At 40.4% G+C, this 144,179-nt stretch overlaps 7 protein-coding genes and 3 long non-coding RNA genes across 22 annotated transcripts; 4 read left to right on the top strand and 6 right to left on the bottom strand.

Moving 5' to 3' along the window:
* Positions 1-525: 525 nt before the first annotated feature.
* Positions 526-6,050, bottom strand: zgc:194981 (uncharacterized protein LOC561073 homolog). Its single transcript, XM_048248055.1, has 4 exons — positions 5,901-6,050; positions 2,962-3,173; positions 1,554-1,673; positions 526-1,215 (listed from the first exon to the last, which is right to left on the bottom strand). The coding sequence occupies exons 2-4, from the start codon at positions 3,151-3,153 to the stop codon at positions 1,129-1,131; spliced, it is 399 nt and encodes a 132-aa protein (XP_048104012.1). The 5' UTR covers positions 3,154-3,173; positions 5,901-6,050; the 3' UTR covers positions 526-1,128.
* Positions 6,051-6,122: 72 nt separating this feature from the next.
* Positions 6,123-10,548, top strand: si:ch73-106k19.2 (glycine N-acyltransferase-like protein 3). 5 transcript variants are annotated; one of them, XM_048248007.1, is made up of 6 exons: positions 6,123-6,745; positions 7,405-7,498; positions 7,809-7,916; positions 8,675-8,798; positions 9,550-9,676; positions 10,110-10,548. In XM_048248007.1, the coding sequence occupies exons 2-6, from the start codon at positions 7,424-7,426 to the stop codon at positions 10,531-10,533; spliced, it is 858 nt and encodes a 285-aa protein (XP_048103964.1). In that variant the 5' UTR covers positions 6,123-6,745; positions 7,405-7,423; the 3' UTR covers positions 10,534-10,548. The 5 variants fall into 5 exon arrangements, with proteins under 5 accessions (XP_048103964.1, XP_048103962.1, XP_048103965.1 ...); XM_048248005.1 differs by having other exon boundaries at positions 7,374-7,498; XM_048248008.1 differs by lacking the exon at positions 6,123-6,745 and adding an exon at positions 7,113-7,166.
* On the bottom strand, positions 8,133-9,075 carry LOC125297650. Its single transcript, XR_007194089.1, has 2 exons — positions 8,928-9,075; positions 8,133-8,788 (listed from the first exon to the last, which is right to left on the bottom strand). It is a non-coding gene; the product is annotated as an uncharacterized LOC125297650 (long non-coding RNA).
* A 256-nt stretch (positions 10,549-10,804) lies between the features above and the next one.
* On the bottom strand, positions 10,805-12,569 carry LOC125297651. 2 transcript variants are annotated; one of them, XR_007194090.1, is made up of 3 exons: positions 12,213-12,550; positions 11,991-12,072; positions 10,805-11,025 (listed from the first exon to the last, which is right to left on the bottom strand). It is a non-coding gene; the product is annotated as an uncharacterized LOC125297651 (long non-coding RNA). The 2 variants fall into 2 exon arrangements; XR_007194091.1 differs by lacking the exon at positions 11,991-12,072 and having other exon boundaries at positions 12,213-12,569.
* A 4,929-nt stretch (positions 12,570-17,498) lies between these two features.
* Positions 17,499-31,350, top strand: LOC125297536 (NLR family CARD domain-containing protein 3-like). The gene is made up of 12 exons (XM_048247931.1): positions 17,499-17,641; positions 22,194-22,327; positions 22,773-22,871; positions 23,818-23,910; positions 24,275-24,364; positions 24,516-24,614; positions 24,797-24,904; positions 25,383-25,429; positions 26,586-28,392; positions 29,035-29,205; positions 29,400-29,573; positions 30,057-31,350. Exons 2-12 carry the CDS (start codon positions 22,209-22,211, stop codon positions 30,220-30,222), a joined length of 2,973 nt encoding a protein of 990 aa, XP_048103888.1. The 5' UTR covers positions 17,499-17,641; positions 22,194-22,208; the 3' UTR covers positions 30,223-31,350.
* Positions 31,351-33,972: 2,622 nt separating this feature from the next.
* LOC125297630 (stonustoxin subunit beta-like) lies at positions 33,973-36,703 on the bottom strand. Of its 2 annotated transcripts, XR_007194076.1 has the most exons (4): positions 36,585-36,703; positions 35,492-36,448; positions 34,761-34,807; positions 33,973-34,557 (listed from the first exon to the last, which is right to left on the bottom strand). XR_007194076.1 is itself a non-coding variant. In XM_048248087.1 (2 exons), exons 1-2 carry the CDS (start codon positions 34,834-34,836, stop codon positions 34,388-34,390), a joined length of 246 nt encoding a protein of 81 aa, XP_048104044.1. In that variant the 5' UTR covers positions 34,837-34,863; the 3' UTR covers positions 33,973-34,387. The 2 variants fall into 2 exon arrangements, 1 of the variants encoding a protein (XP_048104044.1); XM_048248087.1 differs by lacking the exons at positions 35,492-36,448; positions 36,585-36,703 and having other exon boundaries at positions 34,761-34,863.
* A 19,517-nt stretch (positions 36,704-56,220) lies between these two features.
* On the top strand, positions 56,221-67,434 carry LOC125297744 (mitochondrial fission regulator 1-like). The gene is made up of 7 exons (XM_048248198.1): positions 56,221-56,225; positions 58,370-58,447; positions 59,662-59,867; positions 62,215-62,400; positions 63,000-63,216; positions 64,897-65,068; positions 67,338-67,434. Exons 1-7 carry the CDS (start codon positions 56,221-56,223, stop codon positions 67,419-67,421), a joined length of 948 nt encoding a protein of 315 aa, XP_048104155.1. The 3' UTR covers positions 67,422-67,434.
* Positions 67,435-71,446: 4,012 nt separating this feature from the next.
* On the bottom strand, positions 71,447-113,858 carry LOC125297531 (NLR family CARD domain-containing protein 3-like). 3 transcript variants are annotated; one of them, XM_048247925.1, is made up of 10 exons: positions 113,797-113,858; positions 101,288-101,467; positions 99,234-99,281; positions 93,712-93,825; positions 91,624-91,703; positions 89,186-91,037; positions 86,578-86,748; positions 77,652-77,825; positions 76,063-76,109; positions 71,447-72,912 (listed from the first exon to the last, which is right to left on the bottom strand). In XM_048247925.1, the coding sequence occupies exons 2-10, from the start codon at positions 101,416-101,418 to the stop codon at positions 72,383-72,385; spliced, it is 3,147 nt and encodes a 1,048-aa protein (XP_048103882.1). In that variant the 5' UTR covers positions 101,419-101,467; positions 113,797-113,858; the 3' UTR covers positions 71,447-72,382. The 3 variants fall into 3 exon arrangements, with proteins under 3 accessions (XP_048103882.1, XP_048103883.1, XP_048103884.1); XM_048247926.1 differs by lacking the exon at positions 86,578-86,748; XM_048247927.1 differs by lacking the exons at positions 71,447-72,912; positions 76,063-76,109; positions 77,652-77,825 and adding an exon at positions 83,953-84,018.
* LOC125297645 lies at positions 103,786-107,564 on the top strand. 4 transcript variants are annotated; one of them, XR_007194082.1, is made up of 6 exons: positions 103,786-103,863; positions 104,515-104,556; positions 104,827-104,961; positions 106,159-106,292; positions 106,468-106,641; positions 107,290-107,564. It is a non-coding gene; the product is annotated as an uncharacterized LOC125297645 (long non-coding RNA). The 4 variants fall into 4 exon arrangements; XR_007194083.1 differs by lacking the exon at positions 103,786-103,863 and adding an exon at positions 104,364-104,423; XR_007194080.1 differs by lacking the exon at positions 103,786-103,863 and having other exon boundaries at positions 104,439-104,556.
* Positions 113,859-115,074: 1,216 nt separating the features above from the next.
* On the bottom strand, positions 115,075-140,115 carry LOC125297525 (NACHT, LRR and PYD domains-containing protein 3-like). Of its 2 annotated transcripts, none has more exons than XM_048247909.1 (11): positions 139,957-140,115; positions 126,902-127,324; positions 124,913-126,707; positions 123,663-123,833; positions 122,470-122,646; positions 120,083-120,256; positions 119,708-119,863; positions 117,897-118,070; positions 117,537-117,701; positions 116,409-116,455; positions 115,075-116,188 (listed from the first exon to the last, which is right to left on the bottom strand). In XM_048247909.1, exons 2-11 carry the CDS (start codon positions 127,320-127,322, stop codon positions 115,614-115,616), a joined length of 3,855 nt encoding a protein of 1,284 aa, XP_048103866.1. In that variant the 5' UTR covers positions 127,323-127,324; positions 139,957-140,115; the 3' UTR covers positions 115,075-115,613. The 2 variants fall into 2 exon arrangements, with proteins under 2 accessions (XP_048103866.1, XP_048103867.1); XM_048247910.1 differs by having other exon boundaries at positions 122,470-122,577.
* Positions 140,116-144,179: the final 4,064 nt, after the last annotated feature.

The following is a 144,179-nucleotide window of genomic DNA, read 5'->3' as shown; positions in this document are numbered from 1 at the left end:
TGTAGAAAATGTACTGTATTTATGTTAGACATTCTTTATTTTGTTTGCTTTATATGGGTGTTTTACATATTTGTGGTTTATGAATTAAGTGAGTAAGTGTCCTCACAATCAAGATTTTGGAGCTAAAGGCAAAACAATATTTTCTATCTTGAATAGAAATCTACTACCTGCATTAGGTTCAACATTCACAGATTCAAAGCAAGTTTTTTATCACTTTAGCAGAGAAGAAGTTCACTTAAAATCTGTTAGCCAATTTCAATTTGCTCTGCAGATCCATTTGGAAAGGTGCACATTGATGTCCATTTCTGAACTTGCCATTATTGTATACTATTCCACAGGCATGGTGCTGTAAAGTTACATTATATATATATATATATATATATATATATATATATATATAGATAGATAGATAGATAGATAGAAATATAGCACCCCCCCCTCTTTTTATAGTTGGAAAAGGTATGTAATGGCTGTTACAATGTGTTACTATGTGTTAAAAGACCAGTTATGATCTACTAAACTTGCGTTGCCAATTATGTTTTTATTAATGCTTTAAACATCATTAACATATGAAGTGGTCACATAGACAGCCATAAAACTATAACCAATAACCAACATTTACAGAGTAGGCATACCTTCAGTATTCACTAATGCTAGTGCTAGCATAAGCCCTAATACTTGTGTTAGCCACAATGCTAATGCTAGCATAAGTGTTAGCTTCAGATGTCCCTATGAAACCAATTAGAAGTACTGAGGACAATGATCTTCAGTGGGCTGCTGTAATGAGAACACAGTCCAAAATATTTGTGCTATATGGTATGTACTCAGGGTGCTCAAGGTCAGTGAAGAAGAGGGATGTTCCCTAAACGCAGTTATTCCTCTGAATGTTGTGTGTGTAGGTATCTACTTAAAGGACACATTTAACCTAAGGACTAAAAGGTACCTTAACGGTCATTATGCTATGACACCAATCAAACTACAATATCTACATAACAATTTTAATTAAAATGCCATTTGCCCGGGAAACTGACACGATTAAGACTTCAAAGAATAAATCCTAATGTTGGACAGACACAAAATCAGTTACTGAGACGAGGGTCCTATAGTGTAAAGGGTGGGTCTCGGGGGTCAGTTGCACTTGTTGGAGAGCAGGTAGCTGTTGGTGGGGAAGGAGGCGTTGGGCACGGCGAGGACTACAAACTGGCAGATCATGGCCTGGGAAGGAAGAGTCATAAGGGAGAGAGGTCAGGAGTCAGAGAGAGAGACATTATTGGGAGGAGTTACTGGACTGTCTCATTGGGAGGAGCTACTGGACTGTCTCATTGGGAGGAGTTAACTGGACTGTCTCATTGGGAGGAGCTACTGGACTGTCTCATTGGGAGGAGGTAACATGTGACAATGTGACTGACCAATACCCTTGTATGTACTGTATGTATGTTATTCTTTGTAAAATAATTCACATTGTGTGGATATACAGTATGCATGCATAGGCATGCATGGTGCATGGCCAAATATGTTCAAACAAATGCGCACACACACACACACACACACACCTTGGCATCAGAGGAGGTCTGGAGCCTACAGTCGGTCAGGTTGACCTTGTCTGTGTTCTTGCACGTTGTCTCGCCCACCTTCACTGTCATGGTGTACTTCATACGCGCAGGGGGGTAAATCTGAGACAGATGGTATTATCACATTAGTACATTTGTACTTCACACAGGCAGGGGGGGTAAATATGGGACAGATGGCGTTATCACATTAGTATTTGTGTACTTGTGACACACGTCATTGGGAGACAAATTTCGCCCAGAAAGCATTCATCATGCTGTGGATGGCCTTAACCCTTAAAGGTGTAGGTTTTTGAACATTCTAAGTTCCGCAACAATTGAAGGTTCTAAAATTCTATGTTGAATTCAATGAACCCAGATATTCTTTAGAATGTTAATAAGCTAAGATTGGAGGCAAGAGAGAGTTCACAGATCAATAGACAAAAGCAAGAAACCTCATCTCTTGGTCATCGTGCTTAACCTGATTGGTTAACCATCTGTCTATCACCACCTATGTTTGTGATAGACGAGCCAAATCAACCAATCAGATCAACGAAGCGTTCTTCTAATGCCATATTTTAACATACAAGTAAGGTAAATAGCTAACGTTAACGTTTTTAAACTTACCATTTGTATGTGACCTCATCAACGACAATCCCCACCAAGTTTTCATGGTAGGCTACACTTCTGAAGAAAGCATATTCCTTCTCGTTAAGTAACTCAGATTTAGGGTTAACACTTACTGGAATTGGCTAAGGAGGATGTCTGTGTCCTTCATTCCTCCCAGCTACATTGCAGAGACTCCTAGATTCCTAGCTTCCCCAGGAATACTCGAATGTTCGGATAAAACTTCAGCGATAGCTATGCTATATATTGTTTAGATTGAACAGTAGCTTCTCGTTGCGTCACACCTAAACCCGCCTCAAAACTATCGCTGATTGGACGTTCGTTTGACGAACTGCTCCAAATTTTCTCTATTGGAGAGATGCCAGACTGATCTGCGAGTGGGAATCTGAAGCTCGTGAGATCAAGATGGTCTCACAAGGCTACATCGTGCTAGCACTGCAGATAGCATGCAGTTCTAGCCAGTAATGTTTGACCGACCTAGGCGAGGCTTGGGATTGGTCAATATACAACAAAGTGCTGTACAACAAATTATAATAATATTATAAATAGAATATGGAACCTACAACAAGTGTGTGTATTTGTCTGTGTGTGTGTACATTGCAAAGTTATGAATATGCAATGTTTATATTCTAAAAGGGAAAAAATAGCATCACATGCATTTAGATGTTACTGAGAATGAGAAATAATATGCACTGTCCCATTATTTCTAAAAACATGTCACATGGATTTAACCTTAAGTCTCATCTGTGTCCTGAGCATCACATACAGTTTGGTGCAGTGTTCTTACCTGAGAGTTTTCAGAGATCACAGAGATGACCTTGTAAGCATACGGGTAGTTACTCATGCGGTTGTGGAACCCGATGGCGAACTCCGCTGCCCTCATGACATCCGGACCGTACCGCTGGTTCACAGCACCATCGCCGTTGACAATGGTCGTCACCGTGGCAATGACAGCCAGGAGCACAAGGATGGATGCCATCTCGGTTCTATTCTTGAAGCCTGAGCGAGCAGGAGAGAGAGAGAGACAGAGGGAAGGGGATTGTGGTTATTTAAAGGCTGCTGTTTTATCAGAAACCTTCTCCTTTCGTGTTTGCTCTAGCAGAATATCTCGGGGCGATATCATATCTGCAGCGGTTGAGCAATGTTTTTTTTAAGTCGTCAAGTCACCATGACAGGGAAATTTGAAAGAAATTTGACAGGGCTGCGTTTGCCTGCATGCCAGCTTCTGTTTGTCTTTATCAGATAGCACAGAGTCAGGAGTATGACGGCCTGCTGAGAGGTCAAACAGGGAGCTCTGAGTGACTGGACTGGACTGGACTGGACTGAGCACTGAGTGACTTTTACTGAACCATTATATGGTTATTAGTTATATCAAAGATCGTCCCATGGGTCTATGGAATAACCGCTCCAACAGTTGAAAAAGGACAACAACAAAAAAGACAGTCACAAAAAACATAACAAAACAAAACATCATCCTTTAACTTTGTATCAAAGACCTTTGTGTCCATGCCACTATACTGTACCCCAGGCCTCAAGGACTGAGCTGCTAAAACTGGTCGGCAATGTCTAAACAGTCAGTAAAGAGAGGACAGAGACACACATAGAGAGAGAAATAGAAAAGAGAGGGTGGAAGGGAGGAAAGGAGAGAGGGTGGGAGGGAGGGAGAGAGGGAGAGAGTGACAGACATGCAGGGAGGAAAAAAGGAGTAAGGAGGGTGACTGAGGGAGAGAAGGAGAGATAGAAAGGGGGAGGGAGAGAGGGAGAAAGAAATGCAAGAATAAGAGTTTTATTTTGTGATACTGCCAAGAGCGATTTATCAGATAGCAGAGTCAAAGTGGGCCAAGAGATATCTACAAGACCTGCTGAGGCATCAAACAGGCAGTTTACTGGCTGCACTTACTGCAGGTGAGAGAGAGAGAGGGTTTTTAGTTTAAAAAGAGTACTAAATAGGGCTTAAAACAAAAAGCTTGGCTGAACAGTACCTAGTATCATTAAAAGAACAAGAAATACGTATTCAATAAAAGTATGTGACTTAATGTAAACTGATCACAACTCAAAGGGAGGTCATGTGAGAAAGAAAGAGAGAGAAATAGAGAGAGAGAGGGGAGGGGGGTGAGAAAGACAGTATAGTAGGTTATAAGGAGATAGAGTGAGATGAAGAAAGAGAGAGAAAGGGAGTTATGGCACTGTGCTGAGCAGGTGAGTTGTGTATGTTTGTGTGTGTGTGTGTGTGTGTGTGTGTGTGTGTGTTTGCGTATGCGTGTGCGAGAGCACCTTCTCTGTGTGTGTGTTAGCAATCTCACATTTCACCTTGATACCAACCAAGCCAACTCAGCTATTCTTCATCTAGCCAGACAAGGGGAGAGAGAGAGAGAAAGAGGGAGAGGAGAGAGAGGGAGAGGAGAGAGAGAAGGATAGAGAGAGAAGAGAGATAGATAGACAGAGGGAGAGAGAGAGAAAGAGAGAGAGATAACTATATGAGGGGAGGGAGATGAGAAACAAGAGAGATAAAAGACATACCCAAACAGAGGAAGAGAGAGATAAGGAAGAAGAGAGGGATTGGGCAAGAGAGGGAGGAATGAGTTAAAGTGCAGCGCAGTACAGTGCTCACTGGACGCATGAGTTAAAGTGCAGCGCAGTACAGTGCTCACTGGACCACGCCAGGTGCAATTTGGCTAATGTCTGGCTATGACCCAGAGGAGGAGTCATGATGTAGGACAGAACGGGAGGACAGATGGTTAGTTGAGGTGGTTCTAGAGTCGGGAAGTTGGACAGCCGTGGGCACAAAAGTTGCTTTCTTCCTCTGTGGCCTGCAAGATAGGCTGTGGAGCCATCTTCCAGAGGGAAGCCACTCGAAGGAGGAGAACAGGGCATGTGAGGGACCTTGTAGGATCTTGTAGCCAACCTAATCGTCTGTTGCTCACATACAGTAATGAGGAGAGGTTTCTAAGGGGAGAGACAATTATCTTGGAGCAAACATTAAATGTTCTTTGAAGTCACCCACGGTTCGAGAGGCTAATAGAATGTAACCAGCAATGGAACTATACAAATAATTATAATACAGATTATTATTATTATTATTATTATTATTATTATTATTATTATTATTATTGTAACACTGTATCTCATATAAATTATTCAGGCACAATGTCTGTTGGTTTTGAACTGTTCCCAGACAGATTATGAGACAACCTTAATCCAACATTAATCTCTGACAAAAACAGAATTATAAAATAAACCTGCCCTGAATTTAAAGGCAAACATGCTTATCTTATGTCTAGCCCGAAATAAACCTGTCTGAATTTAAAAGCAAGCATGTTTCTGTTATGTGTAGCCTGATATGAAATAAACTGAATTGAAAAAGAAAACAACACACTTCATTTGTCCCCTGATAAGACATACAGAGCTGTTTCTGATGAGACATACTATCCCTAAGAGTGTCAGTGAGGTCATTCCTTTACAGAGGCCATTGCCAGCCTGCTTGACATAAACAAACATGCACATGTGCACCCCTCCCCCACCACCACCACCACCACCCATACACACTCACACACACACACACAAGAGAGAGAGAGAGAGAGATATGACACTCCGTCACTCTTGTACACAATAACATAAACAAACATACACGTACAACATGAACTCTCTATCACTTAATCTCTTTCTTTCGCTCAAGCTCATACAAACTCACACCCACACACACACCCACACTTGGTGAGCACATACCCAGTGTGTGCAGTGTTGCTGAGGGTCAGAGTGTGGTGTGGCGTCCACTCTGCATGACTGTCTGTCTCCCCTCCGTCTCGTCTCAGCCTGTGTGAAGCTCCTCCATGTTTTTCTCTTCAAAACCTCAGCAAGCCCATAGGAGGAGTAGCTGTCCCCTCCCCCTCTCTCTCACTCTCTCTCTCTCCCCCTCTCTCTCTCTCGCTGTCTCTCTCTCTCTCTCTCTCTCTGGCTGGGCCATGTTTGTGTGTTGGTGTGCTTATTTCCTGATCACATGACCTGGTGTGTCAGGATTCTCTCTCTCTCTCTCTCTCTCGCTCTCTCTCTCTCTCTCAGGCTGGACCATGTTTGTGTGTCGGTGTGCTTATTTCCTGATCACATGACCTGGTGTGTCAGGATTCTCTCTCTCTCTCTCAGGCTGGACCATGTTTGTGTGTCGGTGTGCTTATTTCCTGATCACATGACCTGGTGTGTCAGGATTCTCTCTCTCTCTCTCTCTCTCTCGCTCTCTCTCTGGCTGGGGCATGTTTGTGTGTCGGTGTGCTTATTTCCTGATCACATGACCTGTGAGAGAATGATGGGAAATGTATGTCACAGTAACATCTGCCTTTGGTTGTGTTGGTTGTTTTTGTGTGTGTGGTGGGAGGAGTGTAGAGCAGGACCTTGGCTGTTTTATTTTTTTTTCTTATGTCCCAGTGGACAACACTAGAACAGGAAATCATTTCCTCTGCTTGTTGGCCATTTACAAAGAGGGAGAAAAACTATCGGGTGCATTATATACGTATTGTCAAAAAAGTGGCTGCTTTTCTACAGTGTGATTCGAACTAGTCCACGACAAGTGCTAAGAGGTATACACACAAACTTCCTGAATCTTGTGTTCCGGTCGACTAGCCTGGCGGGCCATCCTATATCATTGAAATGTATAGTCTGGCATCGAACCATTCACCTCGCTTAATCCAAGGGGCGGGCAGAGAATTGTCTTTCAAACTGCTTAGGCATGCAATAGGCCAGCGCTACGACCATATCCGTATCCGGTCGGCAAAATGGCAAATACATCCTTCTTCGAAAGGAATGACTTAAGTGCATTGTGTTGCACAACTTTCAAAGAAAAGCACAAGTCCAACTTCTCCAAAGTTGACGCCAACGCCGATTCAAACAACCGCTCTTCGTTTGCCATAGCCACCTTCCTTGTTGTTCACCGTCGCAGGACTGTCGTTATCCGTTGATACTAGACGTACAGGCTGAGCAAATTAATTTGCCGCCGCTAGGGTGAGTCTACATTTCTAGGCTACCGGTCGACTGTTGTAACCTGACACCCTGACTGTTTTATGTGTGTGTGTGTGTGTGTGTGTGCGTGTGAATGTGTGTGTGTGTTTGAGTGTGTGCGTGTTGTACTGTGTGTGTGTGTGTGTGTGTGCGGGCACATGTGTGTGTTTGTCTACATGTCTGTGCCTGTGTGTACATGTTTTTCTTCAGCACTGTTATTTTTGCCTGGTGACGCACACAGCACAACCCCACCCTGCAGTATGAGAGAGTTGAACCCCAGCGAGATAATGGAGGCGGAGCAGGCTCTGAAACTACATTTTCCAGAATCCCTGAAGGTTTGTAGCTCTGTTCACTACACTACAAGTCACTCAGACAGGTTTCAAAATGTGTTAGACAACGTACTATATTTTATTTGAAATGCTCTTTAATCAGTCATGCATTAAGGTAATCTGATGAAACACCGAAGTAGTTTACGACTTCTACATGATAAATTGTCTCTTTGACAGATTATATAAAGTTCGAGGGAACTCTGCCGAGCCACTGTCGTTAATAGTGCCACATAGTAGCTGGTATGTTTAGGCATTTCAGGGAAGTATTCACTTGTTAAGTGTTCAAGTGTCAAGCAGTTAATTTATTGGTCTACAGGTGTACGGCTGTGTATTCAACATCAACAGAGGCAAACCACAGAACCTGGAAGTGGTTGTTGACGCCTGGCCTGACTTCAGTGCCATAGTGTGCAAGCCAAAGATAAAGGTCTGTGCTACCTCAGAGTTCAGCCCGCAGCATACACACAACCTCCACTCAGTCTTTAAAACTAGCCCACACTTGGACACAACATGATAACTTACTGCACCGTATTCTCTATGCGACAGCCATTGTTCAATATAATAATAATTATTATAATTCCCCTTGCCATCAACTTTCAATGTACCTTCAGCATTCAGTTACAAACTCAGACCCACTTAGGTATGCTGACATAAATATATCTACATTTTTATTCCACAAACAATAGCCATTCAATACAATCTCACGTTCATAATTCCCAGAAATAATTGAAGTCACAGAAGCTACAGTCTAATCAAATCAATTGTCACATTGATTTAAAACATCTGTCCAAACACTCTTACAGCCTGTCCTCCACACAGGGCACATCGATTTAAATCATCTTACGGCCTGTCTTCCACACAGGGCACATCGATTTAAAACATCTGTCCAAACACTCTTATGGCTTGTCTTCCACACAGGGCACATCGATTTAAATCATCTGTCCAAACACTCTTACGGCTTGTCTTCCACACAGGGCACATCGATTTAAATCATCTTATGGCCTGTCTTCCACACATTGCACATCGATTTAAATCATCTGTCCAAACACTCTTACGGCTTGTCTTCCACACAGGGCACATCGAATTAAATAATTTGTCCAAACACTCTTACGGCTTGTCTTCCACACAGGGCACATCGATTTAAATCATCTGTCCAAACACTCTTACGGCCTGTCCTCCACACAGGGCACACGCGACCGTGAGGGGGACTTCAACATCCACAGCATGTTCTCCAGAGACCAGGACAGCCTGAGGAGGCTACTGGACACTCCAGGGCTGCTGGACTGGGGCATGTACACCCTGCTGGCAGGTACATTAGAATACGAATGATGAAGGGAAATAAACAAATCAATTTAAATAGATTAATAAATAAATCATTAACCCAGATTAACAAAATACATTTACATAGATTGATAAATAAATCATTAACCCAGATTACCTTTTAGCACTAGCATTTTGTGTAGTTCACAGGTTGATTGATTGACTCTTGGTCCTTAGGTATGTCACATGACTTAAATATAGGGCTGAGTGATATACTGTAGCAAAAAAATATATATACTGAGGAGAAATGGTGATATGATACAATTCACAATTTCTCTTCAGTACAGATTTTATAAATATTATAAAATCTGAACTGAGGAGAAATGGTGATATGAAACATGATACAACTGTAAAATGTTGTTATAATATGAAAACACATCATATTGGACAATCACGCAAAGCCATACAAAAACATTAATATGCAATATTGTCAATATTGTCAATATTGAGATATGAAAACTTCTTATGATATACAAGAATGATTGGGATATACCATATGAAATATGATATAGCACAGACCTATTTGAATATATGTATGATGATTTTGAAACAATGTTTAATGATGATCAAAAGCTAAACCTGCTTCAGTGGACATGCTTGGGTGGTTGTATAGGCTACAGCATAGGAACATGCAAATTGTTTGCATTACATATCTCTAAGTGTATAGCTCTTCTATATGCATGTACTATGTATGCACACACATGCATTGTATCAGTGTGTTCATATTCACTCCATGACAGGCGTTGACCTGAATTATCTGGACGCTGTAAAAGCCCTCATGGATCAGCACCAGGTTCCCTCACGGACACAGGGGGTGATGCGCGTGCTGAGCCTCGGGAGTCCCACTCAGCTCAGAGCTCATGAGAGGTTAGCTCACAATCACACCTCCTGTTCACCCACCAACTCAATGGTTACCTCAGTGTTTACCTTTATTGTTGAGAGAATTGTTAAAAAGGCTTTAAACTGTCGACCATGTTGTAAGTCGATTTGGTTAAAAATGTGTCAGACAAATGTAATGTAATGTAATGTCATGTAACATACTGGCAAACCCAACTTTCAGGAGAATCAATGTTACCTTTTGTTTAATTTATTGATATTATCATCATCATCATCATCGTCGTCATCGTCATCATCAATAGGCCTAGGAGCCATAGCTTGGGGCCAATGATGGTGTAGTAGTGGGCTATAATTAGATATAAGGTAATGACATCACATAAGCATACCTCACAAGTGTCTCTCAGATAAATTTACTCTCCTAAATAATGCACTCTCCTAAATTTAGTCTGTTCTCTCCTGTTAGTCCTCCTGGTTGTCTGATCCAGCCACTTCGGCCGCAACACGCAGAGCTCGTCAACAGCAATTGGAAGTACGGCGGCGATGCCGACAGCTACAACTCTGTGCTGAGGTACATCGCGCACCTTCCCAGCCTGTGTGTCATACCGGAGGACGGTTCGGCAGCAGGAAGCCCCGTGTCCTGGGTGTTGCTGTATCCACACTCCGCGCTGGGACTGCTCTACACCTTACCAGAGTACCGGCGGAGAGGATACGCGAGGACGCTGGTGTCACGCTTCTCAGAGATGCTGTTTGAGAAGGGGTATCCCGTGTACTGTTTCGTGGAGGAGGGAAATAGTGCCTCCTGCAGGCTTTTTCACTCAATGGGCTTTAGAGATAAGGAGAGTTACCGCGCTGCTTGGTTTGAATTCAATGAGAGGCCAATAAATTAATGTAGTCTATTCTTACACTATCTAAGCTATGGTCACTCTTAAAATCCTTGGTGTATTCATTTTTTTCATTTGTAGTAAGCATTAAAACAATAACTAAATCATCATTTTAGAATCTCAAAAACATAGACGAGCACACTATATCTTGTGTAGTCTATGTTGCAGTGGTCTGTTGTTAATTTCTACTTCTTTCTAACTGTCTTTTTTAAGAGCTCACATTACTGCACTGCAGCTTGTTTATAAATCACTAAATGGAACTGCACCAAAAAACCTGTCAGATATCTACAACAGGTATTTTATTTCACTTCAGATGGGCAAGGATTATGGGCTATGGACTAATCAGTCATTGTGTTTTTCAGGGAACTTGGCATCTGGCAAGTGTCCAGCCAAGGCCTCAGGACCTGTCATTTGTTGATCTCACATGCCCCCTTGAGGTCCTCAGAGTTATTGCAGGGGGTCCACCAAATCATCTGATTCCAAACGTTGTTTTTCTCACTAAAAATTAAAAAAATAAATACAATAAAATGTCATAAAATACACATGAACATAACTTGTAATAAGAAAATATGAATAGCTTGGGTTTTCTGCCCGCCGGGGAGCAAGCAGGGATGCCAATAATTGTGAGCAATGTGTTTTAGTTAAAACTATTCATTTCTTTATGAGATTTTCCTTTTTCTCAAAAAAAAAAATCACCTTCAAGGTTGGATTTTTCCTATTTTTTTTCATTGTGAGATTACAATAAATCACCAACAGATTGTTTTTATACCGGCTTTTAGTCAACTTTAGCAGAGGAGCCAATAACTCTGGAGGGTACTGTATCTGTACATGTTGTTCATATTGTTCATAGCCTACATCATACTGTATATCTATTCTGTTCTTATAAGGTTACTGTATTTTATATTTACACATATTTATATTTAATTTATATTACAGACCATACCACTTTATTAACTGTACACTACTGTCTACACTGCACTATTATGTCTTACTGTTTACTGCACCACCTGTCTATAGCCTACTGTATCTATCACATTCAACTTTTTTTTAAAAAAGTGATGCAAATTCAACATACAGAAAACTCATAAGGACATACCAAAACTAATTAGGCCTACATAATACACTAGAATGGGGTTGCAAAGAAAAGACAGATACGGAAGTCGTTTGTGAAGCAATATAATATCTATGGAAGAAAAGAGAAGCATAATACAATTCACATTAACACAAGGTTGGACACACTTAAGCTTAACATTTTGGAGTGAAGAAAAAATGCTAAGATTAATTTAGAAAACATAGAAAGGAGGGTTTCCTATTCCTCCATTTACTACAGTGAATATGATGTTTACCCATAAGAATCACAATGTTAATTAATTCATACAAGGAAGTGTTGACATTTTCCGTATAAAAAGTAGGCTATATCAGAAGACATAAAATGTGGAAGGTCATTGAACTTAAAGAGATACCCAATTATTGACATTAGTCCATTTTGCTCTTCTGGTTAGACGCAAACGGTATTTCCTTGTCTCTGTAGGCCTACGTAGTACTCTTCAATGACAAAAAGTTGAATATTAGCATATCTGATCAAATGTAATTACCGCCTCGTGGCACAGAAATCAACATGCAAGGGCAAACAAAACAGAAACTTTAAAAACAACTTTTAAATGCGAAAGTCTGTGTAGGCTTACCACTGTTTAAAAAAGCACTGGTTGTGAGACGTCTGAGTGAAAAAGAGCTGCAGGCTAGCCTACTTCAGATAGAGGTAGGCTAACTTTAAAGGAAGGCATCCCACCAGAAGAACCCCGCCGTGAGGAGTGTGGTAGAGAGGAAGATGAGAAGGAGGCAGGGGGAAATGGCGGCAACTGGAGGAAAGGAGCGTAGACGATTGTCTGTTGAGCGTGAGCTACAGGCGGTTGGCAACAACTGGACTGTGAATGGTCAGAGGTCAGGAAATGACGGATCAGGAAGCGAGGATGGGGAGATGGATGTTGGACGCGGGAGTTTGGATGAGTGGAAAGTAATCAATAGGAAACGGAAAACTAAAGATAGAGACGAATCAGATTATAGTGACATTGATAAAGAAATAAAAACGGTGAAAAGGAGTGAAGATGAGTTCAAGGTGTTTATCAAATTGTTACAAGAGGGGACTACTTTTAACGAGTGGAGTCCAATCCAACTAACCAAAAGTCTGCATAAAGACATTGGGGAGGTAAGGAGCGCTAAACAATTGAGGAATGGTTCTTTACTGGTAATATGTAAAAGTGATGAACAACAACAGAAAGCAATAAAGACAAATAAACTAAATGGACAGCGAGTGAAATGTTCAATGGCATATGACAAAAACTTTGTTAGGGGTGTGATCTCTGGGATTCCTCTAAGTGAGTCAGTGGATTCAGTGAAAGAAGGAATACAAAATGTTAAAGTAAGGGAAGCAAAGCGACTTAAAACAAGAAGGAATGGAGTTATATGTGACAGTCTATCAGTACTGTTCACTTTTGACGAAGCTAAACTCCCAGGAAAAGTCTTGATTGGTTACATGAGCTATGATGTCAAGGTTTACATTCCTCCACCACTGCGGTGTTTTAAATGTCAAAGATATGGGCATGTAGCGGCGATATGCAAAGGCAAACAAAGATGTAGCAAATGTAGTGGTGAACATGAATATGGAAAGTGTGAAGAAGGGGCAAAACTAAAATGTTGCAACTGTGGAGGAGAACATAGTGCAGCATATGGAGGTTGTGAGGCTAACAAAAGAATGCAGGAGGTACAGCGAATTAAAAGTAGTCCAAGGGGTTTCCTATGCAGAGGCAACTAAGAAAGTCCCAAGAGGTGTAGGTGTACCGGTAGAAACAATAAAGGATGGGACTAAAGATGTAAAGGAGTGTGTAAAGTGTGATCAACTAAAAGAAGATCGTTGATTGTGAGTAAAAGGTGATTTTGTGCTCTTCATGGCTGAGATAATCAATTGCTCAGCACAGACCACTAGTAGAACTGAAAGAATTAAAATAATTGTAAAGTCAGCTGAAAAATACCTGGATGCAAAGGGAATGCCTTGGGAAAGAGTAAGAGATATTCTTAATGATGAAACACAACAATCACAGTCATGGAGTGGGCCTGTATAATGGTTTTAATTATACTTCAGTGGAATGCTAGGAGTTTAATTGCAAACGGCCAAGAATTCAAAAAAATATGTTGAAAATTTACAAGAGAAACCTAATATTATTTGTATACAAGAAACCTGGCTAGTGCCTAGGTTGGATTTTTTGTAATAAAGGGGTATGACTCTATAAGAAGGGATAGGGAAATAGGTAAAGGAGGAGGAGTTGTAATTTTTATACAAAGGGGACTTCAGTATAGAGAGGTAAAGAGGGGGGAATGACTTGGAATACATTGCTACAGAAGTATGGACAAATGAAGATAATGTGACAATTATAAACTTTTATAACCCATGTAGACAAGTGGAGATAAGGCAACTGGAGGATATTTGGAAGGATTTGACAGGAAGAATTATCTGGTGTGGGGATTTTAATGCACATAGTACATTATGGGGAGAGAGGGATGATGGGAATGGAAATGTAGTGAAGAATTTATGGAAGAGAAAGAGTTAGTATGTTTGAATGATGGATCTGGGACTAGAATAGATGTGGCAAAGGGGTACAGAGTCAGCAATAGATCTAACTATTGTCACAAAACCATTGCAGATAGATGTGACTGGGAGGTAGTTAGGGAAAGCACAGTAGGAAGTGATCAATATCCTATTAGAATTCAGATAGGAGTGGAATTAAGAAATGAACATGACATAAGAGAAGATAGATGGATTTTAGGAAAAGCAGATTGGGGTAAGTATAGAGAGGTAAGTGATGAATTGTTACTATCTATTGATAAAAATCAGGATATTGAGAAATTGTGTAATGAAATTGGCAGTGGAATAATTGTTGCAGCAGGAGTATCAATCCCAAAAACTAAGCCTAAGACGTTAACTAAAATAGTGCCATGGTGGTCTACAGAATGTAAGGAAGCAATTAAAGGTAGAAATAGAGCGTTTAAAGAGTTAAAAAGAACACATGATTTTCAGAATTTAGTTCAATATAAAAGATCTCAGGCAATAGTTAGGAAAACAATAAGACAAGCTAAAAAACATCATTGGAAAAAGTTCTGTGACTCTATTGGTCGACCTACTCCAGTGGAGAGAGTTTGGAATATGATTAAAAAAATGAAAGGGAATGGAAGGGAATATGGATACCCAGTGTTGGTTGAGGGGCAAAGAACGATCACCAATAATAAGGAAAAAGCAGAGGTTATGGCTAAAACATTAGCCAAGGTGCACAGCTCAGGGAATTTAAAAAAAAAAAAAAAAAGAGGTAGAGAAGTTACAATTGAAAAATATCGCAATGTGTTTGACATTGAGGATAGCGAAAAGAAGGGTATTGGATGTGTTATTTACGAAATCTGAACTCAATAAGGCATTAAGTAAATTAGGTAAGTCATCTCCAGGGATGGATAAAATCTGCTATTCCATGTTGGAGAACTTAAGTGATAAGGGGAAGGACGTTTTGTTAAGTCTATATAATAAAGTATGGATAGATGGCTGTATTCCTAGAACATGGAAGGAGTCTATAATTATTCCTATTAGGAAACCTGGGAAAGATCCTAAAATAGCAATTAACTATAGACCTATTGCATTAACATCCCAGATGGGAAAAACTATGGAAAGGATGATTAATGACAGGCTTACATATTGGGTTGAAACGAAAGGATTAATGAGTCATTATCAAAGTGGATTCAGGAAAGGTAGAGGCACCATGGATCCCATTGTATGCCTTGAAGATACAATAAGGAAGGCTCAAGTGAACAAAGAAAATGTAGTGGCAGTGTTTTTGACATTGAGAAGGCATATGATATGTTGTGGAAAGAAGGTATACTGATAAAGGTTAAAATATTGGGAATAAAGGGACGGATGTTCCAATGGATTAAAGGGTTTTGTCTAATAGAACAATTCAAATTAAAATAAATGGAGAATTAAGTGAGCAATACAGTGTGGAAAATGGTGTCCCACAAGGAAGTATTGTTAGTCCACTATTATTTTCAATAATGATTGATGATATTTTTAAAGACATACAAAATTCAGTTGGGGTGGCATTGTTTGCAGATGATGGAGCAATGTGGAAAAAAAGGAAGAAATATAGATTTTGTGGTGGGTAAGATGCAACAGGCAGTGAACAGAGTCCAAGAATGGGCCCTTCAATGGGGGTTTAGGATCTCAATAGATAAAACAAAGACTTTATTCTTCTCTAGGAAAGAAAATAAATGAAGATGTTAAAATCAAATTATCTGGGGCAGATTTAGAAAAGTGGAATTCTTCAAATATTTAGGAATGTGGTTTGACAAACGATTAACTTGGACAATGCATATACAAAAAATATTGAGAAATGCAAGAAAGTGTTGAATGTGATGAGGTGTCTGCGTGGAGTTGAATGGGGAGCAAGTAGACCTGCTTTAAAAGCCATTTATACAGGGCTGATGAGATCTGTATTTGACTATGGGTGTGTAGTGTATGGGTCTGCTGCTAAAACATCACTTAAGAAACTAGATGTAATTCAGAACCAAGGTTTGAAGCTATGCTGTGGGGCAATTAAGACCACGCCAGTGGCAGCAGTCCAGGTAGAGATGGGAGAGATGCCTCTCTATCTTAGAAGAGACCAGCTGTCTCTTGTGTATTGGACAAATCTAAGGGGTCATAGTGAAAAACACATGAGTCAATCAGTCTTATGGCAGTGTCAAGAGAGAGAGAGTTACCTTATTAAAAGTTTTGGTTGGACAATAAAACAAAAGGTAATAAATATGGGAATCAGTGCTCTTGAAATAAGCCCTACAGTGGCATATCCTGTTGTTCCTCCTTGGCTGATGTCAGAGGTTCCAGTAGACTTGGGCTTATTAGAGGAAAAGAAGGATGTTGAAGTGGATCATTACAGGGTCCAGAGTTACATTCGAGCAAATATAAAGAAGCAGTCATTTTATATACTGATGCATCTAAGCAGACTGATAAGAAAATGGGAGTTGCTTATGTTATCCCTCAATTAAACATTGAATCTGGAAAGAGAATCAATGATGATTTAGCTGTATACACAGCAGAAATTATAGGAATATGGATGGCCTTATTGTGGGTAGAGAGCAATAGACCTAAGCAAGCTGTGATTAAGCGTCAGACTCTAGCTCAGCTTTAATAAGCCTTAAACGTTGTCACTCTGAGTCTAGACAGGACATAGTATATGAAGTAATGCAATTAGCCAGCAATCTGCTTAAGTCTGGTATTAGTACTACATTTATATGGGTACCAGCTCATATAGGTGTAGGAGGTAATGAATTAGCAGATAAATGTGCAAAGAAAGCAGCAGGGAAGTCTGATATAGAGTTGAATATTAAATACAGCAAAGCTGAAGTCAAAAAGTATAATCAAAGCTAAAATAAATGAAAAATGGCAATTTGTATGGGATAACGAACAGTCTGGAAGACACCTGCATAGTATTCAAGGAAAGGTGGGGAGGAGCAGGAATACATGCAGAAGCAAGCAAGAAGAAGATGTGGTGTCCAGAATGAGGCTAGGACATACAGGATTAAACAGAACATTAGTTACCATGAAAAGCATGTTGATGGAATGTGTGAATATTGTAATAGTCAAGAGACCATAGAGCATGTAATTATGTTTTGTCCTGAGTACCATCAAGCCAGACAAAGATTTATCTCACAACTTGGTGAAATCCAGATGACATTAAATTTGAATGATATACTGCAAAGAGAATCAGGTGAAATTTGTTTTTCCTTTTTTGTTTTCTTTTTTGAAGGTAACTGGGTTATTTAAAAGAATTTAGGAAAGTGTAGGATGACCATTTGATCCACACTCCAGTCCAGATGGTGGCGGTAATGCACCAAAAAGCTGGTTGCCAACCGCCATATAAAAAAGAAGAAGAAGAAGAACCCCGCCTTTTTTCACTTGCGACGGCAGGCTAGTGTTTACAAACAATCTCTGGGCCATTGCTTTCTTTCTCCTTCCCGTGTAGCCTTAGGAAGGACTGTAAAGGAAACGTTTTGGAAATCAACCATTTCGACGTATTTTAAGGTGAGTTGCACTATGTGTTATATAAAGACAAATGTTAGTCGAGCCTGACAAAATTGAAACAAGGAAGGAATCATGACGGAGAAGTAGGCTAGGCCAAGGCTATGTCGCAGTTTCAAATGAAGCCACGGTAGGTAATCTAAACAACAGGTGCCTTTCGTAATTACAATGCAATATCTTTCGTAGGCCTACTACAATGCAGATGAGGCTAATCTGAGTTATTATCTTGTAATAACTACTGCAGTCATATTTGACGTTATTCCGATCTAGCAGCAATTTATTAGTATGGGCATTGGCACTTTTGCTTTCATATTATTATTAGCCTATTATTATCATCATTAGGCTATTGTTATTATTGCTGTTATTATTATTATTATTGTGGTAGGCATATGGGCCCATGATGTGTTTGTGTTTCCTAATATAAGAGCGGGAATTAATTTATGTGGTTATGCAATGTTGGCCTAATGCCAGGGCAGCTTGACAGTTTAACCAAAGATTGTTAAGGCGGAGCAAGATACTTCGTCGTAGTTCATGTCTATGGGCGCGAAATGGGGATCGAATCCTGTCTGCATAAAGAGGCGTGTCGATGACGTATTGACGAGCGTACGTTGCAACCGGCCAACAGCAGCTGCATAAATAACCGGCGCACACCTGATATAAGGTTGATTTTCTCCAGACTGGAATGCTCAAAAATGCTAAAAATGTACCTGAAATGTTCAGAAGGGTTTGTGGATCATGAAAACGTGCCCGAAATTCACATTCCTAACTCTATAGAACCAAGACCTTAGCATATGTGGTGAAATTCTGAGCTATGCCCATAGACTTCAATGGAGCAGTCGCTGCCTCTGCTCTGCATAAAGGGGGATTTTGGTTTTGAATTGGACTCTACTAACAACAACAAAAAAACTGTACCAATGAGTTGGAGGGGTGATTACACCTTGTTATCCATGGGCGCCACCTGTAGGTTAGGAGACAAAGACTTTATTATAGTAAAACGTGATCTAATGTGTTTTAAGTTTTGTGCATCTTGATTTTGTCTCTTTCCATATCTCAATATTGAACAAATCCTCCAGATCTCTTTTGTGCTACAAGTTAGTTATCATATTTCTTGTGATGAAAATATATATGGATCATTCTATAATTCAGGGTACATTTCCTGTCTCCATGATACAGATTTAGTTATTAATTTAAAAAAATCTTTATGAAATCAATTTTGAATAATTATGCTAATAAAAACACACTTTCACCAATAGCATCACTTTATAATTTAGACCCAATTTATCCACAAAATATTAAATAAATTAGGCCTACTTCTACTCCCCATATGTTTGACTGTCTCCGACTACAGTGTCATGCATTCAACTCGACTAAGCATGATATATTTTTTGGAGATTAATTTACTAACTGTTATAGCATCAGTTATATGCAATGTCTTTTTTCTGTATTATGCAAAATTTAAGTAAAAAAATATGTAATTTTGGTCCGTCTCAAAGTTCTTGTCAACTCTGTTATAAAACTGCTTAAAATCTACACAGGCTTAGAATATGAAGCATGATGCCTACACAGAGAGATGTCAATTCCTCTGACAGTAAACTTTGGAAAGGCAGTGAGATATGTTAAGCTTCTTCTCTCATTAATTTTACAAAATGTTGAGGATACACCAACAGTAGATTAATTATCCGTCAACTCTGTTATTGCGTTATTGGAGTGAAACTCTCACTCAATTAAAAAAAAAACAATAATATGATTAAAAGCCATTCAATTCTGTTTTTATACATGCAGTAACTAGTTTGATGTTAGGATGTGGAGCTAAGCCACAAAATGATGGTAATGTCAACTCTGTTATTGTCAACTCTGTTAATTCTGTGTTAATTTTGCTTATTACACGGCTCTTCAGAGTGCTGCAGAAAGTTCCATTCCAGTCTGTTTGCTTGCAATGGAATTTCATTGAAAGGGAAAGTAAGCTAGCAAGACGTTGCCACGCAACACCTGAAACTGTCAAGTTCTATCTGTGTGGCGAACTATTTATTTTGTCAGCGGAAGACACAAAATGGTAGCAAAATCATTTTTAAAGACCCATTGTGTTAGGTTTCATTTCTCGTTTTGGCAAGTACACATGACAATATGTATTGATTATTGGTGACCACATGTGGTGGTTTTACCTACATCACCTAATGAATCTTAAAATGGGAATTCCATATTGTCCATGCAAATTTACAATGATGATTTGCTGATCTCATCTTCTGATTCCGGTATTTCCCAATAATATGGTGTTGTGAGGAATTTTCATAGCAACTTCTGTTTTAGTTGTGATATGTCTTTTAAAGCAAGAACACTTCAATGTGAATAAAGCACAGTAGACAATATACACTGAGACAGTGGCTGAAGCAACACAAAGCAAGTCCGCTATATGGTTACTCGGATCAGAAGAGACTGAAATAACTGGAACAAAGTTACCCTCCAAGAAGCAGGTTTCATGTGTGTTGTAATATCAATATAAATTTAATTTCACTTAAAGAACATTAATTACTTAAAGAACATTACTCATGTGTCATGACGCTTTACAGAGTGTTAAACATTTAAGGAGAGCCCATGAGTAACAGGGGCGAGGAAAAACTCCCTAGAATTGAAGATACTGTACATATAGGAAGAAACCTCGAGCAGATCCACGACTCAAGGGCCAGACCCAAGGGTATCACATAAAACATTGAAAAAAAAACTTCATGAAAGTGCAACAGCGGTGATAAAAGAAGTCTTGGTATTCTAGGACAAGGTTAGGATTCCTGTTCGTCCCCAACATCATGCCATAAAACAACTGGAAACACTTCAGGACAAATGGCAGAAGCCAAGAAAAATGCCAAGAGAACTTCCAAGACTCAGCAGTCCGAGGCCTTTGTAGACCAGTTAGGAGACCTGTTTGATATTGCATTTCAGGATGCACTGATTCATCTCAAGAATCCATAAGATAGAGACTTTCCTCTGGCCCAGAGTGAAAATGGACGTCTCAGGTGTACAACTGTACAATATGATGATACTATACTATAGTAGAGTTCAACATTCTGTCATTACGTCATACAAGCATGACAAGTGATTTTGGTTTGTTTGTTTGTTTCTTTCTTTCTTTCTTTCTATGATTTTGATGTTGTATGTTGTTTACCACACTACCACAGTGCCTGTGTTATTAAACATTATTGTGCATTTTATTTATTTTTTTTGTGTTCTTAAATGGTACAATTTCTGCAAAAATTAGCGATTCCGGAAATATTCAAGGGCCTTGAGCGACCTCTAGATATTGTGGGAACAATTAAAATGTTTGCACAGTGTGTTTTTATTGATATCCTAACACATTTAGAGGGTGAGAGTTAAACATTTCCAATTTTTTTTTTTTACCCCATATAAGGACCACCCTGTATGTTAGGAGACAAAGACTTTATCACAGTAAAACAAACTGATCTAAAGTGTTTTAAGTTTTGTGCATCTCTTTTTATATCTGAATATTTAACAAAACCATTTAAACATGTTGCAAATATAGCCTATTGCATCAATCCGTAGTGTATTCTATTACTAGGCTATTTGCTTTGTCTTCATTTATTTATTCATTCATTCATCTCTCCCATCCTTTGCAGCACCCAATGATGTATCATTGTAGAGGAGGTTTTTAGCTTCATTTCTGCGTCACAATCATCACGGTGGTCATTAGCCAATCAAGCTTGTGCATGAGTAATGATGTCAACCATAGCAACGGAGCTCTTATCTTAAGAGTTGTTACTTTTCCATAAGAGTAGGTCTGAAAGGCCTTGTGAATAGGTTTTAAGAGAAAACTCCTAGCTAAAAACTTTTAGTGCAATTTAGGAGTACTTCTAGCAGTAAGATAAAATGCTTTGTGAATACAGCCCCTGTTCTATAACTTACTAAATCAATTTTTTTCGTTTTTTTTTTTCTTTTCTTTTTTAATTTATTTTATTTAATTCATTTATTACTTTTTTAATTCCATTGGTCAATTGATGCTTTTACTTAACGCTTGTTATTCTAGGAGTACTGAGTGCTGAGACATCATAGACCAGAGAGCATAAGGGCAAATACAACACGTTTTCACAATAGCTTCTACCCAGCAGCCACCAGACTGCTGGCTAAGGACATTGTACAGTATCTGGTTTAAAATACCCTGTCCCACCTCAGACGCGGACTTGACACACTGGGACACATGCGGTTACGCACACACGCACACACTCACTCACACACCTACTTCATCTTGCTGTGTAATCCCTAGGGGGACAAGCTGGCACTAGTGCACTTTGTATTTATTAATTTTATTAATTTTATTGCTTTTTAGTAGTGTATTTTTAATTGAGTGAATGAAAATGAGTGTCTTTTTATACATGACTGTGTGATCTGCACAAGCATTCCAATGCGCCTGTACATTGTACCTGAGCAAATGGCAAAAATAAATACTTGACTTGACTTGACTCCTAACTCGCACTAAAAGTTTAACATGTTAACATGAAAACCACCAGCTGGCTAATGCATTAAAAGCATATTTTTTGCATATTTTCAGAATGTTTCATCCATCATGAGCCAGCTCAGACAGAGCAAAAAGGAAGGCCCTCATCCGCACGTGCCAAATCCCGAATCCTCCCAGTCTGTGCCTTCAAAGAGCGATGCTTCTGCTGAACCACAGTGCATTCCCAGGTGAAAATGATGTTGCTGCTATGTCGCTTATTGATAATGTCATCAAATTGATTATACAGCTGGTATAGAATAGCTACCAGTACCGTCATTGATATTTGGACTAACCACCAAAAAACACCAGAGAGTGAACTCACCAAAATTGTATTCTAATGTTTGGGGGACAGGTGTATGTAGGGCTGTGTACAAAGACCTTATTTTACTCACAGAATGGAGAGCTAGCAGATTGTGAGGAGATATTTTCCTGAATGTGGTAAAAGTGAATAAATCAATGTCAGAAATCGCTGACTACTTTTAAACCAGATTATATGGAAATTATTCTGGACAAGTTACAGCATTTGTTACAGGAAGTCTACACTGCACATTCTTGTGAATATTAACATCAAAACATCAGAATGTCATTCAGAGTTCTAGAGAACTAGTAGACCTTTTTCTCTGGTATTTCCAGCTCAAAGAAAAACAGACCGGTGTCTCCTGCAACCAGCAATGTTTCTATGAAGAGTGAGGGCTCCATCTTTGAGCCTCCCAACTTCAGCGCTGATTTAAAGTGAGTGAAAAGTGCATAAGTGTGTGTGTGTGTGTGTGTGTGTGTTTGTGTCAGAGGCGATTGTTCTAAGACTACAGGGGAAGCTCAGCCTCCTAAAATATCACGGTAAAAATTGCATAAAATAATACTGTATTATATTAGCCTACTACTCCAAATAGATATTGCTAAAAAAGTGTTCAACTTCATGGCTAGTTTGTTCAGTAGGCTAATAAGGTTTTGCCGGCCATCTATCGTGATTTCGCACACCTAATACATTGCTATGACGACAGAATCCATCAAAAACCTCATAGACACTCGGGCTTCACTGGACTTTCAATGGGGCAGTGGGATGGCACGGATGCTGAACTTTTGTATGATGATTGGAGGAACCGTCATAGTGGCTGGACTCTTTGATTGACAGCATATGTCACGATCGGAGAGGAAGTGTTTCAAGTGCGTTAACGTTAAGCATTGGCAGGTGAAGTCGAGACAGGGCAAGTTGCAGCTCAAATTCTCATGTGAGCAATACAGTCGGTTTCTATTTCTCTTTGTACATATCCTACTGTAAATAAAACCGTAATGTGGAGTTATGAGTTTGTGACTTGCTTTTGTTTCAGTAAGTGTATTAGCTTAAGTTGTAGCCAGATACTCACTATATACTCGCTATATAACTGTGTAGCCTGGCTACATTATGCTATTGTTTACAAGCAAATTTTAAAAGCCATTTGATAGTCTTGAGTACCAGGGGAGATTGAAAATAAAACAGCAAGGCAGATGAACGTACGGAATAGTCACAGAGAAATAACTGTGTGTGTGTGTGTGTGTGTGTGTGTGTGTGTGTGTGTGCGCATGCGTGAATGAGTGACTGTTATTCAACTTTATGTGAATTTGAACAGTCTTTGCATCTGTCGGCCCCATAGAGTTAATCTGCAGTATGTGCCTATGTATTTTGTTCTTGTATTTACAGATCGGTGTCTACTGTGACCAGCCATGTGCTTATGAAGAGTAAGGGCTCCATCTTTGAGCCTCCCAACTTCAGCAATGACCCACCTTGTGTAAAGTGAGTGAAAAAAGGAATGCAGACACTCATAAAAAAGTCTGTTTGTGTATCTGTTTGTATTGTAGGATAGAACTAAAAAAAAACTCCCGCAGAGGTCAAAATCTACTGGCTGAAACATTTGTTATAACATACAGTAGGTCTTCTGCAATGGATCTAAGATGTTTTTGCTGTTGTATAAGCTGATTGAGAAAAGGATTGAGATGTTTTACACAGCTGTAATAAACTGTTTTTGCTTGTATGAAAAACTGGCAAAACCTGCAGCTTGAGGTTGAAAGACAGGCGTGCTAGCAGTGATTCTAAAGTGTTTGGGTGTTCACTTTGTAAGATCAATAGTTGCCTGTTTATTTGTCTTTTGTATTTGCAGCCCAGAGGAAGACAGCCCTGTAACCAGCCATGTTTCTATGAAGAGGGAGGGTTCCATCTTTGAGCCTCCAAACTTCAGTGGTGATCTAAAGTAAGTGAGAAGTGCATAAGAGTGTGTGTGTGTGTGTGTGAAGTGAATTAATGACTGTTATTAATCTTCATGTGAATTTGAGCAGTCTTTACATCTGTCGGCCCCATGGAATTAAACTATTTGCCTGTGTATTTTTCTCTTGTATTTGCAGCCCAGAGAGAGACAGATCAGTGTCTCCTGTAACCAGCCCTGTGTTTGTAAAGAGTGAAGGGTCCATCTTTGAGCCTCCCAACTTCAGCGGTGATCGAAAGTGAGTGAAACGTGCATAAGTGCGTGTGTGTGAATGAGTGAATAAAATAATTGGCAACACTTTGAACGCATCAAATTCATTTTAATCTACAAATTATTCATACTTTCACCCCTCCTACTCCAAACATTGTCTTGTTGTTTTAATTATTATTACAACAAACTATTTGTGTTTGACATTTCCAGGCCACAGAAGAAACACAGAGCAAAGTCTCCTGTCTCCAGCCATGAGTTCAGTCCAAAGCGATTTCGGTTGGAAGCTCCTGAGTTGCCCAGGGACTCAAGTGACTCTAGGTGAGGCTTAGTTTACAGTAGAATAGACTTTAGTCTGCACTTTATAGTTGAATAGACATCAATCCACCTTTTCATCTTGGTCTTCATATGTCTTTCTTCTCAAATATCTTCTCCCTATTAAGTACAATGGCAACTTTTAAATTATGTTGTTAATAGCTCACATTGGTGTAAAGTGTGATTAATTGATGAGTACTGATTTCAGTTGCTACACTACAAAAATCTACCAAGTCTTATTCATCTTATATTAAGATAAAAAGTCTAGTTATTGTTTTTGTATAAAGAGACTAAGTAAGATAATTTTTACTTGCTTACAAGAGTTTGACTTATTTTCAGACATCTGTTTGTTGTGCTTGTTTTAGGTGTTGTTTAAAAGGTTTTAAATATGTAATATTTTCCCTTCAGTGATGGTTGTGCCCACTGCAGTTATCACAGGTTGACCTCATTCTCATAGCTTTCTGTTTCCTTTCCTCTTCTGTAGACACCAGCTAACTGATCAGACTTCACTGACTGTGAGCAAAGCAATGGGTAAGATCAGCAGTCCAACGTAAAGTATGTTTATGAAAACAGTTGGCTGAACTTAATTTAATAAAAGGACAAACAGTCTTGAGCTTCTGTTATTAACAAATGGTCCTCTAAGGGAGAACACAAGACATTAATCAATGGAAGATCCACTTTTGGTGACATCACCGACCTGAACCAGTCTTCAATCACTGATCTCTTTATGGGGGAATTTTTGCATGCCTTATGATAAGACCGTGTCTGTTGAAATATTTGTCCTCTTACAACATTCTAAAGTGATCGATTGGCCAGAATCAGGAGTCATTGAGGAAAGGGTTAACATCTTGTGTTCTCATTCATAACCATTAATTCTCTTTCAGTCGAGATTATTTGACATTATCCAATGGGAACACCTATACCACATCCAAGTAATTCACCAACGCATAGTCAAACAAGGCGAGCAATCATAGACCATACATAGACATGCGTAGTATTGATAATATCTCCTAGCCGAGTACCCCCCTGCATTCCTGCTGTGGCATCATCATGCTGAGTTTGAGGAGGTGGAGCGTGCATTCTCCACGCTGTGCATCGTTGTGTGCATATGCGCTCACATGCGTTAAAGCATCTGTGAGATGTAACTGCGGAGCTGCAGCATCTCAGTGTGGCGATGTCCTGTCCTGTCCTCTGTTTTAGGGGAGTCATGATGTAGGACAGAACGGGAGGACAGATGGTTAGTTGAGGTGGTTCTAGAGTCGGGAAGTTGGACAGCATCTCAGTGTGGCGATGTCCTGTCCTGTCCTCTGTTTTAGGGGACACTGGAGCATCAAGAAGGAGAAGACAGTGTCGGGGAGGTTGGAGAGGTTCAGCTGTAGGTGTACAGCCCTGAGCCTGGCTGAGTAGGCCACGCAATGAGGTCAGCTCAGTGAGGTCCTTGGCGTTGAGAACCTTCTCAGAGAGTCTTAGATGGGGTGACGATGCTAGCTGCTTCCGGCTCAGAGTCAGAGGCAAAGAAGTACATCGTCACCGAGATTGAAGAGGTCAGGACATCCGATGGGGGATTGGATTGGGCTGGTTCTGGTCAAAGTTGTCACAATTGGTTAACATTGAGTTAACACGACACGATTACAAATAATACATTTATTGTTAAATGTTATGCCATGAATTTGTCTCCACCCATCAGATGATGACATCCTGAAGGAAGTTTCAGTAAACAACAAGGACAATCTCAAGAGGTGGTTAGAAAACATACGGGAATGTGTGTTGACTCCAGCCACCCAGACACCTCACAAGAGTATTTACATAGACCTCTATGTCACAGAGGGAGAGAGTGAAGGTTTGAATCAGGAACATGAGGTTTTGCAGGTAGAGTCAGCATCCAGAGCTCCAGGCTTTGAAGAGTCATCAATCGACTGCAAAGACATCTTCAATCCTTTACACGGACAGAAGGGACCCATCCGAACTGTGCTTACGAAAGGTGTGGCTTGCATAGGAAAGACAGTCTTTGTTCAGAAGTTCATTATTGACTGGGCAGATGGGAAAGCCAATGAAGACCTAGACTTTGTGTTTTTTCTTCCTTTCCGATGGCTGAATAGGATCAAAGACTCTCAGTACAGTCTCCACCAACTCCTGCTGAAATTCCACCCTGAGCTAGAAAAGCTGAAGGACAATTCTAAACTCAAAGACTGTCAGATTTTATTCATTTGTTTTGCTTTGCACGAGAGCAGTTTCCCATTGAATTTCCAGGAAAACCGGATGCTCTCTGATGTATCAGAGGTAGCCACAGTGGACACACTTATAACAAGCCTTATTCAGGGCTCTCTGCTCCCATCTGCCCACCTCTGGATAACATCACGGCCAGTTGCAAGTGATCAAATTCCTCCCAAGTACATCAGCAGAGTAACAGAAGTACAGGGTTTCAGTGACACAAAGAAGGAAGAGTATTTCAGACAGAGAATCAGAGATGAGGGTAAAGTCAAAAGAATCCTTGCCCACGTTAAGTCATCAAGAAGCCTCAGCATCATGTGTCGCCTGCCTGTTTTCTGTTGGATTGCAGCCACTGTTCTTCAGCAGATGCTGGAAGAGGGGACCAGTGAGAGACCCCCAACAACTCTGACTGAGATGTTTGTGCAGTTTTTGCTGATCCAGACTACCAGAAGCAAGCAAATATATCAAGCTAGGAACAGCCAAGAAAGCCAAAATGCATTGGAATCACAAAAAGATGTCATAATGAAGTTGTCTCACTTTGCCTTCAGGCATCTTTTGAAGGGAAACTATATGTTTTCAGAGGAGGAGGTAAAGGAATGTGGCCTTGATGTAAATGATGTCCTGGTGCGCTCTGGACTCTGCACTGATGTCCTCAAAGGAGAATCTTTAAGTTTTGGGAAAATGTACACTTTTGTGCATGTGACCGTCCAGGAGTGTCTTGCTGCCCTGTATGTGTTTGCATGTTATATCAACAAGACTGAGGAGGGGCTGAAACATTTTCTCCAAAGTAAATCCAAGATCTCACTGAAAGATATGTCACTAGATGAGCTACTCAAGGGTGCAGTGAACAGAGCCTTAGAGAGCAAGAGTGGGCACCTTGATCTGTTTGTGCGCTTTCTACACGGCATCTCCCTGGATTCCAATCAAAAGCTCTTAAAAGGCCTTCTTCTGACACGCACAGAACACAACCCTGAAAGTGTCAAGAAAACTATTCGAAATCTGAAGGAGTTGAAGAGACCAAACATCTCCCCAAATCGATGGATCAACCTCCTCCATTGTCTGGTGGAAATGAATGATTCGTCTGTGCATAAAGAGGTCCAATCTTATTTAAAATCAGAGAGAGGTGCTGTACAAAAGCTCAAACTTGCTCACTGCTCGGCTTTGGCCAACGTGCTGCTGATGGCAAAAGATCCTCTGGATGAGTTGGATTTGAAGAAATACAAGGCATCAGATGAGGGTCGGAGAAGACTGATTCCAGCTGTGCAGTGTTGCAAAAAGGCTCTGTAAGTTCATAATCATATCACATACCATGCAGGACTGTTATTTGGGTCCCAATATGTATTGGGCAGTAGATTGCTGTTAATGTAGGGCAGCCGTGGCCTACTGGTTAGCACTTCGGACTTGTAACCGGAGGGTTGCCAGTTTGGAACCCCAACCAGTAGGAACGGCTGAAGTGCCCTTGAGCAAGGCACCTAACCCCTCACTGCTCCCCGAGCGCCGCTGTAGCAGGCAGCTCACTGCATCAGGATTAGTGTGTGCTTCACCTCACTGTGTGTTCACTGTGTGCTGAGTGTGTTTCACTAATTCACGGATTGGGATAAATGCAGAGACCAAATTTCTCTCACGGGATCAAAAGAGTTTATATACTTATGCTTATGTATGTAACATAAAAGTAGAATGATCCAAATTGGATGGGATTTCAGTGCAACATTCCTAGTTAAAGTAGTCTGTAATATTAGTATCTTGGCTAATAACAGACTAATTCTCAATTGAGATGTTGTTCTGGACCCTTCTTTTTTTCTGTTTCCATGGGCAGTCACCCACAGGTAAATTGAAACTAAACTTTTATTGAATCCTGATAGAAGTAAAGCATAGCCTACACATCTTAGTTGTCAACAACATTATCACTCTCATGTGCTTGACAGGCTGTCTGGCTGTAAACTCACAGAGAAGTGTTGTGAGGTGGTGGCCTCAGCTCTTGAGTCTGCCCACTCCCACCTGAGAGAGCTGGACCTGAGTCACAATAACCTGCAGAAGTCTGAGGAGATACTCTTCAGAGGGCTCCAGAGTCAACACTGCAAACTGGAGTCACTGAGGTCTGTGTGTTCTCATGGGTTGCTATTGTAAATTACTTATGCAAGAAGGCAACTAGCAGCCTCTGGCCTGCTGAGCTGTTTCGCCCCTTCACATCGCTGCTTGCAGCTATTTCAGGGTGTTGAAGGGAAATATATCTCTGTCTATTTCTGTATATCTATTTTGTTTCTCTTAAAATATGCTCCTGTCTTTTCAGTCTTGCCAAATGTAATCTGACAGTGGCCTCCTATAAATCCTTGGCTTCAGTCCTGCAAGCAGCACACTCCCCCCTGAGAGAGCTGGATCTGAGTAAAAATCCCTTGGAAGACTCTGGAGTTGAACACCTCTCCTCTGGGCTAAGAAGTCCAAACTGCCGTCTACAGACACTGAGGTAATGAAATGGACAATTAATATACTGATCTTAATACTTCAGAAGCACAAAGATGTGGGTAATTATGGCATGTGCACTGAAATTGATCCTATGGGATATGATGTGTTACACTGATGTGATAGTGTAAGATGTTGATGTGATTTGATGATGTGATGGTATGACATGGATGATGTGATACAATACTATTCAATACAATGTGCCATGTCCTGACAGTGATTACATACTGCGGCCTAATCACAACTATGTTCTACCCACATCACTCTCACTTGGGCCACACTTCTTCAATAAATTACACTAATTACAGAAATATACATGATATGTCATGACATTACGATACAATATGATACATTATGCTGTCCTGATAATGTAATCTCATGAAGGTCAATGTATGAGGATGTCATGTATTGCATATGATATATCATAAAATAAAATGGCATACAGTATATTACTGTATTTTATATCATGCTGTGTATCCCTCTGCAGGTTGGTAGCCTGTGGCATCACAAGGAAAGGCTGTGAGCTTCTGGCTTCTGCCTTGAGTGGAAACCCAGCCTCCAACCTGAGAGAGCTAAACATCAGTGAGAATAAACTAGGAGAGGCAGAAGTCAAGCTGCTCTCACAGATAAAGAAGATCCAAACTCTGTGCTGAGGACAGTCATGTAAGGCAATAAATCATCGTTCTTGTGAGATACACATGCTCTGTTTTTTTGTGTAAGTTGTATATATAATAGACAAACATGAAATAATCACCATGAGGATGATGTCAGATGTAAGCGTAGATGAAGTATACATCTTGGTCATACTCTGGAGATGTGTCTGTGGAGAGTTGTGTCTAAATCTAGGTGATGTTGTGGTCTTTGGGGATGTAGCTGTATTTTATGTATTTACTGTACAGTATTCTGTGTGTCTGGGTGCTATGTGTGCAATCAGTGTGTTGTTACCTTGTCTGCAGATACACCTGAGCTCACCATTTTTCACGTTGCAATATCAAGCTGTTATTCACTTCATGTGTGTCTGCTAGCAACTCAGTGCAGCTGGCAGCCTCTTCATTTTGTTAGGAGAGTTTAGTTCCAGTCAGGTTTCAGAATGGGTTTGAACAGAATAAGCTCCTACAGCACCTATGCTGAGCTCTCACCTTGTCCTGCTGATGTCCTGCTTGAGCTCACCGGCCATGGATCCTTCTGCTTGGGCTGGCCCATAGATAGAAGATTTATGGTGTGGTTGTGTAGCAATGGGTATCTTTCAGGAGTAGAGCCCGATTCCAGTACCCAGTTCCGGTTGATTTCAATTCTGCCTTTTAATAGTGCTTGCAGATCAGCGTAGAGCAGACTATTTGAAATAATTTCTAGGCTTTGTTTTGGAGTCTACAAACAGGTGATAAACTAATAATAATGATAATATTATGAATCATAATACTCATAATCATAATAACTAATTATCTTGTCATTGTTTTCAATGATAAAGGGGCTATTGTGTTTTATAAAATGATAGGCATAACCAAATAGTTTTTTTTTAAACAATTCCTGAATTAATTTGATTCTATGATACTCTGATATTTTATGCTCTCATGTGTTTAAAGTTTGAGTTTTCCATTTTTGAGGTAGAAATTAACATATTATGTAAATACTACAATGGAAAATATAGTCTTCCTATATAGTCTATCCTCTGCCCATGAGTACATACTGGCATCAGCCATAATCTCAGCTACTCAAGTAGCTCTTTGCCAGGCCAGTGGTCAACAGTGGTCTGACTCCACCCCTTACATCACATACAAAATCATTTATGAAATCACTTACAGCACTCTGCACATGCATCACATTCAAAATCACTTACAGCACTCTGTATCTATCTTCTGTCATGACTTTTTTTTTTAAGTTTTTGAGTTTTTTTCCATACTTCCATGTGCTGATATGTTGTTATATGTTGTATATATTTATGTTGTTGTTTTTACAATTACGTCTAGTAATAGGCTACACTCCTCTTTTTCATGTCATTCTATCTATGATTATATATATTTTAAGAACATTAAATATTTTCAGTGTACAACTAGGCTGTATCTACATTTGTACATGTTTTCAATATATTCTTGACATTGGTGAAATAAACATTTGAACATTGTATCATTGTGTGTTGTGAATTTGTCTTTTATGATTTTCATATCAGGCTATATGTATTGTAAGTTATTTATATAATGTAAGTTATTTATATAATGACTTCTCTCGGGAGAATGTCACAATGTTAAATAGCTGATCTCACTTGTATTGTCTTTATGTCCTTTAACAGTAGGCCTATAGACAATTTACAAAAGAGAGCTGTACAATGTTCTGATTCTTTTGATGGACGGAGTGCAGATAGGAGAGATTATGATCATGGGGAAAGGGTCAAAGGTCAAAGTCCTCTCAGTTCGAGCCACAGATATTAGAAAAGCTAGATACCACATTGGGCTCGATTTCTATTAGGTGCCATACGTAAATGTGTCCGCCATATTGCTGGGGGCAACACCTTACTATCTATGGACAACACTTGCTGGCAATCAGAGTCACGTGTTTATAATCATGGGGAAGGGTTGGGATCGAAGGTCAAAGTCCTCTCAGTTCCAGATACTGACATGAGCTTCTTCCTGCTCCTGTTACGCTGAAACTAAATGGTCAGAGCAGAAGGTAAACAAACAAGGTGGGTGCTTGTTTTCTATTCACACAGCCAAGGTTAAAAACCACAGAAAGTCAGAGAAGTTAGGGATTTAACATACTGTAACTCTTCAAAATATGCAATCTTCTATACAATATTCAGGGCAAACAAACAAATAATTGAAAATGCAGAGACACACCTATGTAAACTCGTATGGCTTGAATGCATTAGCATAATAGAGGAAGATTTGACTCACTGACTTAAAACACAAATCTTCTGCAAACAGGATATGCAGAAAAGTGTTACTATAAGACTCAACAACTTAAAGGAAACAGGGTGTTTCAGAGATTTCAGGTGGCCTGTACAGTCTCACATGAAATAAACATTGAAAAGGAGAAGGAATGCTCTGTGCTCAGATATCCCAACCTTTGGATATTTACTGAAGTTAGCATGTGAACCAGCCATGTTTAATCAACATGTTTAGTCTCCATGCTGATTTTCCCCAGGTTGTTGTGCTGAAATAGGACCGTGTGATAAGCACACAGAGGTGTGTGAAATCTGACTGTAAAGACCGAAGCAATGCTGCCATCTACAGGCCACAGGTAAGCACAACAGGCTCCTCTACAAGAAACAATGGTTTATTCACTACAATCAATCTTCAAACATTTGTAGGCAATTTATGTAATAAATTGATACAGTTTGTTGACTTTTATTAAATTTGATTCAAAGAAACAGTACACACAAAATGAGCAATCTGGCAGTATAATTGCTCACAGTTACTCCAGTGTTTTCCATGCCACTGTACAGTATAAGCACTTTGGTCTACTTGAGCTTACAAAAGATCACACATTTCATCTTCTGTTGTTGAATATGTGCTTCTGCATTACCTACATCTACAGTACATACTACATATTTTATTTAGATATCTTTATATATTATATATTTTCAGGATAATCAATTTCATTCTGTTTTCTTAGTAGAAGGGACGCCAGCCCACACAGTTCTGATAAGAATTCGAGTTTGTCTACGCCAGGCCAGATTTCTAAAAGATGTGTGGCTAGAACACCATATTACTTGACTTCTGTTTCTGAAGTGTCCTTTGACTTGCAGTGAGCTGAGGTCTGATCTGACCCAGGATCAGTCCAGGTGGGGAGTGTGTGAGCAGGTCCTGAGGGACCCAGTCATCACCACCTGTGGACACAGTGTCTGCAGGCAGTGCATCGGCAGCTACTGGGAGCAGTCTCCAGACCAGCCTCGTCCTCTGTGTGAGAAGAGACCTCAGACCACCAGCAGCAGCAGCATCAGCATCCAACCATCCACCCACACACACTCTCCTACTCAACACTCACTCACACATCCTCCTCAGCACTCACACACAGCCATGGAACCTCTTCCTCTCCACGAGGATAAGACGACCGCATCAAAACGCCCATGGACACAGTCACCACTGCTGTACCCACAAACATCCCCAGCACCGTATTATCAGAGTCCAGGAGTACATACTGTAAGACAAATACACAAAAACCTTGGTGGCTCATTGATGTAAGGGACAAGATGCATGCAGAACTCGCAGTTTGCCCAGGAATACTTTATTTTAGATAGATAGATAATATATGTGTTTATCTAATATGACTAAAATATGATATGAGATTTTTAATATGAACCTAAAAATATGTGTACCACACATAGGCTTGTATGTGAATAATGATTGTGAAACTACCCATTTTAGTTTGTTGTCTGTTATTCTTGATATTGCCTGTAGGTGGCAGCAGTGTGTTAAACACCTCTCAAACCCGACAGAGGGAAATGAAACCCTCATTGGCTGTTACAAGTGATGTCAAAGACAAACGGAAGCCAAACCCTGGACAGAGGGGCTCTGTGAATTTGTGGTGGAATGTGTGCAGGTGGGTGAGTGTGCCAGAAGAGACGCTGTAGAAGGACAGAGTACCGGCTGGCCAGTCCAGAAACACTCCTACTCTGTTGCAGTCAAATGTAAGTGAAACTTTGGGGGTGGTCTTACGGTCATGGCTGGCAGTGTAGGTGTCTTGATATAAAAGGTTAGATGAATGATGACACAGCAGGCCCCAGGACGTGTTGTTGAGTCCCAGACGACAGTCTCTCTCTTTTATTCCTTGTTTCCTATACGCCGCTCCTACATAGACAGTGTTGAATTTCCACTCGGCCTCCTAGTAGCAGCGTCCAGTCAGGCCTTCACTACACAGCACCTGTTCACAGCTCTTAATCCTGTCAGGGTGGTCGGGGTAGCTCTCGTCAGAAGTAGTTAACTTCTGCTGATTCTCAGAGATGGAAATCACATAGTTGGCTGTGTCGGGGTCCAGCTTGAGCTGATGGGCATCTATGAGAGACACACACACACACACACAAACACACATAGACACACCAGGAGAGAGGAGTAGTTATCACATGAATAAGGGAATATAAATGTTGTAATCTACTTAATATACTTTAATACTTTTATGAATACAACACACACAAACGCACACACACACAGATGTGTGTACGCAAACACACACTCAATGTTTATTTCTCAGTGCTTACATTTCTTCAGTCCTGACTTCAGCCAACACTCTGCATCATGATCAACACTGTAGGACATGAAGAGGAAACAGGACATTACTGAGTACACAGTCTAGTAAAAGGCTTTACTGAGTACACTAATAAAAGGCTTTACTGAGCACACTAGTAAAAGGCTTTACTGAGTAGTACACTAGTAAAAGGCATTACTGATTAGTACACAAGTAAAAGGCATTACTGAGTACACTAGTAAAAGGCTGAGTATAGTTACCCTCGTTGGCACTGGCACCGAGGGTAACTATATACTTTATACTGCCCCCCACCCCCCCTCCTGTGCCCCCCTTCCTTCCCCTGTACTGTAGACACATTTTATGCACCATGCCACAAAGCACCATAGTGCTACTATACATTGTTTGAAAGCTTAGACTCTCAGGAATTGTGTATGTAAAACTTTCTATTCTATTTTGTGCATATCACTAGGTACCATATAAAAACACAATACAATTCTAAGTAGATGATGTGCAATATCAGGCAAACAAATTAAAATGGGGCTGCAGGTTAAGTATTTAATACAATGCATTATTGAGTACACTGGTAAAAGGCATTAGTGACTAAAGGGGAAATAGCAGATACAGACTGGGAGAAATATATACACATTCACAGAGGGATATACAATATGCACACACACACACACACACACACACACACACACACACACACACACACACACACACACAGGTCTGCAGACCACCTACATGAGTTGTGTCCAGTTTGCAGTCCTTTCTCTCAGAGAGTAGCTTGACTCCAGTGTCTCCTGGGTGATTGTAGCTCAGGTCCAACTCTCTCAGATAGGAGGGGTTTGCACTCAGAGCAGAAGCCAGAAACTCGCAGCCTTTCTCAGTCACGCCACAGAACGACAACCTGCAGGAGAGAAGATGTTATTCTGTCTCTCTCTCTCCTGTGTGTGTCTGTAGTCCAGTGTGTCTGTAGTCCAGAGTAGAGCAGCGTCACTCCTGAGTCCTGCAGGTCGTTGTCTCTCAGGTCCAGCTCCATTAGGCTGGAGGCCGAGGAGCAGAGAATGGAGGCCAAATCCTCACAGTGACTTGAAGAAAGGCTGCACTTTCTCAGGCTGTGGGAGGAACATTATGGCAAATGGCAGATATATTACATGGGTTTTTATTGTTCAACGGAAGTTTACTTTCATCTATGCCATCAAAGATGAACACCACCTGCAAGTTACGGTAACATATCCCACTCAGTGCTGCCAGTTCTGGGTGGAACCTCAGCAGAAGATTGTGAAAAGTGAACTCGTCATCTTTGAGCAAGTTCAGCTCTCTGAAAGGAAGAAAAAGCAGTAGGTGGACTTCCTGGTTAGTTTTTTCATCTGCCCAGTCGAGAATGAACTTATGCACGGACACCGTCTTTCCAATGCCAGCAATGCCCTTGGTCATCACGGTCCTGATATGTCTGCCTTGTCCAGGTAAAGCCTTGAAAATGTCATTACAGTCGATGGGAGTCTCAGGTGTGTTTCGGGACAGCTTATCCATCTGTATAATTTCATGCTCGTTATTCACCACGTCACTCTCTCCTTCTGTGATGTCGAGCTGTGTGTAGATCTTGTTTTCTCTGTTCTAGTCCTTCACATATGCACTCAATCCGTTTCTGCATGCTGCTCTTGTGATCCCCCAGTACTTCTTGTAGAGGTGTATGAGCTAAATGGTAGAAAACATACAATATGAGAGAATATAATGTTTTCTCACACCTGAATTTTGTCCTCCACATGTATGTAATTCTTATACCACAGGGGTAAATAGATAGATTATCTTGTAACCATGACTACATGCTTACCTCTGACTTCCTCATCCTCCTCATCCACTTGATGCTGCCCTCTTTGGTCCCCCAGAAGGCTAAGAGTCAGTAAGAGTAGTTGCTGTTTAGCGTCACTTGAATATTCACTGAATATTCTTGTTCAGCAAATGATCTTCCCAACTTCCTGCCCTTATACAATATTTATGTTATTATTGCTGCAATAATAGTTACCAATTTTAAAGCAAATCAAGGGAATAAGATGCAGATGAATGTGGTGGTTAAAATGATGCAAGAATTGTGAAGCTACACCGCACTGTTCATGAGCTAAGAGTCAAAATTCTGAATTTGAAATATAGCGCCACCTATTGGTGAAGTATCTCAGGTTTAGGGGTCTGTGTTGCTAGAGACCATATTCTTAATTTTCAAGTTACTGGGCCTAATGGTTTTTGCTCCACAAACACTTTTAGGAGGATAAAAATACAAACTGTATTAATATTGTTCTGGTTGGACCTCTAATAATAATCCTTACAGAAACAACAGGGCTTTGCACCTGCGATGCAGGCTTCTACAGCCCGGGCCCAAAAACACATTTGAATGCCTGCATTACTCTATGTGCGTGGCTGCAGCATAAGTTGCATATTTTTAAACTTTTTGACAGAAGTGACAGGAGCAACGGAACTCAACCACAAAACACTTCAGCAATGAAATCAGCTGTACAGTAGATATCTGATGTGTGTGATGCGACATAAAGTGCAATAAAGATCAGCGCCAGAGACTTTCTAATGAGGAGACACAGCACTCAAAAAAATCCTCCATAGAAATGCATGGGCTTAGTTTGTAACGGCTGTCTACGTATATCACACCCCTTCCGCGGCAAAAAGTCGACATTTGAATACATTGAGCCAATCATGTGTTGTGTTGTGAATACATTGAGCCAATAATGTGGTTTGTTGTGAAGACATCATTCCAATCATGTGTTGTGATCTCGCCGCTGGAGCAAGATCGGTGTCATGAAGCCTTGCGCACGTAACCTGACCCTAGCCAGATGAATGTCGTTCCGCTTAGCTCCGCCTAGCTTCACTCACATCCATCTGGGACCTCTTCCATTGAGAGTGATTTCTCCAACCAACTTTATGGTTTAGCCAATCAGGACGCAGGGCGGGAGTTTCATAGATGTGACATAGCGTAGAAGCGACCGTGAGTCTGTTATTAGCGTCACGGGTTGGCTTCGATGTGAGTGGTTGAAGTAGCACGTCAATAGATGACGGACAAGTGGCTTATTCAATCATATGCAAGCATTTTTTGATTAGGCCCAGCCTTCTGAAGCAACACTTCAATGGATCGGTTCCAGATGGATGAGTGGAGCTAGGCGGAGCGAAATTCATCTGGCTGTTGCCCAAGCATTACACTGAGAAGCACACACATCTGTCTTGAGCAAAAGTATCCACGATCAGCGGCAGCTTGCTTGCACTGGGTTTTGGTAATCGTGCATAATGCTGAGAACCTGTATCAAGCTATCAACTCACTCAGGGCTTTGGCTTTGTTCGGTCAGCAATGTTGCACAAGCACTGCAATGACAAGCGCACACGTCAGACCGATTGTAACATCATGAACAGCAACAGCTTGCTGGCACTGGAGAGGCTCTCACGTGCACAAAGCTGAAAGCAGAGACCTACAGACGTTCTTGAGACATCAAGGATGTGGCTAAGTCAGGCTGGACCAACAGTGCTCTGTGACCTCGATCTGCAGGGCTCTATGTTAAAAGTGCCTAAAATGCCTATGTAAAGAGTACCTAAACTGCATTAGTTCATTAACAACCTCTAGTTTGCTAGTGGTGAAATATCAACCAAAGGCCTGATGTTTTAATGGCTATTATAAGCAGTTGTTAAGGCCCTGGTATGAAATCATTGAAATTCATTTCATACTGAACCCTTATTCCTCAAAACATAGGACTAGTGGAAAACCTGCCATCACCAGATATGCCAGATTATCTGAGAAAAATGCTCCAGAGAAACTCACTGGAGAAAGAGGCATGTCCATGTCCTTGAAAATTGTCTAAATAAACTGAAATCAACTTTGTCTAATGTTGAAATAATTGTCATTGATAAAGTGTCCATAATCTCAAAACAACTGCAAGAATTCAAAGGCAGCAAGAAACCCTTTGTCAGAATCTCAATCCTTGCTTGTGGTGACTTCAACCAGATCCCACCCATTGGTAAAGCCTAACCTTTCTCTGTGCTTGAAGATCATGTTGATGGCAAAAACATGTCCCAAATACATCCTGCATGTTTTTGTTATCATCATCTATGAAACTATCTATATCAACATCCATTAAACTATCTATCAACATCCATTAAACTATCTATCAACATGCATTACACTGTCTGTCCATCAATATCCACTTTAAATTCTACCTAAGTGGTAGAGTTCAAATCATCTTTCCAGAGATTAACTAATTTACTTACCTGTAATGTTAAATGTTTTTATTCCTATGTCTACATCCTCCATGTTTACGTTATCACTTTTTTATCCAGCACCTACGTTTGGATGTGCGCATGTTACGTTGGTTTTGATTATGTCATCTATGCGACCATATATTACCTCATCCAACACAAAGACAGTAATTCAAAATCGAAACAGTATAGCCTACTAAGCATTGGGAATTTCAGCTAGATTTACCCCTATAGGCTACTGGTAACCAATACATCCCTACAGTACCAGGCACTGCATGTGTGTATGAGTGTGTGTGTGTGTGTGTGTGTGTGTGTGTGTGTGTGTGTGTGTGTGTGTGTGTGTGCCTCGTTCCCACTCACCATTGTGTATACAGAGCAAGTCATAGCATCTATGTGACACATTAAATGGCTGTCATTTTTACAAAAGTCTTTATGTATCCAGGCATGATAGGATTGTGGACATTACATCTGAGAATTTATCCTCCTTTTTTTCTCCAAATGTGTCGATACATGTAAATTATGTTGTTAGACAACAAATGTTTTCCAGGTGTTCTACAATGTCCGCGTTCTCTGATTTAAATGCCACCAGGCCTGATATTATAGTCGTTGATGAGCACAATAGGGATGTGTTCATCCTGGAAGTAGGCTGCTGTTTTGATTCATGTCTAGAGGAGGCTTACTTAACAAAGCTAGTAAAATATCACCCTCTCGTAGCAAATAACTGGCCTTGGCTATATATCTGATACTTATCTTTGACCGCCTTGGCCACGTGCATAGGCTTTTCATTAGGGGTCTCAGGATAGTTGGCTTTACAAAAGCAAGGGCAAAGCAAATTGCCATATACTGCTCAATATCCTCCATTATTGGAAGTTGCCGTATATGGAGAAGAAAGTGTTGTGTGTATCCACAAATTTGCTGTTTGAATTGTCATCAGACCAACATTGGTTGATCATGCCTTAGCAATGTCCTGTATCTGTAACATGTATGTCCTTATGTACATTTATTATGAATTGCGGACATAAATAAAGTAGTTAAAATGTGTGCATATTACTCACGTTAGACCTGATGGTGTTGCTGCTTCACTGAATTTGGGAGGGTAATCCATGGACCTATCACTCTTCATAGACACACAGCTGGGCACTAGAGATGGAGGTCTGTGCATCTCTGGTCTAAAAAGACACAAACACAAGAACATTATTCAGAATCATTTCTCCACTGAACCACTACAGTTGATTGTGTGTGTGTGTGTGTGTGTGTGTGTGTGTGTGTGTGTGTGAATTACTCACGTTAGACCTGATGGTGCTGGCTCATTGCTGAATTTGGGAGGATAATCCATGGACCTATCACTCTTCATGGACACACAGCTGGGCACTGGAGATGGAGGTCTGTGCGCCTGTGGTCTATAAGCACAGAGGGGCAGATGTTCTAAGGTCATGGTTGTGCAAGATTTAGAATTGAATTGAGAATGACTCCTTAATTCCAATTCAATTCCTGACCTCATTTGAATTGAGGTCAGAATACAATTTGAATTTTGATTTAAAGGAAGTAGAATTGGAATTCAATGGAATACATATACATAATTTAAGTATAGTGTTTATTAATGAAGCTTTACAGTATATGTTGGATATGATTGTGTTACATTGCTTTGATAAAGCAATTGAAATAATGTAATCCAAACTACATTTAATATGGGTAACTCATAACATTAACCAATTATATTTCTAAAGTAACCTTCCCAACACTGTATGTACAGTATGTGAGATTTAACACATTATTTTGGTTGCATGACTATATGGAATTTCTTTGAATTGCCATGCTTTTAATCCCACTTCCTGTCATTCCAATTCAAATTCAACTTCAACTTCAACTTCCTGTAGGCCGGATCCAATTAAATTAAAATCCCAATTCATGAATTGAATGGAGGCCAATTCAAAAATTATGAATAGTGCACAAGCCTGACTAACATGCTAGCGCACATTACACAATAACTTTACAGCTATAGAATAGTACATTTCAATAGGGATTAACATGTGATTACCAGAACCAAATCTATATTTGTTACAGTGAATACGGATTCACTGTTATTGTAATATTGTGTTTCCTTTTTTCCCTTTTTTTGGGGGGGGTAAGAAAATCGTAACATGCCTGCACTTGACATAATAAACCATATTATGAGTTGAAATAAATACTAATACAATTAGGAGTTCTCTTTAATTTGGATATTGTTTCCGAGAGCGCTGGCGGGAGGGGCTAGGGGTGAGGGCTCACGTTAATGTTACATTTTCTGAAGGGTCGGTTTGGTTTGGCAACTTGCCACTCGGCGTAAGAAATAAGAGAGAAATTGACAAAAGAGATTACAGATCACAGAGTGAAATTTGACCAGATGGATATACGAAGTTACCTGACGAGTGTGGGGGAGAAGCAGAGCATGGTGAGTGGCAGAGCAGCTCATGCTGACGGAGCCTGCCAAGTCAGTCAAGATACTAGGCGTACAGGTCGAGTCTACTTGTGTCCATGAACTAACGACCACCCAAAACTACTTTATTATTTCATTAATTATGGCTAACTTAATGGGGAAATCCAGAGAATGTGTTTTGCTTATGCTCAGGCCCGTCGCTAGAAGGCAAGCAAACCAAGCAATTGCTTGGGGCCCCGAGCTGGCCAGGGGCCCCAAGACAACGACTGGTTAAGAATAAAATGCAACAACAAACTGTGAGCGCCCCTTTGATAGTCAATGCAGTAAAGTGCAACGACACTGTTACCGGCAATACCGGGATCCCCCTCAAGGGGGCCCCTCTCAGTAGTCGCTGACAGCAGCCAGCCAGCCAGGTTCGTGATCTCTGCTGCCGGGAAAATATAAAACCTCGCAGTCATAATGAAGCGGAGTTATGCGTCCGGAAGCCAGAAAAAAAAGAAGAGAAAGGAAGAGAATGACAAGAAAAAACAAGATAGTGGTTAGTGATGAATTACACTGGATAAAATAGCTCTACTTGTCTTGTACAAATGGTGTAATGTGGCAGCAGGAAGGCTAGCCTAGCAAAAAATGTTAACTACCTGCCTGAAGGCCCATGCTGCTTGTAACAAACTAGCCTGGGTGTTCCCATGCTGCCTTGCACGCGAATTGATTCACGCTGCTAAGGCAGCCTGGAGACCATGGAGCAAATTTTCGCCTGAGATAGGGAACCAATCACAGAGCAGGGGGGAAAGCAAGACGATGATGAGCTATGCACAGACGCATTTGATAGACATCCGTGGCACCCAATAAACGGATCTGGGCATTTTTTTCAAATACGAGAAAATGAACGTTTGGTTCCCAGACCACGTCTCATTGAGAAGTGGTGGCGCTAGCCAGGCTAGTAACAAACTAGAACAGTTACAGTTAGCGCAACTTTTTTTCCGAACGGAAGGAATATGGTTACATACTGTAATATGTTTATTGACGGTAAAAGGAAAACGCAGATCTGTTCCAGAATCACTGTTTATCGTATTTAATTACATAACATTGCTATAGCTTTGTAATAGGTTTTGATGAAAGTGGCATAGCTTCTCTGCTATACTAACTATTCGACCGTGATAATTTATTTACCAAATGGGGGTTAGGAAAACCACACGATAAATTCCGTGCATCAAAGCAGACTGGAACATTCATGTCTAGCAGTATTCATGCACGCCAGCTGTTTACTGTCTAAAGCACCAGGTGCGTCTGTCTAATTCTCAAACAGCAGAGTGCTTGAATGCTATGTTAAGCTACAAGTAGGCCTAATGTATAACATTAGCTTGGGATGTTTTTACAGTAAGCATTGGTAGTTGTGAAAGCAGCTGCATCCCTTCTAAATATCAAAATATGGAAATGCTAACATATCTTTTCTTTCTCCCTCAAGGTGCTTTGCTTAAATTTTTCAGCCCTCAGGCTCTTCCTAAGGATACCTCCACTGATGAAGGTAGAGCGAATTTCTCTCACTGAGCTGAGCTGTTAATGACCATTTCCAATATGCTAACAGTGAAATGGTCAAACGTACTTCACAGGTAATTTCTGATTTTTTTTCCAATTATTTTCCCAGGTACACCATCAACTTCATTCTCCATTCATGAGGAAGAAGCTGACATTGGATTTTATGGTAATGCACACTATATATATGCAACAGCAGTATTTGCACTGTCAACATTTTTTATTTATATAAAGTGTGGGTGAACTTAAACTGTATGGCTATGCTGTGGTTCCTGTAGGCTTTGCGTGCAGTGGGGGCTCCATGTCCATTTTGCTTGGGGCCCCCAAATTCCTTGAAACAGCCCTGCTTATGCTTAGCATGGTAACGACGAGTTCGAATGTTCTGGCCGATGTTTTCAAAAAGCTGTCAATACTGTAGGAAGAGAACAGAACAGGTTCTGTTCTGCTTAAATAGAAATCCATTTAACCTCAAAGTAGCCCGACGCTTCTTTGGTAGTACAATGAGGGCCCTTGCATATAAATAGAGGCATGGATAACTTCGTAAGTGTAAAGATAGTTTGTTAAACTATTGTTTCTTGTGTTGCGCGCTGAGACTTGTCACTAGTGTTCCTCGGTGTCTCTCACCGGCGTGTTTGTGTGCGCGTTTGAGTCTCCCCCTTCCTCCTGTGTGATGGAATGTGCCCGGGTGGGAATAATTATGTTTTTTTTTTTTTTTAAGAAAGGTCAAGGATTGATAAGGGGTGAAATTACAATAGGGGATTAATAAGGATGTTTTATACGTTTAGTAAGAGATTATGATTAATGCATGTGAGTGAGATGTGTTGTAGTTTTGTGAAAGTGAATGCATAGTGAAAGATTTATTAGAAGTAGTAGGTTTGTTATTTGTATAGTGGACACCACCTGCTTGCCCAGTTCCTAGTCCTGTAAAGAGTACATGCTAAACATTGCATTTTACACAGAAATTCCCCTCTAAGTAGCTGGCTGCAGCCTTATAAATGAAATAGACATAATTTGGATGAATATTATGGATGTTGTATTTAAATATAGGTTATATATTTTTAAAGAGGACATCCTGAAGAGTCAGGAGAGGGAAGCAAAGGGTAGGTAAAGAAAACAGGCACTGATAGATGTTCTGTTATAGCTCTTAATACATGTAATTCTGTAATACATGATTAATTAAAGAAGCACTTCAAAGATGTGATGAAAACATTTCGGCGCGCACAAACTGATAGGTGCTAAGCCCCCCCAGTCTCTAAATCCTAGTGATGTCCCTGTTCTCAACCATACAAAGCTTTCTCAATCACTTTCTCAACCACACAAAGTTTCTTGCTGGCGAGAGAGGGTCACATGTTTTTTTGACTAACGCTCCCAAAACTGGTAGCCCCTTAAATGAATAAATAACGAACTGTCCCTTAGAAGATTTGAACGTTAGGGGGAGGGGCCAGATTGTGGAGAGGTTTGTGTACAAGGAGAATGATTTTACATGGTAAGATCCATGCTGACAGAGAGTGAGGGATGCAGAAACATTGATTCGTGCATTTGTATCACCAAGGCTTGACAATTGTAATGCCCCACTTTCTGGTCTTCCTGCTTGTGCAACGAGAAGTCTCCAGCTTGTTCAGAGTTCTGACAAAAACTAAAAAAAAATAATCACATAATTTCTCTTCATTGATTTTAAAAATTCTTCTTCTAACTTTTAACAAAGCTTCAAGTGGTCTAACACCCTCTTAATTGCCACAACCCATTAGCCCATATATTCCTTCTCACCCTCACTGATCCATGGATGCTGGTCTCCTGACTCTCCCATCTGTTAAAAAGAAATCAACAGATCACTGAGCTCTTGCTTTTCAGGCACCATCACTCTGGAATAGCCTTCTACATCATGTCAGGGAAGCAAGCTCTGTGGACACTTTTTTGTAAAAACATTTATTTTTTTCCAGACACTCTAGCCTGGTTTTAAACGTACACCACTTTTGTTTATTCATTGCCCATTTTCACATTTTTTTAAATATGGGAGCGGGAGGTTAGCAAGTAAGAGGGGGTTGGTGTGGATATCGATTTGTGTGTCATCAGCATAGCAGTGGAAATGCCGTGTTGATGTAGTATATAGCCAAGTAGGAGGATGTTGATAATAAAGAGCAAAGGTCCAGGAGACCTGGGCCCTGGGGGACACATGGGTAATAAAGTAATGTCTCTAGTTAAGAGGAGGCTATGACAGACATAGTGCATTCTTAATTAAAGTTAAACAGCATTGCCAGTATTACAGTATTATTATCTGTTGTGTGTATGCATGTGTGTTATACTGTAATGGCACAGACCCTGAACTTATTGTTAACACAAAAATACTGTCATACTTCACTTCAATTGGTGGTCGTGTCGTGTCACATTGCTCAGCATTTGATTGATTTTCATAGCTTTTTGGTAAAGACCTACCAAGTAAGAAATTAAAGAAATTAAAATAGCAAGGGTTTTTCCAGTCGTGTCTATGTGACTATGACTATGTAGTTGTAAGAAGTGTTTTTGCCTTTGTAAGAGAAGTGGATTTGTATCCTCTGTGTTTTCTACATCTATCAAATATCCCCATTTAGTATTAGTCAGTTAGTTCCCCTTTTTAGTTACTTCCTTAGGCAGGCAGACACATGTTCAAATGAAAAAGATCATGTGTGCGAGTTTCAGAATGATTTTTTCTTAACCGCAGTACACGTCAAAGTCAAAGTCAAAGTCTGCTTTATTGTCAATTTCTTCACGTCAAGACATACAAAGAAATCGAAATTGCGTTTCCTACTATCCCACGGTGGAGACAAGACATATTTTACCAATTAAGTCCACAGACAAACATAACATTCAAGTAAACAATATAAAAAGTAAATAAGAAGGCACATACAATGAAGAAATAAGAGCAGCAAATGTTGGGTTGAAATTGTGCAATTGTGCATACAGTAGACATTCAATATAATAGTGCAAAAGTCAGGCCAATAAATGGCTGAGGTAGTTCTGTTTGACCTAAGTATGCAAGTGGCATAGTGGTGAAAGTTATGTAAGAGCAGCAGAAGTGTGTTCAGAAGTGTTTTCAGGACAACAGGACAACAACAACAAGTTGCAAAGTGTGCAAGTGTACAAGTGGAGTAGTGCAAGTGGAGTAGTGCAAGGCAGCCATTGTGGGTCCAAAAGTCCAGGATGTTATGTAGCTGAGGGTGGAGGGGGGAGAGAGTTCAGCATCCTAACAGCCTGGTGTATGAAGCTGTTGGTGAGTCTGGTGGTGCGGGAGCGCAGGCTTCTGTACCTCTTCCCAGAGGGCAGTGGATGAAACAAATTGTGAGCGGGGTGACTTGCATCACTCACAATTGTGGTCGCCTTGCGGGTGAGGTGGGAGGTGTAAATGTCCTTCAGGGAGGGGAGTGAAGCACCAATAAACCTTCCAGCTGTGTTCACTATGGGCTGCAGGGCTTTCCTGTTGTATTCAGTGCAGCTTCCGCCCAACACAGCGATACAGCTGGAGAGGATGCTCTCAATGGTGCCTCGGTAGAATGTGGTCATGATGGCTGGTGGAGCACTTGCTCGCCTGAGTTTCCGCGAGGAAGTACAGGCGCACTGAGCTTTCTTCGCCAGTGATGCAGTGTTGGTGGTCCAGGAGAGGTCTTCACTGATGTGTACCCCCAGGAATTTGGTGCTGCTCACTCTCTCCACCACAGCACCGTCGATGGTCAGTGGCAGGTGTTGGGTGTGACCTCTCCGGAAGTCAACAACAATCTCCTTGGTCTTGCTGACGTTCAGCAGGAGGTTGTTGTCCCTGCACCACGTGGTCAGAAGGTCGACCTCCAACCTGTATTGAGTCTCGTCGCCCTTGGTGATGAGACCCACCAGAGTTGTGTCGTCAGCAAATTTCACTATGTGGTTGTTGCTGTAGGTTGCAGTGCAGTCATGCGTCAGCAGGGTGAAGAGCAGCGGACTGAGCACGCAGCCTTGGGGGGCCCCGTGCTCAGTGTGATGCTGCTTGAGATATTGTTGCCAACACGTACTACTTGAGGCCTCTGACAGAGGAAGTCCAGTAGCCAGTTGCAGAGGTAGGTACTGAGTCCCAGTTTGTCAAGTTTGCAGATGAGTTGTTGTGGTATTATGGTGTTGAATGCAGAACTGAAGTCTATAAACAGCAATCTCACATATGAGTCTCTTTTTTCCAGGTGGGTGAGGGCTGGGTGGAGGGCAGAGCAGATTGCATCCTCTGTGGACCGTTTGGCTCGGTATGCAAACAGGAAGGGGTCCAGGGTGGGGGGGAGAATGGATTTGATGTGTGACATGACAAGCCGCTCAAAGCACTTCATGATGATGGTGTCAGTGCTGGGCGGTAGTCATTGAAGCAGGATGGAGCAGTTTTCTTCGGCACAGGTATGATGGTGGCAGCTTTGAAACATGATGGGACGATGGCTTGCTTCAGGGAAGTGTTAAAGATGTCTGTGAAGACATCCTTAAGCTCCTCAGCGCAGTCCTTCAGTGCACGACCTCTGCACGTGCACTGTGGCCAGTGCGAAGTCAGACATCAGCATTTACAATCTCATTATTGCTGCCCAATGCTCTCTGTATGAATAAGATTCCATCAGTCCAGTACTCTCATTATTGCTGCATATCTGATCTGAATACTTTTTCAAGTAATAATATGTAGCATTTCTTCTGCTTTTCCAAGCAACTAAATTCACAAAAAATATGGTTGTAGCTTTTCAGACCTGTTTTAAATACTGAATCCTATCCGACCATGCTGTTATTTTGTTACTCCATGTAGCAATAAGATTTTAACATATGTGATACAAAGAGCATTCCAATGGGATCTCAACAGGATAGGCCTACTCTGTGATGTTGCCAAAAAATTAACTTAGTCCTAAGCTAATTAAAAATTAATTAGCTTAGGACTTAAAGGTTGTATCAGCGATTTCAGGCCCAAAAAAGGCCCAAACATAAATGATCACATTCATCTAATCTTTCCTAACGATCCGCTAGCTGCCTGCCCCATAAGCAGGCCGTCAAAAAACGCGTCCCTGTAGACAGCCGAGGCTCCGAGATCTGTACACAAAAACAATTGCTACCAACAAGGGTTGGCAATCTACTCAAAGGCAAAATGAAGTGTTTCAACCAATAACCTACGAGATGCGCGTTTCGGAGAGTTTTAATTGCACGGGAGGGAGGGGGAGGGAGTAGCGAGCTAGCTCTCTGTTTTGTTTGAACATCAACAGAAGTGACGTATCCCTGCTATCGCTCATACAACCTTCAAGTAAGACTCCACCAGCCCAATGCTCTCTGTATGAATACCCAACTTGCAAAAAGTCATTTCAGTCATTCACGAAGCCCCCCCAAAAAAAAAAACTTTAGCCTATACAATAATGTCAGTACAACAAATAAGGAAGGCCTATAGATAGAAATTGTGAAAATAAAATATGTAGATTTTGGGAGTTTGGTCTTTTCATGTAGCCTTGGCAACTAGCCATCTAGTAGGCTATAGGCCTGAATAATATGCACATGAATTGACACTTGTTAAACTCACCTCAACATGTCTTTTGCAATCATTTAACCCGCTGTGGGCAATGCACCACCACACGCACCACCTCTCTCTCTCTCTCCCCTCGTGTGCGCGCTACACTCAGATGCACACGTGGTCGATTATCTTTCTCTTGATCGCTCACTCTAGATTCCGGGAGATTTTATCTAATTTGCGGGCGTCAGGGAGCCGCTATCAATATGCGGGAGACTCCCGGAACTTCCGGGAGACTTGGGATGTCTGTGTATGTGTGTGCGTGTATGTGCACCTTTCTGCCTGTCCATTCCTACTAACTTTGGGTTATCATTCAAGCATGCAGTGTCACATCTATTTCACACTTCTGCAATCACATGGGTGGGAATAGAGAACCGGTTGAACTGGTTCTAAGTTGTAAAATTCCCTTGGAATCGTACGCCCTCAGCAGTATCAAATCCTCTTATTAATGCTAACATGTTTTTTTCCAGAGCATGGTCAAAGAATCGTTGAACAGAAAGTGAAATTGAAACACACAATGAACTTCAACATGGTTTACATTATTCTAAGCAGCTGTGATGCCCACAAAAGTAGGATAGACAAGATTATTATAAGAGTGTTGTTTCTATAGCAGTGTTAAAAGTTTAATGTGCCCAAACAAGTGTTGCAGTTTGGCGGAACTTAAAGGAGAATTCCAGTGTGATATTGACCTAAAGTGTGTTGAAACATGATACCGAGAGTGAACGTATGTCTCATAGTCCATCTCGGCTTGTCCCCTGCACTCCAAAAATCTGGCTTAGTTAGCCGATGCTACCAACAGCTTTTTCAATGGTGGTGCTTCGCATCGGGCTAGCCATGCAAATGAATCACTGTTTTACACCATTTACGAGGCTCAATGTATCTCCACACTTCATTGGTAGACTTCCGAGGGCCCTGACATTTAAAACGAGACATTGAGAACTTTGAAAAAGCACTGGTAGTTTACTTACAAGATGATTTATGCAGACAGTATCTTCACGAAGATTAGCGTTTGCAGCCATCTTGAATTTAGTCACGATAAGTCGAGCGACAAGTAAGAATGAACAGGTATGATAAGGGATCAGATTCCAAAAATAATTCAGTGGAAATGCATGGATTCCAGTTTCTTCCAGTAGCAGCAACTGGAATCCATGCATTTCCACGGAATTATTTTTGGAATCTGATCCTTTCTGCATGGAGTTTTAACATTGTTGTGATCACCTCATTGTGACCTGAGCTGCTGGGCTGCATTGCACTGGGCTGCAAATTTTTAGCCTGGCTAATGTCAGACCTCATCTCATTGAGATGGGGTCTGGGAACTAGATATTCATTTTCTCATCCTCTGATACTGGCCATCATATGAAAGGCCTAGAGTCTACTGTATCCTCCTGCACCCCACCACTTGACTTCGGGTCTGTTCAAGATGTGTACAGGCCTTGAAGTCTCGAAATAATTGCAGTAATATTAAAGTTTGTAAAAACCATACATGCATCCTTTAAGTCATAGAAAATCACCACACAATTCACCTGTTGTCTAAAGTTATTAAGGTTACTATAATGATGTCTGCCTATTTCTCACCTTTTGCCAATCTTAATGGTAAAACACGTATTCTCCATCAAATATAGTCTTGTCATTGCCTAGGCTACATGTATTTCACATGCAAAAATGCAACAGTTGGTTTGGTCTTAATATTGCTTACGTTAACAAAATTGGAAAAAAACGTCTACTAGGCTACATAGCTGCACTAATCAACATAAAAGTTTCAAAATAAAAGCGATAGTTCGTTTTTTGCAATTAGAAGAAGAATTTTCCCCTTGGGGAAACTACAATGATACCATGACCTCTACGGAAATAAGTTGACGGATATCTATCGTAGCAACGGATGACTCTAATCACAGAAATACATTTTTTTATTTTTTGGAAGGGGCATCTCAGTCAAAAGGGCAGACGGGCTGTTGCCCGAGCAACTTTAGCTCTCCCTGTGCACATCCCTGCTGACACTTATATTTGAATCAAAAGTGAAAGGTTGTAAAGTTATTGCCACTTCCTTAAGTGTAGCGGACAGGCTTTGATGGATGTAGACGTTTTGTAAACTTGATATTTTAGCCTTCTACAGGAACCTATTTTGTGGTGAGTAGATCTACAATATTAGTTCTGCATTGTAACATTTCCTTATTATTATAGTTTGTTTACAAAAATCAAAAGTATTCCACAGTTAATGAAATCTTAAGCTGAAAAAGCAAAATATCAGCACAAATTAGCACAGCTATAAGCACATTATCAGCCAGCCACACACTTTTTACAAAACACTAAACACATTTCTTCACTTATAGCCTTTAGTCATTTGGCAGACAGTTTTGTAGCGACTTGTGTAATGTATAAGAGTCACTGTCTCCATAGCAAGTTAGGTTACAAACTTTTTCTCAAGGTTACAGTTTTTCTCAATTGCTTTTTCCTGCTTAATGAAACTGCATGTTATCCTCATCATCACCTCCAAAGCACAGCTGACAAATGCATTTTCATTGGGTTAACTCACACTCGGTCGACATATGAGAAGAGAAATTATATCCCAGTGCATGGGCAACTTTACATGTTCTGGGGTGTGCAATGGTTGACTTTTTACATAGGCCATAGATTGTGTCAATAGTCTAGGTCTGTGGTAGATTGTGTCAATAGTCTAGGTCTGTGGTAGATTGTGTCAATAGTCTAGGTCTGTGGTAGTGGTCTAGTGGTATCATTTTTGCTTGCTTCCCATGCTTGTGTGTCAGCTCACAACAATAATAATGATAAATAAATAAAATAAATAATAGAGTAGAAAAAGAGAACACATGTGCCATCAAGTAATGTAGATTGTAATGTAGCATCTTTCATTTAATTGCTCCCAGATGATAACCCAAAAGAATACAGACCTCTCATCAGACAGATTTGTACTTCTGGGTCTGAATAATAATTGTTTTCCCAAATTGTTTTCTTCACTCCTCCTCATTGGCAGTGTCTTCTTTGTCCTCTTCTTAAAAATCAGCAATGTTTCCTTCTTTTATTGACTTCTGCAAGGCCTTCAGATTTTCCTTGACCAGGCTGGAGTTATGTTTACCAGTCAGCAGTATACATAAGGACCGGAAGAACCCCAGTGCAGTTGCCATTGTTGTGTTTTGCAACCTTGCAAAGGCAAAAGTTGCAAAACCTTTACTCCTAGGTCAGATGTTTTTTTTTTTACCAATTAGCTGTCTGACAGCCTTCAGGATATGTGCAGCACATATGTGGAGAACAGGTCTTCAGGTCTTCTGATTCCGGCAAATAGAGAAAGCACTGTCAAGCTAGCTACTTTATCTGTTAAAGGCCATCAGAAAACTCTGGATTAGAGCCCGGCTGTAGTCTGTCTCTATTTGGTGCACCCTCAATTTGATGTGTTGCGACTTTTCGGACAAATTGAATCAACCAAGAGGTTACTGGTGGAATAGAATGCTCATTTGTCAGACATCACTTTCTTTTATGATGTTTTTGTGTAAGATACATTTTCCGTAAACATATCATCATGTAATTGCTTTCCATTTGATAGTTTTGAGGACATTTCTGTTGAGACACCTGGTGATATTTCCTGCCATCATTTCTGCCACAGGTTTTTTTTCTCAGTCTTCTGTAGTAGAGTTGGCTTACTCCTTTATGAACAGCCCTTGGCATTTTCCCTCTCCTTGTATCGCTAGCTGTCTTGAAATTTCTTTGACTTATTTTGTGTGTTATTTTCTCTATCTGTTGATCTGTGTGTGTGTGTGTGTCTGTGTGTGTGTGTATGTGTGTGAATGAGTGTGTGGTAATCGTGTTGGTTTCTAGGTTGACATGGTTTAATTAAGCAATAAGCCAAGAGGCCGTAGGTTACATTGATTGTATAACAGCTATAGGGACGTTGTTAGGCACGACGCGCTAGCGGAGTTGTAGAATCAGTGTAACCTACAGACTCGAGTGGCTTATTGCTTTTCTAAAATTGTTACTATAAATACCTGGCAAAGTTTAAAGTAAAGGCACAGCAACTAGAAATAACAAGTTATTCCTAGATAATCATTCTTCCGCCAATATATATATTTCCTCTATCTGAATGTATCAGTTGTATCAGTTATGGTAGTGCAGTAATATAGAACGAAATGCGGTCCATATTACTGTGGTAATGTATGGTGTATGTTTATGGTGGATTTTACAACGATATCGAACGTGATTCAGCCAATCACAATCAAGGACTGGAACTATCAGTTTTAGAATAGATGGTTATTGATAGACAGATAGTTTAATGAATGTTGGTAGACAAATAGTTGAATGGATGTGTATTTGTAGATAGTTTGATGGATGAATGAATGGTTTGAAGTGGATGGATAAGAGATTTTTATGCACTGTGATAAATGAAAAAGTATATATTGGCCTACAATTTATTTACAAATGTCAAATATAAAATTACATTCAGAACATTTCTGTTTCACTTGAATGATAGTTGACATATTTAAACTATCATTAACTTTTTTATTATCTGTGTGTTGTATATGAATATTTCATAATATCTTGCAAATATGCCAGGACATAAATTGTGGGCTATGGCAGATAGTTTGTTAATAATAATACACATATAAGGGAGCAATTAACTCAGATCATATTCAGATACACAAACTGCCCAAAGGAGGAGATGCATATAGTCAACTTTCAAAACTGATCTTAAAATATTCTGCCCCTCCCTCCTGACTCACAGCCTACACATGCCCTATTACCCCTAGCATAAGCTACTAGTCATCACTAAACAGGCTGGAGAAAAAGCCTGGAGAAAAAGCCCTGGATGTGATGGTGTCGTGGTCAACAGGGGTCATAGCAAGTCTGACATATATATATATATATATGCAGTTGTGTTTGTACTTATGTCACTAAATTGATTAAATTCACATTAGAGTATACCTTATGAATATAACCTAGTGACAAAGATATTTCAAAAGGAGATCCCTAGTCTGGTGGTTGGCCATTACTTCAGAACTGCAGTGTGGAGACAGTGGAACAGTGGAACAGTTCACTCTCAACCTTCCTCCCGTAATTCTCTCATAGAGTTTTTAGTTCATCTTGCAACATTTTATAACTTTTTTCTTGTCATGGACACATCCATATGTATGTCACGCCTGCATACATTGCACTTAAGGCCTCTGTGTTTGGGTGTGGGGCATTTGGTAGCCAGATTACAGCTACTTTCACTTCAGTGTAGAAGTTTTGTTTATAATACATTTGTCAAACAGTGAGGGGATTAAGGGTGACAAGCTAACCATCAGCTAAGCCATTCTATCTTTATAAACACTGTTGTCCAAAATTCTGCAGATGTATGTTCGCTGTTTCACAGTGTCTAATGTAGAACATACTATCATTACAGAATGACGAACAGATTGACCACTGACAATATTTTTTTTCCCACAGACACTATAAAATGCTGTGGCTTGTTCAGTAGCTTTAAAACTAATCTAAAAAATACTTAAAATCTCTCAACAGTGCACACACAATGTTAGTTAATCACTCCATACTTTTAGCTTCACTCTTCTCTCCAAGGGGGGTTGTCAGTGTGTGTGTGTGTGTGTGTGTGTGTGTGTGTGTGTGTGTGAATGGGGGCTGTTGAGTTGTGTGCGGCGCACGCCGCTACACCCCTGATCATGTGGTGCATATACTGTATGTGTACCTGTGGAACAAATGTAACTTATTGATATTTGCTACATGTTTTTTTACTTATTTTACACCGTTGCACCAGAGTCTCACAGAACCTTCTCACAACCAAAGAAGCTGCAATACCCGAGTTTCACAACGAGTTTGAGTTACTGGTCTTTGCAGCATGGAGGAGACATCTAGCTGCCCTAATGTCAGCATTCATTGCCACGTTGAGATAAGGGACAAGAATAAGCGCTACACTGTGAGTACACATTATCTCCATCCCCGCAGTTGTCTCGTGAGATTGGTGAGGAAAGAGCAGGTTGTGTTCTCCTAAATTCCTACGTCGTTCCGTCATTCAACTGATGGAACAATTTGTCGGCAATGCCCTCCTGTTGTGTTCGTTTTATGTTTACTTGTTTTGTGTTCCCGGTAAAAAATAACCGCTGCATTAAAACCTGTTAGAAATCCATAGTAACACACATACTATCATCTAATGTTGTGATAGACCTTTGTATCAACTTGTGTTCTATTGAATATAACCAGTTTTGAACTTCCATTTGCTATCTATGGCCTGCAGGCCTCACTGACCTGAGCTCATGCAAGTCAGAAAGGGGAAGAGTCTATTGGGGAAAGGTTCCAGTGGGGGCTGGCATAGAAGCAAAGAGGGGGAGTGAGGGTGTGCTTGTGTGTGTGTTTTAATGTACAGTGCAGAAGCACACATCAAAGTCAAAGTCAAAGTCAGCTTTATTGTCAATTTCTTCACATGTTCCAGACATACAAAGAGATCGAAATTACGTTTCTCACTATCCCACGGTGAAGACTAGACATATTTTACCAATTTAGGTCCACAGACAAACATAACATTCAAGTAAACAAAAAAGTAAGTAAATAAGTAAATAAGAGGGCACATATAATAATGAAAAAATAAGAGCGGCAAAATTTGGTTGAAATTGTGCATAGACAGTCAATAAAATACTAGTGCAAAGTCAGGCCAATAAAAGGCTTGGGTAGTTCTGTTTGACCTAAGTAAGAAAGAAAGTGGCATAGTGGTGCAAGTTATGTAAGAGCAGCAGAAGTGTTGTGTTTTCAGGACAACAACACCAAGTTGTAAAGTGTACAAGTGTGCAAGTGGAGTAGTGCAGGCGGCCATTTTGGGTCCAATGTCCAGGATGTTATGTAGCTGAGGGTGGAGGGGGAGAGGAGGAGAGAGTTCAGCATCCTTACAGCTTGGTGTATGAAGCTGTTGGTGAGTCTGGTAGTCTTGGGGGCGCAGGCTTCTGTACCTCTTCCCAGAGGGCAGTAGATCAAACAGATTGTAAGCGGGGTGACTTGCATCACTCACAATTTTGGTCGCCTATGGGTGAGGTGGGTGGTGTAAATGTCCTTCAGGGGGGGAGTGAAGCACCAATAATCCTTCCAGCTGTGTTCACTATGCTGCAGGGCTTTCCTGTTGTATTCAGTGCAGCTTCTGCCCCACACAGCGATACAGCTGGAGAGGATGCTCTCAATGGTGCCTCGGTAGAATGTGGTCATGATGGCTGGTGGAGCACTTGCTCGCCTGAGTGGACATACAGTCCATCTGATCAATAACTATGTGCCTGGACTCAATTTTATACACTGACCATTTTCTCACCCATTAATTTCTAATGGCCGGTCATTTTTGACCGGAAATACACATGGGTGTTCTAAAGTTAAATAAAGCACTCAAATTGTTATAAAAATTATCTAAGTTTGTTTTGTGTGTTCAGATGCCCTGTGTTAACAAAGTCAAGGAGCCTCATGATAGTCAGAATAAGTTAACAATATTTTTGAGAGAAAATAATTGTCAATCGGTCACAATTGGTCAATCGGTCACATTTGACTGTAGGCTAGTTAGTATAAAAGCCTATATGCTATAGTACAAACGTTATCATTTGTGTAGAAATCCAGGTTGCACATGAGGATTCAAAACGAGCTAAATGGAAGTGGGCCAAAATCAACATAAAAATCTAAATTCTTTTTTTACCATTCTCCAGGTTTACAAAGTGGTGGTTACTGTTGGAAGACATGAAAGGTTTGTCTTCAGGCGATACTCAGAATTTGATAAGCTGTGCAATGCGGTAAGTAGAACTGCTCCTGTTCAAGTCTAACAAGTATTGAGCAGAGCTGTGAAGAACCTATATTTCCAGACATTCTTCTTATCTGTACTGATCATGTGAGTGGAAGCATGATCTAATAGCTCAAATAATGACCTGATAGCTCATTTAATGACCTGATAGCTCAAATGATGACCTGATAGCTCAAACAGAGGGCTTTTGATGCCCAGAATAAACAAAGCATTCCGCATCTCAGTCCAGTAGTTTGGTACCCTGGAAATGCAGAGTTCTCGCGAGAGCACAATGGAATTGTCTCTGCGAGACACTCTGGCAACAAGCAAAGATGCACATTACTTTTACCCCTTGCATCCCGTGGAACCAATCAAATCGGTGTATATGATATAGGCGGGCCAGAGGCGAGCTAAACTGATGATGACTGCAACGTTGGAGGTCAGTAAACATTGATCGTAGTGTTATCCAATTGCGTCAAAGTCCGGAAACATTTAGAGTAAACATTGGTCTAGTGTTATCCAATTGCGTGCAGTAAGATTTTCAAATGCATGCTTGGTGCCACCCCTCGAGTTGGGCCATTACATTGTTCGTGGCCAGACCCTTAATCTTTCTAGATTACCAGGGTCTGGATTTTCCAGGCTAGTAGTTTGGTTGGAGATGAGCTGTTCTTCAGGGACATGCTTATTTATGTCCACGGTTTTATCAAAACACTTTTTTCCCATTTCCTGTAATACTTGAATTGTCTTATCCCTGTAAAACTATATGCCCTTTGAAGAAGTCATTTGACCTTGTCCAATTGAATGTTCTTTTGAAAGTGAAAGGATAGTGAATGACATGGTTTTTGAAACATTAACAGCAAATGTAAAGATTTATGGTGCTTTGTTTTAAAACGAGCGAGCGTGAGGATAGGCATTCTGAGAGGAGTACTGGAACAAACTCAAAACTCTGTCATGCAATTGTGAAATAATAATGGCTGTTTGTCAATTATGAAGGAGGCTTTCTGTTTCTTCATGAATCATTGCATGTTATTTTTATAGTTGAAAAAACTGTTTCCTTCCCTGAACTTGAAGATCCCTGCCAAGAGGATATTTGGAGACAATTTTGATCCAGGTATACACATATTTGATGTCACATGACTTAAAGGAATTATCCGGAGTAAAATGCACTTTAGATCGATTTACGGATGATTGGGAGTACATACGTCGAGTTGACATCCAAATCATGTCATTCGGATGTGTTTTGAGAAAGTTCGATGTTACCGTTTTTAGTCAAAGCTCGTTAGCGTGGAAGTGAGAAGGGCATATTATTTCGCTGCAACAAAACACTATTTTTATACCTCTTCTACAGTTCCAAACAACATTGCACTGACGTGGTAGTGAGTAGAGGGTCCCTAAAGCCAAACCGAAGTATCCCGAGGTCTTTATGTGGTCGGATAGAGAGTCCAGAATGAATTTCATCAAGCCAGTACTTTCCCCTAAAGATGGCAGCAAAGATGGCAACATTTCCGGAAAGGTACTGGCTTGATGAAATTCATTCTGGACTCTCTATCCGACCAGCGGCGAAATAATATGCCCTTCTCACTTCCACGCTAACGAGCTTTGACTAAAAACGGTAACATCGAACTTTCTCAAAACACATCCGAATGACATGATTTGGATGTCAACTCAACGTATGTACTCCCAATCATCCGTAAATCGATCTAAAGTGCATTTTACTCCGGATAATTCCTTTAACTTTGAATTAAGATATTTAATGAATCAAAGATTAATGAATGGGCAGTATCAAATACTCTTTTTGAATTAACTTGCTTTCATAAATTTACTTATTCTGAATGAAAAACTAAATGATGACTGATCTGAAACTCCTCTAATCAGAGTTTTTAAAGCAAAGGAGGACTGGGTTAAATGAGTTCATCCAACAAATCGTGTCCCATCCGCAACTCATTAGCCAGTGAGTGCATTGGCTAGTTATGCAGTACATCTCATGCATATTATTATTCACTACATTATTCACTAATCAGTTCTGTAATTCATCCCCTAATGGTAGCCAGTGTGGGCTGTATAGACTTCTAACAGCAGTGGCTTTGTTTTAGTCGTAGTCAGACATTTAACTTGTGCCTTTTTATCTCTTTTTCTCTTGCTGACTCAAACACACAGTCCTGATGTGCGAGCTTTCCTTCAGATGGACTTCTCAGAAGCTAGAAATATTAAATTGGGTCCATCTGGAAATCGACAGTAAGTATGACACCCTTTCACTTTTTTCAAGTAATCTTATAGTCAAGTCTGTTAGGGTGCATTCACAGTGGGTCTGTTTAACTGGACCGTACCCGAGTGCGATTACTACCCCCTAGCCCTGACCCAGCTCTGTTCACATTACATTTTTGTTTGTGGACCTGGGTCCATTTATGTCATAAACACTAGCTTCTTTTTACCAATATCGATTGGCAACGTCACAAAAACAGCAGTTTATTTCCTGGTTTTGGAACAGGGTCATTCCACGTCAATTCAACCAGGGCCCACGCACTTAGGTCTCAAAAAATTCTGAAAAAATTACCAGGTGTACCTATGTTACCCAGGAGACACACTGTAAAATTACTCTTATGTAAGATCAATACTTTCCAAGATACAGCCAGTTTTACAGGGGGAGGGGGTGTCAATTTTGTTCAGGCTCTTTTTTTTGTCAAAGTTCACAAGCCCACAGCACAAGAACTAAACCATGTAGGAGGCTCAAATTTTGCATGCTGGTACATAAATAGGAATAGTATGTAGCAAAATCGTCACGTTTGGTCTGGATAATCCTGCATGGTCATAGCTGTCCCTCAAAGTTGATCATGGAGATCATGCTACACATATTGATCTTACATAAGAGTAATTTTACAGTGTGTCTCCTGGGTAACATAGGTACACCTGGTAATTTTTTCAGAATTGTTTGAGACCTAAGTGCGTGGGCCCTGGTTGAACTGACGTGGAATGACCCAACAGATAGAATTCGAACTGCACCAGAGTTCTAACGATCCGTACCCCAGACCCGTTTTCTAGCGGACCCTGGTTTGGATGAATAGGAATAGCAAGGAATAAGCAAGGAATCCTTGTTTGTTCTAATGATGCTGTTTATTGTTATTTGTGTATGATGGACAATATCATAAACACTCTGCCACTTCTGCTAAAAGGTTGAACAGGTAAAAACATGGTGATAGTCAAGCCAGCAAGCATCAATGCAAGCCTGATGCTAAATGATTGTTTTAGTTGTAATGAGTCATCACATGGCTCTGAGTAAATACAGGAAGGGAAGATGACTTAGCCAAGCCATTAGGAAGACCTTACAGCATCCAGGAAGCAACCAATACATCACAAACTTTAATGTTTTTTTACATTAAACTTCATTGTGTTGATTGCTTGAGCGATTGATCGATTTCCCCTGCATTGATTGGTTGGTTGTTCTGTTGCAGGTCGGAGGCTCCGTCGGGCCTGGTGTCCCATACACAACAGCCTCAGACGCTCGGCTGCCAGTGTTCACTATCCAGCCTGCAGGGTCCGACGGTGGTCAACGATGAGGCCATGCAGAAGATCAGCGCCCTGGAGACAGAGCTGGCTCGCCTCAGAGCTCAGATTGCCCAGATTGTCCTGGCGCAGGAACGCCACGCAAACACAGATGGTGAGAGGGGGACGTGTGTGTGTGTGTGTGTGTGTGAGCATGAGCTCATCCTCAGAGCAGGCCTGTGAAGGTCACACACTCTTTAAAGGTCCCAGAAGTGTTTTGTCGAGGGTATAAGTATATATACTCTTTTGATCCCGTGAGTGAAATTTGGTCTCTGCCTTTATCCCAATCCGTGAATTAGTGAAACACACTCAGCACACAGTGAACACACAGTGAGGTGAAGCACACACTAATTCCGGTGCAGTGAGCTGCCTGCAACAACAGCGGCGCTCGGGGAGCAGTGAGGGGTTAGGGGCCTTGCTCAAGGGCACTTCAGCCATGCCTACTGGTCGGGGTTCAAACCGGCAACCCTCCGGTTACAAGTCCAAAGCGCTAACCAGTAGGCCACAGCTGCCCAACTGCTGTTTAAAGGGGTGGTTCAGAATTTTGGACATAGGACCTCATTTCCAAGTTAGCAAGTGTGATATTTATTAGTGGAGACTGTTTTCAACATGTTTCATCCAGTCCTGCTGGTTGCAGAGTTCGCTGGTGCTAGACTAGCGCAAGTCAACAGTATGTGCTAGCCTGCCACTAAAAACAGTCTTACCCACTCCACAGTATGCCTGAGGCAAATAAATTATAACGGCAGACTATCGATGTAATTGTCTATGTTGATAGAATAGTGTTAAACTACCGTTACCAGGTAGCCTACTAGCAGTGTTGGGGGTAATGAGTTATAAAGTTAGGCGCTACAGTAATTTAGTTACTTTATTGGGTAACAAAGTATGGTAACGCATTGCAATTCAAATTTCAGTAGGCCTAATTAGTTACAGTTACAGAATAACTGTAACATCCATTCCAGCATTACTCACAATATCTCTAATATATTGACTTATTGTTTCCATAGCAGCATGCAGTGATTGTTTATTTAAAATATAGATTAGCCTAGATACATTATTTCATTGTAGTGCGCAGGGTAGAACACACATTCTCTCCCTGCACTGATCTCCCTCAAACAGGTTGGCTTCAGCCCGCACTGCTTGTGCAAGGACTGTTTATGCAGACTACAACTGGTGCGGTGTAGCCTAGACAGCTTTGCAAAGTTAACTTAAATGCATCAATTTTGAACAAAGTTAGTATTAGCCTACTTATCACAACATTGTCAATCGTGTTGTCAATTCAAACACTAATTTATTCAAACGTCTCTTTACCAAACTACCTGTGGCTTAATTGCGGAGGACGTAGAGAAAGCACCTGTTTGATAAAATTAACCAGTAGTGGAGAAATAACTTTTAAGAAATAATCTGTAGCCTAGGGTAGGCTACTGCATAAAACATTGGGTACTAGTGACGAGAATCAGCCAACCACTCAGTCTCAAACCGAACTGAATGGCCAAGCAGTTCAAGAGTGTGCTAAGAAATCATTCTGTTTTTGATACTGTACTTAAATTGACAAGTGATAAAGTCCATTTCTCTAGAGACTGAAGCTTCAGCATGTTGATTGACATGTTTTAATTATGTAAAGACATGTTCAAGGAGTTCAGATAGAGCCTGTATCAGGACCATATTTAATTCAATGTGTTATATGTTCTATTTTTGGTAGCCTACTGTACTTTAATGGCCAGCATTTTCTTTATTCATTGAAGCCTCTATGTTTACAGGCTTGTGGCAATGCGCAATGTGCTACAGGTGCCAACAAATTCTATGTTTGGTACTGACAATTTGTTTTGTCTTGTCATGGTTTGTGTGTGCAATAAACATTACACTTTGTGAGAAAAGAAATTGTAGCTGAGAATCGTAATATCAATTCTAAGCTAAATAATTGTGATGAATTTTGCTCCGAATCGTGCAGGCCTACTTGATATCCTCATATCCAGTAAGGTCTGCTGTTTATTTTGATATATGGCTTGCCATGGGTTGAGTAAAGTGTTTGTGAGATATTTCACCGTGAGTAATGGGTGTGCAGAATGCAAATATGATTTAAATTCGTGTATGTTCAATGTCTGTCTATCACAGCAACTTGATATCATCTGAAAGCCCTGGTTCCACTCGTTCACATGATGCAAAGGATATACTGTATGTGTGACGAGGACTCCACGAGCAATACAATTGAGGAGGAGGGGTTTGAATTTGGACGCAATTTTAGTCAGTCGGCCATATATTAGGTTGTGCAGAAGACACATATAGCCTCATTCTAGATCCGGCCATACATTTCTTGTTAATGCAATTATCAACCAATCACATGGCAGCTGATTCAATGCATTTAGGGGGCATCCTGGTCAAAACAATCTCTTGAACTTTGATTGTAATATGGTTATTTTACAATCTCCTCAGTTACTGGGATTTTCATGCACAACCATTTCTAGGGTTCTGTACGCAACAACAGCATCAGATGCTCCGCCGCCAGTGTTCACTACCCAGCCTGCAGGGTCCGACGGTGGTCAACGATGAGGCCATGCAGAAGATCAGTGCCCTGGAGACAGAGCTGGCCCGCCTCAGAGCTCAGATTGCCCAGATTCTCCTGGCGCAGGAACGCAACGCAAACACAGCTGGTGAGAGGGGGACGTGTGTGTGTGTGTGTGTGTGTGTGTGTGTGTGTGTGTGAGCATGAGCTCAACCTCAACCTCAGAGCAGGCCTGTGAAGGTCACACACTCTTTAAAGGTCCCAGAAGTGATTTGGCGAGGGACTGCTGTTTAACTTTAGCAACAGACAGAATATTGTATATAAAACCCATTTAATTAGCTATATAAATGATACTTCCACGCTTGCATATACATACAGCATATGCATGGTTATTTTAGAGCACTGAACTATTTTCTTGTAGGGTGTTCAAAGACAAAATCCGGTCAATTTTAACACAGAGCTCATGTCTCATGTTCACAGAATACGGTGGGTCAGAAAAATAAATGGAAAAAAAACAGTGCAGTCTGACGCGAGTTAGCCGGCTGACGGCTAAAGCAGCCAAAGTGCATATAAACTGTGCAATGAGGAAATGTTCTAATCTGTACCTTTGTGCCTTCTAACAGACTCAAGACTCTGAGCTTCCATTCATGTTTAGTCAGAGAGGATTGAGGCGGTTAGTGTTCCAGAATCTTTGGTTCAGGAATTCTGCTCTTAATCCTCATTGACTTCCTTTCCTGATTCCCACAGCTCCCCCTCCTTCACCACATCCTCCTCCTCCCCCACCCTTACCTCCACCGCTACCCCCAACCGGTAGTAGGTGTTCGGCCATTGAGCTCATCAGAGAGCGCCGCGGCACAAAGGACAACAGCCTACAGCAGACTATGCTGGTCTCGGGGCCCAAACAGCCCAGCATGCTAGACGTGCTCAAGGACATGAGCAAGGTCAAGCTGCGCTCCGTCCAGAGGTGAGATATTTGTGTGTGTGTGTGTGTGTGTGTGTGTGTGTGTGTGTGTGTGTGCGCGTGTGTGTGCATGCAAACTGAAAAGGCAAGTTGCCAACATTGTTTCACCTCTGGCTTGTGGCATAGACATGCTTAAAGCAGTCTTCTGAGTGGCATAATTGCATTATCCAACATCTCCACGTCAAACTAATCTTGTCTGATTTGGACTTTAAAGCAAAGTCCTTTTAGGCAAGTCCCTCGACTCGGCGGCCATATTGCAACGCTTTTTGGGCACTTATCGGGCATCTATTTCGGCAGAAATGCACGTGCGAAAGGCTTCATGACACCAATCTTGCTCCAGCGGCGATATCACAACACATGATTGGCACGATGTCTTCACAACACACCACATTATTGGCTCAATGTATGCACAACAGAGCACGTGATTGGCTCAATGTATTCACATATTGACGTTTTGCTGCAGAAGGGGTGTGATATGCGTAGACAACTGCCATATTGGCATTACAAACTAACCCCATGCATTTCTGTGGAGGATTTTTTGAGTGCTGTGTCTCCTTATTAGAAAGTCTCTATTTAAAGTGCTTGAACTGTCTACAGTAAGTACGGATGGACTGCTGTTAAGAAACATTCAAGAAGCACAATAATTAGAAGGCTGTAGTCAATAAATAGATCCTGTGTTCTTTCCTTGACTTGGATGGAAACTATCATGAGGTTAAGTGAACATGTGATTCAGGATTCAGAAGTCATAAGGATTTAGGAAAAGAAAACAACAGTGCTAAAATAATCTGACTGATCTAGACTAGGCTATGTATTAATGCGATAGTGGATATTATTGACTTAAGTCATGTTGGATCATTTGTTGTTACTACAACATTATTGTATTTCCTTTTGGAATAAAATAATTAATCAATTACTAATTCAACATCTGGAACTTCCAGCTACAAATAGAGGGAAATTTAACTTGATGCTAGATGCTTGAAGCTTGATAGACTACGAAACACTTAGTAAATCACGGCACAGAATCTCAGCTCTTCCACATGTGGCTTAGACACTCTGCCTATCAATTTCTTCAAAACTGTTTTTCACCTTATAGCAGCAGATGTCCTTCATATGTAAATGTCTGGCACTTTTCCTAAGTAAATGAAAACAGCTGTTGTAAAGCCACTTTTCAAGAAGAATAACCTAATGCTTCAATACAGATTCAGGTAAAACATCAGTCCTAGTGCTACTGGACATTGGTGCAGCATTTGACCTTGTTGATCACAATATTTTACTACACAGACTAGAACACTGGATTCAATTTACAGGCATAGTTATCAACTGGCTCAAATCATATCTACAAGAAAGGAGCTTCTTTGTTGTCATCACCAACACTCTCTCAACACCAACGTTCTTGACCTGTGGTGTTCCCAGGGGTCATTTATAGAATTTGACCAGCTTGTAGTTGCCACGTTCATACATCTGAGACTTAAAAAGTGGTTAAGAACCTTCTTAAGCAAAAAAAAAAAAAAAACAGGACTGTTCGACCTTAACTTTCTAATATGCCATACAAATGCAGCTATCTGCTTAAAATCACAACTGATAACTTATCCATTACCTTCTATACTGTATAGGCCTACTCATAATCAATCATCAGAAATGTTTCTTTACTGTTTAAAACAAGTAATCTGTGTGTGTGTCCAGGCGGCCAGAGGAAGGCCACACCAAGCGAAAGCCCACCAACCCGACAGATGATGCTAGCTTCATAGCTGAGGCCCTGAAGAACAAGTTTGCCCGCAACTGGCGCCGCGAGGAGAGCGAGAACCAGGGCAACTTCCCTGAGCCCAAGCCCAAACCCCACACGGACACGCCTCTGGTGAGGACACAACCACCTTAATCACTGATTGTCATCAATTGTTGTCAATATTTACACTAAAGTAATACGTTTTTTTGCTGCCGCTAGGATGCGTCTAGATTTCTAGGCTAGGGCTTTCCACTGATAGCTATGTTTTTCTTCTGCTGGCTGAGTCTGTAGGCCCAGAGAAATTGTGTCATAAAACATGTTAACCTTTAAGGCCCGTACACACCAAGTCCGACAAAATATTTGCACAAAATTATGCAGGCTATTAAACACATGTATTCTAATTAATCTGTACACACCGAGGACAAAATTTGTTGCGATGAAAAAAAAAAAAAATTGGAACAGTCTCGTTTGATGTGAATTTTCGCATGTGAAAAAGAGCTCCTGACCAATCAAATAATGAGTTTTGCAGTGTTCTATTGATGTCACAAGTAGAACGACGAGCAGAAAAAGGTGACAGAATGTGATCTTGCTGCCAACGATGACTAGTCTCGTAATAGGCGCATATGCCAAAGTTACAAAAAGAGTGGTAAAAAAGTTAAAACGTTCAAAAGTATTATGCCACTTATCCTACCCTATTCATATCAATGGAGAACCATTCCTGTGAGAGCAGGCCTGCAAAATGCACCGCAGATCCACAAATCTAGCTAGGTTTATTTGTGTTTGAAATCAGGTGCCATGATAGGATGATTGCAAACACGTTGCATGCTGTGCCTGTGCACCTACTTTGGGGGTCTCAGATGATGCTGGAAAGAATTCCACACTCGTTTCAAAACGGTAATTGTTATCGTTGAGAATTTTATTGTGGTTTACCGATACACCGGTAATAGTTACATCCCTACTCCCAGGTGTTCAAGAGTGCAAACTCCACAGACAGCTTTCCCCACTTCTTACCACCGTCCCATCATTTCATCCCCAACCAAAAAGAATGAAATCAGATGAGAGCTTCTCACTGCACAGATGTGCATGAAAAAAATATGACATTCATTCATGGAATGGACGTTTTAGAATAGGCCATTGCTTAGACATTTGAATCCATAGCTGGATGCAGCACATGATAATATAGCTTATCATACTTTTATATACAGTAGGTTATGCTGCTGATGACAGCATTAGGCTATGTACAGGGTTACCACCAATGTCATTTCGCCTCACGTTCCCTAGCACAAAAGCCTCGGATTTGGTGCATTAACATTGCTTCGAACATTATGCTTCGAAGTAGCCCAATGTGGAACTCCGTAATATCTGGAAAACTTTCTGTAGACCTTACAGTATAAAGGTAAGATAGTAACTGGTACTTGTGACATACACCTGGTGGGGTGCATTCTTACAGTTACCTTATAGCCTTCAGCCAGGAGCAGATGTCATCAGGTGGCCTTCACTGAGTGTTTCGGCCCTCAACCACAACTCTCCAGCTGGTGGGCCAGCAGTGATTGCCAGATCACTGCTCTTCTGCTCCTGGCTTCCAGCTTTCCTCCTCTCGCCTACTCCATATCCAACAGGAGTTCTTTGGTAGCTAGCCCCCATCCGACGAGCTGCTTGTTTTTTGCTCATTTCGTCCAGGCCCAGAGCCGCCAGGTTGATTTGGCGGGGAAACATCTGCAGCCGACCTCTACTGGGAACAGCCATGGCTGCCATCCCCCTTGTTCTTGCAATCCTGAAGAAGGATACTTCAAGGCCTTCCTCTTATGGGCAACATCACATCCCTCCTCTCAAGGCACTGTCAGCTCAACCAGGATTATTTTCTTGCCCTCAGTTGACCACAAGACAATGTCTGGACGGAGGGCTTTGTGCACCTCCAAAACTATCTCTTTCTTGGCTACATTTGGCAATTCCACCATTCACTCAGAAGTCAATAGGCTAGTCTAAAGCTTAGACTTCGTTTTGAATCGCCTTTGACTACTCAGAGTGGCTGCCAACAGGCATACTCAAACACGTCCTAAAACAACCCTTAACGTTTGTTTTCAAAACTGTGCAACTCACCGAGTGGTTAGTGGTGTTAACGTTTTCTCAACGAGTTTTCATCCAAAACAAACCAGAAAAGGGACTCAAAGTGCTAAATACCGGAATTTTCCTTTAAACATAAGCATCGGTACATCTGACCTCATCAATTCCTACTGCATGTTAGTTGTTCAGCCACAGAAGTGAAAGTGACTTGCTGTAAGTGCAATTTTCTCACATGTGCATTCGGCCATGGGCATGAATTGGCTGGTGTGTCTCACTTTTGTTGTCCTCTGTGTGTGTGTGTGTGTGTGTGTGTGTGTGTGTGTGTACTTGTTTACAGTTTGGGCAGCACATGCTGAAGCAAGCGTGGAAGAGGAGTATCCATAGTATGGCAAGTCAATCATGCCACTATTACATCTTTTGAGTGGAAGGTTCGAATCCTGCTTAGGAAGCAACTTTTTCGCAGTGTTTTTTTTTTTTTCTCATTTGAATTTGCCTACATATATTGATATTGGTGTGTAATCTTTTGTAGGTAAAACTGTGTTTTTTATGTAGTCTGAAAAAATATAGGCTTATCCCTATGTAGGCCAGCACAGTTGCTGCAAAGATGATTAGGCTATCTTACACTAGCCAATTTTTATGTAGTTTGCCACATTATTTGTCACATTCTAAATGCAGTACCACTGTATGACCACAAGGGTGGAGTGGTTACCTCCTTATGAGCGCTGGCTGAAGTAGTGTTTGTATTTGTATGTGGTATATCGAATTCACTGTCTTATTTAGTGTTAATTTCGTCAGACTAGACGAGAGGAAATATGTTCGTCAACAACCTTTGTTTTCATGACTAAGACGAGACGATGACGAGACGGCAGTAATGTCCTGAAACACTGACTATCTTAAGATGCATTATTGTTGACGAAAAAAGACGAGACTAAAATGTTTTGCATGAAATAAAAACTAAGATAAAATCTCTCTTCATTTTCGTCTACAAAATGAGAAGACAGAATATCTAGCTGGTACGTTTTCAAAATATTCCGAATGAGTTCATACGCAGCAGCTTTCCTGTAGGCTAGTCTACGTGCTGTTGCTGCAACCCTGTGGCTGCAACACGAAACTACATGGAACAAGAACACTGGAGATTTCTGTCAGAGTTAGCAAGCTAACTACCTAAGCTAATGCCACAATGCTACATACCCAGAAGTTGAAGCTTCTCTCATACAAATTAACATCCCCCAGAATGTCCATACAAAAATGTTCATCATGTAATGTCAACTATTTAACTAGTTAGACTGATGATGCAAAGTTTGCTAATACTAAGCTAATACTTATACGAGCAGCCGTGGCCCACTGGTTAGCACTCTGGACTTGTAACCGGAGGGTTGCCGGTTCGAGCCCCGACCAATGGGCTGCGGCTGAAGTGCCCTTGAGCAAGGCACCTAACCCCTCACTGCTCCCCGAGCGCCTGCCATTGTAGCAGGAAGCTCACTGCGCCGGGATTAGTGTGTGTTTCACCTCACTGTGTGCTGTTTGTGTTTCACTAATTCACCGATTGGGTTAAATGCAGAGACCAAATTTCCCTCACGAGATCAAAAAATATATATATACTTATACTTAATATGGAAAGTTCGCTAGCAAGTTAGCTATGGCTAAGATGGAGAGTCTGTTTGGGGAATGTGTTGTGTTTGGGTGCATATCGCCATCTAAGCGAGGTGGAGTAAAACATTAATACTTTGGCCTACAACAGTGTTTCTCAAACTTTTTCAGTTTCAGGACCACTTAACTAACCCTAGCTAAAAAAAAAAAAGATTAGACCTACTTCAACAGTAGCCTATAATTAGTCTACACAATAGGCATACTCACTGAACCACCTTGCGTATTGTCTTTGCACTTTGCTTATTGTGTGGATTCATACTGTATGATTTAAACTGGCATATCTTACATAAACAGTGTTGCAGAACTGTTTTTACATACAAGTTGGTTCAATATTGCAAACAACTCATCTATATTATATTTTACCACGTCTGCTCGCAGACCACTTGGGATAGCTTGCGGACCACCAGTGATCCCCGGACCACACTTTGAGAAACACTGGTCTATGAATATGACATTGGTTCAGTCAAATCTTTTACTGTCTATGGTCAAATCCCAGCCGAGCTATAACTATAGCTCAACTTACCTGTGCATGTAAACATACTGACTGACAAAAAATCAGAATGAGTAATTATAACAGACGAGTAGCCCTGTGGACACATAATATTGTTGGAAAATTGAGATGTGTGAAACACTATTTGACTCAAATACTCATCAGAAATAATTTGTTATAAAAAAAAGACTAAAATGTCTTGACTAAAACTGACTAAGACTAAGATACCTTTAGTTTTCTTTTGACTAAAACTAGACTAAAATGACGAGACTTTTAGTCGACTAAAACTTGACTAACAAAAATGATATTTGAATGACTAAATATGACAAAGACTAAAAAGTCACAAGACTAAGACTAAGACTAAATTAAAAATAGGTGACAAAATTAACACTAGTCTTATTGAATGTTTTCATATTGTATTGTTTTTATGTATTTTACTGTATAATCACCATATAAGAATTTAGATTAAATGACAGGTTTTAACAGACAGATTAGAAATATACACTAAGTAATTTTATGCCACATTATTCCTAATGGAATGCATTATTTTATTGACACAGCCCATACTTTTGTAATACAAGTAATTGTCCTAATAAAGTAATTGGAATTAGTAATAATTTTAGAAACTTGTAAAGCATATCAAGAGTAATGTAACCCTCTCTAAATGCTCTCATTTTCAGTCATGTATTTCCTGACCCATGCAGGCAAATAAAAGCTTCTTCATCCACATCCAAGTCTCATAGTCAATCATCAGTCCAGTCAAACACAATGCAAGTTACAGTGGAGTTCTGATTTCATGCCTTTGATGTGGTGAGTCTTTTGATGTAAACAAAAGAAGGCACTTGGTGTCTCTCTCTCTTCCTTGGATGTGTGCACCCACTCTCCTAAACGTCTCCCCAATAATTCAACACCATCCACTAATGGGACAGAAGACTGTGTAACTATGGCAGAGGACCTCGATTAATTCTACTGCAGGTTTGACCAGCCTGATTATACACAGGAGAGGGAGGAGCTAACAGCCAAGCTCATGTCAATGATAGTATGGACACCGAGGTTGAAATCATTCTGAAGAGTACAAAGCCGAACAAAGCATCAGGGGCCGGATTCACAAACATTTTCTTAACTGTATTCCTAAGAAAATAAATAAGAAGTTCCTAAGAATCTTCTTAAATGATATTCACCAATATTTTTTTAATAACTGTCATATTTCTTATAGGAACTTCTTTATTTCCCACTTAAGAATATAGATAGATAAGAATGTCCTGCATTGTTCATCTGTTACCTACCGTTAGTTTTGTTTACAAGTGGCAACCGTTGCTGCAGGGAATAGTCATGCCTTCAAAAGCACTTGCGGCTAGGCTATCTTATGTTTGAAACGGAACCAGACCTGATCTGTGGACATTTGCTGAACCACTTCCTGGTTTAATCTCCTTCAGAGAACTGTGGTAAAATAACAAGGGCATGTGCATACTTAATTAGCAACCATCCATTTAGAACTAACGACTGGCCTTTGGCCATAGCAACTATCCATTTAGAACTAGTAATGGCAGTTTGTCCTGCAAGTTTAGAAATTTGTTGATATGTGGCGGAAAGAAGTGGGGGCTTTCACATCTACCTCATTTGGTCCAAACCTTTGGACTTTCCAGTTTGGTAGGTGAGAAAGGTGCCACGGACCAAGGTCCAGATCAAAAGACCAACATTTGGTCCGACCTAACCCATGGTTCAGTTTATTTGCAGTATGAAAACACTTTTTGGATGGTTCAGACTTTCGGACCAATTACAGGAACTTGAGGCAGCTAGCTATCAAATAACGGATAATAAATAGCCTAAAATGAGCCGTGGACGCATAAAGGGAGAGGAGATGGGCTAGTCCATTTAATTACAATCTGGTCTGACAATCTGATCTAAAATACTGACATCTAAAACATTTTTTTGAGAGGATAGAGAGGGGATACGAAGGACAGCAGAGCAATGCTATCTGAATTCTGAAGCAAAAAAGAAATCTGCGACAGCAGTGGTAGGCTATGTGAAACCATAAGAAAAAGAGGTGTTTTAGGTAGGAAAATGTCAACGTCAGACATGTAAACAAACCAAACAAAGGGAGACGCATAACACGTAGGTTGTAACGACAGGACGCAGGGATGTCATGCAAAGTTCTTTAGTTTGCCTATGGGAAGTCCCCAACCAATTGAATGAGGAATGGAACATCTTCACTGAGTATAACAGGACCACACACACACACACACACACACACACATTATAGTAAATCACTGCTTTGGTTTGACTTGTTTGTATGGTTTATTGAGACCTCTATTATGAACATTATGTAAAGAAAATGACAAACAATTCCAGGCAGTCCAAGTAGGCAGTAGTTTTAAAGTTAATAGTGCTAAAAGAAAACGTGTATGTGTGTATCTCAAAATCCATGTACCACACATATGTAGCCATACATGTGGATAATAATTGTGAAACTACCCATTTTAGTTTGTTGCCTGTTGTTTGTTGTTTTTGATACTGCCTGTAGATGGCAGTGTGTGTTAAACACCTCTCAAACCTGACAGAGAGAAATTGTAACTGAACTGGGATCTATAAATGTTGACAGAGAAGAAACAAAGCCAAACCCTGCATAGAGGTCCTCTCTGTAGAAGAACAGAGTTCCGGCCTCCCTGTCTAGAAACACTCTTACTCTGTTGACGTGTTAACATAGTTGAAACTTTGGGGAAGGCCTTACGGTCATGGCTGGCAGTGTAGTTCTGCTTGTCTAACCTGACAAATGACAAACACAGCAGGCCCCAGGATATGTCGTTGAGTCCCAGACAACAGTCTCTCTCCTTTATTCCTTGTTTCCTGTATGCTGCTCCAATGTAGACCGATAAGCCGTTCCACTCTGCCTCCCAGTAGCAGCGTCCAGTCAGCGCCTTGCCGTGCTGCTGCAGTCTATTTGGAAGCAGCGGGGAACATAGGACCCTTTTTTCAAAAAAGGGTCCTATGTTCCCCGGTAGCGGGGAACATAGGACCCGGGGAACATAGAGATGACCTCAGAAGGACAGATGACGGATGGAGGAGAAATAGAGAATGAGAGAGGGAAGTGAGGAAGAAAGGGGGTAGAGAGAAAGGAGGAAGAAAACTGAGAAAAGTTTCAGGAAGAGTGGGGGAAGAGAGAGAGACAGGAGTGGAGTGAGAGAGCGGGTCCACTGCTGTATGAACAGGTGACAGGTGGAAGTACCTGTTGGAGGAGGAGCTTATGAGATCTGGCACAGGGACATTGAGGAGACAGTCCAAAACCCTGGACAGAGGGGCTCAGTGAATGTGGAGTGGAATGTGTGCAGGTGGGTGAGTGTGTCAGAGGAGACGCTGTAGAAGGACAGAGTGCCGGCCGGCCAGTCCAGGTACACTCCTACTCTTCTGGAGCAGGAGGAGGGGGCAGGTATTGCAGTATAATTATTATTGTGCCAGGCAGAGTAACTGTCAGGAGTGCAGTTCAGACTCCAGGACTTGGCATTCCGTTCCATTCTGATGTCATTATCCCCCCCTTTCCTCTTGATGCTTTTATAGGTCACAGCTATACCAGCTCCATCCCCACTCCACTCAGCCTCCCAGTAACAGCGTCCAGACAGACTCTCTCTACACAACACCTGAAACCACCTGTCAAATCTCTCTGGGTGGTCAGGATACGGCTGTTCATCTCTCACACATGTCACCTTTCTGTTCCCCACAGAGAGAGAGAGATATCTGTGTGCTGTGTTTGGGTCCAGTGTGAGCTCAGAGGCATCTGTAGACAAATGGAAAGGAGAGAGGAGAGAAAACCTCATCAGGATATGGGGAGTGACACACACACACACACACACATACACATTCCTGCACACCACAAACAAACACATACACAGGGCAGAAAGAGAGAAATAATGAAGAAAGAAAGGGAACAGAAAGAGAGGAAATAGAGGAGGAGGAAGGGTCCAATAGGAGGAAGATGGAAGAGTGATGGAGAGATGAGAAAGATAAATAGAGAGAGAAAGAGAGAGAAAGATGTAGAGCGGGAGGAGGAACCAGAGTGGAGAGGTAAAAGAGAAGAAGCAGTGAGAGAGTGAGGAGGTGGAGAGAGAAGAAAGAGTGTGGAAAGGAAGGATGAAACATGATCTACAGTGTACATAGGCTCTAAAGCATGGAAATGGAACCATTTTGCCAACAAAAGGTAATATTTCCATGCTCATGTTGGGTGCATCCCAAACATCTATTTGCATGTGGCATCTCCTCGATCCTTGGTCCTCCAGCTTGTGCCCCAGCATTCATTCAGAGCTCAGGGATGCCTCATTTGTCAAACTGCAACCAGAGGAGGTGAGAACGAGGAGAGAGGAGGAATGAAAACACAAGAGCATACGCGGAAACGCAAGCTGCCATGGTGAAAAGTTCCCTCCTATGTCTGTCAACTTTCGGTTTCAAACAAGTTTGCAGAGATTTATTAGCAACAATATATGACTAGATAGACCAAAAAAATATTTTTATATACTGGAATCATCATGAACTACCATGCAAACTTTAAAACAAGTTGCAAACATTACCACATTACCAGGGTCAATATGTGGGGATTGTCCATGTTTAAATTACATTTTTAGGCTTTGGTATAAGTCAGGCTCTAGAGTGTGACCATAATTTTTAAAGGTGCGACTAAAATTTTTCCTGAATCGCACTGGTGCACCTAACGTCAGGGTGAGTGCCTAGACTTTCCTTGCATCTGCTGTCTCTACACGAACTAAGCGCGTGTTCTCCTTTGTTTTGACTAGTGTTGCACCAATACTTCAAAAGTATCGCAATACCCTGAAATTATAAAACATCACAATACAATAATGTGATCCCATAAAGATTTTCTTTGACTTGTTATCGAACATTTATTTTATCTAATGACATAGAAAACATAACACATGCTTGGACTATGTGCAATTATTTGAACTACAATGTGATTAAAAAGTGCCAAGTCCCCCATCTGGGCAACTCAGGGGCCGTCTACACAACGCTGTTTTTTTATGAAACTGGTGAGGTTTTGTTATCGGTTACGCCTTGCGTGTACACGACGCCGGCAGTTTAGGAGACTGTAACCGATAGTTTTTTAAACCGGCTTCCGGAGTGGGAATTTTTGAAACCGCTGGCTAACTTTCGCTGTGTAGACACCTGTAGGTGCGAAGCCGGCAATTTTATGACGACATAGCCCCATCTCTCAACTCAGCCACGGCATTCGACCTGACACACTGCTTGTCAAAAAAAAAAAAACATTTGTTTATCATATTAAAATTATTTTTCTTTCCCCTGTCATGATTTATGTGCACAATGTAGCCTATCAGCCTTTTGTGGCTAAGTTAGAAGCACACGTTATCTTAGTTAAACATTAGCTTACTGCATGTTAATGTTTTCTCCAGTGGTGCTCAGACCTACACTGTAATGCAATGCGTAGGCTAAGCATTTGAAATTTCACATAGCAGTCACATACCTTGAAAATTAACTTTTAATTTAACAGTTGAATTGAAAACCAAATTGTCTGTAGTCTCCTGATTTCATGCGACTGCTTAACAAACTATTTCAACAATGTTTTCTTCTACGCAATTCACGCAAATTGAACATTAAGGCTCTGCACGGCCGGCACCATCGACTGGTCTGGCATAGCACTATAGCATAGTTAGCCAGTTACACCTCTGTATGTGCATGCAAGGTTTTTCTTTACTGGTGTCGTTAAAGGTGTGAAAGTGGTAAGAGAAAATTCTCTCAATACCCTCAATTAGCAAAATCTACCCCCAGTTTTTAACCTCTTATTCCCATATGAGGTGATGTGAACAATGATGTTTTCACTGGGAAAAATGTTTTTCCCATGCACATGAACACACCGTCATTTCTCAAATATATGTCTCCTATATGCCTCCTGTCTCTTCATTCCTCAATCCTCCTATCGTTCCTTCCATTTCACAAAATGAATTAGAAGGATGGCTTAGGATCATTCACTACCAGGACAGGACGTCAGTATTTCCTGGATAAGAAGATGTATCAAGATATTCAAATGGCCTTTGAGAACATCGTAGCCACCAATGAATGAACTAGATGTTCTGCAGAGCGGTACAAAATATTACCGCCGCCCAGTCGTGCACATTCTTTCCGCAAAAATAAATCAATTTGTCAATTTGTGTCTATCTGCTTCTCCATCCCTTACGTTTGTGTATGTATGAGTGTGTATATATAGAGTGTTTGTTTTGTGTATATGTTTGCTTCTGTGTGTGTGTGTGTGTGCGTTAGTGTGTGTGTTTCTGTGTGTGCATGTATACTGTGTGTGTGTGTGTGTGTGTGTATATATGTGTGTGTATGTGTGCATGTGTGTCTGTGTGTGTACGTGCATGCATGTGTGTGTGTGTGTGTGTGTGTGTGTGTGCGTATGTGTAGCCGATATGACCCCCCTCCCCCCCCATGAATGGAATTTCATGAATGTTGCCATACATTCAGAGGGTGTCATAATGAATCTACACTTCAAATTGTGTGCAGTCTTGAACCTGTCAACCAAAGATACCTTTGAGACCTGTCCCTGCCAAGACACACTTTAAGGTAGGATTCAAACCAGTCAATAGTTTCCCAGAAATTCCTAGTTTAGATAGTGTAGAAAGGCGAATGAGAAAACCAGACTACATAGGGTCTAGTAGGTCATTCTGATAAAGGAAGTCACATACTTGCTTGAAGACCACTTTCTCCAAGCACGCCATGCTAAAACTGTTTCACCACACTATGCTGTACGCCCGCACATGCATGCAATAACACAGAACTAATATATTGTGGCATATCACAAACACACACACACACACCCATAGACACCCATACACACATTCAAGCATACCATACTAAAATGTGAATCTGGATGATGACAAACACTGAATAAACCACAAAAACTTACACATCAGCAAACGTGGTCGTGCTCTGTTTAAAGATGCATGGTCAGTTCTGTAAGAAAAATAACATCACACACACATACCATTTTGACAGATGTCAACCACTGCTGTGCCACCTTTGAAATGAAAGGTGATTATCTATCCCACAGAAAATTAACCCTGCCTAACCCTATTATTATTAACCCTAACCCTGCCATATATATTTCCACTGATCTAATGAAGTAATGAAATAACACACTTTCCAGCTATCTTTATCATCTACAAAAGCATTCACTTGCCCCAGGGTGGTACCACAAGGCCCCATCTAGTTCTAAGAAGGAGACAATCATGAAGTAAACAACCCCAACTTAGATTACTGTAGAGTACTATACTTAGATTAGAGCCAGGTAGCAATCTGAGGACTACCTCTGAATGACAAATACACTTTCCAACAGTGAAACTCCATTATTTAATGCATGATCAAGGACCACCAGTAACAATTGAGTACTTGTTGAGAACCCTGAATCTTATAATCACAATTTTATTTTGTTGTTTTGAGAAATGGACCCTATCTTCTTTCACATTTCCTTGCAATTAATTTGCACAAGGGTGTATATTATACTCCACCCTGTCTGCTGACCTAGATGTCTGTCTGACAACTTCTGCTTGAAATTACTAAATACTTCATTACATTACATTGTGTCTACTCGTGCCTGTATATTTCTCCTAAATTCAGCAGTTAGCATTCTAACCTTGCATGCACTCCTGCGACTGTGATGCAAAACATATCATGCGTAATACCGTTGGACAGCTCTGTTTTTTTACTGTATCACGCTATGTGATCCATATATGGACACTTCCTTTGTATCAGCAACCAATCGCGAAAGTTCAAAGGCGAGTCTAGGCTGAGAACGGAATCTCATTGGCTGTCTTTCAAGGCTGATTTCTCAAAATGAGTTTTCTCTCACACTCTGAGCACGAAAGCTCCACTTCAGAAGCACTTACATACACCAAAAATGTCTAGACTTATGCCTAACTATATTTATAAGATTTCTACAGAGGGGTTTGTTGATATATCATTCCTAACCAGACTTACATGACATTTTATGCCTAAAAACATGGCAAAAATCGATTTTTAAGCTTATTGACAGCATATTCTGATTTACAGGATAACAAAAGTAGATATCCATAAATCCCTCTGTAATTTCCCCCATCTAATATCTGAACACAATGAAAACATAATTTTGAACATGGCTGTATCCAATGCTCAGTTTTCGTGTTTTAAAATGTATGCAAATTAGCGCATATTTAATTAGATAATGCCTAATTTGCATATGTAAGTAATCAACTGGGGATGTTTCATAGTGATATCTGCTTGTTAAAAATGTTACCCTATTCACCTGTAGTGTCTCTCCTTAAGGGACATTTAAAATATTTGGATTATTTGCATTATTGGATTCTGCATCAAAGAGGTAACATATACTTCAGTGTAAAGCAGCTGTGAAAATACAACTGTGAAAATAGGCCACTACATTGAATATGAAGAAAATAATATGATATTCACAATAGAGACATTTGTCTAAATGTGCAACAATGAAGTTTTTTCTGAACATACTTAAGTATCTCCAGTTTACAGACAGGATCCTTCTGTCTAGCAGATAACAGCTCCAGTCCTGATTCCCCAGGATGATTGTAGCTCAGATCCAGTTCTTTTAGGTGGGAGGGGTTTGATGTCAATGCTGAAGCCAGAAAACCACAACCCTTCTCTGAGATGAAACAATCAGAGAGCCTGAGAGAGAGAGACAGAGACAGGGTGAGAAAGAGAGAGACTGAAATCATTTTGATATGATGACGATGGAGAAGAAATCTATTGAAACAGTGCACACTCCTTAACCCCTTAAAACTCACCATAGAGGTCTCAGGAATACTGACTATCTCCTATTATTATTTTTCTGCACAACCTAAGCAGTATGATTAACCCTTAAAAACCTGATTGACGCGAAGTGCGTCAAAACACACCCTTTCTTCTCTGTTACATTGCTCCACAACTGTTCATCGCAGCGAGATGAAACCTTTATTGCGTGACAGAGCAGAAGTGGGGCTTTCCAATGAAACCATGCACTTGTATGTACATTAAAGTATGAAAATTAAAAAAATCATGAAATTAAATCAAATTGCATCATATTTACAGTCTATACTTCTCTGCGTACATCTGCGCACCCATTACTCTCGTTTGAATTACTCGCGAACCCGTGAACACATAGATATGGCACGCATATCAGATGAAAGAGGAGACACAGGGCTATCCATTGGTACCAAGTGTCCTAGCAAATTCCTGCATGGCATCCAATTCAAGGCTCACATTGCATCCCAATTTATTTGACAAAGAAACCCCTGAGTGCAGACACCAAAGGCACACACAGGCTAACACGTAATCTTGGGTCAAGTCAGGTCAGATCAGTTCGTGTCACTGATATGGAGTGCAGAAAGGTCATTTTTAATCACTAAATAAAAAATAGCATTTATTTCTGTAAGGCGCACACCACATATGTCTGTAAATTGCTCAGCCCCAGAGAATCCCTCCACCATGGCAATGATATTGCCAGATTCAGGATAGTCTGCTCTACACACACATGCAATCCATGTAGAGCTATGAGCTTGCTGCGATGAGATACATGTCAAAATATAAGCATTTTTACATTACTTATAATCTAATATAATAATACTTATAACATTTTTTTATAATATAATAATAGGGCTAAACTCTCACTTTGTCTAGCTCCACCATTGCAAGGCAGGGACGCATCTGAAGCCTGGCCACTAAACGAACCACCGTTATTTTCTGGAGGCAGATATTCCCCTTCAGAATCAGGGTCCGCCAATAGAAGACCCAACACTTAATTTCGGGTAAACTTTTTTTGATGCTATTAGACAATAATCTATTGCAAATACTCCTAATACAAATACATTCAATGCGCTCTAGTTCGAAGATTTTGTTTAGAAGCATGGCGATTTTCTGAATCGGGGATGACGTATGACATGTCTGTGTGGCGTGGAGGCCAAACAAAATATAACACCCTATTTCACAAAATCGGCCGTTTTATTCAGTGTTGCATCTTGTCGAGTAAACTCGACCGTGGCGCTTAGAGGTTTAACCCTTTACCTGCCAAAGTCGCAAAATTGCGACAAACAATGTCACTGATTAAAACAGACAATAGATCCATGTACGGAGACAAATCTCATTTGTACTCTCCACCACTAGTTGGCAGACACCCAGAGCTTCGATTCAAGCTAAAACTTTTTTTAAAAAGTTTTCAGGAAGCACGCGAGAAACACACGAGAAACACACGAAGAAGGTGTGCATTTCCTCCATAACGCAGAAGCGATGCGGGCCATAGTTTTGCACAAATTGAAGCAGAAATACACCAAATGTTGAAAAAAAAGTTCACGTGTGATGAAGTCTCTGGTCTTTTATTCACCTATTCTGATTCTAAAGGATAAAATCTGCATTTTGGAGGATATGATCAATCGTCTATTGGCAGTGATAGTCACGGAGCGTCTGTGAATGGAGGTGTGTCTTTGCGTCTTTGCAACAGTGTTCACTAAGCATACCATGCTTGTTTCGACCCTCTGCCCAACATAGCTGTAGGTGCCAGTAGTAATAGTGATGATAGTGTCCGTAGACGTGGTATTACACGCGATTACACACAAGAAACACATAAGAAGACTTGCATTTCCTCCATAACACGGAAGCAATGCAGGCCATAGTTTTGCACAAATTGAAGCAGAAATACACCAAATGTTGAAGAAAAAGTTCACATGTGATGAAGTCATGGGTCTGTTATTTACCTAGTCTGATTCTGAAGGAGAATATCTGCCTTTTGGAGAGTATGAGCGATCGTCTAGTCACTGTGCGTCTGTGAATGGAGGTGCGTCTTTGCGACAGTGTTCACTAAGCATACCATGCTTATGTCGACCCTCTGCCCAACGTAGCTGAAGGTGCCAGTGGTAAAGGTGATGATAGTGTCCGTAATGGATGTGGTAAAGACAGCAGGGCTAGTAAAAATAGGGCTCTGAAGAATTACAAAGTCACCCGCAATAGGAACTGATTTGACCAGGGTACTTTATTGTATAGTAGAATAGGGTTTGTGGTTATAGTAATAGTTTACTATTGTTGGTTTACATGTGACTGCTTTCCTGTTCAGGTGTTATGTGGGTGAAATGACAAAAAAGTAAGCAAAACTGCTCAAATATATGTTCATGATCCAGTATTTACTGAAATGTGCATAATTTGAGGTTGTTGTCATCCAGTGACGTCATAATATGCAAATTAGATGTGTAAATTTACCCCCTTCATAAACTTTTGTTCATACTCAATGATTTTTACATTTACAGTAGGACTATCTCTGACCACTTTCAAGCCATGGCCTTTTGAAATTTTGATGTAAAAATCTAATGATGTTTTTTTTAAAACCTGGCGCCTAAAGGGTTAATCTACCAATCCCTGGGCAGAAAATGGCATCCATACAAACTTACTATGGTCACTTTACTTTAGTTGACACTTTAGTTTAGTTTTAACGAGCCTTGTTAATATGTCATGTTAAACGTCATGTTATCTTGGTAGTTATGTGAAGTGAAATGTTTTGTTACTTGGTAAGTAGGCTGTCACTATAGGATACCGTGCACCAGGCTACTGCACGAGACCGTAACCGTGCATGAGTCTATGTAATCAACAGTGGTGGACATTACTTGAGTACATTTACTCAATTACTGTACTTAACTCTTTAACTGCCACGGAATTCTAGAATACTGCACCCCCTCACTGCCAGAACAACATTCTAAATCCCCCAAAAATCTGCTGGATATTGTCAAACTGTGTATAAAGTATCTGTTTTCTGGTTTTACACTACTTTTTGATAGCTACAGTCAAATAACAAAGGATGTTACACCACTGCCTCTATTTAGGGCTCCAAAAAACATTGTGTATGTCATTGTGGTCATTACAAACAGCAGTTGCACAATACAATTTATTACTGTACTTAAGTTGATTTTTCATGCATCTTTACTTGGGTATTTCAATTTTGTTCAACTTTTTACTTTTACTACATGTTTTACTGTACTGTCTGTGTAGATGCCTGGCTGTTCGCATAGGTGAGAGTTTGCGGGAGGTTGGGTATCTGGGGGTTGTGTAGTACGTGATGTGATGTTTTGTGTCTGTGTTATTGTATGTTGTGTGTGACTGGCTGTTCGCATAGGTGAGAGTTTGCGGGAGGTTGGGTATCTGGGGGTTGTGTAGTACGTGATGTGATGTTTTGTGTCTGTGTTATTGTATGTTGTGTGTGACTGGCTGTTCGCATAGGTGAGAGTTTGCGGGAGGTTGGGTATCTGGGGGTTGTGTAGTACGTGATGTGATGTTTTGTGTCTGTGTTATTGTATGTTGTGTGTGACTGGCTGTTCGCATAGGTGAGAGTTTGCGGGAGGTTGGGTATCTGGGGGTTGTGTAGTACGTGATGTGATGTTTTGTGTCTGTGTTATTGTATGTTGTGTGTGACTGGCTGTTTGCATAGGTGAGAGTTTGCGGGCGGCTAGGAATCTGGGGGTTGTATTGTATGTGATTTGCTGTCTGTGTTATTGAATTTGTGTATGTTGTGACTGGCTGTCCGTATAAGTGAGAGTCTGCGGGCAGTTGGGTGTCTGGGGGTTGTGTTACATGACTTGCTGTTTGTGATGTTCCTACGTATGTTGTGTTTGTCCTGATGTGCATGATTAGGGTATGAACACTAACATTACCCTTCATGTTTTGTTGGTCTCTATGTGTATAGAGAGGTGTATGCACACATATATTACACTTTTTAGAATACTTTTAGATTACAATATGTTTTTAGAAAGGTCTGACCAGGGACTGGGGTTGCAAATTAGCCAACTGGCTAGAAACCTTTTATGTAACATCTACAGACATTGTTATGGCATTGACTGTGATAGCTATGTATGTAATAATGTGCACTGCATTGTCCGTGACAAATAAACTAATAAATAAAAAAAATATATACCGAAAATATATGCAAAATCATGCATATTTAATGAGATAATGCATAATTTGCATAATTTTCTTGTAATATTCAACCACACAGACTGGTTTCACCACTCCTTGTCCTGTGGTCATTGGTACCATGTCTCTGAAGTGCACAGTGGACAAAACATGCACATCCTGCCTATTATGTCATTTCACAGCTAGCATTTGTCCATTATTGAAAAATGCAGCATCCCCATTTTTTTAGGAAAATGTGGCTTGCCTTTCCTGTTGTCTCTAACAGTACCACAGGCACCAGTTGTATGCTGCAAAATATTATTAAAAAGGGCAAGGCTAGTGTACCAATTATCAACATATAGAATGTGACCTTTATTCAGAAAAGGCTCCAGCAGTGTGATAACAACTGACCCAGAAATCAACACACCCTCAGACATAGTAATATCTGTTGATTTCCCTGTGTAAATTATCATGTTCTGAACATACCCTGTCTTTACGTCACACAAAACAAACAGTTTGATACCAAATCTATGTTGTTTTGATGGAATGTACTGTTTGAAGAATAGTCGCCCTTCATCATCGACTCGTCAATGAATAGGTCTTGGTGGGGATAAAAAATCTGGCTGAAAGATGTGATAATTGGGGTCAAAACAGATCAAATTTTTTGGAGGGGGTCAGTTGAGGGCATGCTGGTGAAATGCAGAGCTCTAAGTAGCAAGAGATGGCAGTCCTGAGAGAACACGGTGGCAAAGAATGGTGTGGATAGCAGGGGAATTGTGGTCCAGTAATCTCTGAGGTCAACCCATCAGATCAACATACAAAAAAAAAAGGTCCTCCTAAACCCTACGGTTCTCGAGATATTCACAGAAAACTGTGTCTGCCCTACCTTCCTTTCGGGGGTCCAGTCCAGCGGGGGGGGGGGGCTACAGATCAAAACGAAAACAGGAGGTTCCATGCTATCCATGTGGGGTTACATGCCCACCAAGTTTCGTGTACCCCGGTGTTACAGTGTCCCGGGAATTCTTGACGGAAATTTGGACATGCGAAAAGAAAAAAAAAAAAAAAACTGACTAAACCTATATGACCGCTTCGCTGCGCGGCGAATCACCATTTAGAGCACCAGTTTTGTAAGTCTTTGTACTATCAAAAAGCAACCTTAACTTATTGGACTTTCGAATGTCTTACTTTCACTTTCACGTCGTTCACTTAAACTTTTCTACTTGCTAGATTTGACCAATCTTCCATAGCCTACGTGCACAAGTAGTTTGAGTATAACTACTGATCTTCATTATCTCCCTGCTAGTTGACATCTTATCATGTATGGTATTATTTCATGATCGCTAAACGTTTGATTCTATTTAATGTTGTCATCAGTTAACTTCATTCAACTGTGCTTGTATGTAGGCTCTGCCATTCAGTTGTGGACGTTCGTCAATTGCGAATATGGGCGGAGAAAGGCAGAGAAAGGCACGGTTTACGCTATGGATTGAACGATTGATAAATACGACGGTAACTTGGGTCTGACAACGTTCGCAATCTGCGGTTTGTCCATGACCCTGATAACGCTACGTTTGCAAATGTACGTACATCTGGCCCTGAATAACATCATCATTTAATGTAAGAAAATCACTAATTTTGCTTGTTGTATTGTGCTTGGTGTAATTGTAGCGGATCTCTCCAGCTCCACCACAAAGGACGTAGACGCTCACACCAATGCGTTAACTGCTTTTTTTTTTATATTTAAGTGGTTTGCAGCTCCTGTCGTCAACCAACATGTACACACAAAACAGGGAGGCACGGGATAAAGTCAGATCAAGCCCTGCCTCACTCAGCATAAACATCAACTCAGAAGAAAAATAAAAGAACAATACATAACAAGCCTAATTACCTGTTGTCAACCAACATGTAGGCTACACACAAAACAGGGAGGCACGGGATAAAGTCAGATCAAGCCCTACAATAAGACAAAAAAAACAATGAGTTCCCGTTTCCCCATATAATGTTGGTAGATAGGCAATAAGCCGTTCGCTAAGTATTTTTCACTTTTAAATTGCGTTCTCAGCGCGCGCCGCGTCTCCAACGGCATCTCTCTCCAACGTATATAATCTATGGTTTAAACATTAAACATAAAACAACATAAAAATAAAATAAAATAAATACATTCATAACTGGAGATTAACATCCCATCAGAGCTGATAGGACTTTAAACAAGTCTGCTAATAAATCTAGTTGTTCTGTCTCGGATATAATTAGACTAGTGCATTGAAGCAGTCTCTTTACAGGTTTTACAAGCCTTCCAGATCTAGTCTTCACTGTACCCTCACTAGATGCCTTGGCAAGGAAGTTCTCTACCCCAGGGGATATTCTCTGCCTATTTCTAAGGGTTCTATGGGCTGGCTGGGACTTGGAATAACTATCTGTCCTACGGGTTGTCTGGGATCTACAGTAGAATATCTGTCTGCTTGGTCTGAGTGACTGATACTTTCAGATGGGGCCAATAAGCTTTCTGACACACTATCACTACAAATGGATTTTTGCAGCAGCTCTTAGTCATCTCCTGTCTCAGAATGGTGCCATTCCGATTGGCTACTAGTCTCATCTCCAGGTATGTTATCCTCGTGGTCTTCTGTGTCACTCTCTTCACTTGCGGTCTCACTGTTTAGGCACTCTCTGTCTTCCAGGTGATCCTCAAGGGCTGTTCCGCCAGGCTCCATGTGTTGTCCAACACACCACTCTTCTGCCTCAGGTTCATTGACACATCGACGAGGATGTGCATTCTGGCCACACAACACCCACGCAGCAGTTCTGCAGCTTCTTGATTCTCTGTCTGTGTTGCAGGAGACCCTGTTTCTCTGATGGGTGATAATTTTTCGGGACTACCACCTGTCACGGTATTCCCGCGGAAGTACTGCGGTACGGGAGTCAATTTCACTGTTGGTAACGTGATAGGGACGGGCAGAAATCAACGGGAGTGGGCGGGAGGGGAACCGAGCGCACCCAAAGATTGCAAGGCATTTCTAGAAAAGAGAACCACTTACAACTCACAATACGTTTGTTGATAGGCTACTCTGCGGCTAGCAGTAGCCAATCAAAGCAATACAAAGCAGCTGCCCTGTTCACAAGCCAATCAATCAGCGTCAGCGACTACACCAAAAACTAAAAGGTGTTTTCTATTGCCATATCAACGTGAGCTAATCGCTAACATTATCTGAGATGCTAACGGCAGGAATAAACACATGGTAACAAAATCAATCTAAACATGTGTAGCTTTACTCAACACATTAACACTATGATACAGTGTAATTGTCAAGTTGTATGGCTCACTGTGTTCAAAGTCGATCTTAATAACCCTCATCACCTCGACTAGCCTAAGTGGTGGTTGTTATGGGAAACTAGCTAATAAATGGCAATGCAGCTTTACTGTAGTTAAATCCGCAAGATTAGAAAGAGGAAATAGCGTTTACATGGCCATTTAAATTATAGCATTTCTAATGCACTTTTGTGCGTTTTAAATCCGAAATAAGACGGAATGTGAGGAGGCTGCTATTAACTTTAAAGAGGCTTACCTACAATTGAAACTATCTGTAGCCTATGACGCAAATTAACCTCATGTCCGGTCTGGATGTCTGCTTTAGCTTATTGTTGACAGCAGGGTTTTTTACGATTTAAAATGATACTTTCTAGATTTTAATGGGCCATGTTGAAGAGCTGATGTCCGTTATTGTTTGTGCAAATATAAACTGATTCATGTCCCTTGCATTTTGCAACTGTGAGGTCCATGGTAGGCGCCCGACAGAAATATTGTTTCATTTTACGAGTGATATCCACGTTCTGGCGGTGTTCTAAATGTGCACAGAAGGAGTTCCTACGCTATATAAGGTATAAGCTAGGCCTATTACACAACATAAATTGTCACTATGCTGGCGACCCAAATAAAATCTCCTACGACCAAACCTTTGGGAACCAATGCTTTAGACATGAAACGAAACGGGAGTGGGACGGGATTCGGGAGCCTTTCTCTCGGGATTTTGCAGGACAGGATTTTTTTTGGGGGGGCAGTCACGTGATCGGGATATGACGGGAGCAGAGCCATAGAGATCTATGATCTATGGCTCTGGACGGGAGTATTTGTGTGGGCTCGGGATGGGACGGGAGTGAAAATTGATTCCCGTGTCACCCTCTAATTCCCAATACATGCCACTTTTGTGGATTTTGTCATGTATAGTCCGACCACACAATCATAATGTAAACTAGATCTGCAAAATGTGGACATAACAAAATGGTAGTGGCAAAGTGATTTTGCGAGAGACCATCTTTGACTTTGAGAATGTACAATGTCAGCCCATGGTAGCCAACAAGTGGTAGCCCATTGTTAAGCAGTAATTAGAATATTTAGCAACATTCCAAACACAAAAGTGTGACTGTACGCTTTTACGGATAGTTAACGGCCGTATGTTCTTCAGGGTTAACAAATCAGGAAATGGCAGAAAACAAAGAAATGTCTACCACCCACCTTAATGTGTGCAGTTTGCAGTGGGGACTAGACAGTCCCTTAGTGAGAAGCTGAATTCCAGAATCTCCCAGGTCATTGTGACTCATGTCCAGCTCTATCAGGAAGTTTGGTGACTGTAGAATTGAAGCCACATCCTCACCGGACTTATGTGTGAGTTTGCAATAAGCAAGTCTGCATAACATGACAAAAGGTAAACTATTATAGAGATATGTAGCTACTCCCTTGACTTACACTGCAAAAAATAAAATCTAACCAAGTGTTATTAATCTTATATTAAGATCAAAAAATATTTTGTTTGATATTGTTTTTAGTATGAAGAGACTTACCTAGCGCTCTCTCAAAAGATAATTTTGACTTAATTTAAGAACACTTTGACTTATTTTAAGGAGTCTTATCAAGACAAATTTACTTAAAGGTGCGATTTGTAGGATTGTTACCGAACGTTCTGTAGGCCAAAATCAAAACACTGGTGAACGTTCTCAAGACTACCAGACGCGAGCCTCTTCTGGGTTGCCAGATGTAATGAAGACTTAGCTAACGTTAGTTGACCTGCAGCTGCTTTAACGTTTCTCCAACCATGACCCAGCTACACATTACGGAAACAGTGAAAATAAAAAATACCTCTCTAACCAACGTAACATATTTAGCTGAAGTTAGCGATGCAGATGAAGTTTAGCATAGGCTACCTGTTGTGGAGAAATATGGCCAGCTCTGCGTCAGACTTGTTATTCTTCGTTTGACGAAGACGTCACCATCTCAGGAAGCTCCTCCGATGTCCACTTAATTTGTTTCTTGTTTTAATTTTGGAAATGTGCCTGCCTCTTGTAGGCGTTCATGACTACAACTGACAGCTGTTGACAGTTGGCCTTTGCTAATTTGGCAACCCAAATAGGAGGACGCGCTAGTCCATTATTGATACGCTATTCTAGAATTAATCGTTCAAAACATAAACGAAAATTCCAAGAGATTCCGCCCCGTAACTGATTTTTATTTTCATGGGTTTTACGGGGTTTCACGGGTTAGAGTAATGTTGTCAAATAAGCCATTACTTCAATTAATCGTGTTTCCTCACTCTCTGACAACATATGGTGATCATTTTTGGAATGGTTACAGTTTATTTTTCATTATTTCCTACATACTGGACCTTTAATGCACTGGCAGAATTTTTTTAGGACAAATTTCCCTACCAAATTTCCTTACCTTACATGTATCTATCAATAAGGGTCAGATTAAAATATGCCAGAATTCCCCTTTTAAGTGCCTTGGCAAAATGTAACTTACATGTATTATGTGACGTATATTATAACAAACTATCAACCTCAGTCCTGTAAAAGTGTTTTCCTATATTAGACAGTTTTGACCTCAATATTATATATGGTATAGTCACTATAGCATACATGGGCAACATACGGCCCGCGGGCCACATCCGGCCCGTGGGCTTTCCCTGACCGGCCTGCGTAAGGTCTGTGAAAGAACAATAGTCAAGAGCCTAGCATAGAGATAATGCACGCAAATCAATATCGTTGCTTTTATTTTGAAAGCGACTGCTATTTGTACGCCCATACATTTGTGCGTGGATGCATACGATGTAAACACCCTCACTGATGTGCTGGTGAATAGAATTTATGCTTCTGCGTCGACACAATGCAGTTGCCTTTAAGTCGGCGTAAACCTTTCAAAGTTTTGTGTCTCTTATGTCTGCGTCGCTCACCACCACAAAGGTTGTCAGAACGAACTCCTGCTGTTTGTTGGCGATATGAAGTGTTAATTTCAAAACGTTACTGGCAGATAGACAGTTTACATTCGGATAACCCCGTCACTGTAACCAAAATATGTCTGAGTTTATTTGCAAAGCTTATGTTACTGAACTAGTATGATGCTACTACCCACAGGTTGCTTGAAGCAGCCGGCTCAACACACAGGGTGAGTTGACCAATCACAGTTTTGTGCATAAAGTTAAAGCAAAAACCTAGCCTACATTTTTAAAATAGTTTTCTTTGTGCATGTTGATTAACTAATGACAGCCTACTATTGTCTGCTCCACATTTTCATAGTCTAATTTTGCATAGAGTTAATTTAATGATGGTAATGATTTAATGATGAAATATTGCTGAGTGTTGATGAAATGGTGGCACAGGCCTATGGTTGTGTGACTCCTTCACATTTTCATGGCCTAGCCTAATTATATAGATATTGTAGTACTTTTTTATATCAGTCTTTGAAAACTGAAAAAAAAAATGTCAATGTCAAAAAATATTTTTCGAGAATGAGGATTAAATACTGGACATAGATTAAATAGCCTATTGCTGTTTTTCCTTGGTCTCCCTCACATTTTCATCTGTTCTTACGAGTAGTAAACAAAACCATATGATTTACTTAATGTTATACAAGAACAGAATAGAATTGGACAGAATTGAGTTCAGACTTGAGTTCGGTATTTTGGGTCCGGCCCTCCTCAACAGTCCCAGTTTGTCATGTGGCCCCTTGGGGAAATTAGTTGCCCACCTCTACACTATAGCTACCAGCACAGTCACATCATGGCATGAACATCATCATCATCCTCATCATCATCATCATCATCATCAATCTGTCTTCATCAGAGACTCACCGTGCTTTTGTGCAGAACCTCAGAGCTGGGAGCAGTCTCCTGCGTCCCTCATCTGATGTGTTGTATTTCTTCAGGTCAAACTCCTCCAGCACCTCCTCAGACATCAGAAGCATGTGGGCCATTGCTGAACAGTGGGCAGGGGACCACTCCCGGTTGATGTTCTTTGGTGAAGACAAGTAATTTTGAATTTCATTTTGCATGGAATGATCATTCATTTCAAATAAGCAGTGAAAAAGATTGATGCATCGTTCTGGAGAGAGATCTTCTCTGTTGAGCTTCTTAATATACTGACATATTTCTTTAATGCTCTTTGACATGCTATGTGTGCAGTTCAGTAGACCTTTCAAAAGTCTCTGATTGCTCTCCAGAGAGATGCCCATAAGGAAGCGAAGGAAAAGATCGAGGTGTCCATTCCTGCTCTCCAATGCCTTATCCACTGCACTCTTAAGTAAGACCTGTAGATGATCCTGTGATCTTAAGCTCAGCATTGATAGACATGATACAACTGAGGGGCTGGGATCATGCCTATGTCTATATTTGTCATTGATGAAGGATTTCAGTGCTTCAAGATTCTCAGTCATGTAAGAGTGAAACACATACAGAGCTGCCAGAAACTCCTGAACACTCAGATGCACAAAGCAGTAGACTTTCTTCTGGTGAAACACAGATTCTTCCTTAAAGATCTCAGTGCACATGCCAGAGTACACTGAGGCTTCAGGGACACCAATGCCACACTTTTGAAGATCTTCCTCATAAAACATCAGATTTCCATTTTCCAAACTCTTGAAAGCCAGTTCTGCCAGCTTCAGTAACATTTCTCTCTGAGATTCCAGAAGTTTCTTTTGATTTGCTTTAGTTCCACCGTGATATTTCTGATCCTTCCTGGTAGTCTGAATGAGCAAGAAGTGTATGAACATCTCAGTTAGCGTTTTGGGAATGTATTTGATGTTTTTCTTCTCCAGCATCTGCTGAAGTACAGTAGCTGCAATCCAACAGAAGACAGGAATGTGGCACATGATGTGGAGACTCCTAGATACCTTAATGTGTGAGATGATTCTGTTGGCCTGATTCTCATCACTGATTTTCTTCCTGAAGTACTCTTCCTTCTGTGGGTCATTAAATCCTCGTACTTCTGTTACCTGGTCAATATACTGAGCAGGAATTTGACTGGCTGCTGCTGGTCGTGAGGTTATCCAGATAAGTGCAGAGGGAAGCAGAGTTCTCTGAATGAGGCTCGTCATCAGAACATCAACTGATGATGTTTGTTTTATATCAGACAACTTACTGTTCTGTTCCAGATCCAGAGTCAACCGACTCTCGTCCAAACCATCAAAGATGAACACAACCTGACAGTCTTTGTATCCTTCACCATCTTTCAGCTCGTTCAGTTCAGGGTGGAAATCAAGCAGGAGCTTGTGAAGACTATACTGATCACCCCTAAATAAATTCAGCTCACGGAAAGGAAGGGGAAACATAAAATCTACATCCTGATTGGCTACCCCATCTGTCCAGTCAAGAATGAACTTCTGCACTGAGACTGTTTTTCCAATGCCAGCAACACCTTTGGTCATCACAGTTCTGATGTGCTTCTCCTGTCCAGGTAAGGGTTTGAATATGTCATTGCAGTTGATTGGTGTGTCTTCTGTGGTTTGTCGTCGAGATGCTGACTCTACCTCCCAAACCTCATGATCCTTATTCACCCCTTCACTCTCTCCCTCTGTGATGTATAGCTCTGTGTATATCTTACTGAGGAGTATTTCATCTCCTGGTTTGATGATGCCTTCAGATATGTTCTCAAACCTCCTCTTCAGACTGGCTTTATGATTCTCTATAACTCTCCTTAGGTGCTCTTCTGTTTAGCAATGAAGATAATAAAGAAAAAATATATAATAAATAAGTAATATACATATTTATTATACGGCTCTTGACAATGCTAGTAGATCGCTCTATTGACTTGAATGGGATTTCCTAAATTATTTTCATGTAATTACTGCTGCAAACATATAATTACATATAATCTTTTGAGGGAAATTTGGTCTCTGCATTTATCCCAATCCGTGAATTACACTCAGCACACAGTGAGGTGAAGCACACACTAATCCCAGCGCAGTGAGCTGCCTGCTACAGCGGTGCTCGGGGAGCAGTGAGGGGTTAGGTGCCTTGCTCAAGGGCACTTCAGCCGTGCCTACTGGTCGGGGTTTGAACCGGCAACCCTCCGGTTACAAGTCCGAAGCGCTAACCAGTAGGCCACGGCTACCCAAAGTGCTTCCCATACTGGGAGTGTGTGTGTGTGTGTGTGTGTGTGTTTGTGTTTGTGTGTGTGTGTGCGTGTGTGTGTGTGTGTGTGTGTGTGTGTGTGTGTGTGTGTGTGTGTGTGTGTGTGTGTGTGTGCGTGTGTGTGTGTGTGTGTGTGTGTGTTCAGTACGTAGTCAGCTCACCTTGTTTGCTCAGGGGCCCACAGGGGGTGATGGCTGGGTTCCTCTTTACCTGCTCACCGCCACACTGACCCCGAGTCAGACTGAAGGAAAAATGACTGATGATAGATAGTCTGATCATTTCTTAAATGATGGGCCCTATCGTACCCTCGGTGCCAAGCACAACACAAGACTGGTTCTTCTTACACCCAATTCAGTAATTTAATTAAATACTGTGCTCACAGGTGTGTCAGTTAAAGTGTGGTCTGGCGCATGATTAAAAAAATCACTATCTTACATTTTCTAAAAATCATTATGTCACTGACCAAGAAAAACCTAAAGCAAAAAGGGTCATTCTGTTCTTAATCAACAGATGCCTCCCACCTGATCATCTTGGATTTGCTTCATACTTTATGTCAATAAAGTACTCAGCAACTACTGTGCAGTGGGCTCTTTGCACCAAAAGGCTCTTTGTTTCCGGTGGAGCATCAACTGTTATATTCTGCTCCTCCGTGTAGACACTAATTACATTAATTATATGTTTGATAGCTTAATTGATATAGGTTTGATATAGTCGAGGTACCAACACCATATTTTGAGCATGTACTAATCAACACATGTTATTTCCCGTGCTATAATTGTTTTTGTGGTAGACTTTGTCATACATATGTATTTGAAACATGGTAAGTAATTTTTTGTTTGATGCTTTAGAAATTATATATTTTTTATTTATTTTAGACATGGCACCTACTGTGGTTGGTTAAAAAATAACTAAAACAGTAGTATTACATTAATAAATTGAAAAGATCTGATGGGATTCATTGTGGAGATATTGTGGGCAAAAATACTTAAAATTTCATTAAAAAAAATTCAGCAATTCATAGCTTTGCAAATATTAAATTGTAAGGCAATTATTTTAGAAGTTGAATACACTTAACAGTGTAGAATACTCCATGGAAATGTTAAGAATCTAGCATGAATCATTCACAAGTATGTCATGTGTGTACTTTGTCATTTTGGAAAAATTGCATGTTATCAGACTTTTGCACAGTAGTTGCTGGGAATAATAAAATTATTGACAAAAAGTATGAAGCAACTCCAAGCTGGTCAGGTGAGATTTAAAAAAAAAATCTGTTGATTTGGTATTGAATGACCCAAAAGCGCATATACTGTAAAGCACAGCTGAAGACGGGCTGTCATAAGATGTAAGCAGCCCTTAGCAACAAGTCCCAAACAACTCGTCTGCAGGATCAATATCCTTAGGATTTTTATTCAGTCATTCGAACATTATAGGGGTAAGTGTTGCTTTTTTCAGGCTATGTTTTTAATTGTAACCCTTTCAATCAATAGTGAAAGTAAATAACTGTATAAATGTTTTGTCGCTGCCTATGATATCACAGTTAACTTAATTTCATTTTGCCTATGAGTTCAAATACAGTAAATAAGGAGTTAGGCAAGGTTTAGTGTAATCCCTGTGTTGTATACACAGTCTGGCATGCAAGCAGATTCCTTCAAATGTGCTGACTGTCAAAATACTGATGCGCTGGTTAATTTTACACTGCTTGCTGTTAAATGGAACAACAGATGTCACTCTCATTGGTTTAAAGGATGTTCCACTCAAAACACAGCTATGACTGATTAAGAAACATAAAAAACAACCCATTTAAACAATACGCCTGGCGTTTCAGATCGCTGAAAAAGAGCCCTATGTCTTGAAATTCATAATAAAAATCTATTCACCAACACATTCGATGCCGTTGTAAAACCCAGCATAACAACTGACTGCATTTTATTCTATATTACTGCGCCACCACAAATCGATACAAAAGTTAGAGTTGATGCGTCTTGATGTTGTTTAGCAACCATTCTGAGGAAGTATTTTTCTTTGCAGAATTGTTGTACCTTTATATTATTACATGTAAATCTTGCAAGGTATATATAGTAACTATTTTAGAAAAGCAATAACCCATTTGAGTTGATAGGTTACATGGATTACTGATTTTAGAACAGTTAAGGGGAATTTTAGGCACTTCACTTGCGTGTCTTGCCTAACAACAGCCTCTTAGGGCTTATTTCTTACAAAACTGACCAGTGGACCTGAACGTAACTCACTGTGGGAGTCTGTGATCTGGTCCACTGCTGAATGCAGGAGGTAAGGGTAAGGACCAGTTACTCTTCATGGACAAACAGCTGGGCACTGGAGATGGAGCTCTGTATGTCTGTGATCTAGTTGCATAAGGAGACAAAAGGAACTGAACAATATAAACTCATTCTTCTGTGAAGTGATTACATTTGTTCACACTTACAGTAATATTACAACTACAATACATGTTCCATTGTAGAATGATATGCTCTCTCTTATTCACACTCACACACACAAACACACACTGCATGACATGTGCACACACACAGACACACACACACTCATAAAATGTATTCTTACCAGTTTCATTTAGGAGAGATGAAACCTATACTTTGCCACAGATGAGAAGCTATGAGCTCTTGCAGAGTATTCAATTTTTAGCATACCTCATTCATCTCATTTCCTGTGTGTGTGTGTGTGTAAAATTGCAGGTCACAACACTGACATGTCTTAAAAGGGCCGTATTATGAAAAACTCCCTTTTTCTGTGCTTTTGTACTTCCATTTGTGTCTCTCACGATTCTAGAAACACTCCAAGTGCAAAACAAAACCATGCGTTGAGCTTTTGTGGGTTACTTGAGAGATGTTGATGTCAGAAACCATGACATGAGCTTCTGTGAGCTAGTCAGACATCTCCCCTATTATGGACCCTTTCAAGAGAGTTCCATTATCAGCATCATAGTTGGCCCCACAAGACTTCCTTTTTAACATTCCATATGTTATCTTAATGCAGAGGAAGTAGATTGGGGCCCAAATAGAAAATTGCCCAAATTGTTTTTGTTTACCTTGTTGAAAGGGTCTATAATGTCACAGTTGGGAAAACTATTACCCCCAGAGCCATATAGGGCGCTGACTGCCCAACCCCATCTGAAAATTCCCTCCCTCTAGGTTAGGCGCTTCCTGTTGAAGATCCTCCATTTTTGGTTATAGCCTATTGTTTCCAACCAGCACCATGCAAAAGAGTATTTTCTGTACACAACATATCCAAATGTCTTTTATGCACCTGATGTCATCCAGACATCCCGACCTGCAAAAAGCCATTTAATTTATTTGTATTTTGGCCTTTGATATACATATAAATCCATTTTAGGTCATCAAAATCAGACTTGAGGAACTGGCTGGTCAACATGGCCATTGGTATTGTTTGGTTACTTTGTAACCTAGGTTCACTGAGTGAAGTGACTATACAATAATTCCATATGTACAGGGAATGATCCCTCTGCCTGTCAAGGTTTGTGGATAAACAAACTTGTAATAGGCGAATCGTTCACTTAGCATACAGCATATACGTAGCCAGTTGCTACCGACAAAAAAACAGCTATGCAACTTCAAGAACGTCTGCCTGACAAATCTCGCGAGAATTGTGAAACATTACCTTGTCAGTAGATATAGCTCTTTGGAGATAGTTGTTAATCCTGTCTTGTTTGGTTTTTATGAAAGCAGAATTCTTGCCTCTCATTTCTACTTGATTAATTTATTAACTAGATGTACCGCATAGCGGTACAAAATATGACCGCCGCTCAGTCCTGTACATCCGTTCCGCGAAAATAAATCACACTTCAATTTGTCTCCATATTTTACTCCATCCCCCACTCTTGAAACTTTTGTGTATGCTTGTTTGGCATGCCTGAGTGTAAAAGCGGCTGCACAGAAAGTACCCTACTGGTGCTGAAAAGGTGAATAGATTGTAGAATAGCCAAAGAAGATGTAGAATTGTTATAAAACCTTTAAAATCTCTAAACAATCACAAGTAGGGCAGTTCATCACAGTTCATCCATTGCAACTGGATTGATGAAAGGTCACTTACACCTGTAGGCTACATTGTATTTGGGAAAAGCAAAAGGTATCAGCATAATGTTATTTATTTATTTATTTTTTATGTATTTATAAACAAAAAAACATCTCTGTCAGTTCCATGCCGTTTTCAACAGCTATCAAAACAAAGGTCATTTTTGGATGGATGGATTTTTTGTGAATGTTTCTTCTTCTACATAAGATTTTAGTCATCTTTAGTTCATGTAATACTTTATTGTCAATGCACAAATTAAGTAACAGTAGTCTGAAACGTTATTGTTAATGCACAAATTAAGTAACAGTAGCCTAGTCTGAAACGAAGTGCTGTTTTACATCTAACCAGTGGTGCAAATAACTGACATGTCCAAATGGGCCTTGATGAAATGCGTCGCTAGACTGTTCATACACATTTTAACGGGCCAAAGTTGAAGAGCTTTTTTTGTCCGTTATTGTTCTGGTGCAAATATAGGCTGATTCATGTTCCCTTGCATTGTGTAACTGAGGTCCATGGCTAGTCTGGCTTTCATCAGACCAAGCTCAATCTTTTAAGAAATCAAAAATAAATAGCGGGGCAGATCAGGCTGGGTTCACCCAGCCTAGTCCATAGGCACCCGATATTGTTTAATTTTCCGATTGAGATATACACGCTCTGGCTATTCTAAATGCAAAAATGCATCAGGGAGTTATGACAAAACTGTAACTAACAAACTAGATCCTAATAGAAAGCTGTAGGCTACAGGTAGGATTATAAGGTAGGCCTATTTACAACATAAATTGTCAATAGGATATGCTGGCGACACAAATAAAATCTCCTTTGGAAATCAATGGCTTACGCCTTACAGTATCAAGCGGACTTAAACTGCCATATCGTGGCGAAAAGTTGTAATAACATTCACGAGTCAAGGAAAGCGCGAATGAAGTAGCCACTTCTAAATGGGAGCCACTACACAGTACTGTAGGTTAAGGTGTGTTGCTAAAGCAGCCATAATGAAATTAAGGTGTCATTGTTTGGATACTTCACACACACGTGCTTTTTAATTTCACAGACTACAACTACCTGGAATCAAAGCACATCGATTCCCCTCTCACACCCTGCACGCACTTAAAACAAAATAAACAGGCGTCTCAGTCTCACGCATGTATAGGCAAAACTGTATCAGACCGGTGTAACGTTGGTAAATCTTCCATTGCACAGAATGATTTTGTAGCACGTGCAATAAATGACAGTCGAAAGATACAAACAGTGCTATCAATTTGCTTGGTATAACCGCATTTATACAAATTTCTACAAATGCAATCAATCAAATTGGCCTCCATCACTCAACCAGCGCTTGAGTGATAACATTACCTAGGTCCTTATTGATATTACAAGATTAACGTACCTGCAGTAAAAACCAAGCATGTCCGATAAACATCCTCAGATTTATTTTGGCTTCAAGAAGAAATGGGAATTACACTCCATGTGAACATTGTCCTATCCTTATTAGATGTTCGCTGCGGTAAATTACAGTCCTTGAAGGAAGCGTCCATTGTTTTTCCAACCCACTTTTAACTTCAAACAAAATTACGTCTCACTTCAACGATGCGCCATCTAGTGGACAAACAACTACTTATCGCCAATACTGAAAATGCAGCCATGATGATGATGATGAATATTTATTTTGGCTTTCTTTTAATTCCACTGAATTTGTAATTATGTATCGGCCGTTCTAATACCGATAGTATGTGGGTGCCTGTGTGTGTGTGCATGTGTATATGTGTGCACCGCCATCTACAGGCCAATGAGTGTAGTCACTAAATGTACACATAACCTAATTTTTTTAGACCCCCCCATGGATGAAATTCTAAGAAACTTGGCATACCCCCAGAGAATGCCAGGTCAATCATACACATAAAATTTGGTGCAGTTCTGAACATCAGATAGGGGCGATTAAAGCAGAATAATATTGCATTTCTTATTACCGGGGGGGTGCAAATCACAAATGAGTGATTATGGGCCAGGTTGATGTGGGCCCTTGAGACCAACATACCATAAAAGATTCTTCATCCTCAGTGCCACACTTCAGGTAGTTATTTAGGAAAAACTGTTTTTTTTGCGGTTCGGGGGGCCCAGCACGGGGGGTGGTGGGCGGTGGTGGCCCCCGGGGACGAAACAAAATTTTTCCGTAAAAGTCTAGTGGGGCTACATACCCACCACATTTCATGTGCCCCGGTGGTTCGGTGTCCCGGGTATCGTTGACCAAAAATTCAGGAAGTAGATGACGGGAAAAATTCTTGAATTGTGTGCATGTGTGCGTGTACAAGTTTATATTTATGTGTGTGGGTGGGTGTGTGTGTGTGTTTGTGCGTGCTTGTGTGTTTGCCTGCGTATGTGTGTTTTTGCATGTGCATGCATGCGTACATATGTCTACTGTGTGAGTATGTGTCATACGTATGATTACTGTAAATGTATGTGTTTTTTTTTTTTTTTGGGGGTCACAACCTGTTGACGTAATTGATATGCAAATTAGTGCGTGACGTCATCTAGCGACATTTAGCGACTTTTGGAGCTGGCTTTAGCTACTTTCCATTTGAAATAGTTGGCAACACTGTTACCAGCTCCATTCAAATATAGCTATGGCTAGCCTAGTCCACAAACTAACATTGTTTGTGCCACATGTATAGCACAATATTAACAATGATACGCATGATATTAAGTTGGCACAAACAGCTTTCATTCCTTTGGAAATAAAAGCATGTAATGACATGATGCTTGCTAGACATTTTCTGTTTGCAATTAAAAGTGAATTATGAGCCTGGTATAGCCAGTAGCCACCTAGCTACGTGGAATGCATTTCAATCGGCATAATATCATGTGCTTCATGTAAACGAATTATTGAAGACTTCAAGACTCACCAGTTCCATTACACAAAAGCAAAGACAACTCTTCATATTCTTGTCCATTTGCAGCCTATGTCAAAGTGCCCTGGCTCTCACAGTTTATAACGGTAGTGAGTACCGGATAAATCCGCAATTTCCTCTAATCTCGTCTTTGTTTCCTTCATGATTTCCCTTCATAGGCCCACGTTTCACTCCCTTTCGTGCGCGCTGAGACGCGTTCTCAATTAAATGGAGTAGGCCGCTAGCATACGTTCAAGTTGGATCATCCTTATGTAACATGCTGTTGATACATTTTGACATTGTAAACGTTCTCTAACAAAAATGCAAATCAGTTTGCAGTAATAATATTTATTATTACTATATTCAATTTATTAAATATAGTAATAATAAATAATATTAAATAATATTGCAGCTAATATTTATTTATTATTGGTCCTTCCTCTGTCTCTTGGTGCCCTACACACAGTGCGTGATGCGTGGTGGCAACAGCAGCACTGATCACTGTGCTCTGTTTGTGTCCACTATGTGTATTTTGTTTTTTTCGTTGCGAGGTGAAAGCATCTCTGGGGTGACTGGTCCACGATCAGGAAATTCATTTTTTGACTCGAGACCTGTCAAGTCATTACAAGTTAAAGAGGCAAAGTCCGAGCCAAGTCTCGAGTGAATAGTATTCAAGTCCAAGTCGAGTCGCAAGTCATGCCGAATTTTATCAAGTCGAGTATGAAGTCATTAAAATCATGACTTGAGTCTGACTCGAGTCCAAGTCATGTGACTCGAGTCCATATGTCTGCTAATTAGTAAACCTGAATGCAACTCACTGTGGTCGAAGGAGTCTGTGGTCTTGTCCACTGCTGAATACAGGTGGTCTGACAATGCAATAAAACATGAAACTTCAAAACCACAGTTCAAATTCTCAGGGGATCTTAATGCTGACAGAAACAGTGCTTCTATTCTGTTTATTCTATTTTTGTATATTTGTCGAGGAGCATCTTGCTGCAGCCAGCGGGAAGATGGGGCTTCAAGCCCAGCCCACATCCAAGTCAGCCATGTTTTTTTGTATTACGTCACGCAGTTTAAAATTGATGGCGGCGAGAGGGAGTCAATCAGCAGAGAGAGCCAGGACTCGCGACGAGACTAAACGAGCTGCTACATTCTATAAACCAGCAACATACTGCAAAACACGTTTTATTGTGTAATTCAACACGTAAACTGTGGATTCAAACCAGCGCAACAGCACCAATGTTTCCATAAGAACGCCGTTGTCACACTACTCGTTCGTCAGATATGAACTAGCTAGCTAGTTAGCTAGCCAGCAAAGTTAAAGGGAAACTTGGCAGGATTTCCCCCTCTGCTGGAGAAATTGTGCATTATGCTATTTCAAACTGTGGAAAAGGGTAACGATAAAGCACATGGATTTGTTTACAAGCTAGCAAAACGGTTAGCATAAGTTCGGCAGAAGATGTGGATGTTATAAGGTAAGAAACACGATTTAAAACGAGTTTCTTGTTTCTCAGTTCTCTTTCCGGGACGGTAGTCTCAATGTTGCAAGGTTGGTTTTCCGCCTGGGGACGCTAGGGGCAGCGGGAAAAGTCACCATTTTCACCGGAACAGGTCATTTAACCATCCAAATGATTTCTAAACGGGTTTATTACGTTGAAATAATTCCCAAGTTCCCCTTTAACCACCCAGATGGCAAGAGGCTGGCAGCGGCCCACCAGTTTTGCTGCCGCCGACGGACTGCTGAGTTTTTGCATATCGGTTCTACCGCGGTCCGCTGGGCTAACGAGCCGCAGCTTTGACAACCTTTTCTTTATTCATTTATATGGCGGACCGCCGGTGCCCTAGCGTTACCATCGCGGGTTGCCGACAAGTAGCCTATCTACCGGTGGTCTGATATCTGCTTGCTATCTGGGCAGTAGGCTAGCCTATATTTGAGATGAGGATATGTCTAGCTTCATCTAACCGGTTACACAATGTATGCTTCTGGTTCACCTGTTGTTAATAAAGCAAAATCGCCTCTTTGTAGCCTAGGCTACATTTGGTTGTAATGGAGAATTCTTGCTGTTAAAGTGATAGTCCACGATAATTAAATAACACACCATTCTACTTTTGAGGGCTGAATTAAATGAAATATGGCTTGTTTTCCATTTGAATACATAGTCATCAATATTTAAAATGACCAATTTTTTGAATGTGAATATTGTTTCAAAACCGGAAATCAAATAAACGAAAAAAGTACACAGACCTAATTACAGTAACTAGCCTAGGCCTACATGAAAAATTCACTGTTGTTGCATGAAATGTCGTTTGTGTTTAGCCTACATCATCAGTTTCTATCGCCTAATATGAAACAAGATACTATATTAGCTTCGCTACCGGGCTGTCTTGGTAGTAAAGTCAAAGCGTATGGGGAGTGACGTAGGCAAAGAAAACATGGCTGAGTTGGATGTGGGCGGGGCTTGATGTCAAGCCACGCCTTCCCGCAGGCTGCAGCGAGGTGTACTTGGATATTTGTCACACTTGAATGTTTCAGATTATCTAACTAATTTTAATATAAGACAAAGGCAATATAAAACACACAATGCTCTTTCATTTATTAATGGTAAAATTAAATTTGGTTAGATGGTTAGTTTAGTAACTAAGGGGGGGGAATACTTTTTCATATAGGGCCAGGTAGGCTTAGGTAGCTTTTTTTCTTTCAAGAAATTAAATAATAATTTAACAACTGCATTCATGTTTACTCTGTTTATCTTTGTCTAACATTAAAATTAGTTTGATTATCAGAAACATTTTAGTGTGACAAATATGCAAAAATATAAGAACATGGGAAGAGGGCAAATACTTTTTCACAGTATAAAGTCTATTGACTTACTCTCCATCAGAGGATTTGTTGCCAGGACCATCCATTTCCTTGTCTTTCTTCATGGTCACCCACCGAAATTGTTCATCCTCTGGTCTGTGACCTGCAGCGACCGCCCTCTCCTGTTCACTTCTGTCACTCATCCTAGCAGCAGCGGGAGAGTCTCTCTAGACTCTGATTTTCATATTATCCCTGATTTCATCACAAAACAAACAAAAAATATCAGGAATTAAACAACATCACTTTTTAGGAGAAAAATAGGAGAATAATGAAAAAAGTATTAAGACAAGAGGATGAGGATGATGGTGATGATGATGGTAAAGTACAACATGGAGAAATGTGTAACCAAAAACAGTCTGAGCTTGTGATGCTGAGTTTTGCAGAAGTTATGGTTAAAGGAAAGTGATTGGAATAGGGGGTTCATTAAATAAGTTGTCTTTGACATGAGGCCATTTGAATTTGTATGTAATTGTTATATTTTTTAAGTAATTACATTTTTGTATCAGTACCACACTTTTCCATACGTGGGGTCATACATGACCCCAAGCATTTTCTATCTAAAAGTATCGACTAGTCGACATGCCGACATTCAACTTGAAATACAGTTTAAACATACAGTTTAAGCTATGTACACTCCCACAACTCTAATATTTGACAACCATGAATGGTAGGCCTACTTCAAATAGGTGTTATTTCAGATAGATTGCTGCTACATCTTGGTGAATGTCCTCATTGCAGTCATCGTTAAGCGCGTAGATATCTCGCGGTTATGGAAATACCATGCACTATGCCATTTATATAGCTATAATAATACATGTTTCCAATGATATACTGTTTCTATAGTACAAAATGTTATTTAACTCTGTTTTTACGTGAGTACGGCACATCCAAATAAGTGCCCTTGATGACCCACAGGCCGTCAGTCTCCATAGGTTAACATGGCAAAACTTTCTAAAACTGCTTTTCCATGTCTCACCTGCATAATATATAGTATAGCTTAAGATGAAAATCACTCTTTAATAATAAAATAAATAAATAAACCACTAATGAAGTTTACTTTTGACCATCAAATGTATCGCCTATAACGTGATAAAAGGACGTAAGTAAGTATTTGGCTAAGAAACGGAGGTTCATATGTTTTGTCTAAATTATGTCTGTATTGTTGCACTCAAAGAAAACTGGAATGTTTCGTTTGTCCTCCTTTTCAATCATTCCGGTTGTAGCCTACCCTTTGGAGCGGTCGCTGTTAACAATTAGGCCTAGGCCTACATAGAAGACAAGACAGATCAATACCAACATTACAAAACCAACCAGCCACCACACAGCAGCAGGAGATGTCGCAACCATTAGCGAACTGGAGCAAAACAGCAATGTCGTCCATCAAATCAGTCGTTATAGGTATGGGAATCAGGATACAGCACTCCTGTATGCTGCAAACAGCTTGGCGGGCACATATAAAGCCAGTTTCTAGAACCAGAAATTAGTACTGGGCACATCTGCTACTGTGACTAGCTGTAAGCCACTGACTAAAAGTAGCCTCCCAAACTACTGGGTTGGTCCAGGGGATGTCAGGAATGTGGCAGGCAGGCAAGCCTGGCCCTCACATATAAGGCCAACCAACCACCCAACTATAAGGCGGACGTCTGCTAAGTAAAGGTTACCTGCTCTTTTATATAACACAGGTGATAATTACCTTCTAACGCGGTAGGTAGGACATGGGGGTGGTGTAGGGAAACTCTGTGATAAGCTGTGCTCTTAGTAGGGGAGACTGTATGGAAGAATATTAGACTCAAAAGTTTTGTACGTGTGTATCACGTTTTGAAACTGTAGAAATTATTTGTAACTGTAAAAATGATCTGTACAAGTAATTGTCAATATCACAAATATGCGCTACACTTACAAATCTATTCTAGGGGTAAAAATCGGTTTTACAGCTACAAATCATCCTACAGTTAAAAATATTTTACAATTACAAATATATTCTACAATTACACATCAATATTCTACGCACAAAAAGCTGCTCTACAGTTACAAATCTTTTCTACAGGTGTACAGACTTTTGCACCACCTTTGGGATGAAAAGTGTCTCATTTGTATTGTGTGTGTGTGTAACAGGATTTGTAACTGTAAAAATTATTTGTGATTTAACAAAAAAATAACACGAACAATTTTAAGTATTACTCATATGTCGTTCACTTACAAATATATTCCACAGGTATGAAATATTCCACAGTTGCTGTCTTTCAATTGCGAAACTATTCTGCCATTACAAATTTCTGCTGCTCGCACAAGTATTTTCTACAAGTATACAAATCATTTTGAGACTGTTCTGGCGCTTCCTGTTGAATAGCCAATGGCGATCCTCAGGTTTGGCTAGCCAACCATGAATCTCAGTTCACTAACCAATCACAGAGCAGGAGCAGCGCCGTCGTTGTCTGTGGGTGCAACCAAACCTGGAGTCTACGTTTGGAGCACGCTAGTTTCCTGTATTCCTTGAGGCATGTTGGTAGCCTACACCACACAGACATGTTCTATGTCCACTATTCCTTGTTAATACAGCCAGTGTACCTGATATACGGGGCAACGAGGTGAGATCAATCAATGGCAACTAATGTGGGCAACAGACAAATAACTATTATATATAGCAACCTACCGCTAGTTAGCCAAATCCCACTCAATCAGTCTGTCAGTTTAAGCAGCATACAAGTGCTAACGGAAATGTAGTGTGTGGATGGAAATAAATAACAACACTCAACATACTTTTGAAGACATTTTGTTTCAAGTTTGTAACAAATGCGGTCAAAGTTTTAAGGGAGTTTGTCAGTCGGTCATAAGGTAGGCTCAGCAAAAAGAGGCAGACGGCTAGCATTATTATCAAGAGGTGTGCTAACCATTAGGCCTCGTATGCCAGGTGTACCTCCAGATTGTGAGGTGCTACTTTGGACTTGACGAACTCTTATAGTAGGCAACAGAAACTCTGTACTGCAGAAAAACCGTAGTAGGTTTGATGCTCAACAGATTGCTCTGGAGTTAGTTATAAGTTAATAATAAGTATCCATTGATATGTGTGACAAAACATACCAACTGGTGTCAACATCAGCTAGGCTATGTTGGCATTTTCTGATGGTTCTTCATGACTGATCATAAGGTACAAAATAAATAATACAGAGATACAGTGCTGGGCATTGGTAGACAATCATATTAATCTGTCTATGTATCTATTTCTTCTGTGTAAGCAGTTTCTTATGGATCCCCAGTTGCTGCCTCCTTCTGAAGCACAGGTGGGTCATAAAATACATTTTACTGTCTATGAAAATAGGTCGCCGCCCGATGTGAGTTTCAAAAAGCATACCTTTTGAACTTGTTGACGGCAGTATTCCTACTTAAAACAACATCCTCGGATGTGTATGTTTTATATTTTGTAAAAGTTAAAGAGAAATCACTACTATTCTATCTTAAAAAGTCAGTTTATTTTCAAACGTTTTTGTTGGTTCCTGTCAGTGATAGATCATTATCTATGATAAATTTATAGTTACTCTCTACACTGGCAGGTTATTAGAGAGGCTGAAAACCAGACTGGAACAGGCTCTTCAAAGGCAGCCTCTGGACCTGGACTATTTAGAGTTCCTCTGTACCAGTGAGTTGAGCCTAGTTCACTGAGTACTCACATGCCATTTCCAGAAGAGGTAAGCAAAGTCTGTTTGTTTTTTGTGCAAAATAAGTACAAACATTACCCCTGTTTTCAGAATACTTTCAGAAGGTGCCATTGAGTCCTGCTGTCCTGCTAAAATAAACTTCACTGACAGTTTTTACATATTTTTCCCCTCACAAACTATTAAATACCAGAATACAGTTGTTTTGTACTGTAAAAATAGTATTAAGTGTTGATTTATATATATTTAAAACAAAAGAGGAGACGGCAGAGCCTCATGCTTAATTAATTATAAAATAAATCATGGACCTACACCAGTAATCCTCACTATTTTTCTCACGAGACACATTGGCAGTGCAAAATCAAAAGGAGAGCCTCTTTTACGACAACGTACTAAGTCACCTTTGCAAATGTGCATTTCTACATATAAATTGGACATCCCACAAAAAAGAAATAACACAGCCAATACATTTTCATTTAAGACCAGTCATCTAATACTGGGATGAGTGGAAGCTGGCATGCGTGTCCTTGACTTTCTTCATGCTGTATTTTTAGTAGCAGGTTTGACAATACCCCCTTTAGGAAGCACCATTAAGGCTTAATAACTTCCTTTCACCTTCATTATTGTATTTGGGTGAAGGGAGATGTATAATTAAGATGTTTTTTGTTTTCACAGTGCAGGATTGTATGTTTATGAAGCACATTTGAAAAAAAATATTGACTGTTACCACATACAGTGGGTCCCATTCAGAAGTGGCCACTTCTTTCGCGTTTTCTGTGATTCATGCAGCTGTGTGAAATGTATTACAACTTATCGCCACAAGGTGGCAGTTTAAGTCCACTGTAGCATTTGTAAACAGGGCAGTGGAGTGCATTCAAAGGCGTTGCAGTGGCAGTGAGATACTGTAAACAGAACGAAACTGAAGATCACCTCGTTGAAGTCATACAGTAGACTAGGCTAAATCAGAGCTTGCTTTTGTTTTTATCAACCTGGGGCCAGAGATGATGGCCTTTGGCGAACAGTTTAGGCCTACTCAAAATGAGTAAAATCAAAAGCACTATACAGATGACATGAACAAGGTTATGATGTATGGATTCCCAAGTGTCCAAGCTTCCAAATGGTGTATAACATAACTATGCTTCATAGCAATATGGGATTTAGAATGTTGGGGGAAGGAGGGTAGGTGTTCTTCATAAGGTTAAAATATTGTTGTTATGATGTGTTTAACAGGTCATAGGCAGACGGGAAAAGCAGGCCTTAAAAGAGGGCTACAGGATACTGGGGTGCTCCCAATGATAACAGAACGGCCAGAACTGGCTAGAGTTCTGTTCCCACAAGGTGGCTCAACTCTGATGGATCCTAAGGTATTAATGTTCAAGCATGGCAATTTAAACATGGCAAGCATGACACATCCTCTCGCATTCTTTTTGCAAAGGTAAATTTGTAAATGGAGGAAAACAACTGACAGAATAAAGTACATCATGACTATGGTACAGTGCACAATAGTATTCCAAACAGGGCACACTGTTTTTGTTGCAGATGATTTTGAAAAGAGTGGTTTGACCAGATGAGGCGGAGGTTGACGAAGATGAAATGGAAGACTGCCGTGTCACAGCCTACCTCAGACAATACGTTGCCGTGCCTACCTCAGACAATACGTTGCCGTGCCTACCTCAGACAATACGTTGCCGTGCCTACCTCAGACAATACGTTGTAAGTGGTATGACAAATATTTCCTAAGACCCCCCCCCCCCCCCCCCCCCCAGATTTTGAAACCTGGCTGATCAGAGTGATTTGGATTTGATGAGAGATCTGTACTTGAACCAATCGCAGACTGAAAAATATGTGAAAGTATTTTTTCAAAAGTATCTTTTGTGATTGTGATGACTACATTTGCCATACACTCTATTCAGTAATATAGCTTACAGTGCCCTCCACATTTGTTAGCTCCCAGGAATCACAGATGTATGAAATGTTATAACTTTGTTCAGTAAATCACAAATATTATTTTCTTGTGGTATTATAAGTATATAGTATAAGTATATATACTCTTTTGATCCCTTGAGGGAAATTTGGTCTATGCATGTATCCCAATCCGTGAATTAGTGAAACACACTCAGCACACAGTGAGGTGAAGCACACAGTAATCCAGGCACAGTGAGCTGCCTGCAACAACAGCGGCGCTCGGGGAACAGTGAGGGGTTAGGTGCCTGGTCAAGGGCACTTCAGCCGTGCCTACTGGTCGGGACTCAAACCGGCAACCCTCCGGTTACAAGTCCGAAGCGCTAACCAGGCTAGCATTGTATAACAAACGAACTACTACTAAAAGTATTTTCTGATATTGTCTTTTAATTCTTACAGTTTCTTTAGAGACATTGAAAGACCTGGTGGTCTTCTGGACGGGATGGTCTGTTGGCAGGGGCAATGCCGACTGTACTTTGAAACTCCCCCTAGGGACAATAATGTATGACACCTTCAAAGAAGCTATGAATGCAGCGCTGAAATAAAGCAATTATGGTTTTGGCTTGATCTAGTGTTGTTTTCTGCAAGTTCAATGCAGTATAGTCAACAATTTCAGTGTTTCAGACGGTGACCAGAGTTCCAGTTGTTCAATGAATAAACTATGCAATGAGAAACTGTATGACGATTGCTATTTTTCCTAGTTTTAACTATTTAACTACAATGTGTGCACCATATGCAATAGCCAGAAAAGTTGTGATTTTTTTTCTCAGCTGCCACAAGGCACCTATCCCCAACTTGCTCTGAGAAACTGGCTCTGGTAAGAATTGATGTCTAAGTTGCTTTGGATAAAAACGTAAGCCTAATGAATAAAATTATTTATTAAAGTTCACATATCCCAGCATTAGGGAATAATATTTAAAAATGCAATTTTAAATTTATCAGACAGGACAGGGGAGAAGTCTACAATAATGGTGTTCAAAGACTAGAATACAATAGACCTAAGAAACACATTTTAAAGAACAAATATAGGAGGGAAGGAGATGTATTTTCTATTCAGTGGTAGGCTACATGTTCTCCATGCTGATGTAAATAATGGTCCAGTGATCCAATGGAGTGATCTTGAAGGCCCTTGATAAGAGATATTACATCAGTGTTTCAGAACAAGGACCACTTAACCAATAAATAAAAAAAACCTCACAGACCACCTAACTAAACCAAAAAAATAGTAGGCCTACTCATTGCTTATTACCTTGCTTATTGTCAGAGGATTCATGATTTAAACTGGCGTAGCTTACATAGGCAGTGTTACAGAACTGTTTGGATTTACATAAAAGTTGTTCAACATCGCAAACAAATTATCTATAGGCCTATTATATTTTAGCATGCCAGCTCGCGAACCACACTTTGAGAAACACTGGCTTAGGCTACATGAATAGACAAAAACAACGATGCATATTTACATGCACACTGAAGCACTATGTAGAAAGAGAGCATTCTGGAAAAGCATGATTGTATTTGTAGTAGCTTATCTGCACAGGTACAGTTGGCAAATTATCAAAGTTAACAAACCATCAGAAATGTAAAACGATGACTGTAATTAACATAGCTGAAGTCGCCCATTTGAAATGTAAATAACTTAACTACCTAGGAACAGCCGAAAGATAACTGCCGATAGAGAAGGGAAACATTTTGTTAACGACTTGCCCCGTGTAGGTACACTGGCTGTATTAACCATAGACATAATATACATAGACGCCGCATTGGCTGCTGGAAACAAGAAATGCGGCCGCCATCTTGGACCGGTCATACTCCTCGTTGCGTTGCAGCAGAAGACACAAGATGACAGCACTGTGCAGCATGTTCCTTCTCAAATCGGCGGACCATACTCGGGGGATTTACTTTTCACAAGTAAGATTTAACATAACCGTACTATTGGTTGTATTTTGTGAATAGAATATTACCAGAGAGCTGAGAAGGATCAATCTGTGATATTACTGTATGAAAATCTAGCTAGGCTATGTTTACTCGGTGTTCACCCGGCTATGAACTGAGACTTGAAAAGTCATATTCCATAACACTGACTTAGATTACAACTGACACAAGAAGGCTATTGTAGAAATAAATCATACTAGATTTGGCTGGCGAATTTTACACAAGTGGCATAGACTAGCCTATTGGGCAATCGCTAGCTGCTACTTGTAGCCTAAGTGTGTTGGTGTGTAGCCTGGTGTGTAGTGTGTAGCCTCACTATTTCCTGAATAAAGTAACTTTTCAATAGCTCAACTTCTTTATTTATCAAGTAGCTTAGCCAGACAAGCTACACTTTTCTTGTCATGTGAAATTAGCACAATTTAAAGTAGCTTCCTATGTAGTGAACTAGCCTACTGCTGTGTTTGTGTTAGGCTACTAATACATTTGACTGGGTTGTAGTTTTGTGTAGTGTTTTATTCATGGCAGAGTAACTGATAGTTTAGCTCACTAAAATTTCGAAGTAGCTTGCCCAACACTGTATTATTCACATGTCATTTACCCTAACAAGAATAAGATGCCTCTCAAATTCCTTTTCATTCATTTATTTATTATTTTGTATCTCTCCAGAACAACTGCCTTATTCAAGAAGACTGAATGAACTGAACGGTCTCCTCACACCCCTGGAACTGAGGAAGGTGCTCTTCATTGCAGTACTGCAGGGCATCTGCTACACTGTGACTGAATGTTTGATTTATGAGCTCCACCTTCATCACCTGCATTCGCCACTCTGTGTCCTATTTTCCCATCGTCTGGTTGACTCAGTCCTCTTTTATGGAGTTTACCCAGTTTACTATGCCATCTTATTTGCCCACCTGCCGTCTGAAGCACTTATGTTCTCAGACAAAGTGTACCCAAGCAATTTTAGCAAGGTGGGAACATACAAAATGACATGCACCAGTTGTCGAAATCATAGAACCAACTGCATGACGGTAACTCTGTCTTACTGAGCCTGTGAAGACACTCCCTGATTCTTTACTGATTGCAATGAACGGGTTGATCTTAGCAGTTTCTAAAATGTTTCTTAATTCCTTTTTATTTAATCTCTTCATTGGGGCTGGAACCTTTCTGTGAACTGTAAATAACAGATGCTGTTGATGAACCCATTGACACTGTACAAGTGACAAGTCACCTTTTTGTCTTGAATTGATGAACTGTTACACTTACTATGCCAAACCAATGTCTGTTTTTTAGGATCAGAAACAAACCTACAAACTTGCACTTTACAATATTTATGGAACTTGTCTAACAAATGCTGTTGATACTGAACCCAGTTACTCCATTTCCTTTATGCCACACCAATGTCTGTTCATCACTTTATTTTTGATGGCACTGAACTGAAAATGTTAATGGATTTTTTTCTGTAAATTTAACTCATTAAAACTTGTATCAAACCAGTTTTTGTCTATGCTGTCAAACGTGGATTAGTTATGTTCCCAGTTTTTATATTGGATGTCATCATTTTATAATATATCATATATCAGAATATTCTATTACTGTTAAGCCCACTATGAATATTAAAATACACACAACCATGTTTCCTGTATCATACAGCTTTTCTACTGGGAGGTTTACAACTTATTCTGAGTCAATTTACCCAAGTTTGTCACTAAACCACATAGGCCTACTTGGAATACCCCTCAGATGTCTGAATGGCACTGATCTCACTTTAAATGTTTATGGAACCTTTCTGTGGACTGTGAATAATGCTGTTGATGGAACTTTTCTGTCAACTGTGAACTATATTTAACTCATTAAACTTGTATCAAACTAGTTTTGTCTATGCTGTCAAACATGGATTATGTTCCCAGTTTTGATATCGGACGTCAGGTCACTTTATATCATATATCAGAATATTCTATTACTGTTAAACCCACTATGAATATTAAAATACGCTAAATCATGTGTCCTGTATCATAGCTACATGTATGACCTTTGCAGCAAAAAAAACCGCGTGAGAATCTGTTCGGTATTCAGTGAGATATGATTAATTAAGTGCGCTGACAGCTCATCTCACCGGCCAAACAGATTACACTGAGTGGAGTGGATGACCGGTCCAAGATGGCGGCTCCAAATCTCGTCAGCGCTAGTAAGGAGTAGCGGTCATTGCGCCGTCTATGTATATTATGTCTATGGTATTAACTATCAATGTAGCCTACCTCAAGGAATATAGGAAACTAGCATCTGTGCCCGTTCCTTAATTACACATTCTCTGCTAGCGTGATCCAAGCGTAGACTCCAAGTTTGGTTGCACCCACACAACTAGCCACGACGACGGCGCTGCTCCTGCTCTGTGATTGGTTAGTGAACTGAGAATCATGGTTGGCTAGCCAAACCTGAGGATCGCCATTGGCTATTCAACAGGAAGCGCCAGAACAGTCTCAAAATGATTTGTATACTTGTAGAAAATACTTGTGCGAGCAGCAGAGATTTGTAATGGCAGAATAGTTTTGTAATTGAAAGACAGCAACTGTGGAATATTTCATACCTGTGGAATATATTTGTAAGTGACATTTTGACATATGAGTAATACTTAAAATTGTTCGTGTTATTTTTTTGTTAAATCACAAATATTTTTTACAGTTACAAATCCTGTTACACACACACACAATACATATGAGACACTTCTCATCCCAAAGGTGGTGCAAAAGTCTGTACACCTGTAGAAAAGATTTGTAACTGTAGAGCAGCTTTTTGTGCGTAGAATATTGATGTGTAATTGTAGAATATATTTGTAATTGTAAAATATTTTTAACTGTAGGATGATTTGTAGCTGTAAAACCGATTTTTACCCGTAGAATAGATTTGTAACTGTAGGGCATAGTTGTGATATTGACAATTACTTGTACAGATCATTTTTACAGTTACAAATAATTTCTACAGCTTCAAAACGTGATACACACGTACAAAACTTTTGAGTCTAATATTCTTCCATAAGACTGGGGCTGGTTGGAACACTTTTCACTCTCGGCTATATTTCTCCGTCTTACAATGCGTTGAAATTCAAATTTGTCAAATTGTGATTAACTGAAAGCTTGGGATCTCAGCTACAAAATGTATACATTCAATGTCAACAAATTATCCCTTGTTTTGAGTTATATATGATTAAAGTGGTGTTGTGCACGTGTGCCAACCTGCCCCATGCACGGGGTTGGTTGGAACACCTATGTTATAATCCTTTGCAGTACCCCTTTTGCTTTTGTTTGAAGTGCTCATCTATATCACTGCCTGTAGGGCTTTGCTGATGTCATTCATGTGTGTTTTTCTTCAGTAGGGCCCACCGTCAAGACCAATTTGGTCCCTACCGATTTTTTTTTTTACCTCAAATGTTTAAAAATGTCTGAAATGCTTCGAAATGTAAAACTATATTCAGTAATTACAATAACAATGCTAAAATAAAGATTGATGATGTTTTTATGTGTAAAATACAAAGTTTATAGATTTGTCACAAAATAGCCATAGGGAATATATGTGCCAACCAACCCCAAAATCAGTGTGCCAACCTGCCCCGCCCACATTAGGTCAAACTTTTTTGCACAAATGCTGTTAGCCTGCTAATATCAGTCACCTCAGGTTTTCAAACTTCATTTTAAGATATAAATGAGTCCCCTAGCAATCAATTATAATGAATATTTTTTATATATCCCTAACTATTACCCTTCTAGGATGTATTTAGTGGGAGGTGCATATTCTAAGTTTTGACACTACAAAATTAAAATGTTGTTCTCACCTAAAGGGTTAATGACCTGGAGACCAGTTACATACGTGAGTTTACTCTACTCAATAAGGCCGTCAGTTTAGTGTTGGAATTTTGTTGCAGCTCCCTCTAGTAACCTGGATATTAACAGTGTTTCAACCTGCCCCTGTTCCAACCAGCCCCGGTCTCCCCTACTGCTCCTGCTACATATGCATACTTATCGGCCTGTATGTTTTGATTAGTGCGAATGCATAGCACACTCCTTATTCCTTGTCTTTAGCAGCAGTGTTGTGCTGTCTTCTGAAATGTCAGTGACAAAAATATTTTTGTAACTCTATAATCTGACTACAGCCACCCAGGTGAAAGTGTAGTCTCATTATGCCATTCTGCTCTTATTTCAAACTGCTAAAAGGGCCACAAACAGGACACTTAATTAAAAATAGTCTTCAAGAGAAATGCACTGAACATCGTCTACAACTCATGTGAGGGGAAGGAACTCATATTTTTGTACAAAACTGGATGGACTTGCTCAGTCAGGTGTGGTGATACAATTAAAAGCAAAATATCTGGTCACAAAACACGTCACACACACCATGAAAACATGCTGTTCTTATTTCCACCATCCCAATCATTATCATTTTTAGCCTCTCTCTATTCCCCCGCCTCCCTTTTTCATGTCATACATTTTACATTTTGTGATCAAATTACAGTGAGTTTGATCAAAACAATATAAATAAATAACTAAAATATTCTGATACAACTAAACCTCCCAGATGTAAGTTATTGATCTTTGAATGTTTAACTCTCTAGAGTGTCAACGAAGAGAAGGGTAATACCCTTACATAAAGGAACCATCAAAACAACTAAACAGACTGCACATGCCAGGCATATAATTCAAAACAATACGTTGAACTCAGACCTCTTTCTGTGAAGTTATAATATATCTAACCACCATTTTACTTGTATATTTATATTTTATATACTCCTCTTACAGGATCAATATTTGGAAATGTATGGGCACTGAGATCACCATTTTATTCTTACATTAAACTGCTATTAATAGGGCCACAAATAGGACTCCATACAAACATTACATACAAATGCTACATACAGAAACCTCCAAACATCAAGAGAAATTGTATAGTGCATACAACTCGTGTTTAGTAAACAAAGGAACTTACAGTTTTGAGTTTTATTCACTTGTCATTTCCTTGAGTCTCAGACGCTCCCTGTAGAGAACTGGCTGGACTTGTTCTGTCTCACGTTAAGGTTTGTTCATACCATCACCAGCAAAACAACTCAGCATGTTGTCATAAAATATTTAACTCTTTCTTCCTCATTCTTTATGTCTCTATACCAAAGTCCTTTTAGGCAAGTCCCTCCACTCGGCGGCCATATTGTAAAGCTTTTTGGGCATTTATCGGGCATCTATTTCAGCAGAAATGCGCCTGTGCAAGGCTTCAACCTTGCTCCAGCGGCGAGATCACAACACATGATTGGCACAATGTATTCACATGTTGACTTTTTTTTCAGCGGTAGGGGCGGAATACAGTATGTGTAGACTGCTACAAACTAACCCCATGAATTTCTATAGAGGATTCTTTGAATGCTGTGCCTCCGCATTAGAAAGTATCTGTCTATACTTTGTGCTTGTACTGTATGAAGAAAAATAAGATGAGGCTATTTGCACCCCAGTGTATGCTATTTGTACTCTGCTGCAATTAGAAGTGAATGCTATTCGTACCCCAGTGCCATGTTTATCCATGTCTGGCAATCCCCCCGCTTGTGATTTGGATTTAACTCCTAAATAAGTTAAAGAAACATTGTAAAATGCACAGATTTAATAGGAAATTAAGTATGTGGGTTGGGGAAAATGTTTGTGCATGGATTGTCCTGTAGAATCCCTGACTTGACTTTTTTTATTTGGACATTGATGAGATGAATCTGACCTAGAATGGGAGCCTGCCAAGACACAGCAGCCAGGAAACTCAGAGAGAGAGTGAGTGTGTGTGTGAGTGAGAGTGTGTTTGTGTGTGTGTGAGAGTGTGTTTGTGAGAGAGTGTGTTTGTGAGTGAGTGAGTGAGTGAGTGAGAGAGAGAGTGAGAGTGTGTGTGTGTGTGTGTTCCTTGGCCCTGTCGGCGAAGATTTAGGCTGTGCAACCGAAAGGGCCTGATTGCCTGGAGCTCCTGTGAGGTAATCCTTTGTATGGTGCCCAAAAGGAACTGTTATAGTGACTGGCACAAACAAACCCAGCCATAAATGCGTGTGTGCACATGTATGTATGTGTGTGTGTGTGTGTGTGCATGCATGTGTGTGTTTGCGAAGACTAAACTCTGGTTAACTCTTAGTCAATCTGAATGCACTCCCATGTAGCCAAGGTAACCAAAACAAACTTAGATAAACAGAGATTAATAACAAGATCAACACCCACACAAGAACAGATATACATTTACAAATGATCAAAAGGTAAATATTTAATACAGATAAATGAACCAGGAACTCAATATTAGGTTTATAACATAAATGGTAACCATAACCTATTTACTCATAACTATAGAAGATAGAAAGAAAGAAGACAGATAGAAAGAAGACCCAGCTAGACATCAGACGTCTAGTACTAGGATATATAAAGAAGATGACGGGAAATCTTCTTTCTGTTCATAGTGATTTTCTACCGACCCATGGCCTCAACTGACAACCAACAGGAACCAAAACTTTTTTTTTTGTTTATGCCTGACCATGCTTCCCTCCCTCATGTCCCCCTGAGACGAGAGATTTCTGTATGTTTTGTCTGGAAAAAAAACTCTGATAACGTAAAAATCATCATTTTGCATCAGCTGAAAAAAAAAAAAAAAAAAAGTGTATGTGTGTATCTCAAAATCCATGTACCACACATAGCCATACATGTGGATAATGATCGTGGAACTACCTATTTTAGTTTGTTGCCTGTTGTTTTTGATACTGCCTGTAGATGGCGGCAGTGTGTGTTAAACACCTCTTAAACCTGACAGAGAGAAATGGTAACTGAACTGGGATCCATAAATGTTGTCAGAGAAAAAACAAAGCCAAACCCTGCATAGAGGTCCTCAGTGAATTTATGCTGGAACGTGTGCAAGTGGGTGAGTGTGTCAGAAGAGACGCTGTAGAAGGACAGAGTGCCGGCCTTCCTGTCCAGAAACACTCCTACTCTGTTGCAGTAAAATGTAGTTGATACTTTGGGGAAGGCCTTACGGTCATGGCTGGCAGTGTAGTTCTGCTTGCCTAACCTGACAGTTGTAGCCACATCTTGACACAGTAGGCCCCAGGATGTGTCATTGAGTCCCAGACGACAGTCTCTCTCCTTTATTCCTTGTTTCCTGTATGCTGCTCCGATGTAGACCGATAAGCCGTTCCACTCTGCCTCCCAGTAGCAGCGTCCAGTCAGCTTTTCTACAGACAGCACTTGTTCACAGCTCCTAAACCTGTCGGGGTGGTCGGGGTAGTTCTGTTCAGAAACTATCAGCTTCTGCTGATTCTCAGAGAGAGAAATCTCATGGTGTGCTGTGTCAGGGTCCAGAGTAAGTTCACAGGCGTCTAGGAGAAACACACACACAAGCACACACACACACACACACACACACACACACAAACACGCACGCACGCACACACACACACACACACAGGTATGAGTAGTAATCATACGAGTAAGGCAATATAATGTTGTAATCTACTAAATATACTTTAGCAATATTACTGATGGTAATTAATAACACACACACACTCAATGTTTGCGTGCCTGTGTCTCGGTGCTTACATTTCTTCAGCCCTGACTTCAGCCAACACACTGCATCATGATCAACACTATAGGACATGAAGTAGAAATATAAGACATTACGGAGTAGTACAATAGGAAAAGACATTACCGAGTATACTAAGAAAATGCATTACTGAGTAGTAAACTAAAAAGCATTACAGACTAAAAGGAAAAATAGCTGGTACAGACAGGGATAAATATACACATATTCACAGAGGGACACACACACACACACTGAGATATTTGAAATGGAAACTTATGATTTTTATATTCATACTGTACAGTCAGTGACTTATGTCCTGATGTGTCCGTTATGTGTTTTTCCACATATGAGATGACTTATTTCATTCTGTTCCTGTACTGTCCCCAGTCCCTGTGTATATCCATGTGTGACTATGGCTTGTCAAAGCGGAAGACAGCTGCCTGCTGCCTCCCTCCCTAAATAGAGAGCCGTCTCACTATACATGACTTTGGATTGAATACATCTTCTAAGAATGACCGTAGAACTCTAGAATATTTGGTAACACTACGGTATGACGTTAGCAGGTGCCTAACGTTGAAATAAACTAGCTTATGGAAGCTAGCGGGCTAACAGTAGAAATTAATTTGACAGACAGCATATATCAGACCAGATTCTATCAATGGTTAAAACAAAATCAGATACTATAGCATTTATTTCTCACTTCAAATCTGAAAATCTAAGCAGAATCATATCACACACATCCCATTTCAACAGATTCAGCAGCCATTATCGAGGTCATCTGCCATTTCTGTTTACTTTTCACAGCTGTTTCAGATGTTGCCACCAAGGATTGTGGGTAGTAGGGAGCATGAAGTGAGCATTGATGCTGTTTTCAAAAATGACTGTTACTCGGTAATTCTAAAATATCTTCGAACCACACTTGCCGCCTCGCTCCCCAGTAAGATATCTCAAAAGGCAACAGTTTAGAGAGAGAATATTATGATTTTGCAGTGTTTCACTGTTCTGCATGGCTGTGTCAGTAGCCATCTGCTCCGAATAGCCAGGTTGCCACTAATCAGGGTCTGTTTCAGTGTAGTCCAAGTAAAATGGGATGACCAATGCCATATCCTGTCAGCCTGGAAGGACTATTAAACACACACACTTACATGAGTGTATCCAGTTTGGAGTCATTTTTCTCAGAGAGTAGCTTGACTCCAGTGTCTCCTGGGTGATTGTAACTCAGGTCCAGCTCTCTTAGGTAGGAGGGGTTTGCACTCAGAGCAGAAGCCAGAAACTCACAGCCTTTCTCAGTCACGCCACAGAAAGACAACCTGCAGGAGAGATGTTGTTATTTCTTTCTTTCTTTCTCTCTCTCTCTCTCTCTCTCTCTCTCTCTCTCTCTCTCTCTCTCTCTCTCTCTCTCTCTCTCTCTCTCTCTCTCTCTCTCTCTCTCTCTCTCTCTCTCTCTCTCTCTCTCTCTCTCTCTCTCTGTGTGTCTGTGTCTGTGTCTGTGTCTGTGTCTGTGCCTCAGTATCTCCAGTGTGCACTGTGGGCTCTGCAGTCCAGAGGAGAGCAACTCCACTCCTGAGTCCTGCAGGTCGTTGTCACTCAGGTCCAGCTCCTTCAGGTGGGACCCATCAGAACTGAGGACTGAAGCCAAAACCTTACAGTGTTCATCCTTCAGAAAGCACTGCTTCAGCCTGGAAATACATGAGACAAGGAAGAAGATAATCACATGGGAATGTCCTAATCATTCACTTTGTGATTGGGAAACGTTTCCAACACTAGCACGGTGACAGGCGTTAATTTTTGTGAAGCTGGACCAGAGCTAGTGAGCGAACCTGAGCGGTGCGAATATCCCGCTCCTTGCTCAGGTGGCTGTTCACTCGGCCGCTTCACTCGCGCCAGGTCACTCCGCTCAATTCATATAGTTATAGTATATATACACTTTTGATCCCGTGAGGGAAATTTGGTCTCTGCATTTAACCCAATCCGTGAATTAGTGAAACACAGCACGCAGTGAGGTGAAGCACACACTAATCCCGGCGCAGTGAGCTGCCTGCAACAACAGCGGCACTCGGGGAGCTGTGAGGGGTTAGGTGCCTTGCTCAAGGGCACTTCAGCTGTGACCCACTGGTCGGGGCTTGAACCGGCAACCCTCCGGTTACAAGTCCAGAGTGCTAACCAGTGGGCCACGGCTGCCCACCCCCCTCTCCACTTCCAAATCCTCCCGCTCCAGGGAAATTGCTCCACACTCGCTCCAATTTAAAAGAGGGAGAAATATCCTACAAGCCGAATTTTCCGAATTAAACAGAAAACTTAAATCCCAAAGTACTAAGAGCAACGCCAATGTCACTCATAGATAGTGCAACACCGATAGTGCAACAACGTACAAGCTTGGCAAAATCAATACACATATCATACAGTAAGCCTAAAACTAATGGGATCAGTGTGATTAATTGCATCCAAGTTTTACTTTGGCCTTTTACTTGATATGAAGCATATTTAAATTGCTTACATTTTTTCCTTTGCTCTCGGTAGCACACTCTAATGTTTCTGCAAAATGTGTCTTCTTAGATTCCAAAATTAATGTTTACTCACTTAAACAGTGTCACCACATTGTTGTTCTTGCTCTACATTGTTAGTATCTAGTTCATTTGTTGGAATAGTATGCCTACATTTGTATGATTATCAGTTTCCTTTCTAAAATATTTAACAAACTCCATCCCCATCAACAAACTTACAATGGCCAATCTTTGAAATTTAACAGTCTTGGTTTTATTAGGAAGACATGAATTCTGGATGGATTTGTACATGCCTTAAGACTCGTGGTTTGAGCAATATCAAAGCGAAATTGGAGCAGAAGAGAGCGGCTGCTCCAGCCTCTAAATTAAAAAGCAAAAAATTCCATCCGCTCAGCTCCTTGCTCGCTCGCGCTACGCTCCACTCACTAGCTCTGGGCTGGACCAATGACTTCAATCACATTGATTAGGGATTCTTAACATTACTTCCTACTTCGCCTAAACTTTACAAACTGACAATAAAGAGGAGCAGTCAGGAAACTATTAGGCCTACCTTTGTTGTAAATATTGTTACACATTATTCTGACTAAATGTTTTATTTGCTACAACCGTTAACCACAGCCGCAGCAAAAACTGAACCGGAAGAGACGCACAAAACACAAGGTGTCCAGTACACCATGTCAGGTTGGTAGAACTGTTAGAGAGAACAAGTTGATCCTTTGTGAACATCATTTCAGATAAACGCCTCTACGCATTAATGATTAAAATTGAATTATCGTTTAGTGTTGTTTATGTGCCATAACGCACGGCCACACCTGAGTGTGTTCACTCTGCAGTCTGGGCTCCTCAGTGCTGCCGACAGCTGCTCCAGCTCTGACTTCAGCAGCCTGCTCTCACTCAGGTCCAGTTCCCTGTGGAAGACTGACATCAAACACCTCCAGGATGCCTCGGTGAGGTTGGAGGCTGACAGTCTGCAAAGATAAATTTATGTTCTCTAAATGCCACAGGAACAAATAGACAAGGCATTTACATGGATATACAAGTATGATGTTAATAATAGTAACAATAGAACAGAGGAAGAAAGAACAGAGGAAGTATTGGAGTGGCACTATATATTTTGTATATATTTGCTTGTGCAAATATATACAATGCGTGTGTGTGTGTGTGTGTGTGTGTGTGTGTGTGTGTACCTCAGTATCTCCAGTGTGCACTGTGAGCTCTGTAGTCCAGAGTAGAGCAGCTCCTCTCCAGAGTGCTGCAGGTTGTTGTCTCTCAGGTCCAGCTCCTTCAGGCTGGAGGATGAGGAGCAGAGAATGGAGGCCAAATCCTCACAGTGACTCGAAGAAAGGTGGCACTTTCTCAGGCTGCAGGAGGAACATCACTCTTAGCAAATCACAAATATGCAATATGTTTGCTGCAATTAATGATTGTCATTGTTGGTACACTTGAATTACAGGCAACCTGATCCCAACACACCCAGTGTGTATATTGGGTGCGGTGGTAGTGTAGTTGTTAAGCAGCTGGGCTAGCATGCAGTAACCTGAAAGTTGTGGTTTCAATTGCTGGCTTTCACTGTTGTGCCCTTGAGCAAGGCAATTAACACCAAATTGCTCCGGATATGTAATTTGATTGACATATGTAATACCATTAATAAATATACCATTACCGTAAAACTTCAAATAATAGCCGAGTCCCAAATGGACGCCTGTCTCTTTTACACGCCTGGCGTTGCTACAGGTTTGGGTTAAAGGCCGGTCTCCAATAGACGCCTGGTCTGTTTTTTAGTTCAGGGTTGTATTAAAACCCGTCAGATCGTCTGTTTAAAGCCCGTTGCAGAAAGGAGTTCCCAGTCAGCACACATACCTCTCCAAGACGCATGGAAAAGAACTGAACAGCTTAATTACATCGCGTTCCATTTAGAACGTGTTATTTTGATCTTACAAACAGCGGCGGCATCTCACTGTCAATGCGTGTCGTAGTTTTACATCTACTGGAGATCTTCTTGTCTTAATTATGATCGCGTTCCATTTAGAACGTCTTATTGGGTGTGAATTAGATGCTGCACGTCGCAAGCATTCACCATGTCTAGTCACATTTGCAAGGTTTTAGAATGTTGCATCAAGTTGCTGCTTAATAGAATGTTGCAGCTCATCTCGTTGCGAATCTTTGGTGTGATTTGGGCTTGAGTATGGTGCAGACTGCGCACGCTAACGTTATGATTAGATGGCATTAAAAGACTGCGGTGGGGAAAAGCTAGAGTTCCAAATTCTATAACTTTTTTTCAATATGAGCTATGCCTATATGTCCGACTTCGTCATCGTTCAATTCATCCCTTGTGTTTTGCGGATAGGCCTATGGTAAGCTTGTATTTATGCTGGCAACAAAACAAAAAGGTTCACAAACGTTATTCTTTATTCTAAATACGTACTGCCATGGCGATAAAGAGAAAGAAGTAGGCTATGATTTGAAATGTAAGCTGACTGTTGTCAAATTCGCCAAATAAAATACAGGAGAAAGCATATGGTTCATGTTCTCTCATGCTGTTTCATTTGTGCTGAAGAGAGATTGCAACATTACGCATGTTCCATTTTTGCATAAGTAATTACTGAACGGTTTTGGTCAGGTCTGATAATGCAACTGCATTTGACAAAGGACAATATAGGCTAGGTTGCTAGTGACAAAATATATGCTTTCAGTGCGATACGATCTCTTTGTAAATTATGTTTGATTAAAAAGTGTTTAATCTGTTCTGGCTATCCCCGCTATTTGGATCTTGCTGTATCTCACTCAATGAACAACATCTCAACACTAAATGCATGATGATCCGTAATTGTCATTAGATAGCCTAGTCATATAGGTAGACATTCAGTGTGTTTGAAATAATTAATTTGGTAATATTTTCCATCTTTGCCAAGGAAAAGTTTTGTGTAAAGGGAATTAAAGGCCTGTCTCATATAGACGCCCGTCTCTAATACTAGCCGGTGCAGTTTGGCGATTTGGTAAAATAAAAGCCCGGGCTATTATTTGGAGTTTTACGGTAATAACAGAAGAGGCATCAAATCATGTCAAAATTAACCACTAACTTTAACCACTGAAACCCCTCAAAACAGCATTACACTTTAGTGGTAGTGTTGAGAGATAAGTTGTCATTCATAAATAGATCCTACAGTAGGTTGCTAAAACTATGGATCATTCCTAAAAATGACCCATGTGGTAGTAAGGTGTGAAACCGCAAAATGTGGTACTGATTAAATATAGGGCCTGTATTGCCGATAGCAGTATTTTTTTTTTTACTAAAAGCAGCTTATGTACTTTTTTTATCAATATGCCCATCCCTACCATGGGGAAGTCTGTTGGATTCGAGTTGTGTTGAGTGCAGCCACAGAACATTCCTACACTGACTGCATGCCCAATTCAGCGGCACATGATACAGTGTGGTATTGCACAAGTGTGGGATAGTTGGTTTGACATCACCACAAAACAGCTGTTTCTTCACATTCTGTTTTTTTCATTTTTGAATGTTTTCAAAATATATATATATAATTTGAATATACAAAATAGTTCTGAGTAACTTCACCTCAATCTCTTGACTTTACAGTGAGGATTCTTCAGTCCTGCTGTTAAAACCTTTATGTTGTCCTTGTGGCAGCAACTCAGATCCAGATCCACCAGCCGGGAGTCTTGTCTCAATGACACAAGGGAGGAGCCCAGGTGTTCAAACATGTCGTTGTCAGTACGCGCACAGTAAACAAGGCTGCAGGATGTTCAATATCACATGTATATTAATCAAATCATTTGACATCAGACTAGTGTATTATGCTGTATTGTCAAAGTCAACACAGCACATGGGAAAAAAGGGAATTCCTTATGTCAAGGTGAGCTGTCAGCCTTAGGTCTAAAAGTAGCAATACCAAAACTTCAACGACAGACTCAAAATGTCAAAAACATACAACATACCAGGCACTTTATCAAAACATATCTCCACAATACCAAACGTACCATGATGCATGTTGATAGATCAAGACATATTGCATCATATCACAAAAGTATTGTTAACATTGTTAAAGGTTGTATCAGCGATTGCGGGGTAACGTCACTTCTGTTGATGTTCAAAAAAAACAGAGAGCTAGCTCGCTACTCCCTCCCCCTCCCTCTTGTGCAATTGAAACTCTCCTAAACATGCATCTCGTCGGTTATTGGTTGGAACACTTTATTTTGGCTTTGAGTGGTTGCCAACACTTGTTGGTAGCAATTGTTTTTGTGTACAGATCTCGGCGCCTAGGCTGCCTACAGAGACACGTTTTTTTTTGACAACCTGCTTATGGGGCAGGGAGCTAACGGATCGTTAGGAAAGATTAGATGAATGTGATCATTTATGTTTGGGCCTTTTTTGGGCCTGAAATCGATGATACAACCTTTAAGACAATAACTTGTATTCCAAGTTACACATGCTGCAAGAATACACATGCTGTTGCAAACAGAAATGCACTGGCTAAAATGTATAGATACGATCTTCAGTGGGTCAGGAATTTGGAGGGTTATGTTCAGTTAGTTTTGCAGTGGGCTGCTGCCATATTTAAATAGGGCTTCCGCCATGCGCTCACCTGTGTATATATTTTCCCAAACGAGCCAATTAGGTGCCACATGAAGTCTTATGTTGTGTGAATTGATGGTTGAGGTGATTAGAATCTATAGAAACGATGCCCCTCCTGGTCTATTGCAACATTTGTAGCACATATTGTAAAAGACTACAGGGGGCTCCTTGTGTACCTTAGTCTCTCCAGCATACAGCTTGGATTTGTTAGAGAGCAAAAGACGGCCTTCATTCCTGAGTCTGGCATGGTGCTACCATCCAGGTGCAGCTCTCTCAGGTGGGATGATGCTGACTGCAAGACGGAGGCTATAATCTCACAAGAGTCCTTCAGATTGCAATCTGTAAGCCTTCAAAAACAAAGTTGGCTGATAAAGTTAAAGTTGACTGATACTTAGCAGATGCTTTTATTTAAGGCCACACAAACTCAAAATGCCGGGAACTGAACCCGGGCGATTGGAGGTTATGTTACCGCTGCTTAAAAACAAAGTAGATAGATAGATAGATAGATAGATAGATACTTTATTGATCCCCAGGGGAAATTCAAGTGCCTTTCATCTAAGGACAATGCAGATTAATGTTTAAAGCAGATCAGAGTATTAGAATTAATGGCTTAACATATTTATATTCATACACATTTCATGTCCTTATCAGTAGTGCCTAGTGCCTAGAACCATTGACATTGTTTGGATAAGTAATGCAAAAGATCTTGTTAAATATATCAGTAAAAGAACATGTTGGCTTTCTCCGCTGTACTGTAGCCACTCCCCCTCTCAAACAGCAACATGCCAACCATCACGGGTATGCAGATTCTATTCAAAATGACGTAAACATGAAAAAAACGGACTATTTGATTAGCCCAGGCTACTTTTGACTTGAGACTTTGAATAAACAACCGACAATTCCAACTGCAAGGTCCCAAATTGAAACGAGCGATAGGCTAATGGTCCTGAATTTAACGACTTATCAGAATACCACACAGCTAGACAACAAGTGGCAGACAGAGCAACATGGCACTTTTGCTCCCAAAGACTTAGTCACATCATTACAAATCTTAAATGATGATGCATCTTGCTTAAAATCAAAGCTTTAGGCTTATGTAATTTCGATCAGCTATAGACAACGACTGATGTCACTTATATCATGCTACCATTGCCTGACTGGGTCTTCATTCATTTGTGGTCTCAAATTCACCATCACAGCAGCGTTGTGCAAAATTACAATTCTGCTTCCTGTTTGCAACCTTAATTGAAATGCAAGTGAAATTCAAGAATCAAATTGGAATTTACAGTTTTGCTCCATTGCTTAGATGCACTTAATGAAATACATTTTGAAATACATAAAGGAGTGTGTAGTTCTGAAATTCCATCTAACATTCTATAAAAAGACAGAAACTACTTCGAAACATACAGTGGAAGTCCAAACTTACCAAGCTTTTCTGCACCATTTCACAACTGGAACAAGTCTCTGGCGTCCGTCGTCTGTTGTGTTGTATTTGTCAATATCAAACTCGTCCAAGACGTCCTCTGATTTCAGAAGGGTGTCTGCTAAGGCGGAACAGTGGGCTGGTGAAAGTTCTGCTTCTGCTCGTTTCTCGTAGGAGATGAAACTCAGGTCGTTCTGCAGTGAGTGGTCCTTCATTTCAGAAAGGCAGTTGATGAGGTTAATGAATCGATCAGGGGAGATGTTTTTTTCATGTACGCCTTTTAAGTGTTTGGTAATTAATTCCAGGCTTTTGGAGTTCTCATTCTTGTTCTCTGATAATGGGCGTGTCAGCAGGCCTTCAAGGAGTTTCTGACTGGACTCGAGCGAGATGCCCAGAAGGAAGCGCAAGAAAAGATCCCAGTGTCCATTTTTGCTCTGCAGAGATTTTTCTACAGCTCTCCTCAGCAAGAGGTAGAGAAAAACCTTTTTGGGTTTTACTTTGAGAAAAGATTTCAGTGCTGCCATGTCCTCATTCATGAAAGAGACAAAAACAAATAAAGCAGCCAGGAACTCCTGAAGGCTCAAATGCACAAAGCAGTAGAACTTCCTTAAAGCAAACTTAGGTTCTTCCCTCAGAATTTCTGTACAGAAACCGGAATGCACAGACGCTTCTTCCAAGTTTATGCCACACTCGTTCAGGTCATCCTCTTCAAACAGGATTGTACCCTGCTCAAGATTTTTAAAAGCCAACTCTGCCAATTTTAAGATGGCATCCCGGTTTGCCTCCAGGATGTTCGTTCTCTCTGGTTTCACACCATCATATTTTTGTTTTTTCTTGTCCAGCTGTATAATCAGAAAGTAAATGTACATTTCTGTAAGAGTTGAGGGGATTTCCGCACTGTCATATTCACCCAGCATTTCCTGCAGGACAGTTGCTGCAATGTAACAGAAAACTGGGATATGGCACATGATGTAGAGGCTCCGTTTGGTCTTAATGTGACTTAAGATTTGCTGAGCTCGATCCTGATCATCAATCCTGTTAATGAAGTAGTCCTCCTTCTGCTGCTTTTCAAACCCGCGCACTTCCGTGATGCGGTCAACATATTCAGAGGGGATTTGACCAGCGGCTGCAGGGCGCGAGGTCATCCATATACGGGCGCTACGGAGCAGGTTTCCCTTGATGAGGTTGGTGACCAGCATGTCCAATGTTGCGGTCTCCATGACATCACCCACAAGTTTGTTGCTCTGGAAGTTCAACGGAAGTTTACTTTCATCTATGCCATCAAAGATGAACACCACCTGCAAGTTACGGTAACATATCCCACTCAGTGCTGCCAGTTCTGGGTGGAACTTCAGCAGAAGATTGTGAAGAGTGAACTCGTCATCTTTGAGCAAGTTCAGCTCTCTGAAAGGAAGAAAAAGCAGTAGGTGGACTTCCTGGTTAGCTTTTTCATCTGCCCAGTCGAGAATGAACTTATGCACGGACACCGTCTTTCCAATGCCAGCAATGCCCTTGGTCATCACGGTCCTGATATGTCTGCCTTGTCCAGGTAAAGCCTTGAAAATGTCATTACAGTCGATGGGAGTCTCAGGTGTGTTTCGGGACAGCTTATCCATCTGTATAATTTCATGCTCGTTATTCACCTCGTCACTCTCTCCTTCAGTGATGTAGAGCTGTGTGTAGATCTTGTTAAGCAGAGTTTTCCTTCCTCTCTGTTCAAGTCCTTCACATATGCATTCAAACCGCTTCTGCATACTGCTCTTGTGATCCCCCAGTGCTTTTTGTAGAGATGCATGAGCTAAATTGGACAAAACATGCAATGAGAGATTATAAAGTTGTCTTACATCTAATTGCATAATCAAACAATGCAGTAATCATTGAGGGACAAGGTAAAAAAATATCAATATAAACATGTCCTTCAATCACACTTACAATTCTTATTCCACAGAGATGAATAGATAGATGATCTTGTAACCATGACTACAGGCTTACCTCTGGCTTCTTCATCCTTCTCATCCGACTGATGTTGCCCTCTTTGTTCAACCAGGAGGCAAAGGGTAAGTTGCTGTTTAGCTTTACTCAGCTGAGTATTCACCATCTCAAAACGATTTTGCCAACTTCCCGCCCTCACACAATACATGAACTTATTGCTGCGGCCATATTTTTGCAGGAGTGTCTCGGCGGACCTCAAAGCATGTTCAAACGTCTCTAGTCCTTTCTTCACCACACCTTCGTCTACACCCTGGTTTGTCACAGTCTGCAGCACGTCTATCACATCCTTCACGTCTGTCGCAAGTTTCTCAAAGCTATCCTTGTTTCTCTTTGCTGTCTGCAGTTGGCTGTACAATGACCAGGCATTGCTCACAACAGAAGAAACAACTTTGGCAGCAGTCACAACACCAGCAACTGCCATTGCTTAAAGGGTGGGAGGAGGTGGGGGGTAGAGAGAAATATGCATTACTGTAACACCACAAGTAATATTGTTCACTTTTGACATTCAAATAAGACCTACAAATAGCAACAAAGTGTGGTAAAAAAATAACCTTTATCATATATAATAACCTTATAACCTTAAATAACCACAACCACAGCTTTATTTGGTGCAAATCTTCTCCTTTACTTTGGTTAGGCTATAGTCCGCAATTCACATTAACTGTAGGCTATCACCACAAGTGTATACTAAACGTTTTTGCCCAAGTTTGTGTGCCGTCATCACATTTTGCAAAATTAGGCTACCTTCGTTACTAACCTACCAGTTGCTACTTTTTACGTGCATCGACTCGCGATTGATTGTGTATCTAATGTAACACTCGGTGGAGAGACTTCCACTTTCCAAGTTTCACTTTCACTGTCGTTATGAGCTAAAAGGCTACTATATGGGAAATACTTTGAAGTTCCTTTTGCGTCCAAACATGAATGGGTTTTCTTTAACCTGTGCTACACTTTTCCATCAAGTTGTGCGAAAATTGTAGGCTACCTGTAGTTTTTTTATGTTGACAGACAAACCGCACTACAGTAGCCTACATGGTGCAGTAAATGGAAGCTCTTGGTAGCGCGTGCAACTAACGTCTATAAAAACAATATATTTATGGAATAAAACTAGACACCTCTGATTGCTGTTTACGGTTAAACTGCGATGATGTGAACACCAGCCAGCGGAGGGCACTTATATAGCCTAGGATACTATGCATGGACTCGTATTAGGCTATATTTCCCCACAAACCAAGCGGCTGCTTGGACAAATCCACTTGAGGGGTGGGGCAGGGGGGCGCGATCGTAACACACACTGAACCTGTCATGAAGGCCTACATGGCGGGCCGCAAATAGGCTGAATAACTTTAAAAAAAAATCCCGGAGGTCACCTGTGGACCGGCCCACCGGGCATTTGCCCGATTGTACAGATTACCAGTCCAAGCCTGTCTACAACATGTTTGGAGAGAATGAAAGAGGGGATACGAAGGACAGCAGAGCAATGCTATCTGAATTCAATGTAACTAAAAACAAACAAACGCTGGTGTGAACGCAGGTGTGTGAAAACGCCTATGTTGGGGGGAGGGGGGTAGTTAGGTGTGCCGTGGAAGGCACAGTGCTCCATATCTTAAGAAACATAAAAAACAACATGTTTGTCCAGCGCCTGGCGTTTGATAACAAAACAACACCGAATGTGGACTGGACACACCCCAAAATGTAAAAGCTTTTCGTCATTGATTGACCACGTTTTAGATCGCCAAGATAGAGCACAAATACTCTACCGTTATTTACATATTAAGTATTACTTGCCAGTTGAGATTTTATGCATTTATTATATTATCTGGATTTTATACTTCTCTATGTCACACTCTACCCCTGACTGCACGTCACTGTCAGTTTCACGCAAGACATTTGGCACTGGGAGGGTATTCCATCAACCTCGCTGATGAAGACGGCGCTTAACAGAAATAGCCTGGCTTGAACTAGCGTAGACTTTCACTTGGGGCTAAAGCCGTTCCATTAACTCAAGTTAGAGGCATCTTGGCCTCGTTTATTCAAGCGAGGTTTAAGTCAGCTTCATCTCTGCTCGTGCACAAGGTAGAACAGTAGACCAAAACAGTAAATTGACGAAAAGAGGATATATGTCATAAAATTAAGACAATACTAGACGATTTCTGTTCGATTTGGCAAGCACCATCTACAGGATTTTCATCGAAAGTCATCAAATTTAACATCGAGAGAAAAACATAGATTGCCTACAGAAATTGGACAATGAAAGCATACATTTAAAACAACAATGCTAATGGTTTAAAATCAATTGCGAGTTTGATTTACCCTGGAAATCCAGAGTTCTCACAAGAGCACAATGGAATTGTCTCTGCCAGACACTCTAGCAAAGAGCAATGATGCACGTTACTTTTACCCATTCAACATTCTGCGGAAGCAGCTAAATTGATAGACAGTGCTGCAACGTCTGGATTTATTTATTATTATTTACATTTATTCGAGGGCACATCTATTCCCAGAACTATCATGGGTGTTAAATATTCCACAACCACTAGATGGCAGCATGACACAGCACATAAAGTATGCCTACGTGTCGCTGCGACCCGAAGGATGGCGTGGTTGAATATCCACTTCTCCTGCACTTCGGGTCTAATAGCGGGTGAATTGTATGACCACCAGATGACGCCATTTCACTGCACCTCGGGCCTAATAGCTGCTGTAACTTCGTTTAAGTAATACAGCGGGGAAAATAAGTATTGAACACGTCAACATTTTTTTCAGTAAGTATACTTCCAGTGTGGCTATTCACATGAAATTTTCTCCAGACATTATCCACACATATTAAAAAATCCAAACATTAATGTCCATAAGTAGAGTTATGAGTAAAAAAGTGGAATGCCACAGGTAAAAAGTGTTGAACACGCTTACTGAAATTTCCTAAATACTTTGTGGAAAACCCATTATTTGTAATGAGAGCTTCAACGCATTTCCTGTATGACTAAACTAATCAGTTGCAGTATTCAGGTGTGATTTTGGCCCATTCTTTTAAACAGATAGTCTTTTAATATTGAAGATTCCAGGGGTCCCACTTGTAAATCCTGATCTTTAGGTAACTTCCAAAATTGTTCAATTGGATTAAAGTCAGGGCCTTGATTTCCTTTCTCTGAAACCAATTGAGAGTTTCCTTTGCTGAATGCTTTAGATCATTGTCCTGCTGCAAGGTCTAGCCACGTCTCATACTCATCGTCCTGGTGGATGGCAAGATTCTCCCAGGAAAAATCGCTCTGTGAAACTGTGTGAAGTCTGCCAGTACAGTGAGATGAAAAACAGCCCCACACCTTGATGCCCCCACCTCCAAACCTCACTGTTAGTATGGTATTTTTAGGGTGATGCACAGTGCCATTTCTCCTCCAAATATGGTGTGTAGTATGACATCCTAAAAGTTAACATTTTCTTTCGCCTGACCAGAATACATTCTCTCAGTATTTAATAGGCTTGTCCAAATGTTGTGTAGCAAACTTTCAACGAGTTTCGACAATGTTTTTCTTCAGTAATAGAGTCATGCGGGGTGAGCGTGCATAGAGGCCATGGCGGTGGAGTGCATTACCTATGATTTTCTCTGTAACAATTGAACCTGCTGCCTCCAAGTCTTTCTGGAGCTTTCTCCAAGTGGTCCTTGGCTCTTAGGCTACACTTCTGACTATCCTTCTGACTTCCTGGTCAGAAATCTTGTGAGGATATCCTGTGCATGGCCGATTGATGATGCAGTGATGTTCCTTCCACTTGCAGATAATGGCTCCAATACCGCTTATTGGATGATTCTTAAGTTTTGAAATGCATCTGTAACCAGTTCCACTGATATGTTTTGCAACAATAATGTTGCAAAGGTCTTGGAAGAGCTCTTTGCTTTTACCCATTATGAAATGTTTCTTGTGCGACACCTTGGTAATGAAAAAACTTTTTATAGCTCATTAATATGTACTAATCCATCTTATATTAATTTGCACAGATATGAGGAATAATTACTCTCTAACTGTGTATAGATTCCAGCTCGTTCCTGGCCATTCCTTGCCTTTGTGCACTGCTTTTTCTTAGCGTGTTCAATACTTTTTCCCTGTGCCATTCCACTTTTTTGCTCATAACTCTACTTATGTTTTTTTTTATATGTGTGGATTACGTAAGTTAATACTAATGTCTGGTGAAAATTCCATGCAAATAGCCTCACTGGAAGTATACTTACTGAAAAAAATGTTGACGTGTTCAATACTTATTTTCCCCGCTGTAAGCCTCGAGGAGCCGACGGTTACACTTGTTTTTAGGGGCGTTGTTAGCCGCCTCATAAGCCGGTAGGCTACAGAAGAAGCCCATAGGCTACAGTCGCGTGTGTTTGTGGTGATTTATTCCATGTATTAACAAAATAATAATGTAACATTAAAGAAATAGCCTACATAGATAAAAAAAAAAAAAATAATAATTACACCAAAAAAGTAAAGAAGCTTTATCATTGATATATAAGCTTACTGAAAATCAAATATAGGCCTAGCCTACAATTGTGTTCCACAGACAATATGTCCTACAGATAATAACAACAGTAAGAACATAGGCTAACCCTATGACTACGTAGCCTAGGCTACCAAACACGTCTGGGTTTGCGACAGTGAAATAGTTCCAATATTAATTGTGTCGCCAATGAATATATGCTAACATGAATCTCATCAGTCACCTATAGATAAGGGTTAGGCTATAACATATGTAGGCTATAATGTAAAAATAGGGTCATATCATATAATGTTGACTTATTAAGATGGGGGAGAGAGCTGAACATATTACACAGAACTAACTGTTCATTGTTGAAAATCAATCAAAAGTTTGTAGTTGATCCGGATGTCATTGGTTGCAAGGACTGTTAATGGGTGTATCCACAATTGGGACATTGTTACAAGTTGGTCTTTCAGCTGCTAATGCAATCAGTGGCCGTCAGAAAACATGTTAGACAACTGAGGAATGAGATGCCACACATAAAATGTACAGTCAAACAGAACGCACAAACATCAATGGGAATCCACCAAACACTGCAGGGAACCATGTTATTGTCAATCAGCACTCTGCCACGCTAAATCAGACCCTGCTTATGTTTGTGCCAGGGTTTCCGTTGTCCGGTAATTACCGGACATTGGCCGGAAAAAAAATGAAATGTCCGACAAAATTAAATCTCTCCGGTCAAATTGTCCGATTGAAATTGGCTAATAATCCCGTCCCCTAACGCAATCTGAATTTGAGAATAAGCCTTAATATGTAAGCCTATATTATACGTCCTCTAGCTATGTTTTTAAATGAACAGGCTCTACCGTTTGAAAAGTAAGCTATTAAACACGCATAGCCTATGCTGCATTTCAAATAGGAAGCGCACGCTTAAAACGTCCATGTTAAACAACGAACAAATGAGTGAGGCGGTTCAAACATGGCCAGGCCCAGGCAAACTAAAAGTTTTTTCAGAGGCCAGACGCGATGGATGATGATAAATTGGTAACGTCTGAAGCCTCAGATGTCCGGTCAACTCCACCACCAGATAAAAAGCAGAAGTGTCGGGCGTATCTGTCGGAATCAGTGACATTGGAAGTGGAGTTGCGGGGGGTGCGGCCGCTACAAGACACTCGTTCTCTGTGTACACTGGACACGCAAAGTGTTCTTTACCCAAAGCATACAGTAGGCCTATGCGTTCTCTGTCTATGATCTGCAGGGTTAGGGCCTCCTCGACGAGGCGATTACTGGTCCACGGATAATTTCTGGCACAATTAAACGGTATCATTGAACCTCGGCCGAAAGAAAAAGAAACTAAACATTTCCCAGAATAGGAAATATTTCTTAATTTATTGTTATAAAATAAAGAGGCATAGCATTAGGGGTAGTGGTGTGAGCTCATTATTGTGTAAAAAGATCTGTGTAAGTTAAACAGTCACCACTGGAGATAACGTGGGTAGCAGCAACAAACAACGCCTTTTTAAAAAACCGAACGAAGCGGACTCTTGCTGTCCATGAAAAGATACTGGCTAGATCTTGTTAGGCATGTTTAAGTTAGGCTAATGAACATGTTGCATTCTATACAGCCTGATTATTTCATTCTTTAAGCTACATAGCCTGTCTCCAGTTTTCCTCAATTTGACTAATTAAGAAGCGATAATAGGATATTTGACCGGCATATCATCAAAATGTCCGGAAAACGAAACCTAAGTGACCGGCACCATTTTTTTCTAGCGGAAACTCTTTTTGGTTTGTGCAGAGCAGAACAGATATGATGCAGGACCAGTTAAGAGAGATTGGCAGCTCAGTCTCCCTCAAGGTGAACGATGTAATACCATAGTGCTGCTGCTTCTGATGTGCAAGACAAGACAGGGTATATATTCATAATGTGACAGGCAGCATGTATTTATCATTATTTTACAACCTCTGCACAACTACTATTGATGTTAGAAGAACAAAACAATACATCTTCAAATGTTCATTGCTTATTACATGTGTTATAAAAACAAAATCCTTGTCTGCTTTCTGTGTTTTTGCATGGGACATATTTGTTCACCATGCACTTAGGCTGTTCTGAGTCATTGTTTGTATGTTATAGTATTTGTTGATTTCCATTTATTGCCCATTGCTATTGCATTCACATTATTGTTTATTATTGCTATTCTCCTTATTAATGTAGTGTCACCAACATTTAAAATAATATCAACTGACATTGTTATTCATAGCTATATTTATTCTGCTCTTATAAGGTAATACAGTGCACAATATGTATATTTAATTTATACTCTTAACCACCTTCTGAAAATAAACTGTATAGTACTGTTTCACTGCACCATATTTCTTGACCTGTCTCACCACCTGCCTATAGGCTACTTACACCACCTTACTTACAACACTTTGAAGAGCCAAAAACAAAGCTCAGCACACCTGTTCTGTGCATCAGCAAAGTTGGAGGGTTAATTTATGAACCATCACTTCTAGCTGAAACATCACTTCTAGTAGGCTACATGTGACGTGTAGGCTAGAAGAGAAGTCTTTATTGTCCACTACTGGGGAAATTCATCGGCAACACTTTATTTTAATGTGTCGCTGTTACAGTGTACCTACCTAATTAGGTACAGTGGTACAACCTGTGTAACAACATGTACAGTACTATCAGGTACTGTACTATCATTGTACTTGCATTATGTATTTGTGGGTACCTACATAGGCTATAGTTGTTACATTGTAATACTGAGTAGTGCTGGGCGGTATACCGGTTCACACCGTATACCGGTGTATATTTTCGTTATGATATGAATTTTTTATATACCGCCATACCGGTGTATTTGATCACACAACGTTTGGAACACTGCGCCGCGCGACAGTTTCAGACGGGACTTTTTTCACACGCACGCATGGTGCCACTGCGAGGCATAGTGAGAGTAAACACAAAACACCTTAAGTTTTTCCCCTGAAGTATGACCCTTAAGGCTTATTCATTTCTCCTTAGGTAAGGGGTTTGTTGGGTGTTGCACAGAATACCTTGTGAATAAATTGTTTCTTTAGTTAAGGAAAAACGTTAAGGGATACTGCATTGAAAGGGATTTACCATCACGAAAATTCTATTGAGATTGTTCAACAGCTGTAACTAGCTGGCTAGTAGGTGATGTTGTTAGTTAGCAACCCACCGAACACAGTGAAGTTTAATGATCTTATCATTCATCTCACCTTCAGAATATTCGCTGAAATTATCCCGGTAGCAAGTAAAGCATGTTATAGGCATGCACTGAGCAATACTAGCTGGCTAGTTAGAAATGATCCTGACTGTCATCAGTGCACCAAAACAAACTTTTTTGTTAATGTTTTGCCTAGCGAACCGAACCGAAGCCCACACGCAGGCTAACACATCCACATGAAGTTAACATTAGCCTACCACTAACGTCATGTAAACCATACAATAACAATAAGGCATGTTTCTGATATGCCTATTTGACAGAGAGGTTTTATTTTAAATTGTATAATTTTCAAAAAAGTATCATTATTGCAAGTTGCACTACTTTTGGTATTGGTTTTATACAAGGTGTTTGTGAAATTTGCACAGTAAAAGTTCTGTATTTTGACTGCAATTGTCTTTGCATTCTGATTAGATTCTTCATTAGAATCATGAGTGGCTCTTTGTAAACAGCATCATTTTCTGGGGCCATGCAAAACTGCATTACCACTAGTGTGGAGTTATTCTACTTCATGACAGTAAAATAGACCATCCTTAGTAAATTTACTGCAGCAATTCCTCTCTCAACCTGTAGAAAATGCTGTGAACATCTGATTATGCATGGAAAATACCGTCATATACCGTGAAACCGTAAGAATTTTGAAAAATACCGTGATATACATTTTTGGTCATACCGCCCAGCACTAATACTGAATGCTTTTACAAAACTATGCCGATTGGCCTAAATTTTCATCAGAGGCAAAGAGCTGACCTGAGACCTGCTGGATGGGGTAAATCTAGTCATGATAGATTTGATATACAAATCATTCTTAGCTCCAGTCAAGGCCTCATTGTCTTCAGTGTACATGTTTTTTTGCTCTTGGGTGCTCCTTGTTGGTGCCCCCAATCCTCCCTCACCTTTCTTATGCAGCCCTTGCCACTTAACCCTTACAAGCCCGACCGTTCTAATTTTGTTAAAATTTTAACGATGACCAATCATCTAATATCTCAGCTGTCCAATGACTGATTTTATTTCTGAAATCTTCCCCGTAATGCTGACAACATAAGCTTCAATTTGATATGATTGGTTAAGGGGTTTATGTATGAAAATGTTTTGGATACTTGAAGATGAGTCGTGAAAAAAACTTTTCACTTCAGTCGTACATTTTAACATGGACCACCAGATGCCACCTGCACTTCGTTGGAGTTTACCTCGACTGGAAACCACACAGCTGGATAAACTGAGGTAATATATATTTTACATTGTTTCTAGTTATGGTTAATCTTAATTTGTAGTCATAAAATCATGTTATTTGACAGTAATATGCTTTCTCATCAGCGCCAACATTATGGCATAAGCGGGGGGGCCTAAGTGCATCGTCATGTAACTTTAGCTAGCTGCATTACTCTGAACTGCTTGCAGTATTCTCGTTTGCTTTTGATATCAGTTATTTTCATTTGACAATTTAATTTAAAAACCTGTTAGTATATAACCTGTAAGTAAGTTTGTTTTCTAGTACCAATTTGCTTGTTAGGTAAGCATTATATTGGCAAGTCAGTATAGCATACCAAAGCTGAATAAATCAATGGGCTCAGCGTTTCTAAGTTATGCTCTCTCTTGCATGAAATAAGTTGAGCGATATTTTTACTCCTCTCAATATGTAGTTGTAGAAAACAAGATGTGAAATCAATGGATTCTGTCAGAAATGTAGTGCTAATTAACGATTGCCTCTCCTCGGGTTGTTACCTCGCTAGGCAGTTTGTAGTGAACTGTTTTACCTTGCTAACTTCTAAATGACAAACATCAGACGTGCTTGTCTCAACATTTTCGAAGATGGCATGACTTGATATTATACTCTTCTCAATATGTAGTTTTATAGAAAACATGATGTGAAATCACATATTATGTCAGAAATGTCATTATTGCATTTCAGCAGTTAGTTACTAGGTGAAATGTAATCTGGCCTTATCTTAATGCCAGCCAGGCAATCAGATTTAGGGTAGCTAAACCCATGTGTAATAAAATGACTTTTCATACTTCTAAATATTTTTGAGTTACTCAAAATGCTTCAATAGTTTAGGCTACCTCTTCTTGTGTATGTATGTGCACACACGCACACATCTGTAGTTTTGTGATTTTATTTTTTAAATTAATAAATGTATTACATTTGTATGATTTTACTGTTGTTTCAGATGGAGGATGACAAGACCTACACAGACCTCCTTGCAGGCCTGAAGAGGTAGCTGACTGCTGATGAGCTTGCACTCACAATGTTGAAGACCATGTGAGGATGGAGAAAGAAGGTATAGATTTAGGTGGCGTGCGTAGGGTGGTGTAGACTGCCACTAAAACACTGTGAAATAGACTTGTTATGTTGATTTTTATGTTGTTGTCCCAGGCATATGTGGTTTTACCAACCGAACGGGTGGGAGGTTGTGCTTAGTAGGCGTCAGATGCAAACACAGTGCAGGGGCATGGGATCTAAGAGACCCCAGAAGAGTTTCACAGTTTTCTGGGATTGATCATTGACATGGGACTTCACTTCCCTCCCTAATATCCATTGCTACTGGGGAACCAAGTCTCTGAAGGGATCAGGGAGCGTTGACCAAATGAGAAATACATATTGTGTACACTTTTTCTCCATTGACATTGCTGTTTCAGTAGTTTCTTATTATTTCAAGTTTGGCAATGCAGAATCTGGTGTTGAACCTAGGTTTGGTAGCTACAGCCAGAAAGACTTTGGCGAAAATCTATCACAACAGCTGGCAGGCATTTCCGTCAAAATTTAAGCCTCGCCTTCAGCTGCTCCAACTACTACTCTGTCGTCTTTTCATCAAGTACATATTTCTGTACAGCATAATAACACTAAAGTAGCTTGTATGGCCTGGAGTTTAGCGGTAGGTGACTGCTTTTTTGGTAAACAAAATTGCTGTCAGATTTGGCATTCTACAGAAGGGGATGCGTTTCGTTATGAGTCATAGGTCTTCTGTGTTTAACCTTCAGGTTCCCCACCCCACCTTTCCCTATCCTCCTCTGTGTGTGTGTGTGTGTGTGTGTGTGTGTGTGTGTGTGAGTTTGTGTGTATATGTGTGTATGTGTTTATTCTCAACAGGCTTGTTCTATGTAATCCACTTTCAAATGTTTAGACACATTGATTTTTGAGTGATGTTGAAGTTGATTGTATTCCTAGCTTTTCATAAATAATACATTTTATAGATGTATATCACATATTACACTAATTTATATAAGGAAGTTGTATCTGTTGAATCAAATGTATTCTATGTCTCTATTCAGAATTGATCTTCAATAAATATATAGTATACTTACTTCCTGTATTACTGGTAAGGTACATGTTTTTCTTTTATATATCATTATTGTTGACTGTAGCATTTGCTTATATACAAATAAATGGTTTATTCTTATGGACCAAATAAATCTAAACCATTGTGTCTGACTTCATTATTAGTTTTTATGCATACTTTTATGTTTTTGGTGAGAAAGAGAATGTGAATTCTGTCAACATTCTAAATCCCGTTTCCTGCATTTTTTTACACTTATCACTTAATTTATCATAACTTTTGAAAGGTTAAAGATATTCCAATTCCAATTCAGTCTTTTTTGTTAAATAGCCCACAACTTGCTGAACATGTCATACACTCTATATTTTTCTCTATCTCGTATAGAAATATGATGAAAATTCATTTTTATGCGAATGAAATTAAAATTTAACGAATTTCGGTATACATTTGGAGAGGATTTTCAAAGACTGTTCATTAACCCCCCCCCAATAAATGCACAAATAGGCTGACACCAGACATAATTTCACTGCATTTCTTACTTCCAGTAACTATATGCATGTGACAATAAACTTCCTTGTATCCTTGTAACAGCAATGAGGCTTGACTGGAGCTAAGAATGGCTTGTATATCAAATCTATCATGACCAGATTTACCCCATCCAGCAGGTCTCAGGTCAGCTCTTTGCCTCTGATGAAAATTTAGGCCAATCGGCAAAGTTTTGTAAAAGCACTCAGTATTACAATGTAACAACTAAGCTTATATGTAGGTACCCACAAATACATAATGCAAGTACAATGATAGTACCTGATAGTATATGTTGTTACACAGGTTATACCACTGTACCTAATTAGGTAGGTACACTGTAACAGCGACACATTAAAATAAAGTGTTACCTACACACAAATATACACATATAAATGTAGCGTGACAAGTGTGTTTACATGCAGCACTAACTGTTTACAAGCAATAACTTCAGTTCAGTAAAACCGACGACCTGTTCTGTATTGCTCTCTCTCTCTCTCTGTGTGTGTGTGTGTGTGTGTACACACACACACACACACATACAGTATTTCCATGCATATATATACATATGTATTGTATGTAGTATTGCATTACTAGCCTATTCTAATTTGGTTTGTTCTATTGACATGGAATGAATGAACAGGCACACGTGACTATGGAGTAGGTCTACTTCACAATTCAGATTTTCAGATGCTGCGTTGTAGCTGACAACGGCCCTAAAATCTCGAGTGTCTAGGTTTATTGCTGGTGCCTGGTTGCTGTAGTGTAGTGCAATGTCATCTGCTGGCCGTGTCGCGCAATAGCGCCACAACATATGTAATTTCACTTGACATTACGGTAAAAATCTTGTTTTTCCATACTAATATTCGTGTCATCCAGCAAACATATTGCTTAATTCTTTTGACATTTCGTTCCTTTATAAATTGTAATTTAATATAAAGGTACGTTTTTGAATGTCATTACTCTGACATGTGAGGGATAACGGCCACCGACGTGACCTGTTTATACGTGACTCATGGACAAGGGGAAATGCCATTAACTCGGCGTCACGCAGCGGCAATTTTCTTAATATCGCTATTTCTCCACATTACTTAATCCAAATTCTGTAATTTTTGCTGGATGGATGTTGTACAAAAATGTAGTTTCGTATCAAAGTGGAATGGTTGTTGTCATAAGTCAGCGGCGTTAGTTTGAGCACATAATTTGAGCACAAAAAAGTAATTGAACACATAAAACGTTTTGTTTACATTCAAGTTCAGTGTTCAATGTAAGTCAATGGGCGCCGGTATTCGGCCAATGGCGGCGTCCAAAGAATCTTTTGCCGGATAGCGGGACAGACAGCGAGGTTGATGGAATACCCCCATGGTCTAGGGCGAATAACGAGCGAGTATATTCATCGAACGTGACCTACGACAAAAACGTAACTACAGTTTTGCTACTCGGACAATTGCAGTTTTGCTACATAAAGTAGTACAGTGAAGCCAGCCTTTGCATTATTTGAACTACGAGAAGAAACAACAACGGTCAGTCTTACCACATCCTATGTTGTCACGTTTTCGACGAGAAGCAAAACTTCCTTGCGTTACATGCTGTGAGACATTTTGGAGACGTCAGATGCAACCTTCCTCGCGCGATTTAAAACTTACCAGAGCCCGTCTACTGTTCTTACCCAGTTCTTTTTCTTTCCTTTTTAATGGCGGTTGGCAAACTACTTTTGGAAGCATTACCGCCACCTACCGAGTGTGAGTCTAGATATATTTAAATCTTAATAATAGCTAAAAAAAAATCAATAAAGAAAGAAAAGCAATTAGGCTACTCTATATTCTTCCAATCAGACCAGTTTCTTCCAAGAAGTGAAACAAAGCTCTAAAACAAACTTCACCTGAGTTTTTCTGAAGAATTGTTTCTACTCGGCTCACTCTCTATCTCCAACTCTTGAATGAGTTGCTGTCTCTCCTGGTTAAACGTATTAAATGTTTCTACAACATGCTCTACAGTCTCAGCGGCATCACATACGCTACACTTTCCATCAGCATGCTTTTTTAAAAGAAATAAAGAACTAGCCAAACCAGTATGCCCAAACCTCATTCTTGAGATAATATTTTCTTCATGAGTAGATCTAGTAGTTGGTCTTGCACTGCCCACAAACCTCTGGATACTGTATTTCCTACCACTGCTAGCATTATCCCAATCACTTTGCCAGTTTCCACCATTTTTTGATTTGACTGTGGTTTTAATTCCAGATTTACTATGATTTATATCCATGGTGACCTCAAGAGATTTGCATGCCTTCTTAGTGTTCTTATCAGCTAATTAATTTCCCTTTACTCCTAAATGCGCTGGTACCCATAGAAAACTTACATTTATATCAGAATTTAACAATCTACTTATCTGTACAATTTCTAAAACAATATCCTGCCTGGACTGTGACATAGCACTTTGGATGCTCATCATTGCAGATACAGAATCTGAAACATTTAATTGTTAATTTCTTCACTCAATTTTAATTCTAAAAGGTCTAAGTCAATTACAGGGTTTCTCAGTATCCACAATGGAACTGTTGGATAAGACACTGATGGACACACATTAAGCAGATGAAGACCCAATTCACTTGTCTTCTGACATATAATCCACCCAAAGCTTTGATTTTGAGACTTATCTCTCTCTTGACAGTGGATTAAAGAGGCTTGACTTATATGATCTTCCTTTTGCCCTCTAAGATTAGCCCAATAAACCAGTGTTAACTGATCCCTCCTAATATGCAGAGGCTCAACCTGAATTGCATTAACTGGGGTAGTCTTTATAGCACCACAGCATAACCTCAAAGCTTTATGTTGAATTACATCTAGCTTCATTAAGTGGGACTTAGCTGCAGATCTGTAAGCTACACACCCATAGTCAAATACAGACCTAATGAGGCTGATGTAAATAGTTCTCAAGGCTGGCCTATTTGCACCCCAATCCACTCCACGCAAGCATCGCATCACATTTAACACTTCATTACATTTCTCTATCATCTTCTTGGATATGCACAGACCAGGTTAGCCTCAACTCTTTCTAGAACCAATCAACTCTTTCTAGATCTTGAAAGTGTTGTGAATCAGCCTCATTTCTGTAAATGTACATACTGCGTACTTCTTTTGGTCATCTGTGATTTTTGTACCCATGTGTACCCTGTGTGTGTCTTTAGTCTGTATGCAGTGTATCCATTGTTTATCCTTGAATGATTAGAATTCAATGAAAGCCTGTCTAGATGCCTTTTGCCTATCACCAGGTGTGAAATGTTAATGTTTGTAGAACAGCATGTGTCCAAGCCTCTGAAGGACTTCCCAGGAAAGGGGGTAGTTTTAATTAAAAGACAATAGAAGCTGGCCAGACCTGATGAAGGTCTAATTCTCATCCTCCCTTTCTATTGCATATTCAAACTGGGTTGGACCTAGAGGTCACTCCTTCTCTATGTGTGTAACTTTAAATATGGTAGACTGTTTCTGTATAGTCAGAGAAGTCAGAGAATACTGAGAATCTGGTGAAATCCATTATGGCGTGAAACAAACATGTACTTCTCTCCCTTGAGGGCCACTGGCCCCTCATTGAAAAGAATAAAGTCTGGATCCTGATCTTGCATCGTCCTGATTGAGTCTTAAGAGAAATATGGTAGTAAAAATATACTATCAATCTGTACCAGATATCTTCAGTTTTAAACCTTGGGGAATATTTCTCCTAGTAAAAAATGCTGTCTTAGTCTTATCTATGGAAATTCTAAATCCCCATTCAAGTGCCCATCTTTGGACAGCGTCCACTGACTGTTGCATCTTATTCACAATAAAGTTAACATTTCTACCTCTCTTCCACATAGCCCCATCATCTGCAAACAATGCAACATTAACTGATCTCTCTATACTTTTAAAAACATCATTAATCATAATCAAAAATAATACTGGACTGATAATACTACCTTGAGGTACACCATTCTCAACTACATATTCATTACTACAGTATATTCTTCATTAATTTTAACTATAATTCGCCTACCAGATAAAAAGTTACTAATCCACTGGAACATTCTTACCCTGATTCCCATTTGTCTCAGCTTAATAAGAAGACCTTCCCTCCATACCATGTCATAGGCCTTTTCAACATCAAAAAATATGGCCAAAAACTGTCTCCTTATTAACCTGGGCTTTCCTTAATCTTCCAAAGCAACTATTGGATCCATAGTCCCCCTTCCTTTCCTAAAACCACTCTGATAGCTATGTAAAAGGTTTCTTGTTTCTAACCAGTAAACCAGTCTATCATTCACCATTCTTTCCATTATTTTAAGTTAATGCTATAGGTCTGTAATTACTTGGGCACTTTGCATCTTTCCCAGGCTTCCGAATAGGAATGATAACAGACTGCTTCCATTCTGCTGGGATGACTCCCTCTGACCACACCCTATTAAATAAACTCAACACCAACTCCTTCCCCTTATCAGTCAAATTCTCTAGCATGACATAACAGATCATATCCCTCCCTGGGGTAGACCTTCCAACTTTCTTTAATGCCCTATTAAGCAGGGGCGATTCTAGACCTAGAGCTTTGCTGGGGCACAGGCCCCCAACTCCCAATACAAAAAAAAAAAAACATTTAAATGCGCACAATATGAAATAAATGGATTTTTTGTCTAGCCCCCATCATGTCCTCATTCATTTCTTGCATGTCTCTCTCCTCCTCCTCCTCCTCCTCCTGCCTGGTATTGGACTGCCCAGCCTGTGCTCTTTCTCCCCTCTCTTCTTCTTTTCGACCTTCTTCTCCTCCTCCTTCTCCAGCACTCTCTCCCTCAATTGTTGTAGCAGCCACTGCAGCAACATCCAAACACATACATGTAGGCATAAGTAGTCCTACTGTATACTCACTGCATGAATTTAATAGGCTTTCCTACACAAGGGAAGCTTATTTTTAGTCAATATTGAGATATACTTCCCTCCCAAGGCAAGGGTCATGTAGTCATCCTGGCAATACTGCAGTTCTTTCTAGCTTAAATAGCCTACTAAAGCCTTCATACTGTTGGTGATAATTTGCAAATGTAGCCTAATAATCTACACATAATCAGAGTCTGATTCTGTGTAGATTATTATAGGCAACATTTACAAATGCAGCAAACTTATTTAAGTTTGCCATTAAACCATTGATCAAATCACAGCACTGGCTATTACCAGCATAAATGTTACCTTTAATGTGGGCAATTATCATACCTCTCTCGTCCTCATCTCTCCTCACTGTTCCTTTCCCTCTGCCTCTGTTCAGGAAGAATTGTCTGATGTCCATCTCTGAATAGTTTATCAGAAGGCTATGTTTAGTTTTACAGTAGGACAGCTTCACAAACAGTATAGGCTACTTTTACAGGACTCTCTCTCCAGTATACGTATAAATCATTATTAATTGTCCGCATGTGTGCATGCAGCCTACACATGGTGTGAGTGTGTGTGTGAGGGAGAGAGCACAAGCTGGTAAACTGTTGCTAAATTTAGGCTACGAGGCATTGAAAAACAGTTGCTAATTATGTGGGCAACCTACTATAACAGCGATCAACTTGTCATTTTTTCTGTCAAACAAGTTGTGAATTTGCTGTAACATTAAAACAGGGGAGGACTTACTCTGTGCTCAAAGTGATATGACGAGCTCCAGCGGACGAAATACTCGGAAGAATCATGTGAACGATTTTCATTGGTTGTTGCGTTCAATCTTACCCAGCTACAGACGTGCTATTTCCTGATT

Source organism: Alosa alosa, chromosome 7 (assembly GCF_017589495.1).
Source record: "Alosa alosa isolate M-15738 ecotype Scorff River chromosome 7, AALO_Geno_1.1, whole genome shotgun sequence".
NCBI lineage: Eukaryota > Metazoa > Chordata > Actinopteri > Clupeiformes > Clupeidae > Alosa > Alosa alosa.
This window is presented reverse-complemented; position numbering and strand designations above follow the sequence as displayed.

Coding starts and splice junctions, on each gene's coding strand:
- zgc:194981 (XM_048248055.1), bottom strand. CDS start 3,153: ATGGCATCCATCCTTGTGCTCCTGGCTGTCATTGCCACGGTGACGACC. Junction 1,674..2,961: donor TGATCTCTGAAAACTCTCAG/GTAAGAACACTG, acceptor CATCTGTCTCAG/ATTTACCCCCCTGCGCGTAT. Junction 1,216..1,553: donor AGACCTCCTCTGATGCCAAG/GTGTGTGTGTGT, acceptor CTTCCTTCCCAG/GCCATGATCTGCCAGTTTGT.
- si:ch73-106k19.2 (XM_048248004.1), top strand. CDS start 7,322: ATGTGTGTGTTTGTCTACATGTCTGTGCCTGTGTGTACATGTTTTTCT. Junction 7,499..7,808: donor ATTTTCCAGAATCCCTGAAG/GTTTGTAGCTCT, acceptor ATTGGTCTACAG/GTGTACGGCTGTGTATTCAA. Junction 7,917..8,674: donor TGTGCAAGCCAAAGATAAAG/GTCTGTGCTACC, acceptor TCCTCCACACAG/GGCACACGCGACCGTGAGGG.
- LOC125297536 (XM_048247931.1), top strand. CDS start 22,209: ATGAGCCAGCTCAGACAGAGCAAAAAGGAAGGCCCTCATCCGCACGTG. Junction 24,905..25,382: donor AGGGACTCAAGTGACTCTAG/GTGAGGCTTAGT, acceptor CCTCTTCTGTAG/ACACCAGCTAACTGATCAGA. Junction 29,574..30,056: donor TGCCGTCTACAGACACTGAG/GTAATGAAATGG, acceptor ATCCCTCTGCAG/GTTGGTAGCCTGTGGCATCA.
- LOC125297630 (XM_048248087.1), bottom strand. CDS start 34,836: ATGTCCTGTTTCCTCTTCATGTCCTACAGTGTTGATCATGATGCAGAG. Junction 34,558..34,760: donor GAAGTCAGGACTGAAGAAAT/GTAAGCACTGAG, acceptor TGTCTCTCATAG/ATGCCCATCAGCTCAAGCTG.
- LOC125297744 (XM_048248198.1), top strand. Junction 59,868..62,214: donor ACGCCACGCAAACACAGATG/GTGAGAGGGGGA, acceptor AACCATTTCTAG/GGTTCTGTACGCAACAACAG. Junction 65,069..67,337: donor CCCACACGGACACGCCTCTG/GTGAGGACACAA, acceptor ACTTGTTTACAG/TTTGGGCAGCACATGCTGAA.
- LOC125297531 (XM_048247925.1), bottom strand. CDS start 101,418: ATGAGTGACAGAAGTGAACAGGAGAGGGCGGTCGCTGCAGGTCACAGA. Junction 77,826..86,577: donor TGCAAACTGCACACATTAAG/GTGGGTGGTAGA, acceptor TCTCTCTCTCAG/GCTCTCTGATTGTTTCATCT. Junction 76,110..77,651: donor TGTAAACTGGAGATACTTAA/GTATGTTCAGAA, acceptor TTTTTCTTACAG/AACTGACCATGCATCTTTAA.
- LOC125297525 (XM_048247909.1), bottom strand. CDS start 127,322: ATGGCAGTTGCTGGTGTTGTGACTGCTGCCAAAGTTGTTTCTTCTGTT. Junction 118,071..119,707: donor TGCAGAGTGAACACACTCAG/GTGTGGCCGTGC, acceptor ATGTATTTCCAG/GCTGAAGCAGTGCTTTCTGA. Junction 116,456..117,536: donor TCCAAACTGGATACACTCAT/GTAAGTGTGTGT, acceptor CATGTCCTATAG/TGTTGATCATGATGCAGTGT.